Source organism: Rosa rugosa, chromosome 1 (genome assembly GCF_958449725.1).
Source record: "Rosa rugosa chromosome 1, drRosRugo1.1, whole genome shotgun sequence".
NCBI lineage: Eukaryota > Viridiplantae > Streptophyta > Magnoliopsida > Rosales > Rosaceae > Rosa > Rosa rugosa.
In genome coordinates this window covers 14,107,145-14,246,513 of record NC_084820.1, presented here as the reverse complement: position 1 = coordinate 14,246,513, position 139,369 = coordinate 14,107,145, and the positions used below count along the sequence as shown (strand labels likewise).

Sequence of the window (139,369 nt, the reverse complement as noted above, 5' to 3'; positions counted from 1 at the left end):
CTGGACAAGGACCTCCTAGAGGAAAAACGACACAAGGCCCATTTGCACAACCTGCAAAACAAGCAGCGGGTGTCACGTTTCTATAACGCCAGGGTCAAGGCCCGGAACCTCCAACTGGGGGACTGGGTAATGAAGGAAGTCATTCCACCGCCGACAAAACTCCGCCCAACTTGGGAAGGTCCGTACAAAATAGTAGAAGTCGTTAGCCCCGGCACCTTCTACTTAATGGACAAGGGTGGTGTCACAACTACCCACCCTTGGAATACCGAACACCTTCGGTATTACTATAAATAGTCATGTCACTACCCAGGAGCATCTTGACTTAGCTAAATTTTTGTTCAATATTTAGCTAAGGGAAGCTACCCAACGGGTACATCCCCGCTTTTGTAAACACTGATCGGTCAGTTATCAATGAAACGAGGAATTATTCAAACCATTGTTACCAAGTCTAGCACTGAGGGCAACTGGCAACGCCAGTAATCGTCAGCGGACTACGTCCGCTACGTTGTGCACTTGGACCAATCTTAATTCCTTTAATGTTTCATTGATTGCAAAAGAAAATTCTACGTCAAACCTCTAGCGGTACAAGCATCTCATCACTAGCCAAAATTCCAATTTCATTTCGTATATTGAGGGCTGGGACTCCCCACCCAAAAATATTCTTTACATTCCACGCAATATTCAGCCTCAGCGGCTACACAAAAAAAAAAAAAAAAAAAAAGAGAGGAGGAAAGTTCAGCGTCTTAAGGGTTGGCTTCCGCGTCCTCTTCGGCGGCATGCGGCGGCGACTGCGCCCGGCTTGTTTGTTCCGGCTCTCGCGCAGTGGGACTTGGAGTCTCTATAGTCCCATCCGCCCGGGTATGCGCTGCCATAAAACCGGCACGGGACACATCCGACTGGGTGGGAGGAGTCCGCTGAGCGCCATCCACCGGCTGAGCAGTATTTTCTCCGCTGCCTGAGCCAGCGTCAGGGACATTCGGCACTGGCGGGGCATTCTTCACCGGCGGAACAGTCTGCGCTGGCGCCACGGCGGGCTGGGACGCCTTTGCCCAGTCAATGGCACCCTTTTGGCGCAGCATCTCCACATTGGCCAGGGCGCCCGCCTTCGCCGCGTCATTCATCGCCTTTTTATATTCCGCCGACTATTTAAATTTCTCCACAGCGGCGGCCGTGGCATGGCTACCTTCGCCCCTCAGGCGGGCCACCTCACCCTCTAGTTTCTTCATCTCCCCTTGCCTGGCGGCAGACTCCCGCTGCAGGATATAAATCTTCTTCTCCTTAGCGGCTACCCGTTCCTGCAGCAGGGCCCTGTCTTGCTCCAGCTTGGAAACGCGATCATTTCGCTCCACATCCCGCTGGATGGCGACTTCCAGCTTGCCGCTAGCGTCCGCAACATCGCAGTCAGCCTTCATCAGACGCCGCTCCACATCCACCAGCCTGTCCTTGGCATCCGCAAGCTCCCCCTCGAGCCTCTTGACCTCCTCCCTGAGCTGCACCTCGATCCGGGGCTGCTTCGACGCCGCCACGAACATTTCGTTCAGCCCAACCGCCAGGTGACCAAAGGCCGAACTAAAGGGGGACTTGTCAATCGCCGTGGGGCGCGAAATCCCCGCTAGGCCGCCAAAGCCCAACCGCTCGCAGAGATGGAATAGAAACTCCCGCTCACTGTCGGTCATGAACTCGGCATAGGCGGCGAAGGAGTCCAGATCGCTCACAACCGCCTCTTTCTCAGAAACCGCCGGGGCCTTTGGTGGAGCTTGCCGAACCTTCTTTTGCTGGCGGCTCCGGATGACCTCACCTTCATCCTCATCCTCATCCTCCTCGGCGGAGTCGTTCTGCCGGCGCTTCCGCAGGGGCACCCGTGTGTTTCCAGCGGGCGCCGTGACAGTCCCCGCCGGCTGTCCCGCCCTCTGTGAGCCACGCCTGAGGACCACCACCCTATCTTTCTGCCGAGCGGGAGCAGCGGCCCCCTTCTTCCCGCCCCCCACAGTGGCACCAGCCTGAACAACTGGCAGGCCGTCGGCGCCAAGGTGGGAGTGGTGCGGCATGGGCAACACCACCGGTACCTCGGATGGGCTCAGCGCTAGTGTCTCCGGATTTACAACCGTCTCCTGGGCCGCTTGCCCTGAGGCGTACATGGCCTCCAAGAAATTGTTTATCTCAGCCCGGTCCATGGCCTTCTCGAAAGCGTCGCGGCTCGCTTTGTTCCCTGGCGGAGTCTCTACAACAAATAAAATGCGAACACATCAGCCTCGAACAACCTAGCAAAAGATACTGTCTGGCGGAGGTGTCTTACCAACGGCGCGAGTCAGTTGCAGATCGACCAACAACTCCCAACCGGTCAGCAGGCGGAAGTCAAGCAAATTTCGATTCCGCCAACAGCCTCTGATGCGCGCCACGCGGCACTCTTCCTCACGAGTCAGGGTATACCGCAAGCCCGCTACAAAACAAGAATAATGGTTAGCGTACGGTACAAAGGCTATACATAACGTAAAACCATACGTGTTCAGCAGAGACCGCCAGACAACCTCGGATAGGCTGAAACTCCGACTTAATCCTAAACGTCGGCTCCCCCTCGTTGGACTCCGCTTGGTACTCCCACCCCGCCGTGGCAACGCAGAAGGTCCCCCGCCAGTAGGACATCGAGTCCCTCAAGTTTTCAATCAGCTTGGGCGCTCCCTGGCGGCGACTCAAATTCACCTGCCCTCTACAACCTTGGCGCTTCACGTACACCAGTTCGTAGAAGTGCAGTACCTCCGCCACAGTTGGCCCCTCGCAGCCGGACAGCCGCCACAGTGAGGTCATCGCCAACATCAGCCGCCACATGTTGGGGCAGATCTGCCCAAAAGCAAGGCCGAACTCGCACACCAAAATCTGTAGATTGGGCACGAGCGGCAATGTCACCCCTTGACGAAATATGGCCTCATGCACAGCGGCAAACCCCGCTGGAAGAATGGACGCCTTCTCATCCACCGTCGGCGGATGCAGTTTTACCACGCCAGGCAACCGGTACGCCCGCTTCAACCGATTGACGGCGACGACATTCATCCTCCCTCCAGCCTCATCAACGGGGGTCCCATCCTGGAGAACCCATGCCGACTCGGTATCCTCACCCGTCACATCTACCCCTTCAGCGGAACCACTGGCCGCACTGTTACTCGCCAACCGCTCCTCACGTCTCTCCTGCGCAGCGGCAGCCTCCCCCGCCCTAGAACTCTCCGGACGCGACCCACGACCCATAACTACTTCCCAGGGAATGGTTTGCAGCGGCTCAACTTCTAGCGGTTCTGGCAGTGAGGTTCCTGCACGGGCAGAAGGACGCAACGAGTCAATAAAAATTCTATTCGCCGCGCTGAACGACACGTCAGACCCGGAGTCCTCACTGCTCGAAATCTCTACGACGTTAGCCATCCCAAACCCTAAAACCCAAATCAGTTAGCTCAAAAACGGATCTAACCCATCCCCACACCAGTTATAGCCAAGAACACCAAGAACAAACTACCCAGAAAAATACCAAAACACGAAAACACACTCAACCCAGATTCGACCATCTAGCAAAACCCTATATACCAACTCTCTGTCAAACACCTTAACCCACCCCCAAATCACACTTTATACCCTCCCACAACAGCAAAGAAGACGCCAATCCCAGAAATAGCAAATAACCCAGAAATCGACAAAGCAAAAGAAACCGGACAGAGAACCAGAATGCTAACCTCAGCGCTAAACTTTGTGAGGTTGTGGTGCGCGTTGGTCTCCGACGACAGAAGCTTTCGTCTTTCCGAGCACGACAACTCCACCAAAACACAGCAGCCTCTTTCTTGAATCTCAGACGCGAAGAGCTTGAAGACGAGTAGGGTTTGAAGTTTTGCCAAACTGACAAAGTTTCGATACGTTCCCCCCCTTTTATGTCCCCTTCAGGGGATTCTGGGCCGTCGAAGGAAAAAACGACATCACCTACCGACCGTCCACGTGTCCCATGCCTGCAGTAAATTCTCCGGATTAACCGAAGCGACGCCTCGGTTCCGCAATCCATCATTACTAGCATTAATGACGAGAAGACGGCCGGACTGACGAGACCCGGCCTCCGGACGCTAACCCTCTCGCAGTTTGCCACGTGTCAGCCACCATCAGACGAAGCATCTACTGGAAGCAACCACTTGCGCCAACTTAACAAGTAACGAAGTATCCGCTGGGCGAAACTCCGCCAGCGGAACTTCTCACTTCATCTCGTGACGAAGTCTCCGCTGCGCGACACTCCGCCAGCGGAACTTCTCACTTCATCTCGTGACGAAGTCTCCGCTGAGCGAAACTCCGCCAGCGGAACTTCTCACTTCATCTCGTGACGAAGTCTCCGCTGCGCGACACTCCGCCAGCGGAACTTCTCACTTCATCTCGTGACGAAGTCTCCGCTGAGCGAAACTCCGCCAGCGAAACTTCTCACTTCATCTCGTGACGAAGTCTCCGCTGCGCGACACTCCGCCAGCGGAACTTCTCACTTCATCTCGTGACGAAGTCTCCGCTGCGCGACACTCCGCCAGCGGAACTTCTCACTTCCTCTCGTGACGAAGTCTCCGCTGGGCAAGGCCCCGCCGGTCTCATCACCATCGGTCTCCGACAGTGGAGCGTCTCCCTTGTCAGCCTGCAAACTGGGCATCTTCCGCTACACCACACAACGCTACCGGCACCCTCTTTTATCTGACATGTCGCGTGCTTTATTCAGTGCTGTACCGCTCAATAGAATACCGCCAAACACGTCTACTGGACGCTGTTTTCCTGCTTCAACCAGCGGGGGGTTATCCGCCAGAGGCGGATCCCGAGGCCACGCCTCATTCTGCCAAAACGTCCGCCACGCGGCGTTACGGTCAGACTGTCCCTACGGGACACGGGGACTAGTCAACAGTCTACGACGGCCCTGATCAGGTACGTTGACCCCCGTCATTTGGGTACTAAGATTGGGCTCGCTACCCAACACCCTCTGCTCCGTGCATCTCCCCCTCAACAAACAATTTACCGACCTTCCGGAGGTCCATCTTAGCCGGGGAGTGGGGGACTCCCTGGGGGGCCTTGCAGGGGCCCACCCGAAAGGGTATAAAGCGTTTGCTCAATAAATCCATGGTTGACAACGCACTGACGCTAATTATGCTTTTGCAAAGTCTAGCGAAAGAAACGCTTCAAACCGCCAATCAACTCCCCAACCAAGATTGCCCTCCTTGACTGGGGACTTGGGGGACTTGTACCTACATGTACATTTGCAAGCATAATTAGCTATAATGAGCTACGCTGTGGTGACCCGAGAGGGGGGTCCCATAGCGCCACGACTCCGAGCCAATGAGGAATCGACATGTCACGAATGACATCTCGATAGCTCATCAACCCGAAACCGCAAGGCCTTTTGAGTTTGGGTTGTTGGTTTACAAAACACTTTCTTGGACAAATCACTCTAGCAACCTAACAATATATTTTCAAAAGCGGAATCCAAAGTGGGCTAAAGGATTTGGGCTTATAATAGGAGCCCAATTTGGAAAATAACAAATCACTAAGTAAATACAAGTATGAGAGACGCGCCCCAGGGTTACGAGTCTCCTAAAGTTTTGTAAATAAGTGAGTAGAAAACAAACAATTAAATAAGAAGTAAATAGGTAAGTTACTTCAAAATCCGATAAGGGACCAAAACCATCTCTTGATAAAGCTAAAGAGAAATGCGCCAAGCCGGGTCATGTGCCTCCCCTGTACGCTTCCCGACCACATGCTCGAAACCTGCACACTATAGTAGGGGTGAGCTTTCGTCCTCGCATGCCCAATAGGGGCCGACCCAACCATGCTAGGTTTGAAAAATAATATACTTGAAAATATTACTACATAATATTGTGCACGTTTATCGAAAAATGCTTTAAGAAAAGTGGCAACCACAAACATTTGTTTTCTTTCATAAAACATGCAGTATGCTTCACACACTTGGAGCTCCGATATACTTACCTGCCGGCTAAAGTAAAATAAATCAGTGACCGACCTGGTTCATCCTGAGTACGAGAACCGGCCAACTACTCTGTAGTACTTCCGACTACAAGTAGCGAAAGTGTCCATTTCCTGGCCCTGAGTCTCCTATGACTGGTTCACTGTCTATACTCACTTTTTCTCGACAAACATAGGAGCACGGCCCCCTCCGGAGGTTCACGGTTATCGACACCGTGGGATCCCTAGGAATCTACGCATCTAGGTCCCATTCACTTTCAGGTCACAAGTACACACATACAAGGGTACAGTATCTCAACATGCAAGTCTAGCCTCGGTTTTCACAATTTGCAATTATCAGTTCTGAAAACACATGTATCACGAGGCATCGACTAATGAACAACCAAAAACGTACTTGCAGGCAACATAATATTATACTAGAGCATTCCACATATAACGAAAAACCTCTAACAAGGAAGGGACAGCTCACCCTACCTGGAAATTGGAGTGCTCGTCCACATTCGGGTTCGTTCCCGACTTTCGATCATGTGTCCAAATCCAAGTGCACACACTCGAGTCCTTTAACAAAAACTGAATTCGATAAGTATTCAATTCATAACTCATTTGCTTAATTTCTTTATGAGTTATCAATTTAACTTGAATCGATATTCAATGGTAACAATTCCCGAACAATTCACTTAACGTAGTAAGCTCATTCGGGAGATGGTGATGACACTTTTTTTTTTTTTTTCCATGTTAAAGTTTCGGTCAACCGGTTTGACCTCATTTCATTTAGCTTTTAAACCTTAAGCAAATTAAATAGCAACAACCACCATTCCCAAATGATTTTATCCTTCGGTAATTTCGGGATATGGTAGGTTTAGAATACTTCAAGTGTTTTACGAACTTTAAATTGAATTCCCAACAAATTAATTCACTTGTCAAAACCGGTCCTTTCTTATTTACCACTTTTCTCATGCATTTGATCAACTCACCGCTTTCATTCTTATGTCATATTTCACAAACAGTACACCAAGTAAAGGCCACTAATAATTCTTATACATAAAGTTCCAAACCAATCATTTCGGTACACGAAATCTGAAACTCGACTCACTATCAGTACACGACGTCAATGACGCCGTTAATTTGACACAAAAATGTCTATTATGCCCTCAGTTTTTTTTTTTTAATAATTTTTTTTTCTGTTCTTTTTTTTTCCTTCGTTTTTATCTCTTTCTTCTTTCTTCTTCCGGATCCACAGCAAGAAAGAGAGAGAGAGAGGGATCTGAGGAAGGAGGAATCGAATAGATGAAGAAAAATCAGAAAGAAAGAAAGGAAAACTAAAGAACAGAGGTGGGTTTCGAAGTGGGTGAGCTCGGGCTTCTTCTCACATGAAGAACAGAGGTGGGTTTCGTGGAGCTGGAAGAAGGAAGAAGAAAGAGATAAAAATGAAGGAAAAAAAAAAGAAGAGAAAAAAAAAACTGAGGGCATAATAGACATTTTGGTGTTAAATTAACGGCGTCATTGACGTCGTGTACTGATAGTGGGTCGAGTTTCAGATTTCGTGTACCGAAATGATTGGTTTGGACCTTTATGTATAAGAATTATTAGTGGCCTTTACTTGATGTACTGTTTGCGAAATTTTCCCTTTCATTTAGCTTTTAAACCTTAAGCAAATTAAATAGCAACAACCACCATTCCCAAATGATTTTATCCTTCGGTAATTCCGGGATATGGTAGGTTTAGAATACTTCAAGTGTTTTACGAACTTTAAATTGAATTCCCAACAAATTAATTCACTTGTCAAAACCGGTCCTTTCTTATTTACCACTTTTCTCATGCATTTGATCAACTCACCGCTTTCATTCCTATGTCATATTTCAATATTGGAAACAAACTTATCAATAAAATTCACAAGACCAATTCTCCACACTTCTGACCAAACCAAACTTGTCTCAACAACACCACCTATAACTCGAGCAACAAATACCAAACTTCCCTTCAAGTAATTCCCACACGACCACACTTCAATCGGTACAAACAAACCACTGCAGTAGAGAATTAAAATACCCAGACCCTTACCGCTCTTCTTTTCCAGATTGGGAATCAAGTCGTCGCTGCTGCAATCCACCTTCGACAACAGTTTCAACACCTAACGAGCATAACAAAATTAACAACCCATCTCCTCACCAATACTTGTATTCAAAACAGAACCTATGAGTACTCCTTACCTTTTCTTTCAGTCTCAACAAAAACTGACGTAGTAGCTCCTTCCTTTCCAAAACTCCAAAATGCAGAAATCCGTTAACCTCAATTCCAAATCAAGGAGCAGTAGATCAGGGTTTTTGATTCTTAAAGACCCAAAGGCTTTAACCAAAGAGAGAGACGACGAAATTACCTATTTAAGAAAATCTGGGAGTCCGGCGGCGATGCACAGCGGCGGCGCGTACGGCGGCTCTCGCCGGAATGGGAGGTCGAAGTTAGAGGGTTATGCTCTTTGAGGTGCTGGGTTCATCCATGGTGGTCGTGTAACTCAGACATGACTAGGAATTGAAAAACGACGACATGCAGAGCTACGGTTTCCGGCGAGCTAGCACAGCGTTTCCTGGCTTCGGTGGGTGGCAGAACTTCTGGGTTTTGCTCCTCGTTGCTTGCTGAGTCAGGCGACGGCGTCGTTGTGGCGAGGTGATGACCGGAAATCAGAGAAGGCCAACGAGCAGTGGCGTCGCTGCTTCGAGGAACCCGTGCGGAGGCTGGAGACGATGCATGTCGACGGTGAGACTCGGGCTTGGGTCGGATTTGGGTGCGGCGTCGATTGGTTGTGGCGGTAACAAGAACTGGTGGCCGGAGATGGAGTTTCCGGCGCTGGCAGAGGGAGAAGGTGAGAATGAGAGAGATCGGGGAGAGAGAGTGATGCGGCTGCAAGGGAGAAATGAGAGTTTTGGTTTTTAGGGTTTCCAAGTTTTCTATTTATACTAGTGTCTGTGAAACGACGATTTTACCCCTGCGACGAATTACGAGATTCTCTTAGCTGATTGCTTTCGGTTTCGGGCTCGTAAATTTTCTTTTACTCGTTTTTCGTCGGAAACTTCCTAAGTTAGTTCTCGACCTCGTCCTAAACCTAAAACTCGATTTCGTTAGAACTAAAAATTAAAATCGTCACTACAAGTCTACAACTCAATTCGCCTTCTTTTCAAATTTGCTTCGACGATCTTTGCTTCAATGAACTTTAGTAACCTTCTAGGCCCAAATGAAAGAAATCTCGGCCCAAACCTAAATCATAAGGCCCAATAGGTGGTCTCGACACCAAAAACTATTTCCAAAGTCAATTCATTCACTTGTATCACCTTGCGAAAATCTTATTGGCGAAAATTTAGCTTTTAAAATTAAACAAAATTTTCGGGGGCTCACATACGCTCATTATACCGCCAGAAGTATCAAACTCCCACCAAAGTAATGTCCTACGGATAGACCGCTAGGCGGGCTACGGCCTGAGCGCAGGGTCGTCCCCATATCACCGCCGACGCGCCGCCACGCGCTGCTCCAAGACGGCGCCAGAAGCTACTGAAACTAAGAACTGAAGCACATCAGTCCCACATCGAAAACAGAGAGAAGATCAGACCTCTCCTCACCTATAAATAGGTCCTCTCTTCTCTCTTCATTAATTACGCATTCTACTACTCATTTATTGTTATGCTGCCTATATGCATGGACTGACTTAGGCATCGGAGAAGTGAAGACCGCCCAACGCGGTCTCCCTCTGACGCCCTGTCTCTCATTTGACAGCTAGCGAAGATCATCAAGTATACATAGTAGCGGTCCGCCCAACGGACCTGCGTTAAACGAAGGTCTGGCTACCGCCAGACTTTGAGCATTAACAAAAGAAAATGAAGAGGGAAGATGAGAGGATGAGAGAGAGAGCAGCCCAAAGGGCTGCCTCTGTTTTTTGTGTTTTCGGCTCTGCTCTCTAGGGTTCTCCCAAATGTGAGTGAGGGTTCCAATATATATAGCTGCTGGGAGACTGATTAATTGGAAACGTGGTCGTTTTGAAGGGATATGAGATAGGTGGATGGCTGTTGACGCGCGAGAGAAGGAGAGGATTTTGTCTTTGGCGTGTAGTGAAGCAAAAACACGCTGCAATGCTTCCTAAATTAAGCCACCATGCTTAATTGTACTGCTGCCATGTGTCAACAATGGTTTTAGACCCTTCCAATTAAGCTAACGTGCAGCACATGATTGGCCTTAATTAACCATTGGTTAATTAAAACTAATGGTTAATTAAGGTTGTAATTTTCCTTTTCTTCAATTTATTTCTCTTACCCAATTTTCTTCCGCATTTCTTAATAGTGCCGACTAGTGCTTGACCGTTGCTCTACTATTTTGTCCTTTTGTCGGAAACTCTAATTTGCTCCAATTTTGTCCAATTTTCTATCGGTTTCCGCAACTCCACTTATTTCCTACAAGATAAATATAAATAGATTAATTACATAATAATTTACTTGAGGATTAACTTATTTATAATGTTTTAGATACAATTACATGCATAAAAATGCGTGTAATCAGACACCAAAAATCAAAGACAAAATCAGAACGGTGGCCATTTGACTCCATCTCCTTCACAACAAAATAATAATAAACGGTGATAGAGGACCTTAGAATTAGGGCTGGGTTCGGTACGATACCGGGCCTTCAAGTCTAAAACCACCTACCGTACCAGAGCTTATTGGTACACAAAATGAAGTACCATTACCGGCCACAAAAGTCGGTATACCAACTTCTCGGTATCGGTTGGTTGGGCCTCCAACCGAGTTTAAGATTGGGCCACGATCTGGCCAGAGCCTAAGAATTGAGCCTGCTATGCAAGGCAAGCCAAGATCTTGCAGAGTCAACCCCAACCCGACACCACCACCACCACTGCCATCCCTCCACCACCGCCCAGATCGCGCCGACTCCTCTGCCGGCCCACCACTGTCGGACTAGCACAAGGAAACTATCCCTAGCCGCCGCAGACCCAATTCAACACCACCAAGTCCGCCGCTTCAGTCGCCAACCCCAAACCAACAGCAATGATCCAACCTCTGCTGCTCGTCGAGGCTTGGTCGTCACAACTCCCCCAAACTGAAGGTCGAGATCCGTTTCAATCTCCTCCGACCCCAAACCAGCAACCAAGTTCCAAATCCCAACCCTCTAGGTCTGCAAGATCCGAAACCCCACCCCTCAGCACCCCTGCAAGAATCAGAAGGGATGGGAAAGAAGAAGAAGAAGAAGAAGAGAGACAGAAGAGACGGGAAAAGAAAGAAAAAGAAGAAAGAAGAAAGAAGAAAGAGAAGAGAGAAGAGTCGTCCAAAAAGAAGAGAGAAGAATAAAAAACTAAAAAGAAGAAGATAAGAAGAGAGACAGAAGAGACGGGGAAAAGAAAGAAAAAGAAGAAAGAAGAAAGAGGAGAGAAGACTCAGAAGAGAGAAGAAGAGTCCAAAAGAAGAAGACCGAATAATAAAAAATTAAAAAAAATGAGTATGATACATGTCTTCGGTATGGTACGGTATACCATGTATATGTGAAAATTGAAACCATTACCGTACCGTGTATGTGGAGTCGGTACGTTTGTACCGTACCAAGACTTCGGTTACCAAGTTTTCGGCTACCAATTCACTTGGCTCGGCTCGGATGCAGTTGGTACGGTTTGGTTCGGGAGAATTTTCCAGCCCTACTTAGAATCCATCATTGGATTAAACTTTTCATAGCTATAGACATCAGAACCCCTCATTTCCAAAATACGTAATGCTCAATAATTCAAGATCATACAATGAGGTTGAGACTTGGACGTCATAGATCTCGATTCAATTCATTAAATCTAGATAAACTAACTAAACCAAATCCAATGACAATTACGAATGGAATTGAGAGGCTTATCACCTTTCTTGACCAGCAGTGTCCCAAATCTAGGCCTTGACGATCTTATCATCGACGTGGATGCTTCAAGTGGCGAACTCGACGCCGATGGTAGATATAGACTCGAGGTTGAACTCGTTGCGCATGAACCTGGACAAGAGGTTGATTTGCCAACGCCGGAATCACAGATGAAGACGACCTTGAAGAGGTAGTCATAGTCATCGTCTGATCTATAGGCCATCTCGAAGAGCCGGAGAGACTTTTCAGTTGGGATTTTCGATTGGGGATGAAGAAGCCGAGGGCCTTGTCGTTGTCACCGGAGAAGAAGTCCTCATTTAGGGTTCCGATGTAGGTGAGGTGGAGGAAGATGCGATAACGGTGGTGGAGGACCTCGTCGAAGAGCCGGAGACCATGACGACTTTGTCATGTAGATTGCGCCATGCCTTCAAGTCATCACCGGCGATTGTGAGGTATGCAACGGCATCGTTTCGGTTTGTGTCGCACTACTAGAATTTTGTTCATAGACATCGGTTCTGGACCGATGTTAAACTAATTTTCGACCGATGTCTTAGTGGGTGTAGAGAAAAGTATAGACATCAGTATAAGCGCGTTTTCAACCGATGTCCCAGACAACAACCAACATCGATTCTAAAACACAAATCGATGTATAATCGTTATAATCATCATAATCTTATATGTTAACTATATTTAATTCTTCATATTTTCACATTTTATGCTTAGTAAAATATATCTCGAACAATACCTAAGTGAACATTTAAATCGATTACAATTTCAGAAATGATGTCTAATACTGTCGTAGACATCAGTGTTCAAAAACTATTGTTTGTTCTTGGCCATTTTTACATGCATCTTGCCACCTTATTTTCCTAAGGACGATGTATGTGGCCTTAGGCAACATCGGTTACTTTATTAAGAATGATGTGTTGTTGTACAGGGGACATCGTTTTTGTTCATGTAAAACGATGTTTACTGGTTTTATGTACATCGCTTCTTTTGATATGAACTAATGTGTTATTTCGTCGTAGACATCACTTCAGGTTTTTAAAACTAATGTTCTGTGTTTCATGGTAAATTGGTTTACTTTATAATAAGTGATTTGTACGTCGACAATAGATTACGTTTTCGTGTTTATAAATCGATGTGCACTGGTTTTAGGTACATCGATTTTGTGGGCACATTTCGATATGTTGGTAATCATGAGACATCGATTTTTATTTTAGTACTGATTTCTAATCTCTAAATTGAGATTGCATGCAAAGTTTGCATCTAGCTACTACTTGGAAAAGAAATACATTTCTCAATATATTAACTCAAGCACATCATCTAAAAATTGAGGCATTCCATTAATTATGTCCAAATTCATGATCCAACATAATTCACAAAATAAAACTGCAAACCTAAAAATGCTAGCGTAGAAACATATGAACAAGTTAAAAGATTAGTCACATTTTCAGTCAAGATAAAGAGTTGCATGGGTACGCCAAACTCAAAGATTTCATACTAAGTGTGCCCCATCAGAACTGCAGTACATTTCTTTTCCTGAATATTCCATATCTTAACCTAGAACAAAACCAAAGAAACAGCAGAATCATTAGTAACTAAACCAACTTCTATACACGGCAGAATAACAGTTTGATCAACTACTATAGGTCTGGAAAATTGAAATGGTCCAAATAATATCAGAGTATTAGGAAATCAGAACAAGCAAAAACATGAACTGAACACAACAAAATGGGCAAACTCTGTGATTGAAATGCTTAAACCAGATAAAATTACTGGAAAAATTCACAGCACAATGCACACAGCCTATGAAAAACAAGAATTGAAGTAGCTCAAATAGCATAACAGAGAACCAAAACCAGAATACTGCGTCTGGAACATGACATGAAGCATATAAATATATTGCTGCAGCTCATTAATCATTAGCTCTGAGCTCAGTGCTCAGTGACAACATTTTTGAACAAGTAAAGCCTGAGCACACTCAACTTTGTATTTACAAGGTCTATTGTACTGCACAGACTCAAGACAGTATCACTTTGCATTTTGGGAATTCACACACATGTTAAGCCAAATTCAAAATATAGGACTAGAATACAACACTTAAAATTACCTATATGCTGGAGAAAACTAACAGCAAATTAAAGTGCGCATGACTGAATGGTCTCCATATGTAGCCAACGACTGATCCAAGGGATTTCTCGAAGTTCTTGCATGAGCTGGGTACTCCATCCATCTGTAATCCCAGTCACAATCTGTAATCCTTGTACTGTTCAAGAAATGCAATATTAGTGCGACAAAAATGTACATGTAGTACAAGGGAGACATAAACTAAAAAATAAAGATGCATGCACCCACATCCCCACACCACAGGAACACACAAGTAGGCACACAAATTAACTTGAGATATGTGAACTGCGTGCTTTCTTATGGCATAAACACTAGTAGACAAAAATTATAATAGAAATATAACATAAATATATATATATAGTGTGTGTGTGTGTATTTGTTACCGAGAAAAGAAAAAATAGTTTCCACCATGCTTATAATAACAACATGACAAGCTTAATCTTACAAATGATCCCCCTTCCCACTTCACCACATGTTTTTCCATCATAGAAAGACAAGCATGAAGCCTTCTTACTGACCTTGTTGTTCTTGGCCCAAATTTTAAAATTTGATTCCAAAATACAAAACAATGGGAGGGTAAACCGAAACAACGCCCTTATAGGCAAGGTTAGTTGTCTGATCCCGAAAAGAGCAAATTCTTTCAAAAATAAACAAAAAATTTGCTTTATTTTGGCTGCAGAAAACACTACAGGAAATAGAATGTTATTGAGTTATGAACTTTGCAAGTTGCATTTTTTCAGCTATAAAAAACTCAGCCCCACAAATCCAATTCATTAGTCCTTTTTGCGTTGGTGTGTGTTTTTGAGGTTTATACCATACCAAATTTCAAGACCAAAAACCCTGATCTCATTTGGGTTCCTAACCTTCTCATAAATCAAACACAAATTTCTACAAGAATCACAAGTATCACCATCATAAAGAGACTCCCTAATTTGGTAATTGTAAAAGTTTCAACACTAAAATCCCATCTTTCCCTGAAGTTTCTCACAAACAAAAACAGAAAGCCCAAAAAAAAAAAAATTTGAATCAAAAAGAAGAAGAAAGCATACCTCTAAGAACAGCACCACACTGATACATAGAGTAATCAGCTAGCTCAGGAAGAAGATTCTCACACTTTGGGCACTGAACCAACCTCACTTTTCCACCTGAGTCCCCCATTGCTCATAACAAAAGCAACCCAACAAAACCCATAAACCCAAAACAAACAAAATCCCACTGTTGACAGTCAAAGTTAGCAGAGAAAAAACCCAAAACAAAAACAAAAGCTGAAAAAATGATTCAAGGGGTTTGAAATTTGGAATTTGGCGTCAAACATTGATTTAAAATTGAAGCAACTCTTGCAACAAGCATTACATTCAATAAGCATGCAAGAGTATAACACTTCAGTGACTACAATGAGAAATGCAGTTCTAAAAAGATTCAAAAGAGTACCAACAGTTTAGAGATAGTAACAGTTCTGGCTTTCTGTATCTAATCTTTATAAGTAATGGGCATCACCCTTACCTTACAGAGTTTCATTGAGTGCGAGTGAGTGTATATAGCTAACTATACACAGATGCGTACACAAACATACAATCATCCACAACTCCGATGCAAAATAAACCAGTCGTAAAGGGAAATTGAAGAGCATATAGTGAATAAGGATAAAAAAGGGACCTGTTTGACGGACTCGGCAATCTCGGGGCCATACCGTCGCCGGGGAAGATTGAATTCAATAGTATACCTTCAAAAGGATGCTCAAATATTGAGTCCACAATCGGGCGTACAAGCTCCGGCTTTAAAAGGATATCTCTGAATCCTGAGATGTGAATTCCAACATATCCCCTGCAGAAAACCAATAATAAACAAATTAGACTCACAGATCACTCATACAATCAGATATTATGATCAAATTTCCAATTCAAAATCAACCAGCCAGAAATAGTTGAAGAATCTTGAGATCAGAAACTTACTTCTTGGCTGATTCGCCTTTGACTTTAGCAGCAGAGTCAGGGGCCTTCTTGTCATCCTGCTCCTAAACCCAAATCCAAGTAAAACTGAAACATAAATAGAGATGAATCTCACTTTATTTACTCTATAACACAGTGCCGGCAATTTCAATAGACAAGGAACAACAGAATCTGCATATTAATAAACAAAAAATTGCAAATAACATGTGTAAGCAAGATAACTAGCTTAACATGCACACAAGCGATAGAGACCACAGTTATGAACCTTATACAACACAAGGCTACGAATAAACTTTACTTCTTCTTCACTATAATGTCCCTCTTCTTATTTATCATCAGGGAACTCTTTCACAGAAATAGGAAGACATATTCGATCTTCTAAGTTCATCAAGTCTTTAGCCCCCACCTTCACGAAAATCGAAATCAGAAACAAAACTACCCCATATAATTGCAACAAAAGCTCTGAGCTCTACCCATTAGTCCATTACAAAACAAAACAAAAGTTAATACAAATTTCAGATACCCTTAACACATTGATCCATGTCAGATGCTTCTCTTCGAACCTGTGATAAATAATCAAAGCAAACCACTTTCCAATCACCATTCAAGAACCCATTTCCAAAATGTAATGAAACTTCAAAAGACTTTAACCTGTCTTAAGCGAAAGAGCTTCTGAACAAGGCTTCTGGGAATCTCGGGGCAGCACCTGGTGACCCATTTAAGCGCCGTCGTAGCTGAGGAGGTGGAGGGTTTAATATACACATCTCTGAGAGCTCTCGTCCCAAAGCGGCGCCGTTTACGGTGGCAGTGAACGGAGGTAGAATGAACCACTTTTTGCGGCCTTTTTTTTTGTCTTGGTGAAATGTTTGGGTGGTTGCGTAAGATCGGGAGTAGTGGAAAGGTGAGATGAAGAGCCTATCGCCGACGGATTCGGCCGAGGAGGAGAGTGGAGCAGAGGGCGGAGAAGACCAGAGCGAGCCTCTTCAATTTCTTCAACTCTGCCAATCTCAGATCGAGGCCGGCTCAGGATTCAAAGTTGTTACTTCAATTTCAGATCGAGGTCGGGCTTTCGGCTCTTCAGATTCCGGCGGAGAATGGAGGAGGAAGGTTCGTGAAGTTGATTAGGAGCTCGAGTTTGTGATGCTGGGGTTGAGAATGGATATTAGGGCTTGAGGCAAAGTGAGAAAGTTTTGGGGTCGGGCCGAGTGCTTTTTTTTTTTAAGTGTGAAAATTTTAAGTTTTCGTCCCCGCGTCCTTGAATTCATTAAAACACTTAGCGCGTCCACGAAAATGAGGTTCCCGCAAATTTTCAAATAAAACTTTTAACACCGGTCATTTTAAGAACTGATGTTAATGGTATACATTTAAATCGGTATTTTTCTAAAACGATGTTAACTTACTTTTTTACATCATGTGCAAGTCTAACCGATTTAAATGATGTGATGTAAATGAACAGATTTCTAGTAGTGTCGGTTGCACCTTGCCTTTAAGTCGTCGCCGGCGATCTCGTGAGGTCTGCAACGACATCGATTTGGTTTGTGAGGGATAGTCGCACCATGCCTCCAGGTCGTCGCCGAGGTCCTCTGAGGTCTGCAATAGCATCTTGATTAGAGAGAGAGAGAGAGAGGATTTTTGTTTTTAAACCAGAGAGAGATATTATAAATTGAGAGGTCAGAAATTGTGGAAGGGTACAATTGTCATAGACAAAATAATTTGAAGATAGAAGTGGCCTTATAGCTAATTAAAGTTTCAAAATGACATTTACATGTAATTTTCTAAAAAAGTAGTGTTAGTTACAAAATAGAGAACTTTATTACACAATTAATGACTCGCGCCTCATTTACTGTATATACATAAAATTTTACCACTATGACAGCAATTGGTTGTCACATTAGTAAAATGGTTATCAAACTTGTAATATAAAAAATTACCATAAATAAGAGCTTGATTACTACTTCTACAACAATTTATTGTCTCATTGGTAAAATGATTCTCAAACTTGTAATTTTGAAGAATTACCACAAATACAACCTTGATTACTACTTAATTTGTACCTTAATTGTCGTAAAATCAGGAAAAAACATCATCAAATAAGTAAATAACTCCTAAAAGACAGTAGTTACAAAATAGACAACCTCATTACAGGCTTACAGCATAAAGGACTCACCGCAAATTTACTTTAATATATGAAGTTTTACCAGTATAGCAACACGTGTACATTTGTTATTTTATTAATAAAGTGGTTCTGAAAACTTGTAATAGTGAAGTATTAACACTTATTACAACTAGATTACCACATGCTAGAATCATTAATTTACCACAATAATTATTTCTACCAAACGAAAAAAATTAACTTCTAACAAATATTTGAGAACAGAAAAAACTTGACTGCTAACCAAATCATTGATCTTACATGATAACTCTAAAGAAGGAAAAAGTATATATCCACATATATAACTTGAATTAGAAGGACTACACTAAACGGTTCATGCTAGTAAATAGAACTTTTGAAGAGGCTTCATTCCTAACATACTGATCAACAGATGAAAATTAGTAGTTGCTTCTCAATCTAGGCTTCTCAAAGTGTCAACACACTATTTGACTTTCGGAGGAAAGCTTGGTTGGATTCTTGAGCCTCCAACATATTCCACTTAAATGGTCTTCCAATATCTGGTTGACGTACTGCAACAAATAATAAAAGGCAAAGAGGGGAAAGAGATGAGTTAATTAATTTGAACTGGAACAAAGAAAAAAGAAAACATCTAGTCACTACAACAAATCTGGGCATTAGTGGCCATGACAGTGATCACTAAAACTAGGAAATTTGGTCACTAAACGTGGTTATTGACCAAATTCGGGTGGTCACTGTAAGTCCCTCACTGATTCTATTCAGTGACCAACTTACAATGTTGGTCACTAATTCAAAATGTCTTAGTGACCAAGATTTTATGGTCATTAAATCAAAATGTCTTTAGTGACCACGATTTTATGGTCACTAATTCAACATGTCTTTAGTGACCACGATGTTATGATCACAAATAATAATGGCTTTAGTGACCTACATATTCATCACTAAATTCTATTACCAATAGTCACTAAATAACAAAATCGGCTCATTTAAAGCCATGCCCTCGCATGGTTCTAGTGACCATATTTCTAGGTCACTAGTAATTTGGTAACATTATTCTTGGTTGTTCTATTGGCATTATTAACTATAACAAATCTGGTCATTCAATGTCACTACAAATCAAATATGTGAACAATGGTCAATTCTTTATGCAATAAACGACTCAATAGTAGCCTTCAATATCCCAAAACCACCATATGAAAATGTACTGTAAAACTGATGGTTAACAAGGGTTGATTTATCAATCCAATAATAAACATCAACCTCCATCTTGAAATACTAACTTTCTAAATCCAAAATATACAAATGTCAATATCCATCCTTGATAGCCATTTCAAAATAAAAGGAAGTACATACAAGTCTTCCTAGAAGTTCAAAAGCCTTCAATGATATGTATGTTGCTTGATGCCCTTTTCATCTGCCAATTTTTTCAATGCTGCACCTGTACATATTGTGTATATCTAGATTAATTAACAAGAGCACATGGGCAAAACACAATCTGAAGGTAGCAACGGCAAAATATCCATCAGTCATATCCAGAAACAAATCTTCTATGTAACAACTTCGCTAAAACCTATCAATCTTGATTTTGCAACAACATGTAGGCAATGGAACTGAGATATTGATGGAAGCTTAATAAACAAGATAATATCATAACCAAAGCTACCCAACAAAACCCAGAAACCCAAAACAAACAAAACCCCACTGTTCACAGTCAAAGTTCAACACCAGACAAAACCCAAAACAAAAACTCAGCCTTTGAAAAAATGAAACAAGGGGTTTGGTGCTTTTGGTCTAAGGACTCTAAGCTGAGCTGGGTCTGGGTTTTAAGGAGCTGTTATAGAATACTCAAAAGAGCTGGAATATTTTTGTGAGTGAGTGAAAGACACGAACTCTCTTTTTCTTTTTAACTGCCTTCTTTATCAGCTTTCTGTGGGAATCAAAATCAAGCTGCAGGTAAAGTGAGAGAAGGTTTTGTGGGGACAAATCAGTACTATTGCCCAGAAAACCATGAGAGCAGTTTGAATTGAACAAGCCCAGAATTTATGCTCAACTCACCACATTTTCTGTCTTCTGCAAAATCTGCATTAATTAACAAGAGCACATGGGCAAAACACAATCTGAAGGTAGCAATGGCAAAATATCCATCAGTCATATCCATAAACAAATCTTCTATGTAACAACTTCGCTAAAACCTATCAATCTTGATTTTGCAACAACATGTAGGCAATGGAACTGAGATATTGATGGAATCGAGCTTAAACAAGATAATATCATAACAGAGACAAATTAAAAGAAATGCCCAGTATTTAGTATATTACAGTAAAATTATGTTTCTATGATATTATGCAGTTGCAATAGCACAAGTGAATATGTATGCATACCTTCATTTTTGGGAGGACAACTGCGCCATCAATTTGAGTAAAAGTGTGTCAGTCTGATTTTGTCTTGCCTTTAATGCCTCCAACTCTTCATTTTGTTGAGCCGCACTAACCTTCACTGCCTCTAACTCTTCATTTTGTTGAGCTGCACCAGCTTTGACCATATCTAACTCCTCATTTTGCTGAGCTGCAGTAGACTTTACAGCCATCAATTCATCTGCAAGCTGAATTGCTCTTCTTTCCACTTCATCTGCCCTTTGATTCGCCTCCCTCACTTGAGCATCATTTGCAGAAAATTTAGACCTTTTAGGCTTTGGGCCTACTCCTAAGCCACGTATATAGCTTGATCGTGGTGGACCAACAATTTTGGAAAGCACTTCATCATAGATCTCATCTTCATACATTATTTCACTAGATTTTTCATTCATTTGTGGCTCGTTTTGTAGATTTTTCATCTCTTCCTATAAAAGAGTGGAAACATTAAGTCATTTAATGAATATTGTATGATGCAATAATTAAAATAAAAAGTATGACAACTCACAAAAGCATTCTTTGCTGTATCACCAACCCATGCAGATTTCTTTTCACTGTATCGTGTGAGCTTGAAAAGGTCAATACGACCAATTTCCTCTCCAGTTTCAGGATTTCGCTATTGCACAACCAAAAACATCTATGTCATATACAACTTCCATAATTAATTATGCTTTGACACAAAACAGAAACTGAAGCTTACATTTTCAGTTCTAAGACGACTAAATGCCTTTGTCCCTGCACAATGTGTTATCTCTAACTTGTCCATGTTTGTCTTGTTTTTTTCGCTTGTTTTCTGTGTAAAGATCAAATAAAAAATTCCAGAATTCATAGCAAGTACTGTAGATGAAAAAGAAATTTATTAATTCTCTTGAAAAATTAAAAATTGAAAGAATTCTAACCAGCCACTTTTGATCTTGCCACAGATTTGCAATTAAGTAGTTCCAATCATCCTCTTCAACATCTTCAGGTCGATTCTCCATTGCTTCCTCTACTGATTCATATTTCTGAAACTTCTTATGCAAATTATAGCGCCATGTGGTAAAATATCTGATCATGTGTTTCTCAATTGCCTCATCCACATGAGATTCATGGCTCAAATTGAATTTCTCCTAATATCACATATTACCAGATTATCAAAGACAAATTTTAAAGATATAATTACAAGAAATTTGTCAAACTCATGTTAACTTACACGGACATGGCGAATTAGCAAAGCAACATCATCTCTTGAGATGTCAGACCACTTCTTAATTTGTAATGGAACATTTTTTCGAACGAAGCATCCCATACCAGTAATGTAAAATTGGCAGTTTGCTCCTACAGCTCTCATGGTATGCTTTGGAATATCAATATTAAATTGGACACCATCGCGCTTCCTCTTGGATAGCTCAAGACATCGAGTCTCACCACGCACTTTCTTGCTAATTGCACCACCTACATGAGTTATCAAAATGATTATATGAAATGATAATAATTGTCATAGAAGGAAATAGTCAAAAATTTCATGAATCACAAGACTTGCAAATAATAAACATGAATCACATGGGGTGGTGAAAATACAACCAGAAAGTTGTGGTAAAAAGATACCATCCGGTAACAAATGAACTCTGCTATAGAGAAGTAATAACACATCACAATACCAACATCATAACAAATCAGCATGCAAAATAATGTGATATACACAATCAGCTTACCACTAGTGTTAGTGACCTCATCCACAGATGGTGAAGAACGAACTTGAGAAGGCTCTGTGACATTTATAGTTGAAGCAGATTCTTGTTGAATATATAGAAGTTGACCCTTCCTGAACAGAAGATGATCGTAGCATTCGCTTAAGTGGTGACGATTGAATTGGAGGTTGAGAGAGATGTTTTGGAGGTTGAGAGAGATGTTTTGCAGGTTGAGTACGATTGGAAGTGAGAATCTGCTCTACTGATGAGTGCAATGAGGATGTTGTTGCTTGTGCTGTTGTTGTAGGCTTGCTCGCTGACTTAGCAAGCTTTAAAAGCTCTTGAGTAGATGATCGCATTTGGTGCTGTGGCATTGCTTTTGTCCGTAATTGATGTAGAAACTTTGGACCTTGTCTACCATTAGCCATAACGATATAATCCAAGTATATATCTACAACCTGTAATAATAAAAAAATAAAAGAGCTATGAGCATGGTTGTATATGGAGATTCAAGTGAAAAAAATATATATATTTCGTACATTGAACAAGCTAATGATAAACTGAATATGGAAATTAGAAATGAAAACCCAAGCAATACTATGACAGTAAAATGCATATGACAGAATCATGACCAATCCAAAATAATGGGATAGAACATGCATGGATTCTACTATGTATAGTCGTCCTCGTTATCATCAGAATACATAAACTCATTATCTTCATCACCAAAGTCACCATCTTCTGCATCGCTAGCATTGATGAATGTAGAATCACTAATCCCTTGCTTGTCAGCATTCAAATCAACAATGATCATTTCACTGTCATCTCTACACAATGAAGTCTCCCCAATGTCAATTTCATCTAAATTGACATACTCATGTGACTCTTGTTGATATGGATCTTCAATCTCCTCTAATAAATCATCCACTTCAGCTTCTTTTTCAGTAAAATCATAAGTTCCTCGAGGTTGTGACCTTTCTACAACACGCCAATTACTACCAAGCTTTGTATCTTTCAAATAATATACTTGCTGTGTTTGACATGCCAATGCAAATGGATCATTCATATACCATTTTTTGGTAAAATTGACGCTTGTAAAATGGTTCTCGTCAACTTGAATTCCCTTTCTTGGATTGAGGTCCAGCCAATCACACTTGAAAACGACCACCTGATTATTTCCAAGATAGGATAACACAATTATATCTTTCAAAACACCATAAAAGTCAATACTTTTACCGCGATGCTCGCCTTTGACTACCACTCCACTATTTTGAGTTTTTTTTATTTCCATCGCGTTTCTGAGTATGAAACCTTATGCCATTGACAACACACCCACTATACCGTGTCACTTCACGCTGAGGTCCACTGGCCAAGTTCAGTAAGGATTCGATATGTTCTGTTGAACCCTCAACTTGCATCTGTTGAACCTATTTACATAACTGACCAATATTAGACTATGAAATGAAAATGAATTATACACACACATGTAAATTTGGAATTATATATGATAAAATATTGATCACTCACACGTCTCAAAAACCACTTATGAAATCTTTGTTGCTGTTCCTTTCCTATGTTTGTAATATTCTGCCTCTCAAGTTCTGCTTTATGCTCCCTACACGGAAAATGACAATATATTCAAAGTTCCTACTAGTAAATATTTAACCAAGTATACATAGAAACAATGCAATAGTTCATGTACCTTATATATGGGAGTACCTCATCACAATTGTTCAGCACATACCATCGAATCATTGCAAAATCAGTTAGGCTAAGAACATCATCAACTGCTCCTTTTAAAAACCTAACATTCTGGTTGAAAACAGATATTCCTGTCATTCTTCTCTCACTCACATCATGATTCCTGTCTCCTTGGTTAAATTTTGTCTCAATGTCGCGAAAGTACATAGAACAAAATGTGAGGCATTCACTGTCGCAATAACCTTCAGCAATTGATCCTTCGGGATGGGCTTTGTTTCTACAATAATCCTTTAAATTATGCATTTTTCTGCAAACAAATGTAAATAACAGTTGAAAGCCCAACATTAGTTAAAATTATAGAGGAATAGAGAACTTGCTTGATTCATTATCTTGCTCCTCTTTAGATTATTTACATCTGCCATTTATCCTTAACATCATCAAGAAAGGTCCTACATCTGGAACGACAAAAAGAAAAAGAACAAAGAATGCCCATCAAGTCATTAATGTATAATTTCCCAAAAATCTAAATGCAAAGATGAAAATGCAGCAATAATACGATGCATAAGGAGTTACTGACACATGCATAATTAATTGTGGAACACCAGATGACGTATGAGAAACACTTTAATGATCACAATAGATGAACAAATCATTAACGTCAATGAGGCCACATTGTGTGAACAAAGGCAAATAATAAAAAAGAAAAATTAAAAGCGTGTATGATATCGGTTTGTGTAGGAATAGTTAAACTTGATAAATTTGATGTATGACGTCCCAAATAAACTAAAACTCAAGGAAAAAAAATCAGTACTAAAGCACAAAAAATAAAGTCCTGCAAGTAACTCATAGAGTAAACTAAAGGTAGGAAAGTGTTTAAGAACATAACATATCACCTCCAACTTTTCATCACTTATAAACTCCAAATTATTTTCCAGAACTAAAAACAGAACTCCAAATTATCTGAGCCAAAATTCAGTACAGAACATAGTGAAAAGAGAAAGGGAAGCAATTTAATTTTATCACCATTCTTCTCTGGCCTTTTGTTTTCTTCCTTTCTGCGTTCCTTTATTCCCTGCAATTAATCCTCATAGGAATAAGCTCTTTGGATGTTAAAAAGGGAGAAAATTTCAACCAAACTAAAAATATGAATAGTTGAATACTAATAAGTTTCATCTGGGAATCAAATAACCATAGAAAAAAATTCATTTGCAACTCGCACGCTTAAAAGTTAAAACCTATAGTCGTTTTTCTATTGGACGTTTATATTACGTAATTTTCTTCACACTAAAATACGAAGAGCTAATTGTAACCAAAAAAAAAAAATACGAAGACCTAACTGATAGATTATTTTCGTTGCTTGAGCAGCAATTACACTTCAAGTGCATAAATATTCATGATCGATCTCCATCACGAGTGTCTAAGCTGTCTGTACTACTCGTAGTAGCAGTAGCGCACAAGGACTGGGGACCAACAGTCCAACACTTTCATAGCTTGACGTAACTCCACAACCATGGTGATGAGCTTGTTAGGCTTCTAGCTAGTAAATAATTATCAGGTACTCATGATCTTTTTATGAATATTTCTCAGCAATCTTGAGGAGGTTGGAGAACAGCTCCAGTGGTCTAGAGAACATCGCACACGATGAACACTCTTAGAACCAATCCGTATTTCTCGTCGGTGAGTTTTATATCTTCATTAAATGTTGGGGAAGGTCTCAGCAATGACAATGCTAGTGTTAGATCCTGTTCATTGATTCATCAACAACCAAAGAAGATCAAAATTAAACAGGAAATGTATTAGCTGACCAATTGAAAATTCCACCTGGATCATGGTGGATATATACTGGGTAGTAATTTCTTTTTCAGCCATGTTTTAAGAAAATGTGATGAAAAATTCTTGGTTACTTGCATGCAAGGAAGCATTCTTCCTTGTTATAAAATCCATAAATTACTTAGCATCCCATCTTTCCTTGAGCTGCATGTGTAGTTTACAAAGATATGGTTCACCCTTAATGTACGAAAAATAAAGTGTAGGGACTGTAGGCGTTTGTGGTTGTGGAAGTCATTACCTTATCATGTATAGTCAAGTAACTAAGAGAAGGACCTGGCATCACGTCTGTCCACTACTACAATAATGGGCAAATGGCACATACACCATTCGTGACATGCAAAATACCCTCAAAAGACAACATATAAACGTGTCCAGCTGTCATAGCTAGCAACGCTGCAGTCATTTTTATCAGAGTCAGTGCGCTGTAGGCCGATTGTTCGTGGCTTTTTTACAATTCTAATATTGTGGGGACCACCAATTCAATGGTGGCATGGGTTGAATTGGCATTGACTTCAGCTTTCAAACATAAAAAGAGAAGATGTTTAATATTCCTTTTATAATCCATTATATAAAATTCAGCTTCTGGAATTTATACTAATTTCTTCATACCTCATATTAAGGGAAAAATTACATTGTTCAATCCTTCCTATTATAAGTTGTCAACCCCAATGAGGTTTAATACCTTAAGAGTACATACAACAATCTAATGTCTATACAAAACACTGCACCTAATTCAAACTTCACAAAATCTTATCTGAAATTTTCAACTGTGAACTTGCATGATGATCGAGTAGCTATCACCAAATAAACACAAGAGATCAGGGGTTAAATACCAAAAACATAAACGCATTAAGCACAAGTGATAGTAACCGAGAGGCATGAATCCAAACAAATAGCTAAATTCGAAGCAACTGCTAGTATTAACATACCTTACTCGACCTTTTAAAAAATCTTTACGAACATTTAAAATTACCAACAACTACAAGAAAATTAAGTGGAGCATCTGTTCTGTCACAAAAAAAAAAAAAAACAAGTATTAAAAAGAGCATATGTATGTCTAAGTAAGACACACAAAATAGATTCAAGAGAAAATGAATGCCATAATATTACTGTAAGGCATATAAGATGAGTGGCAAATATCCACAACCAGTACGCTGAATTCCCTGTTCAAGCATCTTATATAGTCCATTGAAAAATCAACACTTGAATAGAAAATGGACTTAACAAGTGGGTGCACATTTTAGCGTAAAACAAAGAACAAAATAACAACTTTACCTTGTAATTGATTTTCCAGAGATTCATTATGCATCAGTTCACAAATGATGAATCTTTCCAAAGCCCAAATGCTAGTCATGAATCTTGACTAGAATGCCAAGAGCGTAGCCTATTAAATACTTGCAATGTGCAGAACAACACAACACAAGAAAATGAAAACTGTCAGTAATTTGTCACTACTCATTGATCCATCTATTTTGAAAAGGAACAGAACACAGGAGAATAATCAATTCATATAAAGGACTATCTGAGGATAACAAGAATAATCACTAACAAAAGCATTAGCATCAAATTGAAAAGTAACAGAAACTATCTTATTACTAAAAATTCAGGATGACTCATCATTCTAAAAGTAATAGCAGTAAACCATACTTTGATCCCCATTTTGGGAAGGATGGTCGCAATAAATATCGAGCCTTCCTATAGCAATCTGTTTTTGTCACAATATTTGCCCACCACCTGAAACCAATGCCATCAACAACAGACCGTCAAAAACAAAGCTCAGCCTCTGTAAACATTCAACATATAAGCATACCCGCAGACTTTGGAATACTAAAATGAATTGGATACTGAACCTGATCTTCTCCTCAAGAACCACAATTGTTGGGTTTTCATAGCGGCCATGTACAAAAATTGTTGCGCGTTTCTCCTTCAATGAAGTAAGGATAATGAGCCAAATGATCACTGTTAATGTTAGAAACCGAAGGCTCTAATTAACGTTAGAGAGAAGAGAGGGAGAGAGTGAGACACGAGAAGTATAGTGGTTCGTCTCCCGCCTTAGCAGGAGACTACGTCCACTTGAATATTGCACTATATGTGTTTGGGCCTTTCGGCCCAAGTTGATTACAAAGTCAAGTTGTAATGGGATGATGAGTACGTGGGAAGGAGTCCCCTTTTATAGGGAAGGGAGGCTCCTTCCTTCACTTGTTTTCCAATGTGTAATGCAAAAACAACTATTCTAGTCTAGAAAGCATGTTGTGAAGGCAACTTGGCAAGGTTGGGAATTTAGCTTCCTGGCAAGCTCTTGAGCACTTCCGACTATCACGGCGTAGCTTGGACATTGGGCTACGGAATGCATATCGCGGTTGGGTCCCACCATGGCTTGTGGGCCCCCCAAAGAGGGTGTTATATATGCTTGGTGACATAGTTATTTCTCCATACTAATGGAGGTATCTACAATCACTGACCATGAACATGTTAGCGTGAGTCATGGTACAATATTAGGAATGGAATATATTGTAATTTTATTGATTGTATTGTATTTAGTACTTACCTGTTCTGTGTGTGGTAGAGAATAAAGACGTAAGTCGATTGTATTCCTGTAATCCTCTTTATATACCTCCATTGTGAGATGAATCAAATATCAGAAAATTCATTCTCTACATCTCATCTTATCTGACTTGGTATCAGAGCAAAGATCTGAGAGGACTTTGTCTCTTATTTTCTACTTTTAATTTTCCTAGTTCGAGGAATTAATTCAAAAACCCCATTGTTAGGGTTATTGTTTCCTTAACGGCATTACCCTCCCGTGGTCATCCCTTCTTGCGTTGACATCCGTCCAAGAATGACTAAATCGTCTTCTTCTTGGACTTTGACGTCATCAGACCAGTCGCCTTCATGATACGCTAAAATTAAGCGCTCAACTTAACCCTGCAAAATGTAGTCGTTAGCAATATAGAGTAAGCAAGGATCGTTCAAGCCGGGGATTGAGGGTAACAAATTAATCACACAAAATAAAAACAAACTAACTAAAACACAAATCAAACAAACAAAGAGACTAACTAAAAGAAAAACGCAGAATAGGGGAAAGAAGAGAAGAAGCAATCGAAAATACAAGAAGAAAAGAAAAATAAATGTTTTGGGGATTTTTAGATTTTACGAAAATAAAAGGAAAACAAAACAAAGAAAGCAATTTCGATTTTTATGTTTGAGAAAAATAAGATGGAGAAAACGTTAGAGACTCGGAAATCCACCACCAATTATTTTCGAACAATGTTAAGTTAACCTAGTTTCAATTACTAAGGTGTGAACAGAAATCAACCAAGAAACAAGTCGGAGCAGATCATGTCCCTTATTAATGTTTCCCTAATTACTTAGTCTACGTGAACGCACAATAGCTAAGCCTATCAAACATGCAATCAAGGTATAGAACGCTATCCTATCAACAACACATATAGTGTCAACATATTTGAAGCATTAAGATCTCATGGAAACGATTGATTATAGAGTTGCAGTCTAGTGTGGAACGCCTACCTAGCATGCTCTTCTAGTTGTTTAAAACATCAACTTTTGTTCAAAGCCTTGCATACTTGTGGATTAGAAAACAAGACGATTAGGTGAATTATTTTCTAAATCCTAGCTCCAATTACATGCATAAATCCTATGTTGGCCACCATAAAACAAACACATGCAAAAGTTTTCAATCAATCAGAGATAAACAACCAATCCACACCAAAGATTCAGAAACTAAATTTAAACAAACATATGTTCTACATAATTGGGGCTTCAAACCTCGCCCCTAACAAAAGTAACTAGCCACACATCGTCTTAAATTCAACAATTAAAAGCATAAGTATTAGATTACAAGACAATAAAAACCAGAAAAGGGAGAATATGAGAGCCACGAATTCACTTTTAGGCAGCCTTAGATGCAAGCACTCCTTCAAGATGGGTCACGGCAGAAGCTTGATGGAGATGGATGATGGATTGCCCGGTTTTCCTTCTTGAAGACTTGGGAATTTTAGACTTTGTGTGCTAGGGTTTGGGAGCAGAATATGGCGCTGTAGGATGGTCCTTTGCAACGTGTTCTGCTTCTCTATATATATGTGGAGCACCCCCAAGTTTCCTTTTCCAATTCTGCTTTGAAAGCCTCCCCTAGTTGCTTGAGGATTACTCTACTTGGTGCATAATTAAATGATTTTCAAGCCTTAATAATCTTCCCAAAATCTTGAGGAATCATTCTAGGACTCTCCTTCATATTTGCAGCAGCAACAACCTTCCAAAAATGCCCTGGAAATCCGTCCAAAGAAGAATTCTGCTAAAATGCCCTGTTTTGACTAGGATTCTATTTCTGACTTTGAAGCTTCCTTCTTGGACAAGGAACGACTTCGTCTTGACAATTTTTTGGATGGTTCTTGACTCCCACGTGCTCTATGACATCATATAATCTAGAATGATCAATAAACTTCTGGAAAAACTCCAAGAAAATCGCCGGAAAAGATCTCCCAAAAAGCTTCGTGAAAAGCTGACAGTTTCTGCCTTATCGGGAAGCCTAGTTTGTGCTTGGTTTCCTACTGCCTCGTTGACGATTATGACCAGTTCTTTAGCTGTACTTAAAGTATAACATCATGCCTTAAAATATTGCTGGCCCTTTCTTCAAATTTGCAGCTGGAATGATGCAAGAATTGCTCCTCAAAACCGTTCCCAGAAAGCTGATTCTGAAACTGCAGTTTTCTGCTTTGCAGAAACTGTTTTGCACAATGATTTCCGTAGACTTCCCTTGTAGTTTCTGGCTAAAAGGTTGATCAAAATTAGTCCTCTGCATCAGTACTTCATGTTCCATGGCTTCGTTTCTCCCTTTAAGCTTCTATTTCTCTTGAATCACTACACAAACAACCTAAAAAGAAAACAAAGTTAAAACTGACTTTTTAAAGGAAATAACTAAGAAAAGTGTAAAGGATTGCACATCATATTTGTCGCATTTATGCTCCTATCAAATTCCCCCACACTTAGCTTTTGCTAGTCCCTTAGCAAAATCAAAACAAAGAAAATAAAACAAAGACTCAAAACAAACTATGCCTTCAACATTGTTGTCTCAGAAATCTCTTACTTTCATAGCATCAAGATTAGCACGCAACCAAGATTCAATCATGAGTAATTCGAGAGTTAATTAAAACGTATATTCCACATATAAGTATGTAAGACACGGATGTGACAATGGTGATGGGTGGAGCTCAGCATGTATCCAACAAGTATGATTCAAACCTCACAGGATTCACCACTCTTTCTTCTCTCCGATCAAGGCTAATGCTTAAAAGCTTTTTCACTGAAATATATGTGAGAGATGATAATATTTTCGACAAACAAAAAGCTCACATATATAAAGAAAGAAAAGGCTATGTCGAAATATATACATTATTTTTTTTTTACGATCTCATGAAGGATACCAACTACTTGCCGAACGGACCAACCATATGCTCAACTCTTGTAACCAATCTCCACAGATCAAAGGCTGCCCATCTTAAGGATCAAAGAGGTCTTACTTCAAGGTTGTAATGGGGCCAAGGTTTAGGGGTTTAAAGAAACGAAAGGGTAAGGAAAAATCACAAAGTGTTCTAAAAACCTAGTGGAGCTTTCATTGAAGCATTGAGACGTCATCTTTTAGTCACCAAGGCATCTTGCAACGTTGAACTTCATGTGTGTCTTTATTGAGGGCCGGATGTCATTGTATTGGGCCCTTTCTTCACTCTAACCTCTTCTTGTAGTCACAACTAGAGATCCAAGTACATACATCAATCCATCTCATGCCTTTGCCATATCTTCACTTTTTTTTTTTTTTTGCCGTCCATTCTCTTTTTTTTTCTTTCTGTTTTTTTTGTTTTTTTTTCGGCATATAACAGTATATATATATTTTTTTATTATGGCAAGGCTTTTACACTTTTTTCAACTCAAGATGTATGACTTGATTCCCCCACACTTGCTTCCTTCCATCATATCCTTTGTAGTGCCTTCAAAATCTTGTATGTCTCGTGAATTAGCTCCACTAAATCCTTAGAACAAGGGTAGGGATATAACTATACTAAGGTTTAAAGGTTAGGATTTTGATGGTGATGAAAGAAAAAGGTTTAAATGTAGGCTCAAAGGGGTTAAACTAGGGGGTTGTACATCTTGTGTACACAAATGGGGACACAGGCTATTTTTTGGCTTTGGTGGAAGTTCCTAGGTGCCTTTATCCTTTCCAGAATCAGGGACATGTATTGATAAAAGTCTCGACCAGCACAAGAGCAAGTTCTAGTAATCTCTAGAGTCCGTTAAACTTAATCTGTGGCAAACAGTCAATCAAAGAGAAAGATAATGAGATCACTAAGCATCGCCAAGAAAATAAGAATATATATTTTTTTTTCAATAAACACTCACAAAGAATGGCAAATAGGCTCAAATTCTCACAAGGGATATTATGAATCAAAACTCATCATCAGCATGCTCAATATTCTGTACCAAGGTCAACAAAAACCACATCTACTACACAATCATATGCTTTACATATATCGTAATTAACCAAAGAATTATTTTAACATCATCTCAATATTGTGATCCTCTTTTATCCATAATTTCAGAGATTAAGTTCATCCTAGACAGTTGAAAGCAACCTAAGACTCGAAAAACAAAACAAAAACTGAAAACAAGAACTAAAGACTCAAAAAGAAAGAAAAATAACTAACAAAATTTTTTTTTTTTTTTTTTTTTTTTTTTGGATTTGTGAAATTTTCAATTTTTTTGGTTTTTTTTTTTTTTTAATAAGACGCAAATTGGATTCCCTTCCCCCACACTTAAATCATACATTGCCCTCAATGTATGGCAACTTAAATCAAACAATGCACAATATAAGCGTAAAGAGAGGAAATCAAAAGAAGTAAAAGAAGAAAGGTGAGAAGGTTGATAGAAAAGCTCCCCCTCGTAGACCTCCCAATGCTCACGACCTTTGGAGATGACAACAAAAGACCCCAACCTCAAGACCATAAGGTCTTGACTTCCTAACATAAGCTCCATCCGAAGTCTTGTTGCATCTTTGGAAACCATAAGTTTGTGTCGGCAGCCCATGTTCCAGGTCCCATAACTTCTCTATGCAGCTTCAGATGACTATGATACCACTTGGAGGTGAAAGTGGACATTGCGAGCTCTCTGTGCATATGTGGAACACCTTCTAACTCCAAGCGGTTTGAAAGTTATAGCCCTGCAAAGTTAGAGAAAAAACAGAATTTTGAACAGAAAACCGGGCAAAGTGACCTTTACCCACCCAAACCGTTATTCCGGGAGCATCACTGGTCCAATGGATGAGATTTTTGGCCTGAAGGTAGTATACATATATAGCTTTGAGTCCATGTAAAGAACTCCTCAGTTTATCCACGGAAATATGCCCAGTTTTTCTTTTTCTGTGACACAACTGCACAGTTTTCTGTTTTCCTGAGCTGACCTTGCTGCATTCAAACTGGAACTGGGAACGCATATGAACTCCGAATCCAGTTCTGTAAAAGTCCACAGAAACTAGACTCAAAGATCTTTCCATTCATGTATGGTACATCTTCTGGTTCCATCTGAGCGAAAAACGGCAGCCGTCTAAAGTAGACTGACTGTATGGTCAGCACTCTGTTTTGACAGAAGTAACACGTTTCACACTTCTCTATAACCTTACGACCTGCACATGAACTAAACACATAAAAAAAAAAAGAACTAAATAGAAAACGAAGAAAGAAAGAAAGAAACATTTGGGTTGCCTCCCAAAAAGCGCTTGATTTAACGTCTTTCAGCCAGACGTAGTGAATGCTTTTAATCCGTGGGAGGTGGTGTGTCATGAAGGTCCTCTTCCTCCACGTTGCTCTCCTTAAAGGCTTCGTAATATGGCTTCAAGCAATGGCCATTCACCTTGAACTCATTGCCCGTTTGCTCACTTCGAATCTGCACAGCTCCGTGGGGAAAAACATAAGTAACAACAAAAGGACCAACCCAACGCGAGCGAAGCTTACCTGGAAAGAGTTTGAGACGAGAGTGAAACAATAAAACTTTTTGGCCTGCTATGAATGTTTTTCCACGAATCATCTTGTCATGAAAGGCCTTAGTTTTCTCTTTATAAATCCTTGAGCTCTCGTATGCATCATTACGTATTTCTTCCAACTCATTCACTTGAAGCTTTCTATGAATCCCAGCTTCGTCTAAGTCCATGTTGAAGCTCTTCACAGCCCACCAAGCTCGATGTTCCAATTCCACAGGTAGATGGCAGGCTTTCCCGTACACCAACCTAAAGGGACTCATCCCTATTGGCGTCTTATACGCTGTCCGATATGCCCACAAGGCGTCATCTAGCCTTTGACTCCAATCCTTGCGACTTGGGCTAACCGTTTTCTCCAAAATCTTCTTGATCTCACGATTGGACACCTCAGCTTGTCCACTAGTTTGTGGGTGATATGGCGTTGACACCTTGTGAGTCACATTGTACCTTCTAAGCAAGGCTTCAATCGATCTGTTGCAGAAGTGTGATCCTCCATCACTTATGATTGCTCGAGGCATGCCAAACCTAGAAAAAATATTAGATCGAAGAAAATCTGCAACCACTTTGGAATCATTAGTCCGGGTGGCTTTTGCTTCCACCCATTTTGAGACATAATCCACAGCAAGAAGAATATAAAGAAAACCTTGAGATGAAGGAAAAGGTCCCATAAAATCTATACCCCAAACATCAAAAATTTCAACAACCAAAACATTAGTTAAAGGCATTTGATTTTTAGGTCCTATGTTTCCGGTTCTTTGGCATCTATCACATGTCATACAAAAAGTATAAGCATCTTTAAATAAACTAGGCCAATAAAAACCCGATTCCAACACCTTAAGAGCAGTTTTCTTAGAACCAAAATGACCCCCACAATTTTCAGAATGGCAAAACGTCAAGATATGATTAAACTCACAGTCAGGCACACAACGTCGAATTATACCATCCGCACAAAATTTCCAAAGATAAGGATCATCCCAAACATATTGCCTAGCAGTCTTTTTAAGTTTTGCATGCATAGAACTTGACAATGTGTTTGGTATTTTTTTAGTTACTAAGAAATTTACTATGTCAGCATACCAAGGTTCACTTACCTCAATTCCGAAGAGTTGCTCATCCGGAAAAGTTTCCACAAGAGGTATGACGTCCTCACCATGTACAAGGCGGCTCAAATGGTCTGCAACAACATTTTCACTCCCCTTTTTGTCCTTAATTTCGACATCAAATTCTTGTAAAAGAAGAATCCATCGAATTAGCCTCGGTTTTGCTTCCTTCTTCGAGAGTAAATACTTCAAAGCTGCATGATCAGTATAAATAACAACTTTAGTTTGAAGTAAATAAGATCTAAATTTATCCAAAGCAAAAACAACAGCTAATAATTCTTTTTCTGTAGTCGAATAATTCAATTGAGCGTCATTCAAAGTTCGAGAGGCGTAGTAGATGGCATAAGGCTTATTCTCTTTTCTTTGGCCAAGCACTGCGCCTACTGCATAATCCGAAGCATCACACATGAGCTCAAAGGGTAAGGACCAATCCGGAGGAAGCATGATAGGAGCAGAGGTCAAAAGTTCCTTTAATTTCTCAAACGCAACTTGGCATTCATCATTCCATTCAAACGTCACCTCCTTTTGCAAAAGTTGACATAGGGGTCTTGCAATTTTAGAGAAGTCCTTGATAAAGCGTCTGTAAAATCCTGCATGTCCAAGAAACGAACGAACCTCTCTCACAGAAGTGGGAGAGGGTAAGTAGCGAACAAGATCAACTTTAGCTTTATCTACTTCTATTCCCCTAGAAGAAACAATATGCCCTAGAACAATACCTTGAGTAACCATGAAGTGGCATTTTTCCCAATTTAAAACAAGGTTAGTTTCAATGCAACGTTTCAAGATTAATTCTAGGTTTCCTAAGCAATTTTCGAAGCTATCACCAAAAACACTAAAATCATCCATGAAAACTTCAATTATTTTCTCAATATAATCAGAAAAAATACTGAGCATGCATCTTTGAAACGTACCTGGGGCATTGCAAAGTCCAAATGACATTCGACGGTAAGCAAAAGTGCCAAAAGGACAAGTGAAAGTTGTTTTCTCTTGATCCTCTTGAGCTATGCATATTTGATTATAACCAGAATAACCATCAAGGAAACAATAAAAAGAATGACCAGCTAACCTTTCAAGCATTTGATCGATGAAGGGTAGAGGAAAGTGGTCTTTCCTGGTGGTGGCGTTAAGCTTCCTATAATCGATGCAGACTCTATGGCCAGTCACGGTTCTTTGGGGCACAAGTTCATTCTCTTCATTCTTCACAACCGTTATTCCGGACTTCTTTGGCACAACTTGAACTGGTGAGACCCATTTACTGTCCGAAATAGGGTATATGACGCCACAGTCTAGCAATTTGATGACTTCCTTTTTCACAACTTCCATCATTGGAGGGTTTAGACGACGTTGAGCCTCTCTAGTTGGTTTTGCCCCCTCCTCAAGAAGAATTCGATGCACACAAGTAGTGGGGCTTATTCCCTTGATGTCAGCTAATGTCCATCCAATGGCAGTCTTGTGTTTCTGTAGCACTTTCACAAGTTCTTCTTCTTGAGATGGCGTCAACTTGGATGATACTATGACAGGCAAGGTTTTGTCATCTCCTAAATAAACATACTTCAAATGATCCGGTAATGGTTTGAGCTCAAGAGTAGAGGCCTGAATCACTGAAGGAAGAGGTTTATTAGTAGATAACTGAATTGACAAAGAAGGAGGATTTTTACCTTCATAACGCAGATGAGTTTCAATGGAGGAAACGTCCTCCAATGTTGGAGGGTCCAACGTTTTCTTAAGGGTCTTCATGGGAACCTTGACGCCATCATGAGTGTAGCCAACGCCTTGCTCAATGGTCGTGACCAACGTCTCCTCTCTTAATGCTTCCAAAACTTTCTGTGCAAGAGTATCAAGTATGTCAATAGAAAAGCATGAATCAAATTCAATTGGATACCTCATAGCCTCAAAGATGTTGAAGCCTATCACATCTCCATCAAATTCCATAGTTAGAGAGCCAGCATAGACGTCAATTTTTGTCCTGGCAGTCCGCATGAAAGGTCTACCCAACAAAAGTGGCGTTGGGTTTATGGTGGATTCCTCCATGTCCAAAACATAAAAATCCGCGGGAAAGATCAAGTGATTAACCTGCACAAGCACATCTTCCAACAATCCTTTCGGAAAGGCCTTAGATCTATCCGCCAATTGAATAATTACATTATCAGTTTTAAGTTCACCTAGACCTAAAGATGCATAAACAGAATAAGGCATGACATTTATAGATGCACCTAGATCTAACATGGCATTCTCAAATCTAGTGTTACCAATAACGCAAGGAATGGTGAAGCTTCCTGGATCTTTGCATTTTGGGGGAAGTTTCCTTTGAATAACAGCTGAGACATTCTCATTCACCTTCACAACTTCCTTTTCTCGAATTCTCCTTCTTGTTGTACAAAGCTCTTTCAAAAACTTTGCATATTTGGGCACTTGTTTTATAGCTTCAAGAAGGGGAATGTTGACCTGCACTTTTTTAAAAGTATCCAAAACAGCCATGTCGCTTTCTTCTTGTTTGGATTTAGCAAATCTGCGAGGAAAAGGCATAGGAGAAAGGAAAGCATTAGTAATAACCGGAACTGAAGAGTTAGACAATTTACCTTTGGTTTCTGGTTTCGTTGGGGATTGCAATGAGCTTTCAATCCTGGGCGTAGCAGATTCTGGGATTGCAAGGTCAGTTTCAATCCTGGACGTAGCAGATTCTGGGATTGCAAGGTTAGTTTCAATCCTGGACGTAGCAGACCCACTTTTATCCTTTCCTTTTGAAGTTGGCGTCATGCTCTCCTTTTTCTGCGTTGCAGGATCTTCTTCCTTGTCATTCTTCTGGACAATGACGTCCTCCTCATCCTCTTGGACAACCTGGTTCTTCTTTGACGCCATAGGGGGGTCTATGGTGGTCCTTCCACTCCTTGTTGTTATGGCTTTTGCTTGCTCAAAGTGAGGATTAGGAATGGTGCCACTTGGGAGCTTACCTTGCTCATGAAATTTTCCCATGAACTCCACTACTTGGCTCATTTGCTTCTTCATCTCTGCCATGTCAGTACTAATGGTGTTGATCTGTCTCTCATGAGTATTTTGACCTGCAAGTAAAGCTTGAGTAGACTTTGCTAATGCTTTAATCAATTCATCATTAGAAGAAGAGACATTTGAATTAGAATTTGAAGTATTGAAAGTAGTAGAGTTTAGAGGAGCCTGAGGCTTTGGGAAGAAGCCTGGAGGACGTTGATTGAAGCTTTGAGAAGCCTGTTGGGCGTTTTCATTGTCCCTCCAACGAAAATTGGGGTGATCCCTCCAGCCAGGGTTATAGGTGTTAGAATATGGGTCATTCCTTGGACGTTGGTACCCTTGTTGGAACCCTAGGGCGTTGACACCTTCAAAGTTTCCTCCTTCCATGAGTTGAGGGCATTGGTCAGACATATGCCCTTGCATTGAGCACACTCCACACACCATGACTTGTCCATGTGATCCCTGAGATACAATAGAAGTAAGTTTGTTAATTTTCTCTTCCAATTGAGCTAAAGTACTTACCTCATGGACTTTTTCACGAATGGTGGTGACTTTGGGCCTAGAGCTTCCATATTGTTGTTGATTCAAGGCCCTATTCTCTATAAGGATCATTCCAGCCGCAGGCTCCTTGTCAACAAATGATCCACCAGAAGCTGCATCTAGCATGTCCCTTTCCAAAGGTATGAGACCATCATAAAAACAAGTGAGCAAGGTCTCTTCCTTCATGCCATGTTGAGGGCATTGAGTGGTGAGAAACTTGAACCTCTCATAGTACTCTGCGTAGGACTCCTCTTGCCCTTGCTGGATTCCACTTATCTTCTTCCTCAACATGATGATGCGAGATGTAGGAAAGTACTTCTCCAGAAACGCCTTCATCATGTCTCCCCAAGATGTAATTCGTCCACTAGGCAACTCATAAAGCCATTGCTTTGCCTTGTCAGCTAACGAAAATGGGAAGGCTTTTAACTTTAGAATATGTTCATCAGCTCCTTGAGGCTTCATGCTAGTGCATATGAACTGAAATTCCTGCAAGTGGTTGTTGGGATCTTCCATAGGGAGTCCATGGAATGTAGGAAGACGATGAAGCAACCCAGACTTCAACTCAAAATCAGCTGTTAATCCCTCAGCTGCAGCAGGGTAGGTTATGCAGGTTGGCACTCCACCAGGTGGAATCACAGAGGTTGAAAGTTGCCTAATGGTGAGAGCCATTGGTTGAGGTGTTGGCGTTGAAGGTTGCTCTTGGAAGAGTGATGAGATGTCGTACACCTCTTCCTCTGCTTTTGGTGAAGACGAGCTTGCTTCCTTAAGCTTTTTGTTGATGCGAATTGTTTTCAGAAGTTCAGGATCGAAAGGAACAAGCTCGCCTTTTGGATTTTTCCTTGTATGCATAAACGATTTGAAGAACCTGAGGCGCAAACAAGAATGGCGTTAGAAACCTAAGAAGAAAAACGAAAAACAAAGGGAATTAAATATAGGGGACGAAATTATGAAAGACTAACACAAAACAAATTTTATTTCAACTAGAAATCGTAAATCAAGTTAGAAAAGAAATAGAATTCCAATCGTTAACAAAAACTTTCTCTCTACGTCGTTCGGTAACTCCTTTCCAACACGACCAGGTAGGTAAGGAACGATTTTGGTGGAGACAAAGCTCACTTGAGAACACTTCTCGTATCCAGACCAATCCTAGACATCGTGTTGTAATAAGATGCGCCTAGAGGAAGTAGAGATAGAGTCAACGTTAAAAACAAGAATTCCAAAACTATTCAAGTATGATTTACAACCTCTAACCGAAACTTAAATGAAACTAAAAATTAAAATTGTGAAAAATAGGTATTTTTCAATCCCCGGCAACGGCGCCAAAAATTGATACGCTAAAATTAAGCGCTCAACTTAACCCTGCAAAATGTAGTCGTTAGCAATATAGAGTAAGCAAGGATCGTTCAAGCCGGGGATTGAGGGTAACAAATTAATCACACAAAATAAAAACAAACTAACTAAAACACAAATCAAACAAACAAAGAGACTAACTAAAAGAAAAACGCAGAATAGGGGAAAGAAGAGAAGAAGCAATCGAAAATACAAGAAGAAAAGAAAAATAAATGTTTTGGGGATTTTTAGATTTTACGAAAATAAAAGGAAAACAAAACAAAGAAAGCAATTTCGATTTTTATGTTTGAGAAAAATAAGATGGAGAAAACGTTAGAGACTCGGAAATCCACCACCAATTATTTTCGAACAATGTTAAGTTAACCTAGTTTCAATTACTAAGGTGTGAACAGAAATCAACCAAGAAACAAGTCGGAGCAGATCATGTCCCTTATTAATGTTTCCCTAATTACTTAGTCTACGTGAACGCACAATAGCTAAGCCTATCAAACATGCAATCAAGGTATAGAACGCTATCCTATCAACAACACATATAGTGTCAACATATTTGAAGCATTAAGATCTCATGGAAACGATTGATTATAGAGTTGCAGTCTAGTGTGGAACGCCTACCTAGCATGCTCTTCTAGTTGTTTAAAACATCAACTTTTGTTCAAAGCCTTGCATACTTGTGGATTAGAAAACAAGACGATTAGGTGAATTATTTTCTAAATCCTAGCTCCAATTACATGCATAAATCCTATGTTGGCCACCATAAAACAAACACATGCAAAAGTTTTCAATCAATCAGAGATAAACAACCAATCCACACCAAAGATTCAGAAACTAAATTTAAACAAACATATGTTCTACATAATTGGGGCTTCAAACCTCGCCCCTAACAAAAGTAACTAGCCACACATCGTCTTAAATTCAACAATTAAAAGCATAAGTATTAGATTACAAGACAATAAAAACCAGAAAAGGGAGAATATGAGAGCCACGAATTCACTTTTAGGCAGCCTTAGATGCAAGCACTCCTTCAAGATGGGTCACGGCAGAAGCTTGATGGAGATGGATGATGGATTGCCCGGTTTTCCTTCTTGAAGACTTGGGAATTTTAGACTTTGTGTGCTAGGGTTTGGGAGCAGAATATGGCGCTGTAGGATGGTCCTTTGCAACGTGTTCTGCTTCTCTATATATATGTGGAGCACCCCCAAATTTCCTTTTCCAATTCTGCTTTGAAAGCCTCCCCTAGTTGCTTGAGGATTACTCTACTTGGTGCATAATTAAATGATTTTCAAGCCTTAATAATCTTCCCAAAATCTTGAGGAATCATTCTAGGACTCTCCTTCATATTTGCAGCAGCAACAACCTTCCAAAAATGCCCTGGAAATCCGTCCAAAGAAGAATTCTGCCAAAATGCCCTGTTTTGACTAGGATTCTATTTCTGACTCTGAAGCTTCCTTCTTGGACAAGGAACGACTTCGTCTTGACAATTTTTTGGATGGTTCTTGACTCCCACGTGCTCTATGACATCATATAATCTAGAATGATCAATAAACTTCTGGAAAAACTCCAAGAAAATCGCCGGAAAAGATCTCCCAAAAAGCTTCGTGAAAAGCTGACAGTTTCTGCCTTATCGGGAAGCCTAGTTTGTGCTTGGTTTCCTACTGCCTCGTTGACGATTATGACCAGTTCTTTAGCTGTACTTAAAGTATAACATTATGCCTTAAAATATTGCTGGCCCTTTCTTCAAATTTACAGCTGGAATGATGCAAGAATTGCTCCTCAAAACCGTTCCCAGAAAACTGATTCTGAAACTGCAGTTTTCTGCTTTGCAGAAACTGTTTTGCACAATGATTTCCGTAGACTTCCCTTGTAGTTTCTGGCTAAAAGGTTGATCAAAATTAGTCCTCTGCATCAGTACTTCATGTTCCATGGCTTCGTTTCTCCCTTTAAGCTTCTATTTCTCTTGAATCACTACACAAACAACCTAAAAAGAAAACAAAGTTAAAACTGACTTTTTAAAGGAAATAACTAAGAAAAGTGTAAAGGATTGCACATCATATTTGTCGCATTTATGCTCCTATCACTTCATCACATGTCCAGGTCGCCTTCATCACCTGTCCAGGTCGGCTTCGTCTTCCTCGTTCAGACCCAACGTTTTGCTTGGGCACCAGCACCAGAAGATCAACGCCTCCATCTTCTCTAGATCGGTTTCCTCCACCGTGCCGTCCAGCCATTTATTCCGTCCAGTGACATCGTCAGACCCGTCGGCTCAGACCCGACCACCTTCGTCGGACCCGCGTCGAGTTCCTCCATTTCCCGGTCGCGCGCATCTCTTCGTCAAGTTCCGTCATCCCGTCGACCTCAGCCCCATTCGGTCGTCTTTGCCCAGACCCGTCGACCTCAGCCCATTTGGTCCCTCTTCAGGCCATTAATTTCTCTCTATTAGGGAGAACCCAGATCAGCCCTTCAGTTCTCAGGTCACAATCTCAACCCGTGCCTCTTTAAAAAAAAAAAAAGGGAGTAAAAAAGAAAAAAATTTGCTGCACGATCTGTTTCGTTTTATTTGGTTATTTTTGGGAATCTCTTGTTTTCTTTTTCTGCTGCATACTTTGTGATTTTGCTACTATATTGTTACGATGGGTGGTGATGAAGGTGAAAATTCTAAGATCAATGAGGTCTAAAAAGTTGAGGTTTCTGTTCGAAACTCAGATGGTGGTTCTTTTGGAGGTATGAAACTCAATATTACCAATTTTCGAACATGGAAGAAGATTATGTCTGTCCATCTTCGTGGCATGCACAAGATGGGGCATGTGACTAGAACAACTAAAGCTCCTAGTGAGGAGGATGTGGATGCCTATACTAAGTGGGAAGATGATGATGGATCTGTGATGGCAATCTTATTCAAAGCCATGACTGAAGATGTGCTACAGTTGGTGGAAGAGTGTGAGACTACTGGAGCAATATGGAAGACATTGGGGGATCTATATACAAATGAGTCTGATTTTATACAGGTTCATGAATTGATGTGTAAAGCTGCCAGTATGCAACAGAATAGGCAACCAGTAGTTGTGTATTTCACCAAGCTGAAGAATGTATGGGCTGAAATTGATCAGAACCGTCCTTGCAAGATCAAGAATCAGGAAGATCTTGTGTGGTATCAGAAGGAGAAGGAACTTGAAAGGGTTCATGTATTCTTAAGAGGGCTTGATGAGAAGCATAGCAGTGCCAAAGGAGAATTGCTCAGAATGACATACCCTCCTAGTTTAAACACAGCTTTTACATACATTCGCAAGGATGAGGCTCAGCAGGAAAGTGTCAAACATGCACAGGTTGAGGTATCTAGCCTAGCCATTCAGGCCAACTGGCCAAGTCACCAGCACCTTTCCTTCAGCAGCAGAGTTCAGTCAGTCTTCATCAGCAAGGTTTCCCACCAGGCTTCACCAATCGTCCTCGTCCTCAATGCTCTTATTGCAACGACCTCGGACATGTTCGAGAGACTTGTTGGAAACTGAATGGGTACCCTAAAAAGAAGGGTTATCGTCCTAAGGTGAAGGCAGCTGCAGTTCAGTTGGTCCAAGAACCAGACTTCTATGGTGTGGCCGGACAAGATCATCGTACAGCAGGTGGGGCTACTCCTACAGCCTCTATAGCTGGTCGTGGTAAGATTGGTATGGCTTTAAAGGTTTCTAACTTTGTTGGTTCTGATACATGGATTATTGATTATGGTGCCTCCGATCATATGACTTATGATAAATCATATTTTACTGAATTGTCCTCCCCACTAGTGTCCTATGTCACCAATGCCAATGGTGAGGTCTTTCCTGTGTTAGGGTCAGGATCAGTTCGTATTACTCCTACCTTAGAACTTCATAATGTGTTATATGTGCCTGACTTATCTCATCACTTGATATCTGTTCCACAGTTGAATACTGAGTCTAAATGCTCCGTAACCTTTTATCCTATGTATGTGATTTTTCAGGATCTTCTCACCAGGGAGATAATCGGTCGGGGGTCTATGAGGGGCAGGTTGTTCCATCTGGATCAGACATACGCAAGGGAGAAACCAGGAGCACAGTCCTGCGTCGCTTTAACTTCGAGTTCTGATAAGTTAAGTGAAATTTGGTTGTGGCATCGCCGTTTAGGGCATCCATCTTTTAGTCTTATGAGAAAAACCATGCCTACTCTGTTTATTGGTGTGGATGAGTCTGTTTTACATTGTGAAACATGTGTTTTGGCCAAGAGTCATCGTGCTACTTATTCTCCTAGTGTTTCTAATAAAAGTGTTATTCCGTTTGAGTTAATTCATTCTAATGTTTGGGGACCTTCTAGAGAGCCCATAGTATTGGGTATGAGATACTTTGTGTTGTTTATTGATGATTGTACGAGATTGTCATGGGTTTCTCTTCTTAAAACCAAAGATGAAGTCTTTCCAGCTTTTCAAACTTTTCGTACTCTAGTTCAAACACAATATCATAGCACCATTAATTAAAGTCCTTAGAAGACAATGGGGGAGAATATGTTAACCATGTTTTCCAAGAGTTTTTCAAAACCCATGGGATTGTTCACCAAACTACGTGTCCGCAAACACCATAACAAAATGGAGTGTCCGAAAGGAAAAACCGTCATTTACTTGATATGGCTCGTGCTCTTCTCTTTAGTGCTCATATGCCTAAGTATCTTTGGGGCGATCCTATACACGCTTCCTCTCATCTTATCAATCGTCTTCCATCAAGTGTCCTTCAGGGAAAAATTCCATTTGAGGTTCTTGCATCCCATGTCTCCTTGCCCTCATTTCATAATCTTCCAGCCCGTGTTTTTGGTAGTGTTGCCTTTGTCCATGTTCCTAAAAACCAGAGATCTAAGTTGGATGCCCGGGTGCTTAAGTGTGTGTTTGTTGGCTATGGAGGCTATCAGAAAGGGTACAAGTGCTATCATCCACCTACCATAAAGTATTATGTCACTATGGATGTTACTTTCTTTGAGGACATGAGCTATTTTTCCTCTTCAGATACAGCTCTTCAGGGGGAGAATTCATATTTTGAAGAGCTGTATCATGGAGAGGGGGGGGAATCAGAAGAAGGAGAAGAAGTCATGCAGGCAGGAGGTATTTTGACGGAGCCAGTTGAGACCATCAACCCGTCACCTCCAAAAGCAGAAGCTCCGGACATCCAGGCACCAGTTTCAATCACTGAAAATGAAGTTGAAGACACAACTGCCCCTCCGGTTATGGCTCCTTGATTACACGCATTTCCATGCGCGTAATTACGTTCTAAACACTAGAATTAAGCTGATTTCCAAAGTAATTATTATGTAATTAATCCATTTTTATTTATTTTGTAGAAAATAAGTGGAGTTGCGGAAATCGAGTTAAAACAATGAAAAATTGGAGCAAAATTGAATTTCGATAAAGACTAGTCAATCGTAGTCAACAATTAATTAAATGGAAGAAAGAATTGGTAATTATGTTTAATTACCAAGAGGAGGGTCACGTGGGTTGTAAGGAAGCAGCCAAGAAGCATGATTAGAGGTGGCAAACGGGCCGGCCCGGCCCGACCCGACCCATTTTAAGCGGGCCTAGTCGTGCTTCGTGCCGTACTTGGGCCGGCCCATTTATTATCGTGTCTGTAATAACCCGAAACTTAGTATCACTGTAGAGCACTCTAAGATACCTTAAACTTAGAAATAATCCAAGTATCTTCTAAGCATTTATTTTCCCGTTTAGAAACCGATGATACCACATGCTATACTTACAAGTTATAATAGAGTTCTAGGAACTTACTAAAATACCTTAGTTCGTATTTCTTGTGTACACTCGATATTTGTTATTGAGCCCAATACTATTACCTATATTATTTTTGTGATGCATGTCATTTTAGTACTAGTTATTGCTGACACATATTTTGAATCTTACGAAATGGCATATCAATCTTCGTATTAGTTTGAGAAAATGTGTATCTATGTGTATATCTATGTGTATATATGTATACATGATTCAAATGCCAATACATCTAGAAGAACTAATCTGATTTTTTCTTTCTAACAACCATAACATTTCTTGGAAATTCCTTGGAAATTTCCTTGTAAATGCTTTGTAGACTTTCAACTCACTTTTGACTTACAAGTCAAGTAAAGATGCTAAAGATTAATTTTTAATGCATCTTTCTAGTCTTTATAAACATGAAGCTGAATCATTTTTCCTTCAAGCCTTAAGATCAAGTGCAAAACTGATTTGGAAGTCTTAGTTGTAGAGAAAACTCACCTCACAAATCCTTCATCCTTTTCTTTTAAGAAACTCCCTTTGTTTTTCTCAAAGAAGTCCAAGCTTGGATCCAAGACCAAAATCTTCACTTCACTTCTGAGTTTCTTAAGTAAGTACATGAATACATTCCTATATTCTTTTGCCTTTAAGATTTACCAAAGTGCATAACCGATGATAAAATGGAAAAGAATCTGTTTTGCTGCAGTCATATATTTTCGTGTTTGATAAAAGTTAATCTTGTCAAAAATAATTATATTTTCAGTTTCTTCATGAAAAATCCTTCAGTTTAGGCTTTTGAATCACTAAAAAAGGTTAAGAAATGAAGAAGTTATGGCTAATCAAAGCTTTCAACTTTTAAACTAGCTGGAAATCTCATACAGCCATCACAACTTCAAAAATTCATATCTCCCTCATTTCTTATCCATTTTCTACAAACTTTATATCAATTTGAAGCTTAGGACCTCTACTTTTATTCTGGAAAGTTTGAGAAGTAATGGTAAAATACACAGTACGTAAAGACTTAAACATCAAAGGTCAGTTTCAAAAATATCGGTTTCAGCACTGTTATGGTTCTTTTACCATTTATGGACTATATCACTCTGATCTGGACTACATGACTTATTCCATTGAATTCCTTATGAAAAATCCTATGACTTGGTGTCCTCACTTGACTATTTCGGACATGAATTGAACAAGTTATAAAAACAGAAAGTTGACAGTACTTGGTACTATTATTTTGATTGACGAATGGACACTTCGGACTAAGATTTCTAATACTATGAAAAGAGGACTACTAACTCTTTGACTACTAACTAATATTCTTTTACTACTTCTAATTTACAGTACCTTTATTTTATTGCACATTTACTTTCAAGTTTAATTTGCAGTACCTTTATTGCACAATTACTTTCAACAAGTTTTTCTAAACCCAACGCCGTCCCAGACAACGTCGTCCGCCTCCACTCCATGGCGGCCGGCAGCCCCAAAACCCCAAAACCCTCGTATGCAGCAACCCTAGCGGCTGACTCCCCTCTTCCTTTCGCCATTGCTGATCTGCCATCACCATTCACAGAAGATGGTATGGTTTCAATTCGCATATCAGAAGAACCCTTTCTTCGGGGACTTGATCGCTGCAAGACCAATTTAATTGGTCGTGTAACTGTGCCAACCAAGACTCCAGAACTTGTCCAACACTTACGGTCGCTCTGGTCTGGTCTTGATCCTTGGACCGTGGCGCCTCTTGGAAGAGGTTTTTTCATGCTTCAGTTTAATAGCCTGGTTGACATGCAACGCGTCTGGTCATTAGGTTCTGTACGACTCAACTCTGGGATGCTTCGTCTAATCAAGTGGTCACCTGAGTTCTCGCCATTACCCTACAAGAATACCTTTGCACAAGTCTGGGTGAGACTCTGGGATCTAGGGTTTGCTTACTGGGACCAACAAACCCTGTTTGAAATAGCCGCAGGTGTGGGAACGCCCCTCAAGCTTGATCCGAGGACAAAGAATCGCACAGTGGGCTTGTATGCCAGAGTTTTAATTGATGTCGACTTCTCACACCCTCTTCCAGATAAACTCAGGGTAACTAGGGCAAATGGAGAAGTGGTAGTGATCGGAGTGGAGTATGAAACAGAGCCAGAAATTTGCAGCAACTGTGGCATCATTGGTCATTTGGCTGCTTCATGCCGTTCTGCAGTGCTCCATAATGACGACACTGTGAGTCGAGGCAGGTCGTTGGAGCGATGAACCGTGAAGAAAGGAAAGTCGGCCAAGTCGCGTAGGAGAAGGAATCGTTCAAAGCAAGTGGCTTGTGCACCTGATAAGCCTCTGAACATAATTGAAGAGGTTAGACTCATTCCACCTTCTGACCAGATGGAGGCAGGTCCAATAACTGACATCCCATCGGAATCTAGTGACAGTGTACCGCCCGGTTTTCCTAGAGTCACCCCAGTAGTAGAAGTCCAAGCTTCTAGTTCTACGTCAACTCCAGTAGCCTCGCATATTGACCCTACTACTCTGGTCACGGATTGTAATCATGCACCGGCCATTGAACAGACTGATGAGATAGTTAGGGAAGAGGGTGAATTTACCCCGGTCCTCTCAAAAAAATCAAAGAAGGTCTTGAAGCAGGTTGAAAAGTCCAAGAAAAAAGTTTCCCGTAAACCCACTGGACGGGCTCTCATTAGCGTGGGAGCTGGTCTTAAGCATCTATGATGAAGTTCCTCTATTGGAATGCCCGCGGAATGGCAAATTCTGATACGCAGCGGGCATTAAGAAAAATGGTGCGTACTCACAAACCGGTTATTGTATGCTTGTCCGAACCTTTTGTTTTACTTGACTCAATTCCTGTTTCTTATTGGCGATTGATGGGACTGGTTCCCATTGCTACTAATAACAAGGGAATGCAAGACCCCAATATTTGGCTCTTTTGTCACAGGGATATCAATCCGGTGGTGGTTTCCACGACCGCTCAACATATCTCAATTTCGGTTTCACTCGATGGGATCCAATGCTTGATGACAGTAGTCTACGCCAAAACAACTATTTTGGGTAGGAGATTGCTTTGGCAAGAGCTTAATTATGTTCATACCACTTTGGTGTCTGGACCTTGGCTAGTATTTGGAGACTTTAATTGTGTTATGGGGGCTCATGAGAAGAAGGGTGGCAGGCCTCCTAATGTGGTCTCTTGTAATGAGTTCCAACAGATGTGTTCTAATTGCCAGCTCCTTGATGTGCATACACGAGGACTTGCTTACACTTGGACAAATAGAAGAATCTATGAGAGACTTGACAGGGCACTTTGCAATTTGACTTGGATGGAAACCTGGAGCTCTTTTGATTGTCGGACGTTAACCAAAGTTGCTTCTGATCATTGTCCATTGTTATTAAGTTGCAATAGGTTGCCAGTTATTTCTAAACCACAATTTAGGTTTCAGCGTATGTGGTTGCTTCACCATGACTTTCAAAGCCTGATCCAAGCCTTTTGGTCAGATTTTCATTATGTGGGAAACCCGATGTTTGTTTTACAATCCAAGCTTCGTTCTTTGAAGTCAAGATTAAAAGAATGGAATGCAAACACTTTTGGGAATGTCCATCAACTCGTAAATACTTCTGAAGCTGCTCTTGACTTGGTTCAATTGGAACTTTCAGATTATGGCCCTTCTGAGGATAGAATACGTCGAGAAGACTTGGCTCATGCCAATCTCCAACAAGCACTCACAATGCAAGACACTTTTCTCAGAGATAAAGCGAGAATAAGGTGGTTGAGTGAGGGGGACAGAAATACTTCATTCTTGCATAATATGGTGAAAGTCCGGCGCCTTCATCGATCTCTTCCATCCATGCGTACTGGAAATACTATCCTGCAGGATCATGATCAGATTGCTGATCATGTTGTACACTACTTTGAGGCAGCCTTTACTAAGGATAGTAATATTATTGACACTGGTCTGGTGAATAGAGTAATTCCTAATCTGGTTACAGCCTTAGAGAACGCAGCTTTATCCGCTATCCCTTCTTCAGATGAAATTCACATGACAGTTAACTCAATGGATGATTATAGTGCACCGGGTCCAGATGGGTACAGTGGTTGTTTTTTCAAGCAATGCTGGAGCGTAGTTGGTTCTGATGTAGTACAAGCAGTTCAAAGCTTTTTTATAAGCGGAACCATTCTTCCCCACTTTAATTCTACTGTGTTAATCTTAATTCCAAAGAAGCAAGAAGCTGACCGTATTGCGGATTTCAGGCCCATTGCATTGGCGAATTTTGTATTCAAAATTATCACAAAAATTATTGCTACTCGCCTCAGTCCTATTGCTGCTAGAATTGTTTCTCCGAATCAAAGTGCATTTATCCCAGGGAGGTCTGTGGCAGATCCAATTATATTGACATCAGAATGCATAAATCTCCTGGACATTAAGTGTAAGAGCGGTAACATTGCTTTAAAGCTGGATATCAGTAAAGCTTTCGACACTCTAGACTGGGATTTTTTGCTTAGAGTTCTCAAGGCTTTTGGTTTCTCGATCAGCTGTTTTCGTTAACTGGATTGAGTGCATTCTCAAATCAGCTTACCTGACAGTCTTGGTTAATGGGCAATCATGTGGCTTCTTCACTTGCTCTAGGGGCGTAAGACAAGGGGATCCCCTCTCCCCAATCTTATTTTGTCTCGCGGAGGAAGTGTTGAGCCGTGGTCTGAGTAATCTGGTTGACAGAGGGCGTTTGGACAGATTGGCCTGCCCAGGTAACGTTACCCCTCCTTCACATGTACTGTTTGCGGATGATGTAATGATATTTATGCAGGCTAGTTCAAGGGGTATTCGAAGGTTGATGCGTTTCTTGAATGAGTATGCCTGCAACTCTGGTCAGGCAGTTAATAAAGCAAAATCTTCGGTGTTTCTTGGTAAATATGCCCGCCCAAGAGAGGTTCTAATTAAGCGTCTACTTGGGTTTCGGGAAGGCTCTTTGCCTTTCACTTATCTGGGAGTACCAGTTTTTCAAGGTCGTCCAAAGGCAATATATTTTAGAGCTATAGCCGACAAAGTCAAATGCAAGCTTTCTTCTTGGAAAGGATTACAGCTCTCTCAAGCAGCCAGACTGCAACTTATATCTGCAACAATCCAAAGTTTATTAATTTACTGTTTTCAGGTGTATGAGTGGCCACAATCCCTGCTCCTTAAAGTCCAAAGCTGGACACGAAATTTCTTCTGGACTGGTGACCCGTTGAAAACAGGTTCAAATCTTATTGCTTGGTCGCTTTGCTGCACTCCTAAAGACCAGGGAGGCCTAGGGTTGAAAAATCTGTTCCACTTGAATAAATCTCTTTTATTAAAACGTGGTTGGGAGGTAGTGATGGGAGTCTCTCCTTCTGCTAGCTTTCTTCAAGCGAGGTTCTTGCGATCCGGCTTGCGTCCGTGCTCTTACTATAAAAAAACCTCTGTTTGGACCGGATTGAAGAAACTATGGCCATCTATTCTTTCCAATGTGCGCTGGATAATTGGTGATGGTGAAAGTATCTCCTTCTGGAAGGATAATTGGTTCGGCATTCCACTGAATACAATGTATGCTATTGAGCCGGAGTTGGCTCCATTTCTCCAGGATCAAGTAAGTAAATTTATCTTTGATAAGCAGTGGGTTTTACCACCTCTTTTTTCATCTACTTTCCCGGATGCGGCTGATCAAATTCTTGGTATTGAGTTTCCTATGGAGGCAATGTCAGACACGGCAATTTGGTCTAGTACTGCTTCAGGGTCATTGAATGCAAAAGAGGCTTATGCTTCTCTGGCTCCTCCTGGCGCGGTTGTAAACTGGGGTAAACTCATATGGCATAAAGCTATTCAACCCAGAAAGAGTCTAGTTGCATGGCAAGCTTTTCAAGGTAGATTTAAAACTGACCATTTTCTGCAAAAAATTGGTGTGCATCTCTGTTCTCAATGCTCTCTTTGCTTGAAAAGTTCTGAATCATCTGCTCACTTATTTATGGAATGTACTGTCATGCAAAAAGTTGGGGCTTGGCTTTTTGCTCTTTTCCGTTTTCCTCCCAGGCAAGTTATACACTTGGCAGATTTATTTGCCTCAGACCTACTAAATAGCTTATCTGCAGCGTCAAAGCTTTTGTGGAGGATGGCAGTTTGTAATTTGCTTTGGTTAACTTGGACTGAGCGCAACAGCCTTAGGAATAGTTGCAGATCCTTTTGCATCGAACGCTTCTCCCAACGCTTTCTTCTCTGTCTGAAGGACTCTGCGCAACTGGTTTTCAAAGCTTACCCACTTTCTGCTAGTACCATTCCAATCTTCAACCTACTAGGCCTTTCACCATTATTGTGTAGAGCCCCTAGCTTCAAGCCTGTAACTTGGCAGCCGCCGCCTGACCACTGGTTAAAAGTGAATACTGATGGATCCTTTAGAGGCTCTAATATGGCTGGGTTTGGAGGGATTTTTCGTGATGCAGAGGGAAATTTTGTTGGGGCCTTTGCAGCAAGGGCTGAGGTTCCTAGTGCCATTGATGCAGAGATTTTGGCTGTCATTGAGGCTATTCAGGTAGCTTGGGTTCGTCGATGGACCCATATCTGGTTGGAGACGGACTCCACCCTAGTAATTACTTATTTCAAAAACCCCAACCTTATTCCTTGGAGGCTCAGAACTCGTTGGTTTAATTGTGTACTCAAGTCTCGGCAAATGACTTTCCATGTATCACACATCTTTAGGGAAGGGAACAAAGTAGCAGACAAGCTGGCTAATTATGGTGCTTTGCATGATGGAGCGGTATGGTGGATTGCCCTCCCGTCCATTATTACTTCTGAGTTTGGTCATGATTACTCTTCGCGTACTAGTTATCGGTTTTCTTAGTTACTTTGTTTGGACTCTTGGTTTGAGTCCCAATTTGTATTGCCTGTTAATTTTTGTCTTATTTATTACTTTGTTTGTATCGGATGCGGTCTTGGCCTAGTCCCCCGCTTCCTTTTGCTTTTGTTCTCTTTCTCTTGAGCTTGGTTTGGTTTGGTCCGCCAGCTCATTTGTAACCTTATTATTTTTCTTAATAAAATTTCGGGGTAGGACGTGGAGTTAGTCCTATTTCCGCTTCCTTAAAAAAAAAAAAAAAAAAAAAAAAAAAAAAAAAAAAAAGTTTAATTATAGATATATATATATATATATATATAATTATGTATATATATTAATTTGTCCACACAATTTCAGTTATATTTACTTATGTAAGCTTGTTTATATGCTTGTACTTTATTATTACATATTTTACTTGATTTCAGTTATGTATAAGCTTATTTTTAATTAGCTTATTTTTAATTATGTTGTTTGCTAGTGAATTTACTTATTTGTGTTATATAATTATGCTACATATGTTTTCATATGAGGTTATTCCTAAATATATGTATGTCTCTATATGTGTGTGTACATATACATATATTATGATCTATAATTTATAAAGATTGTATTTTGTGAATTTGATTATGTCTGAGAAGTACAATTGTGAAGCCGGGTGTTATCTACAACCCCGTGCTTAAGTGAATTACTGGTAAATGTGTTTTGGTGTTATGAGACGTTAAGCCTGGGCCCTAGTCCCTTCAGATAGTGCACTATTATACTCTTAGGAAGGTTGCTTACTTTGAGTATACATACTTGGGTATAGTACGTTGGACCCTGGTATGCTGCGGCTTACCCATGCTTTGGTATTATGGACCCTAGCATGTGGTTTCCCGTGTTTTGGTATTATGGACCCTAACACGTGGATTTATGATTTGTTACCAGTTAATCCGAAAATTCACTAAAATGAAAAGTGTACTTATATTGTTTTGATCAAATATCTATCTGTGATATATTGTTAATATGTTATGGTGTTAAGTGAAAAGAGAATCGAGCATGCTTTGCTTTAATGTTATTTCACATATTAATGTTGCAATATTTGTTGGTTGTGATCAGTCAAATGTTGAGTTTTAAAAGAAAGCATCGAGAATATACTTATATGTTTCTGTGATTTTTGGAGTTACCTTGTGAGTGTGTTGATTGTTTACTTGAGTTATAATAAATATAATTGAATAAATCAACAGTTCTTTCTTGTTTACTCATACGGGCTGTCAAAAGCTCACCGGGTTTTGTGTTGTTGCAACTCCCGGTACACTATTCAAATTGTGTAGCAGGTAGTCTTACAGGTCAGGAGAATCAGGGCAGTGATCGTGCGGTTTAGAGTATTAGTATTAGATTTATAGCATTTGTTTTGTGAGGAGAATTGTGCTCTCTTGAGCTTTATAATTTGTTTTGGTGAGAGTAATTATCGAGAGGTGTAATGTACAGTTGATTTTGAGAGAAAAATTCTGAGATTATAAACAGGGTATTTGAGGTTCATGCTTCGAATATGAATTACTTAAATTCAGAATTCGGGGTGTGACAGTGTCGGGCTCGTGCCGGCCCATTTACTTAAACATTAAGCCCGGTCCGGCCCATGGCCCGAGCCCATATCGTGTCGGGCCGTGCTCGTGCCGGGCCAATAAACGGGCCGTGCTCGTGCCTAGCCACTATAAAGCATGATTTTAAAATTTTAATTTGAATAAATAAAAATTAATTTTGTTTAACTATTTAGAAAATTAAAATAAATTAAGTTCTACAATATTTTTCTTAATCTTAGCTTTTTAAGATTAGTTTTCTAATATTTTTTATATGGGTGGTTCTAGTTGGACCTCCAAATTTAATATTTGGACCTCTAATTTTTTTCAATTATTAATAGATTTTGTCAAGTCATATGAAAAGACAAATAAGGACAAAGTTAGAAAAATGAAAAAAAAAAAAAAAAAAAAAACTCATCTTACCTTCCCCAAATATAACATTCAATTAAATTGTTTTTTTTTTTCCGAAATTTCCTTATATTGTCATATAGTTTTATAATTTACCTAAAACAATTAAGTAAAAATTAATAATTTTTATACATGGCCTACAATTAATACAAAAGTAAATTCAAAACAATCTGATTTGAAATTTCCTTAAATTATATTAATTGAATATTATGATATAGTTATTACTCGATATTTCAACCCAAAACCCATGAAATTAATCCTTCTATGAAATCCTTCTTTTAGCAAATTCAAAGGAATTCTAGGAACATATCAAAATCGAGAACCAACCCTCTGATTAATTTTGGTGGAGGAGAGATCTACTCATAAGAGAACAATATCATGTGATTTTGATTCATTCTTTTTCTCATGGTTGAATATAGAGATAAAAAGTAGAGTAAGAGATTATTGTATCTCATGTTCAAGGGTGTTTTGGTAAAAATAAGGAGGTCCACTTAGCTTTTTAGGATACTAAAAAGTAAATTAGAGGTCTACTAAGTATAGGAGGTCCAAATAGCAAATTTGGAGGTCCAACTAGAACCACCCTTTTTATATTCCACTACAAGAAAGAAAGAAAAAAAAAAGTCAAAATATATTGCTTGTAGTATATTATTGTGAGATTAATCTTTATTAATATAATGAAGATATAGTATCATATTATTCTTTCCTTCATTCTATAGTTGTATTATTATGAGATTAGAAAAAATATTTTATGTCAAAACAAGGATATAATGTTTTATTTCACTATTTTGACAATATAAAGAAATAGCATTGGTGGAATTGTCATGAAATTTTAAATAAAGAGGTCTAATATTCAAATCTTATCGTTGTGGTTTTTAAATATTTTTAAAAACAAAATGAAATTTTGTGTTTGTAACGGGCTGGCCCACAATATGTCGTGCCCGGGCCGTGCCGGACCCATTACGGGCTCGGGCCGGGTCGGGCCAATGGGTCAATATTCCTAGGCCCAACCCGGCCCGTTATTCTAACGTGCTTGGGTCGTGCCGGGCCTCTTTTAAGCATGTCGGGCCCGTGCCGTGCTCGTGCTTAGCGGCCCGTTTGCCACCTCTAAGCATGATTAATTAAACAACATATTTAATTGTTTTGTTTAATTAACAAAAGGAGAGCACGTGGGCTTGACTTCTCTCCCACATTTGGTTACCACGTGTCCCTTACCCTCTTCTGAACCAACATCAACCACTCATCAACTCATTCTCTCCTCTCTCTTGATCTATATATATAGCAGCAACCCTATTCATTCCAGAGAAAGAGCTACAGCGCCGCACCAAAACAGAGGCAGCTTGGGGAGGGTTGCTGCCCTTCCTCCCCTCCTTCATTATTTTCCAGATTTTTGTTAGTTTTATTTTAGAGAATTGAAGAATTACTCACCCAAAGCTTCAAGGATTCATCAAAGGCCTCTACCTCTACAAGATTCAAGACTTGGGTAATTGTGGGAGTTGTAATTCAAGACTAGTCATGCTAGCTTTTTAGCTATTTGTGATTAATCTTGTTTTCTTCTACACTTCTATACTCTTTTCCCTTTGAATTTTGTATCTTTGATGTTCATAATTATGGGTTGTGAGTAATTTCCTTGTTGGGGTTTAGGGTTGTGTCTCTAACCCAAATTATGTGTAAAAGATGTTTAATTTAATGTAATGATGCAATTTTTATATGATGGATGCTTATATCTATTTTTGTTAGGTTGAAATGCATGTCTAGGAGCCTAGTCAACTCTAGGGTGTGTATTTTGAGCATGTCTAGGACGGAGTTAGAGGCTTGACCCCCTCTAATTCCTAAGCTAGAAACCTTCAATTTCGTATTCGAGGGGTTATAAGCATGGTGATTTACACCCGTTGCGTGATTGCGCGGGCGGGTCGCTTAGTAGTCTAATTCCTCGATCTCTACGCCTCTTGATGTGAATTAGGGACCCTTGAACTGGCTCTAATTTATGTCAAGTGAGTTCTTACGACCCCTGAACCGGAGTAGGAATACCATGAAAGGGAATTTCGGTCCTTGAGTCTTGAACCGCCTTGGATACGACTACCGCCAAAGTAGGGATTTGCATCTACATTATATTAGCTTCCGACACATAGAATTTGGGTGAAGGAACCTCCCTAACACTCGACATTCCCATTTATTTGGTTACACTTTTATTAATTTATTTTCATTTTTATTAATTGCTTTACATTTCATTACATTTTGTTAATCTAAAATCAACTCTCAAAATATTGAACTCCAACTCATTGTAAATATTCATCACTAGGCTCTTAGTTTTGATTAGGCTTTGGTGAAAATCAAAGCCGAGCATTGCTAATTAAGGCTTGGTGCCTTAGATTAACATTTTTATTTATTTTCTTTTTCTTTTCGTTGTTTGCTAAGTGTCTTTATTTCCGATTACCCAAGGATTGTGGGTTAGCCACTAATCCCCTTGGTACGATAAACTTTGGGCATAATACTTCCCTATCTTGACAATGATACGTACGTTTGCGTAAATGTGTATCCAAGTCACTCCTACCCTTGACCCACAACTTCCTGTTACTGAAGATCATTCATCCGAGGTATGTCCACCCACTGGTACTAGTAGTAGTGAATCTAATGTTGGGCAATATGTGTTACCAAATAGGGCTACTAGGGGTCAACTAGCCACAAGATTTGAACCTACTCTTACTGCCAAATCAAAATACCCAGTAGCTAATTATATGTCCACTAGGAGGTTGTCGAAGTCATATGAATCATTTGTGAATCAAATATTTGCTGTATCAGTACCTAACAAAGTGCAGGATGTGTTGGGGGATCCAAAGTGGAGGAAGGCAATTGAGGAAGAGATGGAGGGGTTGCAAAAGAACAATACTTGGCAACTTGTGCCTCCACCACAAGGCAAGAAGGCTGTAGGTTGTCGTTGGGTGTTTACCGTGAAGCATAATGCAGATGGATCAGTGAGTCGATACAAAGCACGCCTTGTAGCAAAGGGGTTTACTCAGACGTATGGTATAGACTACGATGAAACATTTTCTCCTGTTGCCAAGATGAACACTATTCGGGTTCGCTCTCGTTTGCTGCTAGTTTAAATTGGCCACTCCGACAATTTGATGTCAAGAATGCGTTCCTTCATGGAGAGTTAGCTGAGGAGGTGTACATAAGCCTTCCACCTGGGTGTAGTTGCTTCTCTTGGTGATTTTGTATGCAAATTGAGAAAGTCTCTGTATGGTCTCATACAGTCACCTCGTGCTTGGTTTGGAAGATTTTCACAGTTCATGCGGAAGGTTGATTACAAACAAAGTAACTCAGACCATATCTTGTTCCTCAAGCATCAACAAGGGAAGGTAACAGCTCTAATTATTTATGTGGATGACATGGTAATCACTGACAATGATACTGTTGAGATGGATAGACTGCAGAGTTAGCTAGCCTCTGAGTTTGAGATAAAGGACTTGGGTGAACTTAAGTACTTCTTAAGAATTGAGGTAGCCAGGGGGAAAGAAGGGATCTACCTATGCCAGAGGAAGTACATCCTTGACTTGCTAACAGAGACAGGTTTGTTGGATTGCAGACCTATTGATACTCCCATTGAGCAGAACCATTGTTTAGCTGAGTATCCAGATCAGGTACCTACTGATCGAGCTCGCTATCAGAGGTTGGTTGGGCGTTTGATTTATTTGGCTCATACTAGACCAGATGTTGCATATGCAGTGAGTGTGGTGAGTCAGTTCATGCATAACCTGAGTGAGAGTCACATGGATGCTGTTATGCGAATTTTGAAGTACTTGAAGTCAGCTCCAGGAAGGGGAGTGCTGTTTTCTAAACACAACAATATTCTTGAGGTTTGTGGCTTCACAGATTCATATTGGGCTGGAAATATTACAGACAGGAGGTCAACGTCGGGTTACTGTACATTTGTGGGAGGTAATTTGGTTACATAGAAGAGTAAGAAATAGAAAGTTGTGGCACGATCTAGTGCTGAGGCCGAGTATAGAGGTATGGCTCACGGAGTGTGTGAATTGCTGTGGCTGAGAAATCTGTTACGTGATCTGGGTTTCAAACTCAAAAGTACTATGCAGTTGTACTGTGACAATAAGGCAGCTATTGACATATCACAGAATCCAGTACAGCATGATCGTACTAAGCATGTAGAGGTTGATCGTCACTTTATAAAGGAGAAGCTAGATGCCAAAATTATTAGCTTTCCTTTCGTTTCAACTGAAGAGCAACTTGCAGATATACTTACCAAGGGAGTTTCTAGGAAGGTGTTTTATGACTCACTAAGCAAGTTTGGCATGGTTGATGTGTATGCGTCAACTTGAGGGGGGGGGGTGTTAGCGTGAGTCATGGTACAATATTAGGAATGGAATATATTGTAATTTTATTGATTGTATTGTAGTTAGTACTTACTTGTTCTATGTGTGGTAGAGAATAGAGATTGTATTCCTGTAATCCTCTTTATATACCTCCATTGTGAGATGAATCAAATATCAGAAAATTCATTCTCTATATCTCGTCTTATCTGACTGAACAATTAATCAAACAATATATTGGAGAAAAACCCAAATCCAATTCAATCTAAAGCATCAAAATTTGTTCATAAACCCACAAGTGTCTACCTCACAATGAAAAACTCAATTCATAATTGTGATGGTTTGACCACACCTTATATTGAGAGAGGAGGTGAGAGGCAATCAAAGTCTGATTTATATCCCCAACTGCACACTAATCTCGCAGTCATATCTCTGAAAATACGTCTCGATCTCCTTTTCTTCCTCTTTACCCAATGCTATTGCTCTCTCTCTCTCTCTCTCTCTCTCTCTCTCTCTCTCTCTCTCTCTCTCGATTATTCATACGGTGTTATTCAAATAATTCCAACCACAATGGTAGCCTGTCATAGTTAAATCAAATGAACTGTGTTACTTTCTGTAGCAGATTCTACAGTCTTGAAGTCTTGAACCTAAGTTGCACCAGTACAATTATTATGCTTAAGAAGCTCATACTTATGGGACACGGCAAGGGCACGTACAAAGCGGTTTAGAACCACGTATAAATCTGGGTGTTCTCACTCATCCTTTATCAATCCGCCTTGGTAATTATTGCAAACACTGTAAACACTAATAGGCGATTAAGTGACCAAAGGATTAGCTGATCTAGCCACAAAAGCCAAGAGTCGAAGACAGTTAAACATGCACCCGCGACGACTCTAAAGGCCAACACTCTTCTTATTTTCCACGCTTAACATCTATACATGTTGGTTTTGTCCTGCTAATAAGAAAAGTTCAGAGTTGGCAAAAAGAAAAACAGAGAGAGAATTACGACAGTCATATGAGACTTTTCTTTTCTTTTTCAAAATTGACTTTATTGGTAATTTTGTAAGAATAGTTTAGGGCAAAATACTGTTTAGTCCCTGAAGTATGACATCGTCCTCGTTTCAGTCCATGCCTTTCTAATTTAATCCCAAAAGTCCCTGAACTCAAAATTTTCAGTCCAACTGATCCATTCCCTCCATTTCATCTGGTTGCCTGCTGACATGTCAGTTTTCGACTTGCCAGCTTAGCGCCACGTAAGATGCCAATTTTGTAAAGTGACGAAAATGCCCCTGCTTCAGGTACTAAACAGTATTTTGCCCAATAGTTTACATCAAATATGTGATTTATTTTCTGAGAAGTTATTCGTACATACGTATATAGACAGTCACCAAAGAGGGTAGCTAATCTAGTTCAATTATTCATACAACGATGAATTTCTAAGGTAGCTAATCTAGTTCAATTATTCATACAACGATGAATTTCTAAGCTTCTAACTAGTAATTTATAACTAGTAGGTAATCAAGATCTTTAAGAATATTTCTCAGCAACGTTCAGGAGCTTGGAGAATAGCTCCAATGGTCTAGAGAACATGACCATGTGATCGGAACCATTTATCACCTTCACTTCATTTGGGGGATTTTTCCTGATCATCCACGTTTGCAGATCCTCCTCTATTGAAAGGTCTTGGTCACACACGATGAAAACTCTTGGAACCAATCCGTACTTCGCCTCAGTGAGTTTTATTTCTTCAAAAAATAGAGGGGAAAATCTCTCCAATGACAATGCTAGTTCTAGATCCTGTCCATTGATGCATCAATAACAAAGAAGAAAACAAGGACAGTATTAGCTCACCAACTGAAAATTGAACCTGGATCATGCTGTTAATTTGTTTTGAAAAATAGTTTGTTTCTTACATGCAAGATCATTACACATGTCATTTGTAAAGATGAATTAGTAGTGCTAAGCACAATGATGAATTCACTTTTCTAAGTTTACCTCTGGTGGCGATAGCTGGTACACTCTGGAAGACAATTGTTTTGGTCCAAAGAGTAGCGAGGTTGGAGGATTGTTGGCCCCCTGATCATATCTATACTGAGTGTCAGTCAACACCGATCTTTCCTGAATCTGTAGAGTTTACAACAACATTAATATCCTGTGAATACTCACCCTTAATATATCATATGAACAAAAGTATAGGTGTGGTGTGGAAGTCATTACCTTCTCAAAAATAGTCAAGTAACTCAGAGCAGGACCAGGCATAAAAGCAGTGGCATAAACAGCTGCAGCAATTTTCTCAGGGAACCTCTCCATGGCAATTGATATCACCGCCCCACCCATGCTGTGGCCAACCAGGATAACCCTCTCTTTTGGTAACAGAGACCCCAGAAATTTGATCAATGGCTCAACGTAGTCTGAGAACGAATGAACTTGCTGTACCTGGATCGGGTTGATACCGGATGCTGCAAGGTCTATAGTTGTAACATTGTGATCTGTAGAGTTCAATAGAGTTGCCAGCTTATACCAACACCAAGCTCCGCCACCAGCTCCATGAACCAGCACAAAATGCTTCATCCCAGATGAGATTTGGTCAGCTTCAACAATATTAGTACAGATTCTTGCCAAGCAAAGAAGCAAAAGAAAAGGCACAAAATGCTTCACTCTTATATTCTCCATTTTCACCAGTCTTTCCTAAGCCTGCATGTGCTCTGGTCTTTGCTTATATACTTGGAGCCTTGGAGGAACCCAAATCCTTCATTTATTCCTCACCGTTTTCCATTTATTAATACAAAGATAAGATGATTACGATTTGAAAAGTCAGTTGTAGTCTTTTTGAAAAGTCAGTTATAGTCAGTTGTAGTCTTTTTGAAAAGTCAGCTTTGGTGGGTAGACTAATCATTCCTAGGTATAAAAGTCACCTTCTCCTACCGTTTATAGTGAAAGTGATCCTAAGGCCTTCTCCAACCCAAAGGGCTAATAACAGCCCTGGAGCTAAATTTTAGCCATGATTTCTTTACTATTTATTGATGTGACATCAACCGTCTCTAACCCGTTAAGGCTAAATTATAGCCCCAAAATATATTTTAAAATTTTGAATATGTTATATATATATATAGAGTCCGGTTCTGAAGAGGACGTCCGCACTTCGCTAAAGTGCGGACGTCGACGCAGCTGAGGCGTTCCAGGCGGCGACGGCGGCGTGGGGCTTGCGGGAGAGAGGCTGGAGGCATCCCGGACGGTTCTGGGCAGCGTTCGAGGTCGGGTTTGCAAGTTTTGGGCAGCAACCCGACCTGCAACTGCAGGTTTTCTGCAGCGAGCTGCAACCCCGTCACCGGCGACTCCACCAACTGCAGACCCCTGCCGTCCGTCAGCCAAGCCCCGCCGCTCCGTCGAACCCCGAGCCGAGCTGCAGCGGCGACGTCCGCACTTTAGCAACAGTGCGGACGTCCTCTTCAGAACATTTTCGTGTATATATATATATATATATATATATATATATATATATATATGTTCTTATTTTTTATCAGATTCTTACTTATAGTAATTGAAATAATTTTTATGATAAAAAATATTTTTCCGGTTGTACTTTTCAAATTCCATGTGTTGCTTCACAAGGAATGTTGTAGATTTGTTATACGATTTTATATATGTGGCATAGGTTATCTTGATGGAATATTTTTAAATTCTCGGATATGACTTCGAGGCCACGTGTTTCGTCGTGATTCATTTGTGAAATTTCAAAATGGATATAAAGCAATTTTTGGCTTGATTGCATCTTATCAAACTTTCGGATATGATTTCGAGGTCACGTGTTTCGTCCTGATTTGTTTGTGAAATTTCGAAATGGATATAAAGCTGTTTTTGGCTTGATCAAATCTTATCAAAATTTTGAATAAGATTCTTGAATGACACATGTTCCGTCTTCATTGGATTATCAAATTTTGGAGTGGATATGATGTCTACATTGCACTTGTTATCTTCAGCAAAAAATATCTTTATAAACTAACAATTGTTTGCATTTTCTTACTTTCTTTTGTTCCTTTTTAAATGCTTTTGTCATGAATAAAACAAATATTGAAAATATGACACATAGTTTACTGCTTTTATCAAAAAAAAAAAAAAAAAACAGCTATATGTATAAAAAAATAATAATAATAAAATAAAAAAAACAATGGCTAGATGACTTCAGCAACTAATGCATGCAAATTAATCAGCTGACCCCAACGTGGGTCTCCTCACTTTCTGATTCATTTTTTTAAAGGGCTAAAGGGCTATTTTGGGTTGCACTTTAGCCCTCATATTTGGCCTTTTAACCCTTAATCTAATGGGTTGGACATGAATTGAGTTAAATTTTACCCCTTTAGCCCTTTAGATCATTGGGTTGGAGAAGGCCTAATGTCTCAGGTAGGATTTCTCTCGTTTACATAAAGCTTGCACTGATCAAGATCTACTGATCTAGAAGCATCACCCGTGCACAAATCTGTTATGTAATTCTAAGATTTCGTGAAACAGGGTAATGATCTGAACCCATGAACCTCTTTTCTTTCTCTAATATTATTTTCATGACAACAAGATCGCACTCCACTTGTCCTATCATAGATTTTACTTTCTCCTTCCTTTGAACATCTCCAATAATTTAAAGGCACAGAGGTCTTCATGGTTCAATCAAACGAACTGCATTATTCTCTCTCGCAGATTCTACAGTCTAGTACATGAATTGCTACCGTACAATGCTTAAGTCGTTTGGAACCAAGTATAAATCTACGAGTATTCTCACTCATCCACTTGTTAATTCCTCCTTTATCCAATAGCAGGCAATTAAATGAACAAAGGACTTGCTGATCTTGCTCGGAAAGATAGAGCCAAAGAAAGTTAAACATGCGAAGGTGATGAGTCTCGGGGCCGACACTCCTTTATTTACACACCAAATAGAATAGTTCATATCTATGTTGTTTATGCAAAAGTTTAGCAAAAAGAAAAACAGAGAATTTCATGAAAAAGGTTAATAAGCTAGATGGAAATCATAAAAAAACGCCAAATAATTATCAACATCACGCATCCCTGAAAATTATACCACTGATGCTTTTCTTCTTCTTCTTCACATTTAGGGGTTTTATGGGCTTAAATTGTAACTTGCTTTTTGAGATGCGTCATATTATGTCCAAAGATCAGGAGTTTAGGACCCAATGGATTGATAACCTTGTCCGTATCTAAACTTTAAGCAACTGAATGAAAAATAATTTGCTGACTTATACAATTTCAAGTATACCAAATAGGAACAGAAAATATTGGAATCTATAGAGAACATAGCATCATATAATAGACGGCTAAAAGGAACTTATATTGAGCATTGAGCATCTATGACCCAAATATCCTTGTTCAGAGTGTAAACTGCAACGCGGATCTCACTTAGGGAACTAACCTTTCTGTAGTCTGAGATGTAGCAGCCAAGCATGTCCAGAGCTGTAAAGTTTGACTTAATGATCTCAGTAGCATTGCCACCTTAATCTTCATACCAGCACCATGGCATCCAGTGATTTTTTCCTGGAAGATCAAAAGATCTAGGTGGCAACTTTACTGAAATCATTATGTCAGTAACTCATCTGTCTCTAAATCACCTCCTAATGCTTTCACCTATTCTTCCTACCTTACTATCCCTCTCTACCATATGAAAGTACCTATATATCTTCTTATCATCTTACTCTGTATCAGGTCCAGCCTTGATTTTATAGTCTGCAAATGATATAACATCCCTTTAGTAATCAATGGGAAAAATACTATTTCCTTTTTGCACACACTCACTAGCACCAAAGCATGACTTCACAAGACATGTGAATCACAAGCACATTATAGTCAAGGAGAAAGACAATAACCCAGATGGAGCAGATCTGCCATGGTCCCACTCAACATTATTTTCCTTAAACATAGCCACATATATCTGCTCTTACTGGAAAGCTGTCCCACTTCTCAAAATCATACTAGATATTTATCCTCATTCTACGGCCATAGCCATAGCTCAGCCACACACAGAGAAGCTTTTGGTATTTAACCTATATTTGAACTTTACCAGATATATACACTAACCTTCATTTTGCATCATTTCACCTTGAATTCCATATTATATGCTGTAAAAGTTTTGTTTCCTAGCTAAATTCTTTAAAAGCTATCTGTTCATGTCATGGCCTTCAATCTACATCTCATGGAGTGATGAAAGTTAGTAGAAAATACCTTTAACATTGGACATCTTGAGATTCTATTAGAAGGCAGGGTTTAACTATGCTACAAGTGAGATTTCTTCTCCTCTACTCTTGTCAGTGAAAATAAACTTGAAGTCTAAACTTGTATACATAGAATCTAAATTACCTCAGCACATGCTTGTTCTTTTTCCCATTCACTGCTCCAAATTTGTTAAAAAAATGCAATTACTATGGCCCCATAGAGTTGTGATGATACTGAGTTATCTTTCCAGCATTGTCCTTTTGATTCCCAGTTATGTGGTAACTCTTCACATAAAACCTTTAGACTAGGCCTCACTGGTTGGCAGCATCTCCTTTTATGACTTTAACTTCAAAGGAATAAATGAGCTCTGCAAAACTTTATGCTGGGAAGTAATCCAAAGTCCCCACAACCTTGTACAAGTTTATTTTTCCTCCTCGAAACAGAGTTCCTGAAACCTCATTAAGCTGCAAGCAAGAGCAAGAAGTTCAGTTTGGGTAGTTCACGTTCATTATTGTTTAAAATAACAATAAACTCCATAGCTCCGTAGATTAGATTATATCATAAATTAGATTGGCTAATTGTTGACTGAGAAGCAAAATGGAACTCATTCCAAAGACACGCACCGGTTCAAAAGAGCATTAGGATTGTAGGGAAATAGATTCTTTTGGTGGAGACTTTCAATCGAATTTCTCAACGAAATTAAGCACTCTTTGGCTTTTCGGAAATTCTCTCGAGTGTGCTTGAAATCATATTTGTTTTCATCGTCACATTCATCTTCAAGAAACAAACCTCCAGAGTCTTTCACTAGCGCAAACAAATCTGCTCCACAGAAACTCGACCCATTCAATGAAACTTTTCTTTTCTTGCAAGATGATCGATTTATAGCTTGTCCACTCGGTGGAAATTCCACAAATAAGCTCCATGAATCACACACTTTACGCAAGCACCTATAAAAGAATGCATTCAACACAAAGTCAGAGATACAATGACTGGCAATCAATTGCAATTCTCTAGAGTTAACTAAATTATTGTTCTAATACCAGCGAACTGCAGAATTGAAACAAACAAATAGTAGTGGAGTGCAAGAAGAGTTTTTGTAACTTCATAATGTACCTTAAAAGATATTCTGCACAACTGATTCCAGTATCTTTTGAAATAAGGTAATCAAGAAGCACCTGATGGTCATAGCTTAACTACAGAATAGAAGAAAAAAAAAAATCCATTTATCTTCCCTCCCCAAACGAAAAGTAAATACCAACAATTCAACAAAAAGATCATTGCACGGTGGAAATGGGGGTAATTAGATGTACAAAACTGGCAGCATTTTTACCTCTACAAGAAATAGATGGAATAAGAGTACAGGATTGAAAAGATCTGAGACAAAGAAAAGCACATTGCCCTTTGAATCCAGAAATGATCCCCTTTCCTCTTCAAACCTGTATCAAATCCAAAAATTTGTTAGAAGGAAACAGTTACCATATATTTTACAAGATGGAAAAACTAGGATATTAATTCCGTACTGTTTCTCTGCAAGACAAGGTACACAAAGCAGTTGCAAGAGCACTCTGAATAATACATCATCCTACAGTTGAAGATTAAACCAAGAAATAAGGACATATGAATAGGAAAAATTGCAAATAGTATAGCAAACTTGTTGAAAAGATGATGCACACAGACAAACAAACATGGAAAGTAACTGGCTAAAAAGTTGGATACAGACGATACAATTTCAAAAATATAGTGACTTCAGATGAGAATGGGGCACCTCCTTGATATATAGTTGGAGGAAGGATTTGGCAAAGTCTGCACATTTTTCAAAATACATTTCATGGTCCACTAACATATCAGTTGGAAGATGTCCTTGAAGCCAGTTATTAAGCTCCAACAGTCCTTCCTTTCTTCCACAACACTGCAACTCTGCATTTGAGTCATAGTCCAAGCATAAATTCCAACTTGCACAAGCACATTTTCTGTTAGTGCCTCCATTTGAGTTAATCAAACTAAAAGAACACCTCAGAAAAAGGAACACAGCCTGTCTTTGCAGATGGCGAGAAGACAGACTATTTACTTCTGAATCAGAAACACTGGATAGAAATGGAGAGCCTTCTAAACAATCTTCCTGATTACACTCCAGAGTAGAAATGGGTTGCCGCAAAAGCTCTTCAAAGTAATTATGGATAAGTTGCAGCCATGAAACAAGAATTGAGGATTCTGGACAAGTTTGGACAATGAGCCTGATCATTAGCACCTGCAGGATAGTTTTACAGTGTACTTGCAATCAATTCTATGGTAGTAATCACAAACACTCATAACACATAAGCAGGAGTCTAATATATTTGCACAAATAGCTCATACTCCCAGCTAATTGTGAACAAACATGTCTCCAGTAAAATCACGGTATAAAAAATCTCACATTTTCAAAAGATGTAGAGAACTATTTTTTTTGTGTCTAGGTATTTCTCAACAGTCTCAACCCAAATCAATATATTATTAGCAGTGAAGTCTGATACTTGGCCCTTTTGTAGCGGCAAATACTACTTTTGGAAAAACGACACTTTAAAAAGCTTCATGACATCAAACCATTTGTTCATTCTCAGAGTTTCTGCATAGCACCCAAACCAACGTACCTAAGATTCTATAACAATCAAAGAAAAGACTGAGGTTAACTCTTACCAATAACTTGTGTTTAAAGTATTGAGAGATGCAGTTGTTAGAGATAACACAATCCGCTTGCTCCCCAAGGCATAAACGTAAAAGCTTAGGTACAAGAATGATGATTCTAGAAAACACTGGATGATGCTTGTCTAGAGATCCACCCGGAGCATCGACAACACCGCCTTGCTCGACCAAGGAACAGAGAAACTGAATCAAGTTTCCTAGAAACAAGGTTCTTTGGAATGAAACATCTGCCCTGGAGCATTGCAGAGCATCAGCAGTTGGACCAACACGAATCTCATGCAATAAATCCCAAGGCACTGTTGAAAGAAAAGAATTAACAGCCTCAATGAACACTTCAACAAGTTCGTCATCATCCTCAGACTTCAAATACTTCAGCATATCACGTAGCACCCGAACAACACCAGCCGCTACAGACCAGTCACCATTTTTCACCTTAGGTTTCAGCACGAGAATTAAACTCAATGAACTAGAACAAAGATCACTAGCTCCAGTTGCCAAAGTCGATGTAGAACATGAAACTGCCGCAGTGATTGCCAAATCCATACAATCACACAACAAACGAATAAAGGCATCCCAGTGGCTTCCCTACAAAAACACATATAATCAACCATAAAACCTCACTAAAATGCCATACAAAACTACTTGAAAAATGCAATAGAAACTGTAACATACCGAAGCCGCCACGAATACAGAGACAGCAGCTAGAACGTTGCAGGCCAGATGCTTCACATAATGACTCTCCACTGTTAGCAAAACAATCTGTTGGAAAAGCAACAAACTTTGATTTTCTTAAACCATATGATTCATTTACTCAAAGTTAAAAAACAAACTTACCAAGTGAGTTAAGATTTTACTCAGACACATACACTCATTCTCAAAATCCAATCCAATCACCACTCCCTGATCACAAACATTAACTCAATAAACTTCAAAGTTTGAACCTTTACATGGTTTTACCGCCAAGAAATTTACTTTTTACAGTTTCCAGAGAGAAACAGACTCACATTATCAGAATCGGAATCAACTTCTCCAATCCAGAGCTTCACTTGCCGAAGAACCTGAGAGAGACTGACCAGAATTTCTCTCTCTTTCGTTACCGAAACGACATCTGGTTCCTGCAAAAGCCCGGGATTGAAAACCCTAAATTGAAAAGCCCCCAAATTGAAAACCCTAAATTGCGAAAACTCACTGTGTACGGACGGAGAGAATCGTCGATCAGACGGTGAAGCTTCGTCAGATTTGAATCGCTGCACATTTTGAATCGACGCTTCATCTTCGAAAATTGAGAGACAACGAAACGGTGCGTTTAGGCTCAAGGTCAGGGACGCTTTCTGATATATATATATATATATATTGCAATTTTCAACTTGGGAAAAACCAAAAGACTCATTTTTTTGGCGGGTAAAAGGGCGCCTAACGCCGCCGTTTTATATGCCCCCGTTGTGTGAACCCTCTCTAGTAGCGGCTTTAATACAAAAATGCACCGCCATAAACTCGCTCAGGGAAGCGCGTCGACTCCACTCGCTTCTCCTAACCACCACAACCGTCGCCTCGCGTTCTGTGTTCCTATACAACAATGTGCTATCTATGTATGCACGGTGCAGCTCGCTAGGAGATGCACGCAAGGTGTTCGACGAAATGCCTCAAAGAAGTCTTGTTTCGTTCAATGCGCTGGCTGCAGCCTATTCCCGGAGTTCAGACACTGCCGGTTTGGCATTGACATTGCTAAAGCAAATGGGAGTTGAATGTCTCAGGCCAAATGTTTCGACTTTCACGAGTGTGATACAAGCCTCATGTACTCTTGAGGATTGGTTGGTTGGCTCTTTGGTTCATGCACAAGTTGTGAAATGTGGGTTCTTGAATGATGTGTGTCTTCAGACAGCTCTGCTTGGGATGTATTCCAGCTGTGGGGATTTGGTATCTGCTAGCAGAGTTTTCGGAGGAATGGTTGATAGAGATGTTGTGGCTTGGAATTCAATGATTTTCGGGTATTTGAAGAATGGTAAGAACAAGGAAGGGCTTCATTTGTTTGATGGTATGTTGAGGACTGGAGTTATTCCTACTCAGTTCACATATTCAGTGGTTTTGAGTGTGTGTAGCAGATTGAGATATTTGAATCTGGGGAAAATCATCCATGCCCGAGTCATAGTTTCAAGCACACAAGCTGATTTGGCTTTGGAGAATTCACTGCTTGATATGTATTGTAACTCTGGTGACACCCAAGCAGCTTTTAGTGTGTTTAATAAAATGGACAGCCCGGATTTGGTTTCATGGAACACAATGATTGCTGGGTATTCAGAAAATGAGGATGGGGAGAAGGCGATGAATTTGTTTGCCCGGTTGAAAAGATTGTGTTATCTTAAACCAGATGAATATACTCATGCAGCTATCATATCTGCAGCAGGTACATACCTTGCTTCTGACTATGGTAAGCTTCTTCATGCTCAAGTCATAAAAGTAGGACTCGAGAAGAGTATCTTTGTAGGAACTGCACTACTGTCTATGTACTTCAAGAACAGCGAAACGGATAGTGCTCAAAAGGCATTTTATTCTATTTCTGAGAAGGATGTTGTTCTCTGGACTGAGGTGATCATGGGTTATTCGAGATTGGCTGATGGGGAGAGTGCAATTAAGTTCTTTAAAGAAATGTGCAAGGAAGGCCATAAGGTTGACAGCTTTGCTCTGAGTGGAGCTTTGAGTGCTTGTTCCGACCTGGCCATGTTAAAACAAGGTGAGATGATTCACTCGCAGGCCTTAAAAACAGGATTTGATGTTGAAATGTCTGTATGCGGGAGTCTGGTGGATATGTATGCAAAAAACGGTTGCCTTGAATCTGCTTATTGTATATTTTCCCAAGTTGTGGACCCTGATTTGAAATGTTGGAACTCGATGCTTGGGGGATATAGTCAACATGGCATGGCAGAAGAAGCATTGAAGCTCTTTTTTGAGATCCAAAAACATGGTCTCGTACCAGACCAAGTAACATTTCTGTCTCTACTCTCAGCTTGCAACCACAGTAGGTTGGTTGAAGTAGGAAAGTTCTTGTGGAATTGTATGAAGGAGAATGGTATCCCACGTGGGCCTAAGCACTACTCTTGCATGGTTAGTTTATTAAGTCGAGCTCAACTACTGAATGAGGCAGAGGAACTTATTATCAAGTCACCATTTAATGAAGATAATCTTGAACTGTGGAGAACTTTGCTTAGCTCGTGCGTCATCAATAAGAACTTGGAGATAGGAGTTCATGCAGCAGAGCAGGTTCTAAAGGTTAATGCAGAAGACAGTGCAACACATATCTTGCTTTCAAATCTCTATGCTGCTGCCGGAAAATGGGATAAGGTTGTAGAAATAAGGAGAAAGATTAAAGAACTGACGTTAGAGAAGGATCCTGGGCTGAGCTGGATTGAGGATAAGAAGAATATTCAGGTATTCAGTTCTGGTGTTCAATCCAAGGAAGAGGTTGGTGAAGCCGAAGCTGCACTGCATCGGCTACAAGGAAACATGGTAAGATCTCAAAGAGATGAACTTGATGAACCTATTTATACCACATAGGATGTAGAAAAAAATGTTCCTGAAAAATCTCTTTATGGAATCAACACCTTATTAATTTCTAACTGGATAGTACTTGGCTGACCAGGTGTGGTTAGCACCTCCTGACCAGGTTTTGGGTGCGCCTCTAAGTATCCTACACTTGTCCCTCTTTCTTTTCCAACCTTTTTCTACTTTTATCTGTTCACCTAATTAACAAGCCTTAATGTAAAATTCAAAAGCATAGATCTAGCCTTCAACATGCCATATTTCACCTAACGACATCCTGTCTAAACGGTTACTTTCAGGGCCGAATCACTGCTGTTCTAGGCTTCATGAATAGTCAATCTTAGCTTGAAACAAGTAAACAAAAAAAATTGCAGTATTCAGAGACTTAAACATATATTTTCAGACTGCATATTGGGCTTCATATAGAACTTATTTATTTAACATGAATACAGAAATTCAGAGCCTCATTCTCAGGTAAACAGCTAAGAAGCTGTTTAGCTATCCATAAGAATGATTACAGTTACTTACTTGTAATGAAAGCACACTTCAAACAATGAGAGGAAGGACGAGCAAACTGCTACTATGGCTTTCTTGTTTTGAGAGAATCTATTTCTGTCTCAAATTTCGAATGCCTTACAAATGAAACTCAAGCTCCTTATATAGAGAGCGGACTTCAAACTCTAATTCAAAAACATAAAATGTACAGAACAACTCCGTGATCTTCTGCTTTTCTGAGTGCTCCTGATGATGGAGGTCGGACAGGGAAAAGCAAAAGTATCTTGGTGAAATGTTTTTCACCTTCTTCTTTTCTGAAAAGCAAAGCATCTTTTTGAAAAGGGAACAGTTGCTTTTTTGTTTTTGATGCTTTTTTCTTTCACCAGCTGCTACATGTTGTCATCAGTCTCTGAGTGGTGGCCAAAGACAAACGAGTGATTGTCTGTTTGGGTCATTCTAACTGTTGTAGCATTGTCTTCTACGTCCGTGTCGACATACATCTTGTAGTGGTTGTCGTTTTCAAGTTTATCCATCCACTGCATGCATGCCATTGTTGAATCTATCTCTTTTCGGGTGAGAGATAGGAATAGGTCACTGCTGACGACGTCAGGATGATCGTAGGCAGTGATAATAATCTTCTCTCCTGCTGCCAGGAAGGTATTGCTGAGGTCTTCAGAGATGATCTTCTTTATGTATTCCAAGGTCATGGCCTTCATCCATGGGATGCTAGAGTTTGGTTGGCCATTATACCCAACACAGGCAGGTTGCAGATATTGTCTTGGAATAATTCTCACATAGTGATATGGAGCAATATATTCAACTTCGCCATTTGCTTGCCGGATCCATTCTGGAGGGGTGGATCTAAACTTCAGACGAAGCTCACAGTCTGTTTTTCTAACATTCTTGACTGTATTGACGATGATGGGTGGCAATCCTTTTAGATCATCATTAGTTTTGGTCCATAGATTATGGACAAAACCATTTTCAACAAGCCAAAGCTTGTGTTCTTGTGGATGTTCACTCTGAACATTTACCAGGTATCTTCCAACATATGGTCCCGCGATGATGAAGAGTGTTGGAGGAACTAGGTCTTCTGAATTGTGCCTTCCTATTAGATTGTGAAATTTATGCCAGTCTGCTTCAGTGAGTGCCATGATAGGGACCCTAGCACTTTCTGGACTTTCAAGGAAGTTAATTTTTTCTTTCTTGACAGCACTCTGCTGTAGCTCTTCGAATTGTGGTCTAGCATTTTCGTATAGTTCTTCAGCTAATGCAAACAGAGCTGGAAACATTAGACCACTGCTTCTTTCCTGAAAGGCAAATAAAAGATTATCCAGAATTGCCTTCTGGTGGTAAGCTAATCTCCTGCCAGTTCTGAACACAGGAGTATCGAAAGTTCGAAGTTCATAATTAAAAACATTAATTACTCCAGTTGGAGTAGGTTTGCTTTTTGGCAAAGCAACAGCCGTCAACGGTCTTGATGAGCCTTTACCGTCTGCCGTTTGAGACGGGCTAGCCAATCCTTTACCCTGGGATTGATCAGTTATGGCTGGTCTTTTTGGACCTAGCAGGAATTTTTTGAGGATTTCTTCTTTGGGATCCTCGATATCCTCATGTTCTTTCCCAAGTCTTCTGCTTCTGGGATTGCGACCTTCGTCATCATCTCTTCTATTGAACATGGCTAATTCTCTTGTCAAGGCGTCTGGAAGATAATTCTTGTTTCCTGCAATTAATTCAACAACATAATCGTATTGGTTAAGAAATAATTGCCAGTTAGCTAATCTTCCTCTATCAGCAGCTTTGTCAAGTTTGAAATTTTTGAAATTCTTTACTCTGGCACAATCGGTGCGAACAGTAAAGGGTTTTCCAAGAAAAGCTGGAGAATTTAAAATCGTTTTCTTTACAGCCAAAATTTCTTTTTCCCCTGTGGGATAATTCAGTTCTGCAGGGCTGAACTTGCCACTACAAAATTTACAGATTTTTTCAATATTAGTTCCAGGCGTTTTTGCCAGAACAACACCGGACCAGTAATTATCACTCGCATCTGTTTGGAGGATAATTTCATCATTCTCTTCAGGTTGTTGAAGATGAGGGAGGTTTTTGCAGAGATTTTTTATCTGCTTCACAGTTTTTTCATCATCTTCTGTGAAGTTCCATTTTCTTTTGGAACTCGTTTTAGGCAATAACATTGCTGTTAACCCTGAGATCTTGGGGATGAAATCTCTCCCATAATTTATGACACCAAGGAATCTCTCTAAACTCTTAGCATCAGGAATTCTATCTGGGAATTTCCAGATTTTCTCAAGGATATGAGGTTGGAGTTTTATCACTCCATTTTTGATATTTATACCTAGGAAATCAACTTCATCAAGGATAAAGAAGATTTTCTTTTCACCTAGGATAATTCCATGCTGAACTATCAGCTTTACAACCTCATGGAGGTGTTTCATGTGTTCTTCTCTGTTTTTGGAGAAGACCAGAATGTCATCTATGTAGACGACGCAAAACTCCGCAACGTGCTTGAAGATATTATCCATTTTTCTCTGGAATATTGAGGGAGCTTGCTTGAGACCAAAAGGCATTACTAACCATTCGTAATGTCCTTGTGGTGTTCCAAATGCAGTGAGAGGTACACTCTCAGGATGCATTTTGACTTGCCAAAATCCTGACTTTGCATCAAATTTTGAAAAGACTTTAGCTCCTCTGAGCTGGTTGATCAATACTCTTACTTGAGCAATTTGATAGCCGTCTTTGACAGTCTTCTTATTGACATCTCGATAGTCAATAACCATTCTAGCTTTTCCTCGAAGGGTTTCTGCATGATTTCTCACGTAGAATGCTGGAGCATGATGAAGGCTAGTGGAAGGTTGAATCAATCTCTTGTTCAGGAGATCTTCAATATCTTTTCTGAATTCTTTTTGGTCTTCCTCTTTGTATTGAGGAATGGTTTTGACATGACAGATAGCATTCATGTCATGCAATCTTAATTCACAGACCACTGGGTCTTTTTTCCAAAACTTCTGAGGATCTACATCGATGTTCTGCTCGAGTAGTTTCTTGATTTTCTCAAGAGTGGGAATTTTCTGAGACTCAAGCTTATTCTGAAAGTGCTTGAGGTTATGCTCATGGATGAAACTAGCTTCTTCTTCTTCACTAGTTTCTGCTTCTTCTTCGTCTTCAGAAGAGTCTTCAACAAGTAATTCTTCTTGTTGTTCGATTTGGAGTATGGGTTCAAATTTGGGTTTGTAGGGGGTAAGATCACCACTATTCTGTTGCGATCTCTGATATTGGGTAGTAAAGTGTGGACCTACAATACTTTTGGCCTGAGTAAGCCTGTCAGCCCAGAACACCCGTTCTCCTTTTCTGAAGCCGATTGCTTCTTCATCCTGAATAAATCTCTGTTGTAGAATGAAATCATTACCCAACAAGAAATCTGCGCATTGGCCTTCAGATTGCCAGACGTTATGGATGATAAATGTTCCTCCACCAATGGTGATATGAACATTTTTTGCTACTTTATTCATGGTGAGATGGCTTCCATCAAAAGTAACACCAGTAGCTGTTTTCTTTTCTTCTTTCCAGAGTTTTTCTGGAATTGCAAATCTCTTTGCAACTGTAAATCCTGATCCATTATCTACAAAGGCATGTAGATGATATTTTTTATGATCAGGGAATTTTAGTCCAATCTCTATGTAGTTGCTGTATCTACTCGTAGAGACGACTTTTGATTGTTGAAGCTCATTTTCTTGAGCTTGTCCCTTTGGAATGAACGGTTTACATTCTTCTGGAACAATTTCTGGTGGTTCAACCAGTTCATAATTTAAATTTTCATCGGTTTTTTCTTCTTCGATGATTTCTTCCTTTATTTTTGAGGAAGATGGTTTTATAATTTCTTGGAACAAAGTTTCTACTTCTTTCTCTTTTTTCTCAGAGAAATATTCTTCATATTCTTGATCAACCAATTGGCTGACAAGGCCATTCTTGGTTTTTCTTCTTGCTTCAGCTATGAAGCATTCTTTGTGATAAGTCTTTTTCAACTCTTCACAAAACATAGGGAGACCATTCTTTTCATGACATAAACAGTAGTCACAAACGAATGTACCAGGGTTCACCTGATAAGAAGACATTAAGGATTCTGTCTTGCTTTCTTCCCAGTTTTTGATTCTCAAAATATTCATTTGTCTGGATTCGAAGTACTCTACTTCAGAATCTGTTTCAGACTCAGATGAATCTTCTTCTTCAGACCAGGCAGAATAAACTGACCTGTCGTCTTCTTCATCATCAGAATAGGCTATTTCGTAGCCCTTCATGTTGGCAGTTTCTACAATATTCTCATATTCTTCAAAGAGAGCTTTAGTAGATCTTTTACCCTTTTCTGGGCATTCATTGGCATAGTGCCCTTCAGCTTTACATAACCAACATCTGCAAGCTTTCTTGCTTGGTTGTTTCTGTTGATGAGTATTCTTCTTTTTCTTGAAGAACTTCTTTTTTGGATCTTCATCCTGTTGTTTCTTGTAATTGGAACTTTTCTTGAATTTCCAATCTTTTCTTTGATTACTCTTTCTGAATTTTTTAGAGTAATATTTTCCTTTCTTCTTTCTGTAGAACTTGGATTCATGACATCCCCAGTTGGTTGGCATATCCAGTATTCCGTAACAGAAATTTTCAACTCCTTTGAGTTGTTTCTTGGCCATCTTAGCTCTAAGATTGGCTTTGCATTGTTCTTTCAGTAATTGCCGGATTCTGTCGGCAATTCCTCCAACTGAAAATCTTTCAATTGGTTTTTCTGCTATGCTTTCTCGCACAGCTGTTCTCCATGGTTCAGGGAGTTTCCTGTGCAACAGGTTGACTAGATCAGTGCTTTCTAGTTCACCAATTGTACAGTAATATTCTTGAAATTCATTCAAGTATTCTTCAAAATATCTCATGTCACAAATTTTGAGAGCATAGATATTTGATTTGGCCGTTTCTCTGGCCTTTTCACTCATATTTGCAGAATCTCCACAGAACTGATCGTACAGGGGTACTGCAAAATCATACGGAGATTTTGAAGCTTTGATATCTTCAAGCCATTCTTTTCCTCTGGCCGTTTCTTTGAAAGAGAAATAATATTTCTTGGCTACTCCTGTGAGAGTAGTTTCAAAGTACATCTGAAGATCAGGAGCTTCGAATTTTCCAAAGGTGAGAGCAGATGCCATCATCAGGCTGTCTACCCATTGGTCAAGAGTTTTTCTCTTGTCTAGAGTTTTATCCAGATCTAACCAGATACCAAAATTGGTAATTGGTACTCTGGGTATTTTGTCTTCTGGGACAAATCTTTGCGAATTTCTTTCTCCATCTCTGCCCGTAGGGGCCTTTTGTATAGGGAGTTTCACCTTTCCTTTTTCTCTGGTGATGGAAGTTTTGGAGCTTTCTCCTTCTTCCATTTCAACATCTTGGTAGGGAAGGAGTTTTCTTTCCTTTCCTGGATTGAAATTTTTCATTTCTTCGATTAGTTTTTCTAATCGTTCAGGATTTTCGCAATTCTCAGCTTCTTCATAAAGATCATAAAGCTTTTGTGCTCTAAGCATATTGACTGGTCTGTTTAGATCAGCTTCAAGGTCTTCTTCAGTAATTGGCTCTTCAATAGTGGATTTTGTGCCACTAGTACTAGCTTCTCTAGTGTTGTAGCTTCTTCTGAGAAGATTTTTGTTTATCCTGATATTCTCAGGACAGACATCACTTTTTCTGTGATTGTCAAAATTTAGACTGATTTCTCCAGTCTTTCTGCTTTCATAAATTTTAGCTTTTGCACTTTCTGCTGGTAGCTTCGGACCAGATAATTTCCATTCAATAGGAAACGTTACTTCATTCCAAGTAACCTTGTGGATCTGCTGTGAATGGTTCTTCTGGCTGGTGAGGAATCCAGTAGTAAGACCAGGGATGTTTGATATCCTTGTCTTTGGCTCTACTGTAGTACTCATTAGTTTATAGTATATCCTGTATACTATTGCCAATTCTTGCATATCATTTTTCATAGATATGCCATCTGTCTTGACTCTCAGTCGGAGACAGTGAGCTGCATCTTTCAAGCTGGTAGAGAAGTTGGGGAAGCAGTTGAAATATGCTACTTGGTTGCACAGAGATGCTTCAAGGGTTCCCAAAAGACTAGCTTGAAAATCTTCCAGTCTGTTGTCTTGTAAGACACATAGAACTGAACAGTTTATACCTTCTCGAGCTAAAAGTTTTATGCCTACTTGGACTGCTCCAATATGCATAAATTGATAATTTTTTGCTTTTGCTCGGGCAACTTCAGCAGGAGTGATCAGTAGTAGATCTGTTTCTCCTGTTGTAGAGGGGGTTGTAAATTCCAGCAATTTGAAATGATGGCTGTCCATCAGGTCAAATGTTCCCCTTTTGTATATTTGCTTGAAATCTAGCTTTGGAATTGAGGCGTTTTTTACCTCATGCTCGATTTCATTGTATTCAAATTCTTCAGAATTTAGGAGTTGTACTCCTTTCTTTTTCCCGAAAATACTCATCATATTGACATCTCGAGTTTCTTTCGGGTTTTCATACCGAATGCTAGTAGAACTAGTTGAGGGATCCAGAAAAATCAAGTTTGGAACAGGATTCTCTGGCCTTTCTAATGGTTTGAATCCATTAGCTTTCTTTTTTACTGTAGGCACTTTCTTGTCCTTCAGTATATTTTTCATAGAATCCAGCGTTTTTTGCTGTTCATTGATTTTTTTACTAACACTTGTTAGCTTTTCTTCTTCCGTTTTTGGAAGCCCTTTGATATAATCCAGTTTGTTTTCCAGTTTTTCTAACTGGTGGATTATAACAGGAATTTTCTCTAGATGTTCTTGATATCTAGATATTTCTTGCTGCAGGATCTGATATTTTTCATCAGAAGATTTTAATAGAGAATTCAGTCTCTCTATTATTAAATCAGACATTGTCCCCATCGGGGATTCCCCTGCTGAGCTATTTTACAAGCTCTGATACCAGTGATTTGCGGATCTAACCAATGCTCAGGTAGTCAAGAGGTCTTTGTTCCTCTTCAAGTACATATAAAAGATTATCAATATCTTCTTCTAATTTATAGATCCTGGTTTGGAGTCTATAAATAATATCCCAGTAGTTGGGAGTTTCTCTGTTAAGACTTTCTCTATAGTCTTTCAATTTTTTCAACTTTTCTCTTTCTGTTTTCAATTCTCTGCTAGTGCTTTTGCAAATAGCATTTAATTCAAGTCTGTCAACGATCGAAATTATGAATAGTAAAACTTAACTGCTTACCTTTGAGCATTGAGGATGAATAGACTGCAATCATATTATAACAAACAAATTCAAAATATGGGCCCACTATGTTTCCCTAGTAATAAGTGTAAAAGGAGTAAATCTGCGGTAGATTTGGGAGGTGAAGCAAAGGAAGAGATAAAGAGAGGCAAAAAGGTATCTTATGTGTAGGGTTTTAATTGGCTATGGGCAGCCCTTGCTGACCAGGGCTGGTTAGCGAAGTTTTTTCTTTTCTAATTTTAGAATTGAACTCTTACATGCTTCTGTGCCTAGAAACAAACAATTTTGATTGCAGCATTATTTTACCTAACAGACGAGGGCCTTCATCCTAAGACAATAATTGATATTTGTATGTTGCTCAAGGGGGTTCAACACAACTAGATGGAAAAGTGATTTTGACATAAATTGAAAACTTCGAAATTGAAATTAAATCGCAATAGATGTTTATACAAATACAAGCACTCACATTGTTCATATTAACAAAAGAAAGAGCAAACTAGAAGTTTCTAGGCTGCAATTTATTGTTACACCAGCAGTGAGCAATTTATTGCCCTAGCAATTAGCATAATTGTAGCTCACTGACATTTTAAGTGTACTTCTGTGCTATCTCTAGAAGAGAATTGGAGAGTTCTTGTGGCTTTGAAAACATTGGCATATGATCAGCTCCTTTGATCTCCACCACATCTTTAACCCCACTATTTTGAATCATCCAATGCTGAAATTCCTTGGTTATTACCATGTCCTTCTCACAAATTGCATAAACTCTTGTAACCGATCCATAACCCTCATTTGAGAAGTTCTTCATCTTACACACTTGTTCACGAAAGAAGGAACTCTTCCTTACTAGACTCTTGGCGAGTTCGATATCCTTTGAACATGCAAAATGTAATTGCATCAGTTCAGAAAACTTGAATAAGACATACCATAAGTAAGAACCAACCTATTCGATTATCAAGAATCGTAGTCTGAGAAGAAACTTATGCTATTAGTGTGTGTTTTAGAGAGAAATATACCTCAATGGGGCTGAGTTGATAGAGACTTGTTGCCAAGAACTTGGGACCAAAATGAAATGAAGCAAAGGGTTCTTCTCCAAACTGTCCAAACTGGGTGTCCAACCATCTGTCTAATGGTAATTTTTGCATGAACTGTCCACGGAATATAGAACAACCATATAGTTATCAAATTAAGAGCACTGTAATTTAGTAAAGTAAATAGCATCTAGATTCCACAATTATTATTTGCATTCAAATGATTTGACTCCCAAAAGCCAAAACCAAGTTGGTAACCTCCCAACTATTTAGCTATAGGACAAGAATTTGACTAGCAATGGGGACAAGAACTTGACTAGCAACAGGGACAAGTTCATACTAAACATTGGGGACAAAGTACTTGAATAACAACATGGACAATTCTAGACTAACCTGTCAACTACGTAGCTATACAGGAACTGGATGAGCAATAGGATAAGAGCTTGACTAGTACATCGCTAACAATATGGACTTGACTAACAATTGGACAAAGACAGCTAAGAAGCTGAAAATGGCATGATTTCTTCAAGGAATAATCTGAATTGAAATGCAGTTATAATCAAAGGCATGATGCCGGATTTCCTGTACAATATCCAGTCTCGTATATTTCTAACTATGCTTAATTGTATTAGCCGCAACATTGTGATGGACCGGATTATACTTCAGTATCGATCTGATGATTTCACATCATAATGAGATTATGAATGTTCAATCATCATTCATAACATGTCATATATCTGATATTCCGGAAATCTTGAATAAAGCCAAGTGATTCTTGAAAGAACAACATACCTGATCCACAACATACCCTGGGTGGTGTGTGGTATCTGGCAAAAAAGCAGCCAGGAAAACAGCAGCTGAAATTTTCTCAGGGAACTTCTCCATGGCAACAGACAAGTTCATGCCCCCAAGGCTGTGACCTACAAGGATAACCTTTTCTTGTGGACCAAGTGATCCGATAAACTGAAGCAAAGGCTCAGAGTACTCTCCCAGTGAATGAACATCTTCTAGGGACTTGGTGTCGATGCCTGAAGCGGCATTATTGAGGGCCGTGACCTTGTGACCGGCAGACTCCAGCCTTGGCTTGATTTTGTACCAACACCAAGCTCCATGGCCTGCACCATGGACTAGAACAAAGTGCTTCTGTGTGTTGGATGCTGACATTTTCTCTGTACTTGGTTGTAGAGCAGTTTCACTCCCTTGAACTAGAGCTTCAACATAGGGAGGCCTGAACTCGTCAAGATCTTTAGGAAGCTTCAATTGGCTCTTCCCACCCTTGTTTATCCTTGACTTTTAATTTCCGCCGTCGGTTCAAAATCTAACGGTCTGAAGTCTTACACTTTCACTTCAGCATCGGCCTATTAACTACTCTAACGTTGGGTAACGCCGTTAAATATATGAGAGTGAATAACGCACTTCTACTCCTCATATATTTAGTCTCTCCATTCTCTCTCTTATTCTTAGTTTATAACAAAAGCAATTTAATATTTTGTCATTTTAAAATATGGCAGAAGTGTGCAATTTCATCCTATACAAAATTTTCATTTTAGTCAGTTTACTGTCAATTTGTGCATATCAATCACTCTACTAGCAATAGTGGCTCATGAAGGTCATATCAGCTGAACATATATAACACATTTTTTATGAGTTCGATGTTACTTGTAAGTATCAGTACATGATTAGCAGTTTAGCACAACTGAACAATCAAGTTCTCGGACCAGCTATCAAAGCTAAACCTCCCATTGGAAAACTTTTGACATCTTTATTTGACGCTCCAGATGTTTCGACAAATGGACTACACTTTTTCTAGTGAACACATTCAAATAATCTGACCTAAATCCTATACTAATGTTACAGTGACATGGATGTTTCGACATCTCATCGCAACATTACAATACACTATGCGCTGAAGAGGCAGTACAAGATTCGGTGGAAAACTCTGAAGATCAATTCAGCAAAAGAAGCTAAAGAGCAAAGACAACGCTCCTCGACACTTGAAAACACAGATACTTTCTGAAAATGACAGCAGTCTTCCAGATTTAGTGGCCTGAAACAGTGAAACCCACTGCAACTAACGTCGGCCAGGCCGAGCTTTTGGCTTTGTTGATTTCTGCAATAGCATAAAGTGCATAGAGAAGATAATTCAGTACATGTACCGCACAGCATGTAAATTATAAAATTAGAGCCTTTAGAGCTGGTTAACAAATAGAAGCCCACATTTGTTTCTAAAGCAAATTTTAAGCCATTGGAAATAGCAATTAACTGAATTAAGTCACAGAGCTGAAAGAAAATTCACTCACCGTTGCAGCCCCAAAGCTAGACCCAAATGATGTTGCAGGACCTGGAAAATGTGGTGAAGAAGATAGTTAATAAGGCTATCTGAAAAGATTCAATATGCCAAAAGATATTACTAGCAGAATTAAGATCATCCTCTGGAAACTAGTTGCTAAACATAAAGATCTAAAATTTTAAATCTTATAACACTAAATATAACTGTGCTTCGTGAATTATATCAAAGTTGGTGTATGACTTTGTAAATGATTTTCAAAGATCACCCACTGTCTATGGCATGTTAACAGAAACAACTAGAAAAAACCAGCCATTATCTAGCATGAAATTAATGGTCATTAATGGTTCATTTAGTAAAGTAAGCCATATAAATTCTATCGGGGACACCACTACATATTGCCAGTGTAAATTGCTAAGAACCATATAATGGTCGGTAATAAATCAACAATAACAACAAAGGAAACTGCTTCAACTAAATGCCATTCTAAATCACTTATCCAAACCACTCTGTTTTGTAAGCTTTGACCTGCCCCAGTAATGTCCTAATACAGTAACATTACAATTTACAATCTTGGGGACAATGTAAATGGTAGATATTTATAGCAGAAGACTTTTGCATGACTTCTAGCATTCCCCATGTGACACATTCAGTACCCTTGAAGGCCTTAAACATACGTCCGGTCTCATATATGAAAAGCTATAAAGATAAAACTTTATTGATGTAACATTAACAAGAATGAGACCGTACCGGAAGCAAATGGAGTAGAAAATAATGAACCTCCCACAGGAGTAGTAGAACCCAAGGCCTGAGCAGTATTGCCTAGCTGAGAAGCAGTTGATGTCTGGGGCGTAGCAGATGATGGTCCAAAAAGAGAAGATACTGGAGCAGGAGTGGTTGGTGTTGCAAACAAAGATGAAGCCATGGAAGAAGAAGATGGAGCGGAAGGTGTACTGAAAAGTGAGAATGCACTCCCAGATGAAGCTGTTGTAGTAGCTGCAGATGTCTGTGGAGCTGTTGATGCTGTTGATGCCGCCTGACTTCCTGAGCTAGCCAACAATCCAGCCACTTGTGTTGATGGTTGTGAAATTGCAGGTAAATGCAAAGTTGGATGCACTCTCTTAGCAGCAGCTTCTTGCCTTGCTGTTTCCCGCCTATCAGCCTCAAGAAATGGGTCATTCCCATCCCCTAGGCGACGCTGGTTAGCAAGATAAGCGGCTTTCATGGATACAATGTACTGATGAATACTCTCCACCTAAGAAATGTATCATAACAAAGATTAGCTATCATGCAGGTCATAAAACAGCACACTGCTCCATTCGTCTTCAGATATGCATTTAGTTGAGGGGAGAGATGGGAGGGAAAATCATACACACATTAAAATAAAGCCACAAACATCATAGAAGCCATTAGCTTTTAGTTTATTTTATCATGAAATGACCAAATGATACTCATACAAGTCAAAATAACTCCACAAAATTAATATTGTTCCCAACTTTACACTGCATTATGAATAGGAAGAAAAACAGAAAAAAATAAAATCTATATAAAAATAAAATAAAATAAAAATTATTTTCATTTAGGTCATGCAAATCGGCTTTCTCTAAAGATAAGCAAGAGGTATGAAAACTAATTGTTTACAGCAAGTTAAAAACACTATGTAATTATAGCAGCATCTTTGTCACACATAGGGCAACAAAAATACACATTTTGGTTGATAAAAGCCAAGGAAATATAATCTACTGCATAGCTGTATGATGAGCGTTAACTAAACACAAAAGATTTTCTTTCATTTACCTTAGCAGCCACATGAACAAAAAAGTCATGCACATTTGACATGACTTTTGGGAGAGATTGCAACAATGAGGATCCATCATTGGAAGAGTTCCTCTCTGAATTTAAAAGGAGCTGCTCTATTTCTTCAATCCATTGGCGGCACTCACCAAGATACTTCTCAAATCTTGCAATTGTGTGCTGTAAGAAGGGGGATGGTTTCCTTGGAACTCCATTGTAGAAGTCAAAAACTGGAACTATAGAAGTAGTTGTTGGTTGACTAGTTGAGCCTGGTGTTACTGTTGCTCCAGGAGCCTGTGACGCTGCTGTGCCATTTGAAGTACCTCCTGCATTTGGACGAAGAAACCTTGGACGTAGCATCATGAAAGAACGAACAGCAACCTCGCTGTTCCGTAACATCTCTTTCACGGTAGCCATCAGCTCCTGCAGCAGAGCTTTCTGTCGGTCCATGTCAGTACCAATTCCCCCAAGCTCCTGCATGGATAACACAAAAAATTTGTAACTGAATTGTACATTCACAATTAGCAAAAACATGTAGCACAGACAAGCACCAGATATTTTTCTTTTATTCTCATGATCACATTGTTAAGTTTCCTCTCAATCTGATCAATTTAAAGACTGCATCAAATAAAAAAAAAAGGAGAAAATTTCAAGGCTACCGAATTGTCTAGTAACACAATTTTACAAAAGCCAAACTCCCGTACATAATATAGAGGAATAGAATCTACTTCTAAATAGGTCAGAGCCCAGAGGTATGAAGATTCAAGTCGAAGATTTCACTAGTTGAAACTTAAGTAAAGAGCTCTTTTCCCGCGTTCACGTGAAAACTAAGGATACAATGTGATACGTTATTCAACAACCAGTCGACCAATCAAGCACTAGGAAACTGACTCCATGAAGCATTTTTTACATTCTCGCTAACGATTTTAGTATATTTTATAACATGCTAAATTCAGAGGACGTGTAGCCATGCACTTGGCCAAGCCCCCAGACACAAGAGTCCAACACAGTGTATAGTATAAACACAGGTATGATAAAAGCAGTTTCTTACAAAAAGCAATATCATAATACCAAGATTACACACAGAAAAACATCAGTGACAATTATCCAGATGACCAATCCAAAAGCCAACCTGAATGATACGACTTGCATCCTGCTCGAACCCGTCATTGGAAACTGAAGAATCGTAGAGACGACTAGACTGATCCAGCCTTTGGCTCTCATCCCTGTACCCCAGTATGCGTTCCCTACATCCAAACAGCATTTAAGCAACTTAATACCCATAAACACAAAACTCAGCTCAGCTTGCAATCATAAGAGCCGAAGAGTAAACTCAGTACTGTAAACCAGTTATATCCAAGAATAAATCTATAACCTAAAGAAAACAGATTATACAACATCCTACAGAATTCAATATCAATTAGACGGAAGCCAGTTTTCAAACCCTAATTAACACCCAAAATGCAGCAATTAGTCAAAATCTTGATCTTGCCTACCTACATTTAGTCAAACAACCATGCCGAACACCCTAAAATTCACAATTGGCAAATCAAGAAAGTAAAATACTCGCAAATCTTGCTCTTCTCCACCTACATTCTACTCAACCAACCCTAATCAATACCCTAAACCCTAAATTCGAAAGCTACAAGAAACCATACTCAATCTGGAGCAGAATCTTCTGCGAATCGGGGTGTAAATCGGCCCACTTGGTGCCGTAACTCGCCGGAGTCTTGTCATTAGTAAACAAAAAAAACTGTTGCTTCTGCTGCTGCTGCTGCTGCGGCGGCGGCGGCTGAAATTGAAGCGGCGACTGAGACTGAAACTGCTGCGGCTGAAACGGCGACTGTTGCTGCTGCTGCTGCTGGGGTTGCGAGAACAAGGAAGTGCTTTGCTGAAAAGGACTCGGGGACTGCTGAGTTTGTTGAAAAAGGCTCGGGGATTGCTGGAAGGGGTTTGGGGATTGCTGGGTTTGCTGAAAGGGGTTTGGGGATTGTTGGGTTTGGAAGAGGCTTGGGGTTTGGAAGAGGGAGGATTGTGGCTGCGGCGTTTGCTGCGGTTGCGCCGATGAGAATAGGGAGAACGACATTGTGGATTTTGGGGGTCGGGAATTGAAAAACCCTCTGTTTAAAACCCTAGAGAGGGGGGAAGTGAAAGACCCGCCACTTTGTTCAGTCTGGGACTGAAAATTTTGGGTGGGGGTCTTATTTGCGTTGAAATGGAGCTGCGGAAACTACAGCGCGTTTTGAGAAAATTAAGCGACAGGTCGTTTTAATTATTGACGTAGAAATTAAAATTAATATTTTTTTTATTTAAAATTTTTTGTTCAAAGGGTCTCAAATGATCAATGCCTAGCAACAAACAAGAACAGAAGATTTGCCCATAGAGTTGGGGCAAACATATAGAAATATGTCAATACAAATCATCAAATTAGAAAGACAGGGGAGGAGTATCAAAGCAATTACGCTCATACTCAAGAGAATAATTGAACTTAATAAAGCTATCAACATCCATATTCTTATGTTATGCAACTATGTAACGGATGTCAAAATCTTTCAAAAATAGAAGAAGACTAATAACAGCACTGAGGTGATGGTTGAATGCCTATGTATTCTTCATCGAAGTAACAAGAACTACCGAATTCATTTTCAAAGTTAAGCAAATTACTAATTTTTTTCACAATTAAATAACAAAATTATATACGATTCAGTCTCGTTTTTGAAATAAAATAAATTCTTTAAACTTTTTAAATTTATTTTATGAACTTTTTTAACATGATTATTTTTTCATTTCTCGGTTGTTTAATTTCAGTTTAATATATTATCGGTTAAGAAACTCACATATCCAATCTCTCATACATCTGTGCGTCAATTTATCAAAAAAATTTCATTTTCACTAGTGAATACAAGCTAGAAAATGATTTGTGTATAACTAGTACAAGTGTAAAATAAATGACAAAGGAAATATGGGTCTAAAAAAGTAACAAAGTTAAAAAAAAAAAATTTAATCCTTCAGAATAAATTGAAAACCCCCCAAATTCCTGCAAAAATTGAATTCTCAGACAAAAAAAAAAAAAAAGGAAAAGGAAAAAGGAACTTCAAAATTGAATTACAGTTAAAATCGATCCCATGTCATAATGTTATTATCTGCTTCGGTACTTGGTAGTCTAATCGTCTCCTTTATGATAATCCCCAAATTCGAACCAGCAAAACCCTTTCCTCAATGGCCAAATCCTCCTACCAAACCTACCGGCGCCGAACTAGGAGCTACCGGAACTGGCTGGAGCTCCCGGACGACGTCACCGCTTCCATACTCTCCCGCCTCGGCGCCATAGAAATCCTGACGCGAGCTCAGAAGGTCTGCATGCCGTGGCGCAAAATCTGCAAGGACCGTTTGATGTGGCGCACCATCGACATGAGAAACGACGGTTTTCTCCGCGATTACGACTTCGACTTGGACAAGATGTGCCGCCACGGCGTTGATCGGAGCTCCGGCGGTCTCGTCGACATCAATGTCGAACACTTCGGCACCGATGAGCTCCTCAAGTATATCACTAATAGGTAACTTCATCTCTCTTCGATCTTCTCTTAATTTGTCTTATACATTTAGCAATGGCTTGATTTGCTTCTAGTTTATGTATCATTGTGTAAAAATTGGTCAATTTCAGTGTTTAGTTGGGGTATGTTTGGCTTTTTGGAATTGAAGGTTCAATTTGCAGTACTTATATACTAGTTTTCTGGTTTGCTTTTGGTTTTGGTTTATGGCTTTGTGGAGGTTTTACATGATCGAGCTCAAAGTCTAAACTTTTCATGTTTTGTTCGAATGCACAATACTCATCTCTATTGGGAATTACGGTAGGAAATGTACAATGTTCCATGACCTGAGAATTGAGTTACTTGATTGCAGTTGCGAATTCTTAGTCTATAAAGTATAGGCCTTAATAGAAGATTGAAATTGGATTGTTAATCTTTAGGGTACTTTTGGTTGAGCATTTGTTCACAAAACACATACACGCACAATCGAACTTTCTTACTTTCTTAATTGTGTTGGTTTCGGTGAATCATTACGTTGATGTACAATTTCATTCCGAGTGTTTTTCTGTCCTTTTGTGGCAGCTGACTTCTTCTTCTAAAACCTTTTGATAGTTCAACTGGAATTAGACGCCTCCGTTTAGTCTGTTGTTATGGCATAACCGATGAGGGGTTGATTGAAGTGGCTTCGAAACTTCCGCTGCTGGAGCACCTTGAAATTTCTTTCAGCTTTGCCTCTGCTCAATCTTTGGAAGTGATTGGGCGCTCTTGCCCTCTTTTGAAATCACTCAAACTGAACAAATATGGGTACAGATGCCCGTATCATGAGTGCGATGATGATGCACTTGCTATAGCGTCCACAATGCATGATCTACACCACCTGCAGCTTTGCGGTAATAAGCTGACCAAAGATGGCTTGCAGAAAATCCTTGATTGTTGTCCAAATCTTGAGTCACTTGATCTGCGCAAGTGTTTCAATATCAATTTCGGGGTAGTTTCGAAAAGAAGATGCAGTAAACGAATTAAAAGTTTACGGCTTCCTGATGATTCCACCGATGACTATGAGTTTGATCGTGCAAATCGTAGGGAGTTATATGCTCAAACCCATTGCGACCCAGATTATGGTGACTTCCTCCTATTCGGACGTTCTGTTTTTGGTCGAGATTGGTAAACAGCATCAGATGTACGGAGCATTGCCAGGGCAACTATTGTTCTAGTATACTAGTATGTAATAACTTATAGCTATATGCTTTACTCGAGCATATAGCTCTACTGGGTGTTGTTGTAGTACTTTGTAATTCCAGTTGAGATGGTTGAGTTGAGCTTCTGTAACAGGATTGTAATGAGCTAGTTATTACTTACCTAATTAAAGTCAGCTTGGTAAAACCTCAAATCCTATTAAGATTTGAGGTGAACCAAGATTTTATCTGAAGTGCAATGAGCAAATAGCAACACAAACATGAAAACATTAAGCTGCTACAACTACTAAAGTACTCGTGGATTAAAATTACACCGAGTAAAATTAGTCCCAAGACTCGACACTATTTTCTTTAAACCGTAGGAGCATTCAAGCACATAATTTCCATAAGAAACCCAAAAAGAGTAGCTAAATTTTACAAGGCAAAGCAAAGCTTCTTCACTTGAGACCATTACCAGGAGTAGAAATTGCCAGCTCTGGCCAAGAACAGAACTCTCCACCACCACCGAGACCAACGTTAACAAGCCCACCAGTCTCGCCATTCTCGAACTGCCACGCGTTCATCATCCCATGCGACACGCCGTTCGCCCCGATTCCAGCACCACCATCCGACCCCACGCCGGGAAAAGGCCACATCGCTCTCCCGAACCCAAAGCCCATCTCCTCAAACCCAGTCGCAAGCCCAAGCCCAAATCCTCCCAGCGCCAAAAACCCGGGCTGAGTGTTGAGCAGAGAAGTAAAGCTCCCTCCATTACTCACATTCCCCTTCACACCGCCACCGCAACCGCCGAACTGCCCGGCCCCGCCTTGTCCAGCCGATACCGGCACAAAAACCGGGGTGGCCGGCAAGGCGTGATCAGATGCAGAAGAGACCATGGAACCGGTGGAGGAGGTGCGGGAGCGCTTGGCGTTCTTGCGGCTGCCGCCGCCGACGGGGATGTCACGGAGTGTCCCACCGTGGGTCCAGTAGCGGCGGCAGGACTTGCAGAAGTGACGAGGCTGAGAGAAGTTGTAGTTGTTGTAGTAGCAGAACTTGGTGTTGGTGGACTCGCAGCGGGGACAAGGGAGGTGCTCCTGCTCCGGCGGCGGAGCTCCCAGACTCTGCGCCTTTGTGGGTCTCCGGTTGTTCGGGTCGCCCGAGTCTGACGGCATCTGGGTAAGTTAAGCTAAGCTAGGTCGGTTGAGTCTGATGAAATGACTGGAGAAGAAGATGATCAACAGAGAAATAAGAGAAAGGCTGAAGGGGTAGGGTTGGTGTTGTGGGACTGCGAGGGAGGGAGTGTGAGGGGCTTTTATGGTGTGGGAGAGAGAGAGAGAGGGGAAGAGACTAGAGAGAGAAAGTGTGGTGCTTGGAATAGTGGAACAGGGTTGGGTTTCTGAGGCATATATGAAGTGAAGCAGATTGAGGGGCAGCTTTTACAGTAGTGTTCTGTTAAGCACGACATTTTCAGTCGGCTCCAGAAGAGGCTCTCTTTTATTGTGCGGGTCGGCTACGACTACGGCTACGAAGCCCTTCTTTAATTTTCAGACACATGGATAATAGAATTTCCAAACCTCTGATTTTCCATTTTTCTCTTGGGAGACTACAAATTAAGCCAAGCAAATTTTCTATGGTATTATTTGTAGAGAGAGAAAAAGGCAGCGCCTGGTCTGATGATTCTCGGTCAGTTTTCACCTTTTGCATGCATGCCTAGCACTGTGCATGAGGTTTATTTTATTTATTTATATAAACAAGGTGGATATTATCATATATTCCAATGATAGATCCCCCAACATAAATATAATATCGTACGTAGTATAAGTAGCTCAGCTAGCTACTGGACACTAAGCTACAGTGTTCTGTACCCCAGCTACGTACTTGAAGATAGGTTAAAACTTAAAATCCAGAAACAGAAAGAAAAAGGAAAAAACAGCTTCATTAAATTTAATCGCCTTGAATGCTTCGTCCAAAAAAAAAAAATTCGCTTTGAATGCTCTTATAGTCTTATGTAATTGTACATGTGGCTTCAAATTAACTAGGTTCTTGTTTGTTGTTCGCAATTTTAATCGACCATTGTAGGCTACAGTAGAGTAAGAATAAAAATGTAGAGAAGAAGAAGAAGAAGATGGGGGCTACTTGTCTTTCCCGATATAGTTCATTCCAAACTTTTCTCTTTTGGTCAATGTTCAATTCAAACTTCACCACCTAGCTGAACCATCCATTAGCGCTAATGTTTTTCAAAAGAAAAAAGGTTTTTCTTTTCTTTTCTTTTTTTTGGACAAAAAAAGAAAGAAAAAAGAAATTTAATAGTACATTCTTCATAAAAACAAGAAATCTATTGGTATTTGAAAAGTGTTGCTGCCCTAAAATATTGTACTACTACCCTATGTTAGATTAATAATTAATTTATGGCATTTTGTTTTACTTCTCAACTAAATAATTTTATAAATTTGTACTTCTATCTTTTCGTTAAGTGACGGCAAGACAACAATGTCATTAGTAGACTGAATGTTACATCAATAAAACCTACTCACCGGCACAACATGCTCATTTGATTACAACAACAAACCATACAAATTCAATAATTTCGGTCACAATTTCGATTTCGCTATAATTGAGCTTAGACTAATATATTCTGATATATCAAACCACAGAATTTAGCAATGTGTTAATTTTAAAAACTAAGGGACCCAAGTAGTAAAATATACATAAACCCTCGGAACTCCAAAAACTCACTCCTCTTCACTCCCACAGAGTCACACACAAGACAAGCTAAAGAGGGGGGGGAGTGCATGAGGTTGTTTTTGGAGTGCCTAAAGGGAAAGCCATGTCCTCATTTCGAATAAGTTAAGCGGGTAATAGTAATAGATTGACATGTAATAGGGTAAAACTCGTGAAGGGGGACCGAGAGCGATTGATGGAGGTGGGTTCAGTCGGGTAGGTGGTGAGTTGGGTGGGTGGGTCTGGGTTTTGGGTCAAGACTGAACCGACAGAATCATCAATGTCGGGGCAGCGTGGGGAGCAATTATTGGGTTTCTCCTCTGATTTCGGACGCGTCAATGTCCGCATCAGATTCCCTCCTCTCCGTACTCCATTCTCTCACCGCATTTCCCGCTGCACTTTTTACATTTTTACATCCCAAAACAAAAACATACCAACAACAAATCTTCCTTCCTTCCTTCCATGATCCATCTAATCCCTCCCTTACCCTAGAGCTTAATTAGTAGCTTAGCTCACGTTAATAATGCATCTTCGTGGCATTCATGCACTTCGGTTAATCATCATTGAGCTTGATCACAAAGTCAAATTTTATGATGGTCCGGAAGACTATAGTGTTTTTTGTTAAAAAATAAAGTTGCGAAGGAATTTAAACTATTAAAAAGAAAGAAATTCATCATTGAATAGAATGTCTTTGTTAAAGAAAACGGAGAATAGAATGTCATGTTACTTAGTGAGACAAAATGACTGAGTGCATGCAAAAGTAGCAGTAGCACAATTGTTTTATACTAGAAAATTTATGTTTAGTAATACAAGCGAACGTCATTTGTTATGTTTGTCATTGATGTCAGACATAATTTACTACCATTTTAATGAACCTTGCTCATCTTTTTGAAAAATAAAGAGACAAATGAATCTGACGACTAAAATTGAACACACAGTTTTAAATTATTATTATTTTAATTTTTAAATTTAACACATGTGGAGGAGATTTATTTATCTATTACACTTTTTTTAAAACTATCCATTAAATGAGAAAGACTATTACTCTAATAAACTCAACGAAAAATGTAACATTCTCATGTAAATAAAGTTAGAAGCACTCGTTCAAATTGTATTAAGTTGGATATCTATATGAAGATAATGCGCGTAAAGTTTGATTGATTTCCATTATTCCATCCCGTTAAAACACGAGCTAAAGCAAGTCTTTAAGTTTCCATGGCAAAAGGACAGTGATGGATAAGAGAAAGACGAAATGGGATTCTATCCGTCTCTGAAGCCACCAGCTAATAGAGACCAGGTAGGGGTCCCTCCTCCGTGATACGTGCCGGCGAGATCGACAGGTGGATGTCGGCGAAGATCGACAGGCAAATGGCACGCGAGGGCTGAGAGTGTCTCCGGCAAAGTATCATAAGTCGCCATCAAAACTTGTCAGTCCTAAACAGTTGCCAGTGCCCTCCATCCTGTAGGACTTGCCCTACTCTCTTCACACTGTCCTCTCTCTCTCTACTGGTGCTACTGCTGGCTTATTCGGTCGCCCATAATCACTGGCTATAATGAGTTGCCTGCTCTCCTTCTTTTTCTTGGGTTCAGATTTTGCATTCCCTTCTCGTCTCTCGTCTCCTCCATCTTCTCTCTCTTTTGTTTGTCTCTTTTATTCTTGGCCTTTTCTCCGGTGGACATGATTCCCCTCACATGAAGAAATGATCTTATACTTGAAAACGTTTACATCGATCCCAACACCCCAAGCAGCCGAAATAATTGTTTTCAAATGAATCGGAAAAACATATGTTTCATCAATACTTTCCTCTCATCCAAAAGAAACCGTATGATTATTATCCAAAAAAAAAAACAGATTACTTTTAATAGAATAATGATCATTATTTCGTGGTTGTTTCGTAACATTTTGTAAGTCTACGGTGAATGAGTTTTGCGATTGTAAAACAATGGCACTCTCAAATTATATTTATGGACATCAGTTTCATTAAGACGTTATTTCTAACAATTTTTTTAAAATCTCAAGACTAATGTTCTTACCGAATTAAGATGTGAAGATAAAGGCGGATTTGGTTTACAAGCCAGTTATTAAGCAAATTAGAATATTAAATTTTTTTTCTGAAAAGATAAGAATATTAATTTTATATATGAAAATGTTGAAATTAATTTAGATAAGTTATAATTTTGGTGTCAGCTGACCTATTAGTATTAGAGATCTTTAGCAGACTCTCTATTCTGGCTCCTTAGCTATTTTAGAGAGCATGTTTAGCTTTTGATATATTTTAGCAACTGCACCAGACTCCTAAATGACTCTCTATTAATTAATTCTATAACTTTTAGCTATCTCGCTCCTAAATATAGAAAGCGAGCATATTTAATACATTCCTTTTAAGTAATTTTATATAATTTATAAATACATTTAAACTATTTAATTTTCACTTAAAAAATAATATAAATTCAAAACTAGCTAAAATAGATAGCATTGATACAGACATATTTCTAAAGTGACTAGCCAAAATAACTTTTTAGCTACTTTGGCTAAAATTTGACTCAAAAATGGCAATGCTCCTAGTAAGTTATAGTTCCAACATTGTAAAAGTCATGAGTTCGATTCTCACTGACCTATGTTAGGATAAGGTGGACTACGGATTTTTTTTTTTTAAATACTTGCAATAATGATTTGTGGCCTCAATGAGGTCTAAGATTTGTTACCTCAATCTTAGGTGTCATGCCATGTCATCCACACATATTACCTATCTGTCAAATCATGCTATGCAATTATTGAGAAAAACACCATCTTATCCTTCCAAAATCTAATGACTCTAAATTACTTTGGTTTTCTTCTAAAGAAAAAAAAAATTGGCTTTCTTTCATTTTTTTTTCTTTTCATTACACTCATGCTTAGATTTAAACAACAATTTTTTTTTTCAATCAAGAGTTCAAAAAATTTCATGTAATTCAGTCAATAGATTTGCACGTACGTTCGATTAATAGATTTGCTAACACATATATATGAATTCAACCTTTGCTGGGTTCCTGCAAATTTTGGAAATATAATGTGAAAAATACATATTCATATGATTGTATATATTCTTTTGTTCATTGTTTTCTCTTTATGTAGCTAGGGTTTAAACGTTAGATCTGAATTTATTATTTTTTGTTCATCTAGATTGTAGATGTTAATTAATGGCTGCTAACGTGGGAATTTTTTCTTACCTCTTAATTTAGACATAAGTATTTCCCAAATTCAATTTATTAATGCTATTTTTTTTTGGATGAAATTAATCAATATTTGGAAAGAAAAGTTAACATCTATTTCTTGGCACATAATTCAATATATTAATACCATTTGGAAAGAAAAATTAAAGGAAATAATTTAACTAAATGAAGAAAAATATTGGTCAAAGAATCTGTAGACATATCTCTTAAATTAATACATAATTAATAGTTGATATTTAAAAAGCTCTGAACCTAGGGTTTTTTTCTTGGGAATCGATTCTCGTCCGGCGGCTCACCACGCCGAGGCAGGCCTCTGGCCTTATCGGAGGGTGGTGAGTGCGGCCGGACGGGGAGGCTTGAGTTAAGGGGTCGGTGGCTCCGGTGAAGGGTTTTGGCTCGGATACAAGTGTGGTTCAGGTGAGGGTCCGACGCGGCTGGGGTCTTTTCATGGTGATCTTTGGAGGAGGTTGGGTTGCCCTGTCGGGTGATCTGACCTTCGCGGCTAGAGGCGCTGCGCTATCGGAGTGGAGGTGGCGACAACGGCATCCATGCTTTCTCAGGCTCCAAGACGGTGCGCGCGGGCGGATGGTAGCTATTTTGCGGCGGCGTGGATCGGTGGACAAGATGCTCTTCCAATTCTTTGTAAATGGTGGGCTTCTCTGTTGGAGGAGTTGTGCCGGCAGAATGGTGGCCAGGCTAGCTCACGGGTTTTGGTGCTTCGTCGGCAGCGGCGGCTGGTGGTTCTTCTCCTTGGTGGCTGGGCTTTGCAGCGGGGAGCTTTGTCAGGGAGCTGTGATTGGGCTCTGGGGCTGGGCCTTTCTGGGCCAAACTTAGTTGGTCTGGGGCTCTGTTTTTTATTTGCAGTTTTTTTTTTTCTTCAATAATTCCCTCTATGGGAGATTGTGGGCTTCGGCCCGGTCTAGGCATTTGTTTGTGTTTGTTTTTTTGTTCTAGTTGTTAGTTAGGTGACAAACCTCGATCACTTTTAACTCGATCGGGTTTGGCTTGTCTATGCTAGTGGGAGCTCCTCTATGAGCCTTTGTAGAAGTATTTGGTTTCAACGTACCACAATGGCGTGCTCGGCGTTTGGAGTCAGGTAGAATAGATTGCCTACGGGGCGAGGTGTTTTTGTTAGCATAGACTACTCTGAGCTTTCAGTTGTCAAAATAAAGTAGTATTCTGTACTATTCTTTGCCCATGAACTAGGGCCATATTAATGTATGAGCTCTTTATCTCAACAAAAAAACTTAATAGTTGATATTTTTTTTCGTCACCTAATTAAATTTATTAATGTAATTGATTCATCCCCTAACATCTAAAAGGAAATGTAAAATGGTAAAGTTGGTGTTGTAAGAGCATCTCCAACAATAAAGTTATTTTGTTAGCTATATTTGGCTAAAAGAGATATATAGGTAGTTTAGTTTTTGAAATCTGCTCCAGCAAGATAAGTTAAATCATTAGCTAAATTAAATTGAACGTTGGAAAATATAACTTTTAGCCAAATTCTCTCTCCTCTCTAGCTAAATATAGCTAGAGAATTTAGCAAAAGCTATATTTAACTTTTGTTTAGCTATTCTGCTGGAGGGAAATATTATCCTAAAATTAGCTAAAATTTTAAATTATTTTGAAATAAGGAGTCTGTTAGAGATGCCCTAATAGTATGATGTGGCAAGATATATTATGTGTAATTGAAAATAAAATTTGTATTTACTTACATGGCAGATTTGAGGCCACAAGAGGCCTCATTGAGGCCCCATATCATTGCCCATTTATTATTCAGTGATTTGAAGTTTTGTACCGATGAACAATCAGACATTTTTTCAAGCTCTACGTCAGCAACAATAAAAGTCTAACTAGAATGTCTTGTTTTCAAATTTCAATAAACAATTACACCGCACAATGAGTTTTAAGCAAGAAACTATGCAAGAAATACAGAGTATATAGACAAGAATTCTCAAATCCATATTGATGTAGACACTGATTGCCGCTAGACATTTCAAATGTAATGTATGCAGTCATGTCAAATGCAAAGTATTCAACAATTTGTAGTGTATGTTTTCTTATAACACAGATCTATATTGTCAAATTTTGGCCCCCGAAATCCATGGGATCCGAATCTGAAAATAGAAATACGTATATAACATTATAGAACAAGAAAATCAAAGCTTGTACTTGTGTTCACAAAGAAAGCAAGAGAAATGAGTTGCTAGTGTACAACTAAATGTACACACAGTGCATATACAGGTTACAGTTAATGGTCTCGAAGTTGCCTGAGATTCATTGGAGAAATAACTCTTGTGTCTCCATCAAGCAATTTTTTGGCGAGTATAATGTTGGCAGCTTCACTTGGATGGTAGGGATCCCAGAATACATGCTTGGACCGATCGGTACACAGACTTGATGTTGGACCACATGGAACTATTCCTGCATATTGGCCACCATTTCCACAACAAGCTCTACTTGCTGTTGAAAATCCTGCGTTTAAGAAAATCATATGTTAAGTTTCATCATCTGTTCATTACCGGATTAGCAATTCAAATCAAGAGCGGATATAGCTGAGGTGTTATCTTATCAGACTACGAGTTACGATGCATTGAGATAGAATTTTATCTAATCAATGGTGTCGAGGTCGATCATAAATAAAGAACTCAAATGTCAAACTATGAAATTTGTATTGGTAATGGCCAATGATGTTACTCTTAAACATTGACTAACGAGCAATTTAATGTGGTTTCGTTTTTTTCTTGAATGATATGCGTAAAATATTTGATGAAATGCTTCAAAAAAATGCACAAAAGGCTTAACTAGGCAAGACATATCATTATATTGATCCCTTTTAGGCCTCACTTGTGAACTTCTTTGAAAATTTAATAGAGGAGGTTATGGAAAGCTTCATTCGGTTATTTACCTCGTGAAAAACACTTATGTTTGGCTCTACTTCATTACATACAATATTTGTGTAACTTACCATATTTTTCGTAGTTGGTAATGAGGTCCGACACTAGATCATACACATTTGCATAAACAAATGTTGATCCAGGGAGGTTATCATTCAGCTCAGCAACCAAGTCCTTCAATCTGCCATTGTACTGCAGCGCAAGCTTATTAGGCAACTCCACACATTGGTCTTCGTCGAGCTGATTGATAGTCTTCTGGTAAGGTATGCAACCTATTGGTCCAACATTTCCTATCACAAATTTCTGAGCACCCAATTGATAAAGTCTCTGCACCAGTTTATCATCAATTAGTGAACATTCATCCAAGGTTAAGGTCAGAAATTAATAGTGTACTAGTTTGACTTTAAATGTATGCATACAGTAAGTTGAGCCCTGAAGTGAGTGATCAAATCATCAATGAATGCATCGGGGGTCTCAGAAATTCTTGCTCCAATGGATAGGACTGGTAGTAGGTAATTGTTCAGAAAGTCATTTGCTCCAACTGTGATCGAGAAAATAGACCTTTTCGAAATGTACTCTTTTGCCTTTGATGGACCCAATAGCTTATCAATCTGCTTCCTTGTCTCGTTGAAATAATCGATTTGGATATCCATCCCCACCCTATTTACCTGTAAGATTCATATATTCTCTCAGATAAAAGACTCAGAGATCCTAGAATATCCCCTAACGTGAAAAACAATCTGTACCATCTTGATGGAATAGTATCGTAGAATTGTCGTAAAAAGAAGCTAGTTTATGTTAGAAAACTAGCATAGAGATGTATAAGGTCAATGGTGAATTTATTAAGTGGGGTTCTTCCATGGAAAAAACCTCCTAAATAAAACAAACAATGAAGTACTGCACAAATGAATGATCCATGCATAGAGGGTTTGAACTAACAAATATTCTTCCAGTTGCATTCATGATCCCTGCTCCTCCTGAAGCATAATTCACCCCATACAATATTGCTTTCCCTGTAGCGTTAGGAGCTAAAAATGGAACTGCATAGTTTGGTTGTCCCAATTCTTCACCTGCACAAACAGAACAACAAATACAAGGTAAATCATATCCCATCCCCTTCCGGGGTTATATACATACATGAACAGTTATCAAATTTGTTCATGAAATGATGTGACGGAGGCTAGCTTACCAATTATATCACCAATGGTTCTACCATTGGTGTACCGCCCTGTGGGATTTCCTCCAGATGGCTGGAAATCCATCCCATTAGGACGAATATTTGCCTTGGACAATGTCGACAAGTAGTTATTGTTTCCGCAATCAACCAGGGAATCACCAAAGATAAAAGAAGCTCCCAGCCCTTCACTATCAGCAGCATATGCCAAAAAGCTCAGGTTGTTGATGAGCAAAAGAACCAAGCCTACAAAGGCCAGAGTGATATAAGATCTTATTATGGCCATGGTTAAGATCATGATTGCTTAAAACTCAGCTTAGTGAGAAGTATATAAGCACCTTGTTGTTCACAGAAGAACCCATTGGGGAAACTTGTAAGATTATGTTAACCAAGTCTCATAATATTGGGTTTGACTGCCTTTTTGTATGGTTGTAAAGGCGTGTGTTGATCAGTTGGGAATTTTGATGAGGTAGTTCATCAACATTGGTGCAATTTTCTCGAAATGATAAGAACTTTTAGGTCGCTTGTGCAAATAAACAGAATAGAAAGAAGTCCTCAGAAAAGAATAAATAATCATAAGGGGAAATTGTGGTGGATTTCTGCCTCCCAACTTAATTAGGTAGTTTGGTATAGAATAATAACCCCCAACCTGATAAAAATTTTGGGTTAATTTTTGAAAAAAAAAAAAATAGATTCCGTTGCCGGGACTTGAACCCGGGTCTTTCGGGTGAGAGCCGAATATCCTGACCAACTAGACTACAACGGATTTGGTTAAAGTTACAAGAATTTTCATTAAAACTTATGGGGCCGTAGCTGCCTCGGACTTCTTCCAGTACGTTGCAGGGTTCAGTGGACTAGAGAATTAATTGCACGAGCCAACTGCAACCTCCAACTCTTATTCCTAATACTTGGGATAGGTCAAATTGGACAGAAAACACTTACTATGTCAAATCTTACAGCACTTAGCAATAGATATATTGGATGGAGAAAATAAGTATTGTGCCAGTTACCACATATGTTATCATTTGATATATTGAGCATTTTGCATAGACTGAGTGAGTGAGTGATTTGTTTATCGTAGTCCAACAGGATAACATATCTATTCTTTGATGGTTATGACATCATTATTGTTATGTTTTTTGATATAAATCATAAAACCAAGGAGAAGTAAAATTGCTTCTAGCAACACTCACTCCGGCCTAAAGTTCATAAAGGCGACCAACTCCAAAGTCCAATACCATAAGACATGAGGCAAATATCGTTAGCTTTGCAAGTAGCAACATAAATAAATAATAACAGCAATCAGCTTCCTCAGAAAAGTTGGATCATTATAAGGCACTTTGTATGTATAAAAGCTCATCTGTGAAGCATCAGAAGGACAAGGAGAATCTGGACCAACAAATTCTCCACTTTGCTGCCTATCTGCCAAATGATCGGGGATCCCTTGAATCTGCACTGATTCACTGAACAGCAACATATATAACGTTTCATAAAATAAGAGTGTCCAATAATTAACATATCCCAGTGTGATATGTAAAGGCAGGAAAATTAGGCTAACATGTATGGCACTTTGAACCTTTATCATTCCAAAACAATATTACAGGTGTAAAAGAAAGTTTCAGTTTCAATGAGCATATCATCATGTTCCTCAAAACACTTCATAATACCATCATTTACAACTGGTACTGTTTTGTATTGAGGAAATTAATCTACTGAGCAACGATCTCAGCAAACCCCCAATTGTATGTCTGGGACATCATGATCTTCCGGATTTCTCTTGAAGAGTGCATACTGATAACTACAAAATCTAAATTCAAGAGAGTTCTCGTTCTGTGAATCTTTTCGTTCTTAAATTCAAGTGACGTGAACCAATAAGGAATGCCCGTCACATATGCCAGGTGGTGTGACGGGAGCATAGAAAAATTTCTCCAGTGAACTGTAGTAACTTCCGCATGTTGAATTAGTACACGATTTCTTTTGTTTATATGAATAAAATCGTCTTAGCCGTCCTTAAACAGAGTTTTACCTTTTAGAGACTCTTCTTCTTGTCGCGTCATTTCTCTCGGTTGATCGACGTTGACCGTTCACCACGGGAATGGTTTTCAGACTTTCAAAAAGTCAAAAAAATGGAGAGATCGACGACCTGCTTTATCTGGACCTTGCATTTACGTAATTGCGGACGTCTGCTGTAAATGACGTCAGCTCATATATTTCCATCAATTTCTTGCATGTTACTCAAAACCATATGCTATATATAGATACAGTCTTACCAATCCATACATATCTCTCTCATTTACAAACTGTTTTCACTTGATCTCGAGCTATATATCTCAAGTACTGATTGTCTAGATACCCCCATTTAGAAAGAAAATGTCTGAAGCAATTATATCATCTGCAGAAGAACCGCAGGCAGTGAATGCCTACGGATGGGCTGCTAGAGATTCCTCTGGAATTCTCTCTCCCTTCCACTTCACCAGGAGGTACGTACCTAAGCATTTACAAATGCTCTAGATCTTGTCCTTCTTCTTCTATCTAGGCTTCTTCAATTCTGGCGTTGTTGTGAATTGGTTTTAAATTTTACGTGATTAATATGCATGCAGGACTACTGGTAGGAATGATATCAGCATGAAGATACTTTACTGTGGCATTTGCCACTCAGACCTTCACTTTGCTAAGGACGAAGTTGCAATGACCATCTATCCCCTTGTCCCAGGGTAGGTACTCTAGCTAGCAGTAATATTTTAGTTATTCAAACATGACCACAAATGCAAGTGTAATATATATTTCCCCATCATTTTGTAGACATGAGATTGTCGGGGAAGTGACCGAAGTCGGGAGCAACGTCACGAAATTTAAAGTTGGAGACATAGCCGGAGTGGGGTGCATGGTGGGTTCATGTGGTTCGTGCGGTAACTGCACACGAGACTTGGAAAATTACTGTCCCAAAATGGTATGGACCTACAACAAACACTACCATGACGGATCGATAACTTTCGGTGGATACTCCGACAAATTTGTAGTCGAGGAGCATTTCGCAGTACGAATCCCAGATAACTTGCCATTGGAGGGTGTTGCACCTATGCTTTGTGCTGGCATTACGGTGTACAGCCCTATGAGACACTTTGGACTACTTGAGCATGGTAAGCACTTGGGTGTGGTAGGGCTTGGGGGCCTCGGTCATATGGCAGTGAAGTTTGCCAAGGCTATCGGAGCAAAAGTGACTGTGATCAGTACATCTCCAAACAAGAAGAAGGAAGCAATGGAACAACTTGGTGTTGACCATTTTCTGATCAGTCGCAACCAAGAGGAAATGCAGGTAAATAATTATTAAAGCACTGCAATGCACTATGGAAATATGGTTAATTTACCTTTTCTTACCTTAAATATCGATAGATCTATCATAATATGTTGTCGGATTGATTCTTTGTAAAGAAAATTTTCTTCATATACGTAGTTAAATATATAATTAAACATCCATGTATATAGGCTGCCATGGGTACATTGGACGGTATCATCGATACGGTTTCAGCTCCTCATTCTCTCACGCCATTGGTTGACTTATTAATGACGGATGGAAAGCTAATCTTGGTGGGTGCTCCGCTCCAACCACCTGAGCTACCGGTGTTTCCTTTGATACTTGGTAAGTTAATTTAATTTTCTTTTGTTTGGATGAAGTTAATTATTAAATCAAACAACAAAAGCTCAATTCGATTTAACTCTCAATATTGAATAGGGAGAAAGTCTATTGCCGGGAGTGCAACTGGGGGAATGAAAGAGACTCAAGAGATGATAGATTTTGCAGCAAAGCATAATATCACAGCTGATGTTGAAGTCATTCCTATGGATTATGTGAACACTGCTTTTGAACGAGTTGCCAAGGTAGATGTTAAGTACCGATTTGTCATTGACGTCGCAAACACCATGAATTCTCCATATTGAGTTCTGATCTTCCAGCTTATTCACTTGTAGGTCTTATTTGGTAATAAGTTAAGTGATGTAAAATCTGAAATAAGGACTTTGGAGAGCATATCTGCTGACAATGTCTATGTTCACGACTTCACATGAGTTACGTGACGTGTGAGTACGTGTCCATGTATGATGTACGAATTATTGAGTGTTTGTTAAATAACATAGAATTTTCTTAAGATGCTTAAATTAATGAAATGTAGTTTGTTATCATGTTTACTCTTGATTACGAGGATGAAAATTTTCCTAAGTAAATATACATTTCTAAATATGAATCCTTGAATATGCCCTTAACATTCTATTAATGCTCGTCTTTAACTGAGTAACAACGTAGATAAAAAAAAAAAAAATATTGTAGATGTGTTTGTAAAGAATAATACATATACTCGTACTTATAATAAGAGACTTGTTATTCAAATTTACAACGCGAATTATAAAATTTCAGTTTATAATAGAAAATTGTTTCTTGTTTAGGTAACATAAAAAAATTAGGATCTTCAAAAACTATAAAAGGAAAAAATTCAAATAATGTAAATATGAAATTTTTTTGAAAATGATCCCAAATATAGAAACACTAAAAAGAAAGTGGCAAGAGTGGCGCATACCACTAACCCTCCTCTCCCTCTTTTATTACCAACTCCATTTTGGGCTCCAAAAATGACCGTTGGGGTTTTGGGAATACACAAAGACCCAGAGAGAGTCAGAGAGAACAAGACACAAAGTGAGTGAGAGAGTTCACAGTTCATCACAATCCCAAATATGATGATGAACAAGACTCAGACCCAGAACAAGTCTCAGTATGAGCTTTCCAGAGATGAAAGAATCAAAGCAAACCTTGAACGAATGCAGAAGCTCGGCCTTGCTGACATCTCGCTTGAGCTCAAGTCTCAGTTTCAGGCCAAGCGCGCCACAAAGAGCTTCTCAAACCGTACGACGCCGTCTTCTGTAGCCTCTCCTATTCGGAGTCCCGGACCCATTCGCCGATCTTCTAGGTAATTGGATCATACCCTTTATGAATCTGTCTGTTAATGTTGACAAAGATGCAATCTTTATTTCAATTAGCATTGAGTTCTGTGAAAAGTTGAAATCTTTAAGCTACTGGGTGTGTGTGATTCTTGTGGTTTTGGACTGTTTCTGAGTCTGAAATGCTTCGTGGGTTCTCAAAAGTGTGGTGGGTTTAGGGTCTCTATATGAATGTGTTTGTTATTTGTGGAGAAAAATGCAGTCTTTTTAAATTGAAACAGTAACTTTTTTGAAAAATTGTAATCTTTAAGGTACTGGGTGTCTGATTCTGGTGGATTTAGTCTGTTTTTGACTCTGAATGCTTTATGGGTTTTCAAAAGAAGCTTTAATCTACTGGGTCTATGTTAGTCTGGTGGGTTTAAACCTTTTTATGAATCTCTGTGTGATTCTTGAGAAAAATGCAATTTCAAAGCTAACTGTTGTATGAGGTTGATATCTGTAAGCAATTGGGTGTTTGAATCTGGTGGTTTTAGACTGTTTGTGACTCTGAACTGGCTGGGCCTGTGTAAGTCTAGTGGGTTTGAAACTGTTTCTGATTGTGCCTATAGTGACCAAGAATATACCAGTTTAGTATTTGGACAATGAGGACTGGGTTCTCAAATACTTTCATGTTCTTAATCATCATTTGACTGACTTTATTTTTTTTTCTTTTCTTAAATGTGGTTTCTGGGTTCAGATTGCAGAATTCAACTCCAGTAAGCTACACGGAGGCGCCTCTGGGGAAGAAGGATGAGGGTAAGGAAATGGGTAGTATTATGCTGGAGGAGGGTGCAAGACCGGAGATTTACACAGAAGAGCATGAAAAGCTGTTGGGTCACACTGAAAAGAGCTGGACTCTTTTTGGGGATGGTTATGGGAAAGATGGAAAGCGACTTTATGACCCAGTTAGAGGAAAGACTTGTCATCAGTGCAGGTTGGTAACACTTTAGAGAATGTTAAGCTTACAATTATTGAATAGAAGGAGAAAAATTGAGGAATCTAACTTTTGAGTGTTAGGGGGTGAACAAGTTGGATGTAGTTAAATGAGATTAGTTAAGTCGAGCAGGTTAATGAACACGGTCTTGTCGAGTCTCATAGAGTCGTACTGAATACCCAGCTATTAGTTGCTCTTAATATGGTGATAGTACTAATGAAACCCATGCAACCATGGAAAGTTTGAAGTTCCCCTTCTTGCTATGGATTGTGTCTCAGCAGCGACATTTTCTCATACAACTAGTGTTCTTGTTTTTGTTTTTCTTGGTCTATATTCATATCAAGGATTGAAATGCTGTTTTAAAGACAGAGAACTCTGGGAACTAGTGTTCTTGTTCTTGTTTTTCTTGGTCTATTTTCATATATTTACAAGGATTGAAATGCTGTTTTACAGACAGAAAACTCTGGGATATCGTACTCAATGCAGCCAATGCAACAGGCTCCATGGACAGTTCTGTGGAGACTGTTTGTACATGAGGTAAATTCTACTCTTCAAACTTTGTTCCTGCTCTTACATTTGTCAAATTCTTTATGATGTCGTTACTGCTTTGATTTGTAAACAAAAAGAAAGATACTGAAAACTATAGATTCCCAGCCTCCCCCTCTTAGGCACATGCTTTGATTGTCAAAACTTTGTAAGGTACCTATTTTATGACTATGGCGTTCCCCCCTCATGTGCATCTCACCAATCTAGGTTGGTGTAGACATAGATAGTCTCCATTTTTATTTCTTCTATATGCATGATGACATTTGGCCATCTCAGCCATATTTGTTATACAAACCTCATATGCCTTCTCTTAAATTTATGAATCAAGCAAACTGTATGAAGCTTATGCTTCAGTTTGCAAGATTGACTTCAGTTTAACAAACTCATCATAACATATGGTTAAGCAATTTTTCTAGTAAAGAAGCCAAATTGAGGACTGGTGAACAGAATCATATGTTACTAGTTATTGTCCCATCCTTGTGCAACTTCTTATGTATTTCATATGTGCATTTACAATTCCTTTGAAGCTTGCTAGAAGCTATGATTCCTGAACCATCAAACTCCAGAGACAGTCAACTTTTGCTTTTGAATCCCTGATAGTCATGACCTTAAATGGCACTATAAAAACCAATGATAACATATTGGATGGCCATTTACCACAAAAAAATCAAAAGTGGATGGTTAACAGAATTTATTGATCTAAGTTTCACACATCCGATAGTTATGATACCACTAATGTTCTACTATCTACACATTTGGCTTGTAGAGAAATAGAGAATCATAGCTTTATGCTTCACGCTGCATTCTAAAAGTTGTTAACCCAATGCTTACACTATTTAACTGTATCTTGTTGGAGCAGATATGGGGAGCATGTACTTGAAGCTGTTGAGAATCCAAAGTGGATTTGCCCCGTCTGTCGTGGAATTTGCAACTGTAGTTTTTGTCGGACAGCAAAAGGATGGCCTCCAACTGGCCTTCTCTACAGGAAGGTAGGTTTGCTTTCAAAATCATGCCTCAATTTTTTTATTTTGCTCTTTTTTCCTTTTGCATTTGGAGCTAAGATTAATCTATCTACTTTCCCAGATAGTACAACTAGGATTCAAATCAGTTGCACACTATCTCATTCAAACCCGACGTGCAGAGACAAGTTTAGTGCAAAATCCAGAAACTCCCGAGCAAGTTTCTGGGAGAAGGTTACTGCCCTTCCCAGATACGGATGAAGAAAATCTCAAGGCTGATCATAATGACCTTGGACCGTTAACACCTCTAGGTGAAGAGAAAGGAGACAATGAGTTTAAGAGTGAAAAAGAGGATGAAAAGCAGAATAATGCAGATCTAGACATCAATAACCAAGCTTCTGCAAAGAGGACATTGTCCTTTCCAGATATTGACCACATGGTTGGTGACCACCTTGGATTGCCAAAGCTTCAATCTGAGAGCAGCACTGGTGATCATAAAGAAGAGAGTAAAGTGGATTGTGTGGATTTGAAACTTGGTGATAGTACTAATGGATTAGAAACTGCCTCAAAGCCCAAAAAGAAGCGGGCTCGGGATAATGAACCAAGTGCTGATAGTATTGGTGGAAGATTAAGGCGGAGACGTGATGATTCTTCAGATGCAAAAGACAAAATCCCAGATGGTAAGCAGGATGCTAACAAAATCTTGTCGGAGACGGAAGTCAAAAAAGAAATCTGTGTGCTGTTTACTGATAATAAAGATGGTGGCGATAGCTGTACCGTATTGAGAGGAAGTTCAAAGCTCAAGAAGAAGCACATTCGTGTGGCTGAACCAAGTGCAGACAGTGTTGCCGGAAGACTGAGGCAGAGGCGTAAGGGCAATTAGCATGCTCCAAACACCTTAGCACTGAGAGGTGCTCTGACTGTTTTGAAAAGCACCATGAAGATTAGGTGTTACCTGTTTTCAGCAAAGGATGGAGTTCACAGTAGTTTTAGCTGACCATGTTTTTGTGCATGTTAATGGTTTCCAAACATTCTGAATTCTGTGATTTCTGTCCTAGTCCTATGATGACCCAGAAAAATTGTAGGACATGACATTTGATATTAGTGGTAATGTAATGAGCATTTACCATATGGTGGTATATTTTCACTCCTTGTTGAATTGCATGTTCGGATGCATCAAATGAGATCTATTATATCAAACCACAGTATATCCTTCCACAACACGTTTTGCTTTCATCTCAGGTGACCCATGTGACTGATAGTCCAGATTATAGAATTGACCTGTCATTGACATCCCAAGTAAGAAGATCCATTCTGTTTGGCCCAACTGCTTCAAACTGATGATCGAGTTTGTGCTTGGTGCTAAAACACACTGCCATATATATGCTGTTAGCTTTATAAGAATCTTGCTGACCATCTTAACCGTAGTATAGCAATACTATTTCATTAAATGATTAGTGCTACGTACAATATTAGCCATACTTTTTGAAATTATCATAACCACAGATGTTATATCGAGCTACAATATTAGCTCGTGACACGCATTAGCCAGATTCATGATACTTGCGGTTAGCGAAATTTGCTTTCGCAAGAAAAAATGATAGATGTGAACTTAAATCAATACTAAACCAAATATAGCTAGGCAAAAACTCTCTTAGTTACCATCATGTGGATAATCGACTCCTTGATCATGATATATACTTAACAAATATGATTATCAATTTCCTAATTAATGTTAGTGCACGTTTTCCTCATCCACACAAACCCAAAATAAATTCCCAGAATTTGAAACTAGCTAGTGAAATGACTGAAGTCCTTTCCATGATTCCATGAACGATGATAATTGTTTATAAAAAGACTAACAAAGCCAAACCTTTCTAGGCCATTAAGTACAAAACCATTCAAGTAAAACCTGAAGAGAATCCAATATCTGAGAAAAGCCAGAAAACCTCCCACGTAAAAAGGAAAAGGCATTGACAACAGAAAAGAGATCATACTTTACTCTCATTGCTACTAAGTACTAACTAAAGGATCCTGCCATCAGCTAGCTTATACCCACTTTTTAGCAAAGTTGGTGCATGTTCTTGTGCTTCGAGACACATCATTCTACATTTACCTAGTAGTTGGACATGGATTGGATACCATTACAATCCTAAACCACTTTTCTGCTTTTCGATCGTAGCAAGGCAAAGCCAAGCATGCACAAACAAAAGCCTAGCCTCGATGCTTAGTGATTCCTTCTAGGGTTTAATGGGTCATTTTTTCTAATCTGTCGTTTGTTGATGAATATCTTGGTCTTAATTAAAGCTAGGGTTCTTTTCATGCAGTCCACCCTCGTGATTTGACAACAGGTTCTTTTGGTCATTTTCAAAACCTTGTTGGTCAACCCATGCAATGCATTATCAAGTTTTATTCTTATGCTGGCTTCGATGTGATTATTGATTAAAAACATTCCATTCCAACCATGAATGTCCAAGAATTTGCCTTCAATTGAAAGATAATCGAGCCACGTCTCATTTTAATAGTTAGAATAGACTTTCGATTTGTATCAATTTGGGGGGAGTTGCTTGTCACAAACGTAGAAAAGAATACTTCAATTCAGGGTTAATTTGATAATTCTATTCATCTCACAATGAGGGTATATATACAAGTACAAATGAGTAGTCTAACTCTAATAGGAAACAATCTTTCCATAATTACATGATATCCTAATTAAATAAAATCCTAATTACATACAGATTTACAGCGATTCTACACTCCCCCTCAAGTTGGTGCATAGATATCTATCATGCCCAACTTGTCAACTGAGCTGTCAAATACCTTCCTGAACACTCCTTTAGTAAGAACATCAGCTAATTGCTCCTCTGAGTTTACAAATGGAAAGCGAATAACCTTTCTGTCAAGATTTTCTTTAATAAAATGACGGTCAACCTCCACATGCTTTGTTCTATCATGCTGAACTGGATTATGTGCAATCTCAATGGCAGCTGTATTATCACAATGCAAATCCATAGGCTTTTTAAGCTTGTAACCCAAGTCTTTCAAGACATTACGAATCCACAACATTTCACAGACTCCGTGTGCCATACCTCGGAACTCAGCTTCTGCACTTGATCTGGCAACAACTTTCTGCTTTTTGCTACGCCAAGTGACAAGGTTCCCTCCAACAAAAGTGAAGTACCCAGATGTAGAACGTCTGTCAGTTTTATCACCAGCCCAATCTGCATCTGTGTACCCAACAACTTCCAATTCATCTTTTTTTTTGAAACAGTAACCCTTTACCTGGCGCCATCTTCAAGTACTTCAAAATACGAAAGACTGCATCCATATGCTCTTCACTAGGACAATGCATAAATTGACTAACAACACTCACAGCATAAGCAATATCAGGTCTAGTATGTGAAAGATAAATCAACCTTCCTACAAGACGTTGATACCTCCCTTTGTCAGTTGGAACTTGATCAGGATAAATAGCAAGTCTGTGATTCATCTCAATGGGTGTCTCCATTGGTCTGCAGTCCAGCATCCCTGTTTCAGCAAGTAAATCAAGGACATACTTCCTTTGTGAAAGCAAAATCCCATTCTTAGACCTTGCAACTTCAATACCCAGAAAATACTTCAGTTGTCCCAGATCCTTCATTTCAAACTCCTTTGACAGATACTTTTGCAATTCATTCCTCTCTTTCGGATCATCCCCTGTAACAATCATGTCATCAACATACACAATAAGAGCTGTAATCTTACCATTCTTGCGTTTGATAAACAAGGTATGGTCAGAATTGCTCTGTCTGTACCCAAAGGCTTTCATGGATTTTGAAAATCTTCCAAACCAAGCTCTTGGAGACTGCTTTAGGCCATACAAAGACTTCTTCAATTTACACACCTTGCCAACGTCACTTGGGTAATTCTTAACACCTGGGGGCACATCCACGTACACTTCTTCCTCCAAATTCCCATTAAGAAACGCATTCTTCACATCAAACTGGTGCAAGGGCCAATCTTTGTTTGCTGCAAGTGAGATTAGAATCCGGACAGTATTAATCTTTGCCACAGGTGCAAAAGTCTCCTCATAATCAATCCCATAGCGTTGTGTATATCCTTTGGCAACCAACCTCGCCTTGTATCTATTAATAGTTCCATCTGCATTAAGCTTCACAGTAAATACCCAACGACACCTACAGTCTTCTTTCCAACCGGCATAGGTACTAGTTCCCATGTTGCATTCTTTTGAAGAGCTTCCAATTCTTCATTCATCGCCTTTGTCCATTTTGGATCAGTCAATGCATCCTGCACGTTACTAGGAATAGATACAGTAGATAATTGATCAACAACAAGTGCATGTGACCCAGAAATCCTATGGTTAGACATAAAATTAGCTATAGGGTTTTTAGCTTTGGCTTTGATATCTGGTTCATATTGTTTCTTAGGAATTCCCTTGGTAACCCTTTGTGATTTCCTAGGTTCGACACTTTCTAACCCAGAAGATTCATTAAAGTTTAGGGGTACCTGAGGAGGATCATTCTGACCGGGATCTTCAGTTGGTGATGCAGAAGGGGGAATATCTTGTGTGCGAGCTTCAGATACGTCTTGATTTTGATTCAAACTATCCAGAAAAGTCGTCTCTTCTGTCTCGGAATTCACAACACTCTGTTCGGCAGTTACATTTTCTGTTTCGGAATTCACAACACTCTGTTTGGCAGTCGCATTTTCTGTTTCGGAATTCGCAACACTTCGTTCGGCAGTCGCATTGTCTATTTCGGAATTCATAATGCTCTGTTCGGCAACTACATTTTCTGTTTCCAAATTTCTACCCTCAAATGTATCCTCCAAATTTTCCAAGTCTTCAAAGACATCAAAATCAATAATAGAACGAGGATTCCCTTCACAACCTCTCTCCCCCTGAAGGGAAGACTGAGAAGCTCCCCCTGAGTAATAAGGCTCGGATTCACGAAAAGCAACATCAAGAGAGACATGTAAAGTGCCAGTAAGAGGATCATAACATCGATAACCCTTCTGGAAGTCAGCATAACCAACAAATATACACTTACGGGCACGGGGATCAAGCTTGCTGCGTTGAGGCTTGGGAATATGAACGTAAGCTGTGCACCCAAACACCCGGGGCTCCAAATTAGGCATAGAAGGGATGGTCAAAAGTGTATGAAGCTTCTGATGAGGATTTTGAAACTCAATCACCCGTGAAGGAGTACGGTTGATAAGATATGCTGCTGATTTCACTGCTTCTCCCCAATAGGACCGAGGTACATTCATTCCAAACAAGGAAGCACGAACAACTTCCATCAACTGCCTGTTCTTCCGTTCTGCTAAACCATTCTGTTGAGGAGTATAAGAATTGGAGGTTTGATGACGAATTCCATGTGACCGGCAAAACTCAATCATAGGGCCATTCACAAACTCTCCACCATTGTCAGACTGAAACACTCTGATGGATTGTTGATACTGAGTTGCCACCATTTTGTGAAATTCAGTAAACATTCCAAATACATCACTCTTATTCTTCAGTAATGACACCCATGTCATGCGAGTGCAATCATCAATAAACGTTACAAAATACCGAGCTCCAGAAAGAGAAGGAATTTTCGCAGGACCCCAGACATCGGAGTGAATCTTCATAAAAGAAACAGGACTTTTATTAAGACTTGGTGAATATGAAATACGGTGACTCTTGGCCAGTTCACAGATGTCACAGTGGAAATCCAAATCACTAACAACTGAAAACAATTGAGGTTGCAGCTTCTTAAGATAACGAAAGGATAGATGACCTAAACGGCGATGCCATAACCATACAGCTTCCTTCACATTCTCTACCCCGTTGATCTGATTAGCTTGTCCCAAAAGATGCTTCTGTTTCTTTCCAGTCTCTGTCAGATCCAGATAGTATAATTTCCCCCTTCTAACACCATAACCAAGAATCCGTCGAGTCAGAATGTCCTGAAACACACAGAAAGACGGATAGAAGGTCACAATACATGCAAGAGCTAAAATAATTTGACCAACAGACAGGAGATTATAGGCTAGTGATGGAACAACTAGGACAGATTCAAGGGTTAAGGTATCAGATAAAGCAATAGAACCTTCTCCGGTGACCGGAGTTGGAGTACCATCAGCAGTAGAGACAACGTCTTGAGGGGAACGTCTAAGGTTTTTCACAAGACTTGGGTCATTGGTCATATGGTCAGATGCACCTGTATCAATTATCCATGTACTATTAAAAGTAACCTTACCCTTCATACCTGACTGCGCTACATTAGCGGAGGCATTGTCTAGGTAAACTTCCTCTGTAGTAGCAACAGCGGCCTTGCCCAGATTCTTTCGCGGTTTCTTGGTGAAGTCCCACCAATCAGGGTAACCAATCACTTCATAGCACCGCTCCTTGCTATGACCTAATTCCCCACAGATAATGCACCTTTTGTTTGCATATGGATTTGGTTTACCCAGAAGACGGCGTGGAGAAGGTCCTGAGAAGCCTGGAGGAGGACCCTGTTTGCGTTGAGCCATAACAGAAAATTCGGTAGTCACCGAATGCCCAATAACCTGTTTCTCTGATTGCATCATTGAGGAATTCATGATTTTCGCAGGTTTGGATTTTCAAGGGTTTCAAGATGGATATGAATGTTTTGGAAAAGAAATTTTTTTTTTTCTTTTCTTTTTTTCGAAAAAGGTAGGGTGATGGTGGTTTGAAATTCAGGATGGTTTGATTTCAATGGTGGTGGTACGCAGCGGTTTGTGGTGTTCTTCAGAATTCAGGATTCAAAGGATGCAGCGCAAGTTCAAAGGATTGAACCTGCTTTGATACCAAGTAGAAAAGAATACTTCAATTCAGGGTTAATTTGATAATTCTATTCATCCCACAATGAGGGTATATATACAAGTACAAAGGAGTAGTCTAACTCTAATAGGAAACAATCTTTCCATAATTACAGGATATCCTAATTAAATAAAATCCTAATTACATACAGATTTACAGCGATTCTACAACAAATGTTTTGCTTTGGCAAAGCCGAATATTATTCAACAAATAATTCGAGTGTACGTATATGACAATAAGATTATGAATATAATTTCCCTGAATTATAAACCAGAATGGCTTTGACTTTGTAGGATAATAGAAGCATGATATTTCATGCATGTATCTAGAATACTTCTATGCGACTTTTCAAAAATCGATCCCGGCCCGTTAATAATAAGGGGAGGCTATAGATTAGTATAGGATCGATGGGGACGAGGATGATTAATAACCAAGAATGCCAGATAATTATATAATTATAAACAGCAAGATTGACCCTGCACTATCATTCTCTTGATTAGTAAACAAGCAACACGTACGAGTAATAAGAAGAGTTTGTTTTTGACTTTTGTTGGTTCTTTAACTTTAGGTAATAGTCAATATATGTATGATATATTAGTCCAAATTCGAGGAAGAAAAACAAAATGATGAGTTTTGTACAAAGCAAAACCTTTGTGACTTCACCATTTCATACGTTTTCGGTTTAAGTTAATTCGCGAAGAGTTTTAAAACTCGCTATGATCGACAGATAATCATTCTTACATATCTTTAATAAATTAACGTAGCTGGGACAATTGATGATCTTTGCATGAAAGCTTAAACGAACAAACAGTAATATAACGATTTACACAAACCACTGCATGATCAAACGGAACAAGAGAAAAGGGGGAAACAATTAATGATAATATATAGAACTTTGTGAAAAGTGGAAACCTATAATTCTGACAAGGATCGCCATTAATCCCGATAACTGACCAACATGCTATCAATCACTGATACTCGTGTGAACACTTAATGTCTTAATCATCAAAATCAATAAATTTTTCGTTTGTAATAAATTGTAATCCTAATATTAATGCTCTTTAGTTTCCTGCGGTTCATATCAAGCTGTTTCCTGCGTCATCTTTAAGGTCAAACCTCACCATCATAAACCCAGACCTTAACAACCACATTCCAAAAGCATCAATGGCATCATCTTTAACAAACATTCTCAATTTAAACTATTTATTCAACATTCATCGAGAAACGGTGGACCACCGACCTAGTTAATAATTTTGAGGAATTGTGAATGTTATAATTAAGATTGGGATGCCATATATAACTTCACTAATTAAAAACATTAACAAAGATCTGATAAGATTTACACCAATACTTCCTAACGATATATATATAAGAGAAAATTTCAGCTATCGTTCTCAAACTATGGTGTCAAGACCAATTTGATACCCGAACTCTCAAAAGTATCAATGTGATACCCAAAGACGTATTTTGACATCAACGTGATACTTCCGTAAAAAATCTCTAACGGCGCTATCTGTTTACTGACGTGGCAAGCACGTGGGCCCTTAAAAAAAGTGAAATGACCAATTTACCCTTTTTTTTTGTTAATTCTTTTTTTTTTCTTTTCATTTATTTTTCTTGTTCTTGTTCTTGTTCTTTTGGGATATTGTTCTAGCCAAACCGCCGCAAGCTCCGCTCCTTCTCCTCCACCCAAGAATCAAAGAAAAATGGCTTATGCTTCTTCTTCAACCTCAGTCCTCTTCTTCTTCTCTCGCCTCCTCCTCTCTCTCATCTACTTCCCCTCCGCCCAAACCATCACCAACACTGCCATCATCCTCTCCAATTCCTGCTACAAATTCATGTTCTTCGCACTCAACTCCCAGCGGACGGACCCAAAACCAAAGTTGGGTGACACGATTAACAAAAAAAAAAAAAAAATCAAATCTTTCTGCACCCAGAAAACTGCTCTGGGCACCCAGAGACGCCCATGTCTTCTTCTCCGCCAAAACCGATTTCCTTCTTCTCCGCCCAACAACTTTCCTCTTTCGGGACAACCAACTGGGAAACTGGTTCGCTGCACACCAAATTCTGGTGAACCTTAGCTCCACCAACCATCTTCTTTCTTCGCAAAGACCGTCACCCATTCGCTAATAGAACCTCCGTTCATCAAACGCCCTCCTCCACCGCCACAACCTCAGCGTCATCTTCCTCCACCGCCACCGTCATGTCAGTAACAACAGATATCAGATACTCCGATCAAAATCACAATCACAAGGTCAAAGCAACATATAACTATGAATTCATGTATACAAGAACTAAAAACAAACCCAGCATAAACCAAAAAAGCAAAACCAACCCATATAGCATTTGAGCACAATTAGATCAAGAAAAAGACTTGGCAGCTGGTACTTGGTACCTTTGGCTTCTCCCACACACTGTCAATTGCTCGATTTGGGTAAATGGTTCATTTCACCTTTTTTTTTGGACCCAGGTGCTTGCCACGTCAACAACACAAACGGCGCCGTCAGAAATTTTAGACGGAAGTATCACGTTGATGCCAATTTAGGTCTTTGGGTATCATATTGATGATACTTTTGAGAGTTCGGATATCAAATTGGCCTTGACAGAATAGTTTGGGGACGGTAGCTGAATTTTTCTCTATATATAACTCATTTCTTCAATTAATTAGGGCAAAGGAAGTCTTTTATGTATTAGTAATCTATGCAAGGATAAGTTAGATAATGAAGTTACAAAACAACAAATTAAGGGTTTACTAATGAGTTTGTGTTTTTAATTGAAAACAATGTGTTGAACCACGTACTGGACATCAATAGAGATTATATTTGTATAATCGAGAGTTGTGTTAACATCCATTTAACATTAAACAATGGAACCAAAGGCAGCTTAGAACTCTTGCTAATTTTTTTATGAAACAAATGAAATCTTTTTTTAATTTGTTTGATTGATATGAGAGTTGACTAAGATGTCATCTTATGGTAGTGGACATAGATATATGCTTATTTAACTTGTATTTCGATTAGAGAATATGCTAGTTATCTTGCTTAAAACTTAAAAGGATACAATTTGCAAACAACTTGATCTCATCTATATTCCAAGATTTTCTTTGCATGCAAGATGGACTCGCATCTCAAACAACCAAACAAAGACGGACATATACCCTATTCTTTCCAAAGTGGAAGACACGCCTTTTTAAGTGTTTGGAGACTACCTAAAGTAGTGAAAGCTTAAAATCTCTTTAAAAATTTAAGACTAAAAAGTAACCTAGAAATCAATCATCTCAAGAGGAGCAATATCCTTTTTTATGTTACAGCTAAAAAAAAAAAATCTCCTTTTTTATTTTCTTTGTTTTTGGGAAAAAAAACTGCAATCATTTCAATTCAACCACAGTTATAATGTATTACGATATAAACATTGAACTATAACATATTAGTCACTAAAAATGTAACACGTTCGTATTGAAATGAATATAAACTCAGTTGAAGAAACAAAATACACGAAACATAGGTCATAGATATATCAAGTTTTAATGATCTTGTAGAATAAATTACTAAAACACTAGTTACGATACATTAATGTCATAGACCGAAGATCACAAACAATGGGATGACTCGTTGCTTGGTTCATTGGGGACTTGATGATCTCCTGCAAAATGTACTCTTTAAGCTTGCGTGAAATGCACCCTATAGTGGTTTCAATTGCTTTTCATTCAAGATAAAGCTGGTTACATCTACTAAACAAGCTCCAAAATTCCAATTACCTCCACAAAGAACAAAAAAAAACTTGACAAGTAATTGTCTTCTTGTTTCAAACCCAACATTGAGAGTTCAATTTGAGATAAAAAAAAAAATAAAAAATTAGAGAATGAAACAAGTAGTAGCTGCCTAGTTGGACAGAAATCAGCTTTTATGCAAAGCCAGCTGATAATTTGACTTTGAAGCCGTGACCAATGGAGGAAAGTGGCCTCTGCGGATCCCACCACCTATACAGCAAAATCTGATTGATTAGCAATTTGGGAAGCTAAAAAAAAAGAAAAAAAAAAAAAAAGAAACATAAATAAAAAATAAACATCATTTTTACGTTTGGTTTTGCGAAAGTCAATGTTCTTTCTCTCTGTAGAGACTAGAGAGAGAAGAAATATAGATAGAGTCAAAGGCCAAAACCAGCTATAGCTGCTGCTGTGGAATCACTAAGATTCAGAAGAGAGAGAGAGAGAGAATGAATGAGCTTTTTCATTGAGCTCTAAATTGTGTGTGTACAGTATTGATTCTTCATTTATTGAAAATTCTACATTGATTGATTGGATTTTCAATACTTTTCCTTTTCTGAAGTGGGATCTGGGTTCCTAGGGTTTGACCCTTTCTTTCTTTCTCTATCTTTTTTTTGCTGGAATTTTTTTCCCAGAATAATTCCCTTTGTTGACGTTTTGTGCAAATTGGGTTTCTTTTTCTGAGTGAAATTCTGGGTGGGTTTTGACCTGTAAATTGTTCCAATGCTTCACTGAGATTAGGGGTTTTTGATTTTTTTTTGGGGATAAAGCTGCTTCCTTTGTGGCCCAATTTGACCATTGAAACTTAAAGTTTGTTCCTTTCTGACTTTGAATTGGAATTCAGAGTTGGGTTTCTTTGATCTTAGGGTTTGAAGCTGAATTTGGGTTTCTACATGTTTGATGGTATAAAACCCCAAACCAGTTTTGCTGCTTTTCTGTGAGCCAATTCATCCCTTTGTGGGTTTTCGACTAGATTGAGTTCTAGTTCACAGGGTTTCATGCATTTTTCAATATGGAAGCCCCTATATCAGTGTGCTGCTCTGCTTATGGACAAGAAGAGCAGCAGCAGCAAGAAGAAAGATGGCTCGGATTCGACCCTTGACATCAGGAAATCGACATCAATTCTCCGAAAGCTTCAGGAGAACAAGCTCAGGGAAGCTCTGGAGGAAGCATCAGAAGATGGATCACTATTTAAGTCCCAGGATATTGAAGCTGAGACAAACCAGGATGAAGGTCTTGGACGGTCCAGATCGCTTGCTAGGCTCCATGCCCAGAGAGAGTTCCTCAGAGCCACTGCTCTTGCAGCTGAGCGCTATTTCGAGTCTGAGGATGACATCCCTGAGTTCAATGAAGCGCTCTCTAAGTTCCTCACTATGTACCCAAAGTACAAGTCTTCGGAGAAGATTGATCAGCTGAGGAAGGATGAGTACGCACATTTAACCCCAAAGGTATGCCTAGACTACTGTGGATTTGGTCTTTTTTCGTACCTTCAGACATTGCATTATTGGGAATCTTCTACATTTAGCTTGTCTGAGATTACTGCAAATTTGAATAATCATGCTCTTTATGGTGGTGCTGAGAAAGGAACTGTGGAACATGATATAAAGACTAGGATTATGGATTATTTGAACATTCCTGAGAACGAGTATGGTCTCGTGTTTACTGTGAGTAGAGGGTCTGCTTTTAGATTGTTGGCTGAATCATACCCTTTTCATACAAACAAAAGGTTGTTAACCATGTTTGATTACGAAAGTCAATCTGTGAATTGGATGGCTCAGAGTGCCAGAGAGAAAGGTGCAAAGGTGTACAGTGCCTGGTTTAAGTGGCCAACCTTGAAACTCTGCTCCACTGATTTGAGAAAGCAGATTTCGAGCAAGAAGAAGAGGAAGAAGGATTCCGCAACTGGTCTTTTTGTGTTTCCGGTTCAGTCCAGAGTTACCGGGGCCAAGTATTCTTACCAGTGGATGGCACTGGCGCAGCAGAACAATTGGCATGTCATGCTTGATGCTGGGTCATTGGGTCCCAAGGACATGGATTCACTTGGGTTGTCCTTATTCAGGCCTGATTTTATTGTCACATCATTTTACAGGGTTTTTGGGTTTGATCCCACTGGATTTGGGTGCCTTTTGATTAAGAAATCTGTAATAGGATGCCTTCAAAGTCACTCAGGGTCTACTGGTTCTGGTATGGTGAAAATTACCCCTGAATACCCAATGTATTTGAGTGATTCTGTAGATGGTCTGGATAAGTTGACTGGAACTGAAGATGATGAAGTAGCTGGGGATGGTGAAAAAAGTTCTGATGCTCGCCAGGGATCACAGATGCCTGCCTTCTCTGGAGCATACACATCTGCTCAGGTGAGGGATGTTTTTGAGACTGAGATGGATCATGATAACAGCTCTGTCATAGATGTAACAAGTACCACCATATTTGAAGAAGCAGAGAGTATGTCAGTAGGGGAGATGATGAAGAGCCCTGTTTTCAGTGAAGATGAGTCATCGGATAATTCCATTTGGATTGATTTGGGTCAGAGCCCAATGGGTTCCGAAAATGGAAGCCAGATTTACAAACAGAAGATTTCCTCTCCTTTGCCTCCTTTTTGGTTTCTTGGCCGGAAGAATCATAAGCAACAATCCCCAAAACCTTCTTCTAAGATATATGGCAGCCCCATCTATGATGACAAAGAGATAAACTCGGGGACACATGATGACTCCCATGTGCTGTCATTTGACGCTGCTATCTTATCAGTTTCTATGGAATTGGACTCTGTCAAGGAGGTTCCTGAAGAAGAACAATTTGCACAGACAGGCTCCATCTCACAAAATGGCAAAAGTGGTTCTGATCATAATAGAGAGATCCAGGAAGAATGCGGCAGCAGCAATTCATTGCCTAATGGGACGGTGTTGAACTCTACAATGAATGGTTTTTGTCACAATGATTCAACTCCTACTTCTCGGCATCATAGACTAGAGAATGGGTCAACCGCTGCAAGTTGTGCAGAGATAAGAGAGAGCGCCATAAGAAGAGAAACTGAAGGTGAGTTTAGGTTGTTAGGGAGAAGAGAGGGGAGTAGATTCACTAATGGTAGACTTTTTGGTGTGGAAGAGAATGAGTCATCAAACAGGGGGAGAAGGGTATCCTTTAGCATAGAAGATAACCATAAAGATCATGCAAGCCAAAATTTTGAGACCGGAGAAATATCTGCAGCTAGTCTGGAAGATGAAGACTACACCAGTGATGGGGAATATGCTGATGGACAAGACTGGGACAGGAGGGAAGCTGAGATAACATGCCGGCATATTGATCATGTTAATATGTTGGGACTCAACAAGACCACCTCTCGACTACGATTTTTGATTAATTGGCTTGTGACCTCGTTGCTGCAATTAAGGTTGCCTGGTTCTGATGGAGACAACAGAAGGACTCTGGTACACATATATGGCCCAAAAATAAAATACGAGAGGGGTGCAGCTGTTGCTTTCAATTTGAGAGACCGAAATAGAGGGCTAATCAACCCAGAAGTTGTTCAGAAGCTGGCTGAAAAAGAAGGCATCTCTCTTGGCATTGGTTTTCTCAATCACATAAGAATTCTAGATGGCCCAAGACAGCAACATGGGGCTGTGCAACTTCAAGATACAACGCTGTGCAGGCCAATGGAAAATGGCAGAAAGGATAAAAAAGGTGGGTTCGTGCGGGTTGAGGTTGTAACAGCTTCTCTGGGTTTTCTCACCAACTTTGAGGATGTTTACAAGTTATGGGCTTTTGTGGCGAAGTTTCTAAATCCAGCCTTTATCAGAGAGGGTGGGCTGTCTACTGTTGAAGAGGAATCTGAGATAAAATCTGAAACATCTGTCACTGATTCTGTTCCGATCTGAGAATTCTTTTTATTTTAATTCGAAGTGGAAAATTATTTGGAGGTCTTGCCGGGATGTATGTGCAGATGATTTCAGAGCCAAAAGGACAGAAAGCTTTTGATGTTTGGATTCTTTTGTTCTTGTTCAAAAGACTCAGGTGGATGAATTTGTTGATTCATGTTTATTATAGCTCTGTATTTTCCTTTTTCACCTTTTGGGTTCTTGTAGAGTTTGTTTAGAAATTTGTATCATCTTGACAAATGGTAGAGCAAAAGCAGAATTACCTTGGAATGACTCCTGTTACTCGCATTCTGCTCTTGCAAAATACATGTTGTAGTTCATTTCTTGTAATTAAAATTCAGAAGTTTCCCACTTTTGGTTTTTCACTGTCTCAAGATGCATGATGAATTTGCCATAGGTTAACCAATGAGATCCCCTGAGAATAAGTATATCCCGGTAATAACAAGAGTCTGATATAAACAGAATAATATGCTTGTCATCAAACTACAAAAAGGAGAAGCAATTAAAGTTGGTATGATTTGAATGCATGAGGATACTTTTTCTTGTTATGAGAATCATTAATGGGCCATTCTCATTAGCATTTGAACTTTTCATGCATCAATGTGCTTTTCTTTTGGCTTGTGTATATTTTCTGCTTTAAAAAAGCTTGAGCTTCTCTTTTCTTGAAGTCTGCAGGGGATATATATCTACTCACTGCATTGCATCCCTCTTGTTTAAACTTGATATTTGTTTAAAAGACACCTAATCTGCAACTAAAATATTACACAGAAGGGTTGTTACTGGCTTGACTTCAAATTATGTATTGAAAAGAACTCAATTTGGGGAGCTAACTTCTATTGATCAAGACTTGTACTTGGTGGTTGGTGACAGTGGTTTCCTGGACTATGTCTGTTGTTAAATCAACCTAACCCTTATCACATCCATGAATTTAGTGAAAAACTAACAATTTTAAGAACAATGAAAAACATGGTCCTGTAATATCTCCACATACCAATTTCCAATGTATCAGTTCCCGTTATTTACCAATGCTGCTTCTTTTACCCTAACAAGTAGACTTTGAGAAACCAAAAAGACTTGAGTACACCCCAAATTGGAAGGAGGAAACTCCATTTAAGCAAAGCAAGTAGAAACCTTTGCAAAAAGAACAGATGCTGAGAAACCAAAATGACACAAAAACTTTAGAAAATGAGGAGGCAAAGACCATCCCCAAATTGGAAGGAGAAAACTCCGTTTAAGCAAAGCAAGCAGCAAATTTTGCAAAAAGAACAGATGCTGAGTAACCAAAAATTTAGAAAAATGTGGAGGCAAAAACCAAAGCTTTTATTTTTTATGGACAAAAGTAAATGGTTAGATAAGGAATTTGGCAGGGAATATATTACCTTTAGTGAAGCTACTCTTAATAGTTAGTACTAAGAAGCAGTTAATAGCAAAAGTTAATCTGAGACTGGAATAAAGGAAAAAATTGGAGGGGGGGGTTTCAATTTTGAACTATGTTATAGCTGCCATGGACAAAGCCAACTGATTCTTTGACTTTCCAGTGGAAAGTGGCTTCCAAGGTCCCACTCCAAATAGGCCACCTGATTACCATGGATTTATTAAGACTTGGAAAGAAAAAAAATAAAATAACTTATATTTTGGTCTGATAAACCTAAAATAATTTTATGGTAAAGACAAAAACCTAACCCAGCATTGGGTTTCTGAAAGTCAATGTCCTTTCTCTGTGTTTGTTAAGAAGGGATTGGTGTGCAAGATTGTAGTGTGATAGAATTTTTATCATTGGTCAAAAACAGAGAGAGGCAGAGATAAATATTGGATTGCTAAAATCAACATCAGTATGTTTTGGATTTTACTTGAGGCACAGTAAATGCTTTTTTGGTGGGTTTGCTTTTTCTTTTCTATCTATTGTGCTTCAGTCACAGAGTTGACGCTTGGTGTGGAATAGGGGGTTTCTTTTTGGTGAAAGTGAAATTCTTGGGTGGGGTTTTGACCTGGAAATTGATAGAGCCATCTGTTTCTTTTGATGGGGGTTTTGGTTTTTGGGTAAAGTTGCTTTCTTTAATGAAATCCAGAATTGGCCAATTGGGTTTCTTTGATTTTGGGGAAAGATCAAATTAGGGTTTTGTAGTTGATGGGATAAAGGTGAAGCCTTTGGGTTGTTCTTGTGCTCTGAGCCAGTTTTCTCTTCTGGGTTTTCTCCAAGATTGAATTTTTCATAAGCTTTCATGCATTTTTCACTATGGAAGCCCCTATCTCACTGTGCTGCTCTGCTCATGGAGAAGAAGAGCAGCAAAAGAAGAAATGGGTCGGATTCAAACCCTTCAATTCTTCGAAAGCTTCATGAAAACAAGCTCAGGGAAGCTCTTGAGGAAGCTTCAGAAGATGGGTCTCTGTCCAAATCCCAGGACATGGAGTCTGAGACCCTTGATCAAGACCAGGGTCTTGGTCTTGGACGGTCCAGATCGCTTGCCAGGCTCAATGCCCAGAGAGAGTTCCTGAGAGCCACTGCTCTTGCAGCTGAGCGTGTTTTCGAGTCTGAGGAGGACATCCCTGACCTCTATGAAGCCTTTGCTAAGTTCTGCACCATGTACCCGAAATTCATGTCGTCGGAGCAGATTGATCGGCTGAGGTTTGATGAGTACTCACATTTGGGAACCAAGGTATGCCTGGACTACTGTGGATTTGGCCTTTTTTCGTATATGCAGACATTGCATTATTGGGAGTCTTCTACTTTTAGCTTGTCTGAGATTACTGCAAATTTGAATAACTATGCTCTTTATGGTGGTGCTGAGAAATGTACTATTGAACATGATATAAAGACTAGGATTATGGATTATTTGAACATTCCTGAGAATGAGTATGGTCTTGTGTTTACTGTGAGTAGGGGGTCTGCTTTTAGATTGTTGGCTGAGTCGTACCCTTTTCATACAAACAAGAAGTTGTTGACCATGTTTGATTACGAGAGCCAATCTGTGAATTGGATGGCTCAGAGTGCTAGAGAGCAAGGTGCAAAGGTGCAGAGTGCCTGGTTTAAGTGGCCCAACTTGAAACTCTGCTCAACTGATTTGAGGAAGCAGATTTCAAACAAGAAAAGGAGGAAGAAGGATTCTGCGACGGGTCTTTTTGTGTTTCCTGTTCAGTCTAGAGTTACGGGGGCCAAGTATTCTTACCAGTGGATGGCACTGGCACAGCAGAATAATTGGCATGTGTTGCTTGATGCTGGGTCATTGGGTCCCAAGGACATGGATTCACTTGGGTTGTCCTTGTTCAGGCCTGATTTTATCATCACCTCGTTTTACAAGGTTTTCGGGTATGATCCTACTGGATTTGGATGCCTACTGATTAAGAAATCAGTTATTAGTTGCCTTCAAAGTCGGTCAGGGTCTACTGGGTCAGGAATGGTGAAGATTACCCCTGAATACCCGTTGTATTTGAGTGATTCTGGAGAAATTCTGGACAAGTTGGCTGGAAGTGAAGATGATGAAGTAGCTGGAAATAGTGAGAAAACCCCGGAAACTCGCCAGAGTTCGAAATTGCCTGCCTTCTCTGGAGTATACACGTCTGATCAGGTGAGGGATGTATTTGAAACTGAGATGGATCAGGATAACAGCTCTGACAGAGATGCAACTAGCACCATATTTGAAGAAGCTGAGAGTATTTCAGTAGGGGAGGTGATGAGGAGTCCAGTTTTCAGTGAAGACGAGTCATCAGACAATTCATTTTGGATTGATTTGGGTCAGAGCCCAATGGGATCTGACCATTCAGGCCAGATCAACAAACAGAAAGTTGCATCTCCTTCGCCGCCATTTTGGTTGTCCGTCAGGACGAATCATAAGAAACTTCCTCCGAAACCTACCTCTAAGATGTGCGGCAGCCCCGTATATGATGACAAAGAGGTTAACTCAGGGCCACACAATGACAATAATGGGCTATCATTTGATGCTGCTGTCCAATCAATTTCTCAGGAACTGGACTGTGTGAAGGAGGTCACTGAAGAGAAATGCTTTGCAGAAACAAGTCCAGCTTCACAAAATTGTAGAAAGGGTTCCAATCTGCATGATAGGGAGATCGAGGAAGAATGTGAAAAGTCAACTTCCACTTCTCAGCATCATAGACTAGCGAATGGTTCGCCATCAACTGTGGAAAGCTGCACAGAGAAAAGAGGTTGCGCCATAACAAGAGAAACTGAAGGTGAAAGTAGGTTGTTGGGCAGAAGGGAGGGGAGTAAATATGCTAATGGTAGATTTTTTGGTTTGGAAGAGAGTGAACCACCTAACAGGGGGAGAGGGGTGTCCTTTAGCATGGAAGATAACAGTAAAGATACCGTCAGTCATACTCTTGAGACGGGAGAAATATCCGTGACTAGTCTGGAGGATGAAGATTACAGCAGTGATGGGGAATATGTTGATGGGCAAGATGGAGACAGGACAGAACCTGAGATAATATGCCGGCATCTTGATCAGATTAACACATTGGGCCTCAATAAAACCACCTCCCGTCTGCGCTTTTTGATTAATTGGCTTGTAACCTCATTGCTGCAATTACGGTTGCCTGGTTCAGACGGAGACAATGGAACTACACTGGTTCACATCTATGGCCCAAAAATAAAATATGAAAGGGGTGCAGCAGTGGCTTTCAATGTGAAAGACCAAAATGGAGGCCTTATAAATCCTGAAGTAGTTCAGAAGCTGGCTGAAAGAGATGGCATCTGTCTTGGCATTGGTTTCCTCAGTCACATACGAATCATGGATAGTTCGAGACATCAACAAGGGGCTCTGAATCTTCAAGATACTACCCTGTGCAGACCAATGGAAAATGCCAAGAATGATAAAAAGGGAAGGTTTGTAAGGGTTGAGGTAGTGACAGCTTCTCTGAGTTTCCTCACAAACTTTGATGATGTTTACAAGTTATGGGCTTTCGTAGCAAATTTTCTGAATCCATCCTTTATCAGAGATGGCGGGCTGTCTACTGTTGATGAAGAATCTGAGACGAAATCTGAAATCAATGACATTGTCCCAAATTGAGAAAGAGATTTCCCATTTTATGTGGAAATTATTCTGAGGTCTCTCCCAGCATCTAGTTCTCTTGCTGGTTTGATTCTATTGTTCTTGCTGGAAAAGCTCATCAGTGGAGGCTGCAGACAAATTTGTTGGTTCGTGTTGTCTTACCTCTGTGATTTTGTTTTCACGTTTTGGGTCCTTGTAGAGTTCATTTTTTTTTTTTGCTAGATAAGGGTTCTTGTAGAGTTGGTTTAGATATATGTATCATCCTGCCAATTGGTAAACAGAGCAGAAATATATTGGAACAATTTGCCACTACTCAAACACGATTCTTGTACAATACATGGTTGAATTTGTTTTATCTTTTGTAGAAGAATCACTGGAAAATGTAGAAGGACTTGAAGAGATGCTCGTGGTAAATATTCTGAGGGCCCCTTTTCTTGAGGTTTGGTAAGGGACCCAATGTATCCTGGTATAGTCACATTTCATGGTTTCTTGTAATTTGGTACTGATGACTTTTGTCCTTGCAAAGAAACAAAATTTAACATCTACCTAGCAAATAACAAATCCAGAATTATAGGCATCTTCTAAATCATTTATAATATCTGACTAAAAGAACAGATACAGAATAGTCAATGGTGGTTTACCATTTGACAAGAACAGTTTTTTATAGTAACTATTCTGGGGAGGTAGGTTATTGGGGATGCAACTTCTAATAGAAACTTTTTAACTAGGTTGGTGGTGACTTGTGACAGTGATGATTAGTTAATAAATTAGAGCTGGTTGAGGAGTAGATGGTAGATGGTAGATGGTAACCCAAAATATTAAATAGTGCCATTTATAATAAATAATACATGCAAGATATTAAAATCATAAAGCTTCTCCAAATCAATAATTAATGTTGTGACATAGGAAGACAAAGATATCATCCATACCAACATTTCCCCCTTTTATTAATCAACCAACAAACCAATCAATTACAAATATTCAAAAATAGTTGAAAGCAACATCCAACTACAATTTCCCTATCCAAAAAAAAAAAAAATCCAACCATAATAATAACTAATGAGGCGCAGTTAGAAATACAAGAGGATGGAGGTTATGTTTAACATTTTGGCGGTTGAAATCAATCAACAAATAGTAAATTTTTAAATTTGAGAAAATATATAATTAGTTTGGAGATTAGGACTCCCAAATATTGGGATATGATATTAGGAGCCACATTTGAAATGAAAATCCGTTTTTTTTTTTTTTTTTTTGGCAAAGGAAATGAAGATCCGTTTGAGGTTCAAGTTTTAGTTCGGCACGTGTGAAGCATGCAAAACTAAACGAGGACAAACTAAACAACCCTACATAATTTGAGGGTCTAAATTCATGGACCAAAAAAATGCTCCTGCCAACAGCTAGCTTCTGTGTTGCTGACCAACAGATTCAGTAGTGAGTAAAAACTGCAGTCTCTACGATTCCATTGCCTTTATAAGAAATGTAGTCTCTAGTGCCGATTCCTTGCACTGGAGGTACCTGTTTTCCTCTACTATGTCTGTTGTCAAATTAAGCAGTATTGGACGCTTTGGGTCGTAAACTGTAAGTTCACGAACTCGTGCAACCCATTTTGCAGCTTCCCACACTCCAAAACTGAAGCATGTCAAACATAAAGATCATAAACACCCAGCCAACTCTTTTCATTTGCTGGCTGGAAGTAGCAGTTGAAAGACTAACATAAAGGGAAGCAAAAATTACCGTGTATTGAAAGATGAGGATATCAATACAGCTGGATAGAGAACATCCTTCTGAATATTGTCATATGGAGAATAGTCACGTATAGCATGAAAATCATTAATGTCCCCAGGGTATCCAAACTCTTCATAGTCAACAGCTGTGAGCGGTATAATGGGATAGAGAAGAGTGCTCGTTGCATCTAAAAATGGAACCTAACACATGCGAAAATAGCAACTTAAGATATGTAAGATTCAGCATGAGTACTCATTTACTTAAGATTGTACTGCCTCCTTACAGACAGACAGACATATTTGCAAATGGCAACTTTCAATGTTTCCCTTTTATGGTGCTGTTTCTCTTTTTTCAAAATATAAGTAGTTTCCCATTAAAATTGTCAAAGAATATGATGCGGTTCTCTTCAAGCTGAGATACCAAAAAAAAAAAAAAAAAAACTGTATAGAGCAAAAATCCATTTAACCAAAGCAAGCATATCAACAACGGACATGAAGATCCATATTTACCTTCAAAACTGCAGCAGTAAACAAATGTGGGCATTGATTGATGGCTGAAGCAACTACAAGTCCTCCAGCACTATAACCTGAAGCAGCAAGCTTTTTTTCATGGACAATTTCTTTGTCAACAAGGAAATTGGCACAGGCTATAAAATCCTTGATGGAATTAATCTTCTTTGTACATCTTCCATCATGATGCCACTTCTTACCTCCACCGCCTCCACCTCTAGAAATACAGTTTACAAAAGAATCCCCGTTAAGTGGCAGCATCAAATTTATTAAGTAAATTGCAACTAAGCTAAACGTAACTTGGTAGTATTTAACACAAATCAGACCTAACATCAGCATAGGCAACCATCCAACCACGATCAAGAAGGCTTTTCAACTCACTGCGCCACCTTTTATCGAGTAGCTCACCATAAGCTCCATGCACATGAAGCAATCCAGGGTTCTGATCCTCTTTCTTGTTTTTGCGAGAGTATACAACAGTCAATGGAACCAAGACTCCATCATAAGAAGAGACATTATGCTGTTCACAAGTATAAAACTCAGAAAGATCATTCCACAACTGCTGATCATCAGGGCTGACTTCATTTGCAGAATTCAAATTATCTGTATTTAAGGTTTTCTCGCTGATGCTTGCTGAAGAAGCTGTTCCATACAAAACCTTTGTTCTTTCATGAAGAATATTCTGCTGTTGAATGATCTTCCAGTTTCCATTTGACAGGTCATAATCAACAACAGCATCTGGCATCTGCAAGAGAACTCAGAAATGGGTATATATATAATCCACTGTTTCAAGAAACAGAATAAACATGCAGACGATGCAAAACAAATGTGTAGAAAAATTATGAAGCCTCATACTTTCTTTCAAATTTTGGATGATAGAAGTTCAGGAGTCATGACACTGAATGAAGCACGTTAATGGACTTAAGTTGAAAATCTTCTGCTTCTACTAAATAATGAATCAAAATCAAGCTGGGCAGACATTCAAAAATTCAAGATCAGTTGTTCGGCAAAGACCGCAAGAACCAACTTAGGGGCACAAAGTACAGTATGAAAAGTATATCCACAGTTTTTTTGCTATAACCCATTATCAAGGCATCTGGCTAAAGAACAATGCCGCACAATCTTTGGAAGAAGAGAGTAACTCACATACCACAGGTGACGATATTGTAAAGCGCATCTTTGATGAATGGTAGTCATAATTTGGTCCAGGTGAAATTTGAGAAACATATTTTGGAAGAGGCAAGAATTGTGGGTGAAGCTCTTTTAGATGAACTGGTCCCTGTTACAACATAAAGTAAGAAAAGGGATGTGAATTATAAGTCAAGGCCCATATGTCAAACACTTTCATAATGAAATTGTTGTCGTCAATTCATGATGGCATGATGAACACATACCCTAAAGAAGTTGGTATTGTTAACCTACCTTCCCAGCAGGCAAAGGTAAAGCAACAGAACAAAGTCTAAAGTTTCGCCCTTCCCTTATATTAAGTAGCAAGTGTGTATGACTGAAATCCACATCCTCAACAACCCAGTCTGGGTCACTGACGAATACATCCTGCAGTATACATGACAACAACATTATGTGAGAATAATCATCAATTTGAGATTGAACACAGAAAGTCATGCAGATAAAAGCAGAAAAGGTCAAACTTGATATGAAATCTAATAAACACAGTATCAATTTCAGAGCCATATACTGATTTAGGAACAGAAAAGACAAATGAGCTATAGAGCACATCTAAAGCACGGAATGACAAACTAAATAGAAAAACAAGAAATTAAAGTTCGAAATGCAAACAGGAAAGATTAATCGAAAAAGAAAACACACATGGTTAAGCCACAGACCTCCCATATTCTTGGACTGCTCGAAGAATCCACAGGACTACGGAGGAGATAATGGTTATCAACTGACTGCCCTCCTTTGGCAGCATCTGTAAACAGAAAAAGATATCCTTGGTGATGCTCAAGTACGCAATGCGCTATACCTTCACACTGCCAAACTAAGTTCAGCCCCGACAATGGATCAGCTGCATTTATCAAAAAGACCTAAAAAGATGTCACAACTACTACATCCCTTCAACCAAAATTCACATTTTAGCAGACCACAAAAGTCATCTTCAAAGCAATACCTTGGAAGACGCGGTAGAGAAGGTATTTACAGTCACAAACCAGAAATCCTTCGTGTGTCTAATGTGGACAAACACATTATTATCCGATTCTTCAAAAACCAAAACGTCCTCATCAGTCGATCCAATCATGCTACAATATATCCTGCTTGAGAAAACACCAAAGTTACCACAATTGCATCATCATAAACCAAAAAAACCAAACATGCATTGTAAACTTCACACATTACCAACCTATACGGCCGCTTGTTCTGATCAGTAACAACATAAAGCAACGCCTGCCCGTCTTTGGCCCAAGCCAAATTCGAAACACGCTCCGCTTGAGGCTTACTACACAATGCACCAGAATTCAAGTTCCTAACAGACAACCTAAACAAGTCCTTGTCTTTATCATACATTGTATAAGCAATAAACCGATGATCCGGCGAAACTTCCGATAATTCCTCATATGCATAACCTACACAGAATCAAACCAAACTAGAACCCAAAAAACACTAAAAGAAAGTAACTTTTTTTTTTTGGTTAAAACAGTAAAAAAGAAGCAAAATTTACCTCCAAATCTCTGAGCTTCTTGATTGTAATCAATCAGCTTCTGCTCAATTCTCTTCCCGGAAGTAAAATCAAACCCAGCAGAAGGCGACTTAAGAGAAATGAACTCGTCGTGTAAACTCGCGAGTCGACGACACAGCACCGGAAACTGCTTACCATCCTCCACGCGCCGGTAGTACAACCTTAGCAAAAGCACCAAACTTTGTCAACAACGTTAAAAAAAGGACGAAATTGAGACCATTATTACGGTTCCGTACCATGGTCCGAATTTGAGGGGAGGAGTGGAGAGGTCGAAGGATAAGCGGGAGGCCATCTCGGACTGGAGCTTGCTCTGGAGGCGGTCGGTGCCGTACATGACAGCTTCGGTGTACTTGTCTTCCTGTTCCATGTACATGTCCATGTGTCGCATGGCGACCTTGTCGTTGAGCTTGGACATCCAGCTGTAGGGGTCCTGCCACGTGTGGTCGTGGAGGGTGAAGGTTTCGGGCTTCTGGGGAGGGTTTGGCGGCTTCGGAGGGGATTCCGGCGGCTTTGGGGCCTTGAAGTGGGCCAACCGTAGATGGCGGAGATGGGGGCGGAGGGGTTTTACGAGGTGCATCATTTTGGGGTTTAACTTCTTTTTCTTGGTCTGGGGGTTTAAGTAAAAAGTTGAAGATAAATAAAAGCTATTCATACATCCAAAATTAATATATAGATCTTTCTCAATTTTTAAATATTTTTAATTCCTATTTTATTCTCTATATGTTTTTTTTTTTGTTACAGTAAATCTGATCTATCCCACAATGGTTAATGAACATATATCATTGTTATTAGTATTTTGCTCTACTGGATGGTGATAACATTTACTATATACTAATTCTCAGTTAACTGTTCATCGGCTTAGTAACAGTGCTGGCTCAAGCCGAGCCGGTACTGGAAATGACGATTTTACCCTTCCTTTGTTGGCCTAATTACGGTGTTCTGTTTGACTTGGGTATAAAAGGTGTTGAACTGGTTGAGGTCTGCGCATCTGTTCTCGACATGCGATGGGTTCTGCATGTCGTCATTCTGTTCGATTTAGCACTTATTTGTTGGGTTTCTGTGAAGGATTGTTGGGTATGTGTCTGATTTGTGACAGATTTCTGGGTGTGTGACTGATTTGGGGGAGAAGGAAGGCGATTCTGGAGGAAATGGGAGAGGAATTGAATGATTGTATTAAGCCATTAGATTTGATTCTGCATGAAGGAATCCAAAACAAACTAGACCAATGCGCGCGTAATCGAGCTCATTTGTTTTTTTCTCCGTCAACATCGCTACAATGAAGCTTCTGTTTCGACGAGCTTCTGAATTTTGAAATTTTCAGCTGTTCAAAAGGTATATTCACTCTACCTGGCCTATATTTTTATTCGACTATATCAGATTGGGTACTTGATGAATCTGCATGTTGATCTTTGCTAGCGATCACAGTGCCCATGATTGTTTTCCACCTCTATAACTATGTCTGTTACATTTTCAGTTTAGAAAAAAATTGAAAAAGGTATATTCACTCTACTCCAATCATATTTTAACTGGACTGTATAAAATTGGCCGCTTGATGAGTCTGCATGTTGGTCTTTGCTAGAAATCACACTACCCACAATTGTTTTCTATCTCTATAACCAGCTCTGGTTGATTTTAATTTGAAAAGAATAAGGAACCCGGGCAAATAGCGATTCAATAGTGTCTGATTATGTTTTGGGATTGGGTCGGTACATTTTGAAATGCATAGGGTGCCTTGGAGGTGAATTGTGTTCTGCATGTCAAGTGTGATTGTATGTTGGATTTTATGTTGAGATTCAACTAACATTGTCAGTATTGTCCTCCTAGGGAGTTAAAGTTGAGGGTGGTCTACGATTTCATCTTGAAGGGTTTTTGCTTATTATATTTAAATTTTTCTTTCTGGGATTCAACCCTTGATAAGCATTGAGAATTTTAGCTACTGGGTTCTTCTCTGTTTTTGTGTTCCTGGTTGGATATTGTTATTAAAAGAGTGTAGGAGGATATGGAGCGGTTTGAGAGTGGGAATATTATCCAGGAGGCTCCCTGTTATGTTACTCAGGATCTCTACCAATTTGGAGTTAATTCTTCAGGTTCAATTCTTTTAGCTTTTTGGGTGTTCTTATTTTTTGTTTTCACGATTTGATGTGATGTGTTTTGCTGTTGTTGTGTGTTATTTGGATATTGGGTGTGTTTTGTTGCTGATAGAACAGAGTAGTATGAAATTTTGAAGCTTGAATTGGGTATTGAAGAATTTAATGCTTTATTGCTTGGAACTAAATGGAACAGTGTGGAGAGTTGGATGTCTAGAGTGAAGGTTTTTAATTTTCCTGGGTGTTGGGATCATTTTTGATGGTGCTGTTTACGTATATATGTTAACTGTTTGTTGCTTCAGTATAAATACATGTAAATACATTAGTCTTTATTGAGAACAGCATAATGCACATGATGACGTCGTCCTCATGGTATTTTCTGCATATGTATACTTGAGTAGAAATGGGCAGGTTGCAAGCACTTGAAGGATAGACCAGGTCGAGAACATAAGGAACCCAACAGTGAGTAATAGGCCACCTTTTACCCAATTTTTTCCTGCTGTAGTGGATGGAATAATTGGACCCATAAAGAGAACTACTACCAATGCACCTGATATTGATACTAAAGTGCCCATGACTTTGGCTTGAGTGCTGCTGCTTTTGAAACTTAGCCTTTCCATCCTATTGAATTGTAGGCAGCCAAATGAAAAAAAAAAAACTCATATGTACTAATTAGTCAGAGATGAGACATGAAGAAAATAAGTGAAAACCTTTAACTGTTAGTTATTTTTTACAGTGAGTTTTAAAGTTTAAAGTTTCTTTTCGGATTTTGTTGTTCGCCCAGTGCAGAGAAAGAGAAGAGACGAAATAAGTACGAGAGAGAGAGAGAGAGCTCTTACTCAAAACAAAACAATTGTGTTGGTTTGTAAGTGAAACTATAGTACTCTGCGTGAAATTGTGTATATGTGTGTGACTTGATCAATTTGAGATTCTTAATAGCAGGTCCCTGTATGTATTTTGGTTAGAAATAACATAACTATTCACTTCTGCTTCCTTCTAATTGGTTTGAGATAACATGTCTAATCACTTCTGCTTCCTTTAAATTGGTTTGAGATAATGCAGTCAGTGATTTAGCTGGTATTCCTTGAGCTGCAACTTTTGAATTGCCATAAACATTTATTGGAGGAATTGGTTTGGGTTTATTTTGGGGTGTTGTTTAATGAAAGCCAATTAAGAACCCAGCCTTATGACAGATTTAGATTGACTATTTTTGTAGCTTGCATTATTTACTATACAACTAAGTTTAGACAATTAAGTGTTCTGGATTTTGATCAAATACGACTAAATGGATCAAATATAATTAAATTTTGATATATTTAAAATTTGCTATATCAAATATATTTTGATATATTTAAATGGATCAAATACGACAATTAAGTATCTTGCAGAACCCCCAACAATTTGTTTTCTTTGTCTTTTCAATATAACAGTATGTGCTCTTTAACGGAAAGTACATATAACTTTTAGTTACTAATATTCAGAACTGAGAAACTTTGTCTTTTAGTACTGCCAATTCAAAACTGAATGTTGTAACAGCAATATGCAGACTATTTAAAACTATTGACTATGAGCATATTTATAAACTTGCCAGATGTTTATGATAAAATTCTTTTCTTTGATGAATTTAGTACATAATGTGGACAATCATTTACTTTTCTAAGGTGTTAGCCTATTTTGAAACTACATTATAATGCATATACACTTATTATATGTCTTAAAGTGTTCCCTATCAGGTTATCACTATTATATACCAAATGAGTTCATTGCTGTTTTCTTTTTTGTATTTACTTTATACATAACTAACTGATAAATTTACTGTTTGTATTATCAGCTATACTTGAACCATTGAATCAACTTTTGTCACCAGAGGTGATCAACTTGGTAATTCTCTTGCTTCTTTAATTCATATGTGAACTGTTTAGTAATACGTTTTATCAAAAAGTAAAACGGAAGTAAGAAACTGGCTACAGAAATGTAACAGTAAAGAGTTATATGATTAATTTGATAATTTTGTTGCAGTTTTGTTCGCTTTTTACAGATTTTATGCAAAAAAGTGTACGTATCATTGCAGTGCCACTGTTCCTTGGTCTGCTGTTTATCGTTGTCTCCATCTTTTATTCTTATTCAGGTATGAACCTTGAATTTTTGTTAGGTCAGCCAATGGTTTCATTTGCTTTCATTGTATTGTGTTGTTTTTCTACATTGAGTTTATGGTATCTGCAACTATGGTAACTGTAGTTATAAAGTTTCAATTGTTCCTGTTTTATTTTACAGATTTTGGGAACAGTGTGCTGTCGGATAGTTTAATTTTCTGCAATTCAGGTATATATTTGACTTAATGTGTTTCATGTACACAAAAGACATTAAGTATTGATCCTAATATTTGAACAGTTAATTACCTTAGTTTTAGTTTTCCACGCATTGATGTTTCAATAGCCTTGGTAAAAGAATTGATATGAACTGCAATATTGGTTTGTCGGTTTCTTTAGATGAGTAAAAGTATTGTGTAGTTTTTTTTTTTTCCATAATCTAAAATGTATGGTGTGACTTTTTGTGTAAATACAAATGGAGGAAGCAGCTTTTTGGACAACCTCCACAGCTAATCATCACTAGGCTAACAACTTCTCAGCAACTAATGTCACTTTTGGTAGACATCGACATCTCTTTTTGGTACCCAAATGAAGCAACGATTGTAACTAGGTTAGCCTAGGACAATATATTTTTGATAAGCTGTTTTAACAGCAGTTGTAATATATATTTGAACATTACGCGAACATCTATATTAATGGTAATGTTAGTCAAGCAAGATCTATGTTAGTTTCGAACTAAATTCTCTGTCCTTTAAGACTTGCACATTTTCTTCCAAAATAAATTCTCTATCCTTCAAGACTTGCACATTTTCTTCCAAAACCCGCAGCAACGCGCGGGCACGAATGCTAGTTATATACCAAAGCTCAGAATCTATATTCTGGATGATTGAAACCCAATAACTCTCTCTGTCATTCATCTCTATATTCCGAATCTAGATGGTTATTTGGTTGTAGTGTGCTAGCTATACATAATGCAATTTCGGATCTGGTCATCTTCCTACATGCATCGAACAATAATTATGCATACATCTATTCTGGATTATAAGAAGGGGCTTTAGTATTTCAAGGTTTAATTCATGTGATCCAATGTTACTATAGTTAGGCCAATTAAGTAATGCGTACTGAGATGAAAGAAGTGGATAGAAAGAAGGAAAGAGAGAATGAATCGATGAAAGAAAAAAACAAGGGTAAAATTAGAATTTTATTGTCAAAATTTAGAAGAGGAGGTTCAAATACAAAACTTGGAGGTATGAATAGAAGCACTCATAAAAGAAATGGGTCAGATTAAAAAAAAAAAACCCGGACCTTTGAAGCGTGGTGCGATCGGGAGGGTTGGACTTTGGAGTCAATCCGATATTTTTTTTTTTTTTGAGATGAAAGTGAAAGTTTTATTCAAATGAGAATATGAGCTACAATTACATGGGATATAAGTACAGGTGACTCAATAATGACAATGCAAAGCTTAATATGAAAGTGAGGAAATAAAAGTACACTCACTACTAACTAGCTGTATTGTCTGTAATCTTCACGAAAATACATACTTATAACAAAAAATCGTAAGAAGTGGAAAAATATCTTCACTTCTTCTCAAACCTAATCCAAAGGTGGTCTCATTAAAACATTGCTCGGATAAAATCCAGTGGGGCAAAACTCCGAACCTAGAAAAGATTACCACCAACAAACAACCACTACTAGAATTATGCTCATAGACATCATGACAATTACATCGGTGAGAAATACACGCGATGTAAAACAATGTCATTAACATCGATTCCTCAAAAACCGATTTGTATGCATATAACTGACATCGGTTTTGAAATTAGCCGGTGACAAAACTTTTGTTTGAATTTTCAAAAAAACGCGGAGCGGCTAAGTTAAAATTTTTTAAAGAAGCGCGGGGGAGGAAAAACTCATTCCCACACTTAGACATATTTGGACTAACATTGACTTCAGCTTGCCCTAACACTATTCGACCAAACCTCCCTTTTCTCCTTCATTCTCCGCCTCCTACAAAAACCATCCTCTTCGCTCCCCGCCTCCGCCTCCGACCACAACCCTCCTCCTCGTCTCCGTTCTCTGGCTACAATCATAATCCGACCCTCCTCGTCCTCCTCCTTTTCCTCCTCGGACCAGCTCCTCTGCTCAAAGACGGTGAAGAGAATCAACCTCTTCGTTCTCCCCCTCCGACAAAAACCATCGTCCTCTTCGTTCTCCTCCTCCTACCACAACCCTCCTCCTCGTCTTCATTCTCCGGCTACGTACAATCACAACCCGACCCGCCTCGTCCTCCCCCTTTTCTGCCTCGGATCAGCTCCTCTGCTCGAAGACGGTGAAGGGAATCAGAGATGGAGGTCGGGGTTTTGGAGTAAATTTGAGCTTTTTGTCATAGGTAATTGACGAATTTGTTCAATGCATGTCTTCGAAGGATTTGTGAGTCCTTAATTCACTGATCTGATTTTGTTTCTTATTTTGCCTCCAAGCATTTGTGTTTCATCTACCGAAGCTTTGTGGGCTACATTCGAGCTTTCTGGGCATTCATGTTCTAAGCTTTCTGGGCATTCTGCATATCTGGTTTGCTCTCTCTCGATTCTTCTCATTGTTTGTGATTGATTTTGGGAAATTTTTGCGCTTTTGTTGAGGGAACTTCGAACTGTGTTATCTATGGTATCGTATTTTGAGGGGTTTACGCTTGTAAAAGTGCATGGGTCCAGAAAGATTTCATGATGAAAGCATAGCTGAGCTCATTTTGCTATACATTTTTTTTTTTACTCTTTATTTCCTGAAAAATCTTGTCTTTTTCTGTGGATAATTTAAATGGGTGATGACTTAAATGCACTGAATGCTTTGAAAGTTACAAACTCATTGAAAAGGTTTGGCTTTTAACTTGGATTCTGAATCGGTGTGTTTTTGCTGCTACTTGTGAGTGCCTTTTTTTTTCCCCTCTCAGTGTGGAATTGCTTTTGGGTTTTTTTGTAGTTAATGAATCGAGCGTCGGGCAATCCAAGGCGAAATGTGTGTGTCAATTTCTTCAGGAGCTCAATGATGCTGTTAAGGCTAAGTTTATAGAGGAATATCCAGAGACTTTGATTCAGACCAACCCTCCTTCTTTTCTCAGTTTACCTTGGTTGTGGCCACTCAGGTATGGAGTAGTGTTGCTGCAATTGAGTTTTCGTTGCGAAAGTAGATTGTGGATGCATTGTCTTCTATTGTTTGTCCTCTTTTTGTTTAATTTAGTGTTTCATTCCTGGTTTGAATTGGTTTTGATTGTTAGCATCTGCCTTATTGTATGTGTATGGATCAGTTTGGTTACTCATATGCTTTGCACGCTATTCTTTATTGTAAAACCTGCATAGTTTTACTCTATACTTATCTCTTACTGTTTTTGGATAGAGGTTTGCTTTAGTTTTATTTGTTCACTTCCAATGGTTTTATTTCTTATCATGCACTAGATAGAGTATGTATTGAAATATCGGTTTTTAATTCCTCTTGTTGTTTAATCATATTTCTTAATTTCTATTACCGCACTTGTTAAAGCAATATCTTTGACTGCCTTTTGTTAATTGCATGATCAACTGATGGAAGATTCAATGGTGAAGCTCGACAGAATATGTAGGGATGTAAATGTGCTATTGATCTTTGCTCGCTCTTATGGCCTTACTAGGCTTGTCCGTATCAGTTTGAAGGTAACATGTTGAAGTTTGTTGTTGAAATTTTTTTCCCTATCTTGTTATTCTGGAAATTGAGGATAAAATTGCTATATTATATTAAAGAGATAATGGACACTATGAGGGATGACAAAATAAACAGTTCAATGATAATAGACAGGTTCCTGATTGATTACTTCACAGCTTATGGTTGGTTAGCTAAATAACAAAGTACTTATATTAATGCAGTATTGATTTTATAAAGTTATAGGTATAAGTCCTTTTCTTTGAATCTAAACAGTGATATGTTCTCCATTTTCTCTATGGCTTTCTGGGGGCAGGAACATACTGTGATTGAGTCCAAGCCTGAACCTTAATTTCTTGGATGACCTTCGTAAGCTATGTAGAAGTTTGTTTATTATAATATATTGGGCTTGAGTTAAGATGAAGATCAGTGTTTGAAATCACCTGAACTTATGTTCTGTGTGTAACTGCTGAGTTCATGTTATGGGGAAGTAGTTTCTTGAATCTAAGCTAAATGATTATTTTTACAACAACTGGTCGATGCATAATACTTGGGTCCTATATGTTTTGGATTTCCTCCTTGCAAAATTCCAACTTATGCAGAAACTTATCCCTCAGGTGATTTGTTTATTTTCTTTTCGTTTGATTTGCTTATTTCTTCTCAACTCCAAATGTCATATTATAAACTTGATGAGACATTCTTTTTTATTCAATGCCCATTCCCCCTGGTGTAAATAACCAATCTAATGGGTGGAGATGGGTGGAGATTTGGGGATATATGCGTTCCCTGAAGAAGACAATTATTCTGAAGCTTTGAGAATTCTAAAGGTGAGTGAATTGTGTGGGGTTTTCTGGTTCGTGATTTCATTTTAGATCTTTGAAATGCTGGCTTGGTTTCTGGAATCTAGGTCTTACTGTGTGTGTGATTTGGCTTTGAATTGGTGGAGTTTGAATGAATTGAGTGCGCAGGGAGCTTTGTTTCAGATTTGAACTTTGTTTGTTTTCTTAGAAAAACAATATCAAAGATTAAACAAAAAGGAGATGGTTATTTTTTTCTTTTCTTTTTTCAAGTAGGAAGTAATTATTACGTTTCTCTAGCTTTATAACATAGACAAT

General features: G+C 39.3%; 15 protein-coding genes, 3 long non-coding RNA genes and 1 other non-coding gene across 30 annotated transcripts; 8 read left to right on the top strand and 11 right to left on the bottom strand.

Annotated features, from left to right (window-relative positions):
• Window positions 1-5,615: 5,615 nt before the first annotated feature.
• Window positions 5,616-8,091, bottom strand: LOC133742941 (uncharacterized). Its single transcript, XR_009862982.1, has 3 exons — window positions 8,038-8,091; window positions 6,451-6,534; window positions 5,616-5,767 (listed from the first exon to the last, which is right to left on the bottom strand). It is a non-coding gene; the product is annotated as an uncharacterized LOC133742941 (long non-coding RNA).
• Window positions 8,092-13,187: 5,096 nt separating this feature from the next.
• Window positions 13,188-17,200, bottom strand: LOC133727328 (uncharacterized). 4 transcript variants are annotated; one of them, XR_009855117.1, is made up of 5 exons: window positions 16,596-17,200; window positions 15,948-16,507; window positions 15,045-15,819; window positions 13,979-14,134; window positions 13,188-13,428 (listed from the first exon to the last, which is right to left on the bottom strand). It is a non-coding gene; the product is annotated as an uncharacterized LOC133727328 (long non-coding RNA). The 4 variants fall into 4 exon arrangements; XR_009855119.1 differs by having other exon boundaries at window positions 15,045-15,210; window positions 15,652-15,819; window positions 15,948-17,180; XR_009855118.1 differs by having other exon boundaries at window positions 15,948-16,031; window positions 16,596-17,169.
• A 1,969-nt stretch (window positions 17,201-19,169) lies between these two features.
• LOC133735288 (uncharacterized) lies at window positions 19,170-21,955 on the bottom strand. The gene is made up of 6 exons (XM_062162702.1): window positions 21,679-21,955; window positions 21,386-21,595; window positions 21,187-21,279; window positions 20,995-21,102; window positions 20,457-20,914; window positions 19,170-19,513 (listed from the first exon to the last, which is right to left on the bottom strand). Exons 1-5 carry the CDS (start codon window positions 21,814-21,816, stop codon window positions 20,459-20,461), a joined length of 1,005 nt encoding a protein of 334 aa, XP_062018686.1. The 5' UTR covers window positions 21,817-21,955; the 3' UTR covers window positions 19,170-19,513; window positions 20,457-20,458.
• Window positions 21,956-59,902: 37,947 nt separating this feature from the next.
• On the bottom strand, window positions 59,903-64,781 carry LOC133719888 (methyl jasmonate esterase 1-like). 2 transcript variants are annotated; one of them, XM_062146089.1, is made up of 4 exons: window positions 63,998-64,781; window positions 60,796-61,143; window positions 60,574-60,702; window positions 59,903-60,375 (listed from the first exon to the last, which is right to left on the bottom strand). In XM_062146089.1, the coding sequence occupies exons 1-4, from the start codon at window positions 64,028-64,030 to the stop codon at window positions 60,106-60,108; spliced, it is 780 nt and encodes a 259-aa protein (XP_062002073.1). In that variant the 5' UTR covers window positions 64,031-64,781; the 3' UTR covers window positions 59,903-60,105. The 2 variants fall into 2 exon arrangements, with proteins under 2 accessions (XP_062002073.1, XP_062002067.1); XM_062146083.1 differs by lacking the exon at window positions 63,998-64,781 and having other exon boundaries at window positions 60,796-61,957.
• Window positions 64,169-68,856, bottom strand: LOC133719869 (uncharacterized). Of its 4 annotated transcripts, none has more exons than XR_009851510.1 (12): window positions 68,663-68,855; window positions 68,478-68,588; window positions 68,308-68,373; window positions 68,146-68,232; window positions 67,468-68,058; window positions 66,560-67,042; window positions 66,315-66,376; window positions 66,125-66,230; window positions 65,908-65,987; window positions 65,418-65,741; window positions 64,939-65,258; window positions 64,169-64,308 (listed from the first exon to the last, which is right to left on the bottom strand). XR_009851510.1 is itself a non-coding variant. In XM_062146076.1 (11 exons), the coding sequence occupies exons 1-11, from the start codon at window positions 68,744-68,746 to the stop codon at window positions 65,216-65,218; spliced, it is 2,001 nt and encodes a 666-aa protein (XP_062002060.1). In that variant the 5' UTR covers window positions 68,747-68,856; the 3' UTR covers window positions 64,755-65,215. The 4 variants fall into 4 exon arrangements, 2 of the variants coding, with proteins under 2 accessions (XP_062002060.1, XP_062002052.1); XR_009851514.1 differs by lacking the exon at window positions 64,169-64,308 and adding an exon at window positions 64,755-64,877; XM_062146076.1 differs by lacking the exon at window positions 64,169-64,308 and having other exon boundaries at window positions 64,755-65,258; window positions 68,146-68,196; window positions 68,663-68,856.
• On the top strand, window positions 68,817-71,025 carry LOC133708806 (pentatricopeptide repeat-containing protein At3g50420-like). Its single transcript, XM_062134371.1, has one exon. It carries the CDS (start codon window positions 68,905-68,907, stop codon window positions 71,023-71,025), a length of 2,121 nt encoding a protein of 706 aa, XP_061990355.1. The 5' UTR covers window positions 68,817-68,904.
• Window positions 71,026-79,184: 8,159 nt separating this feature from the next.
• Window positions 79,185-81,078, bottom strand: LOC133719852 (salicylic acid-binding protein 2-like). Its single transcript, XM_062146043.1, has 3 exons — window positions 80,604-81,078; window positions 79,797-79,928; window positions 79,185-79,651 (listed from the first exon to the last, which is right to left on the bottom strand). Exons 1-3 carry the CDS (start codon window positions 80,973-80,975, stop codon window positions 79,370-79,372), a joined length of 786 nt encoding a protein of 261 aa, XP_062002027.1. The 5' UTR covers window positions 80,976-81,078; the 3' UTR covers window positions 79,185-79,369.
• Window positions 81,079-81,426: 348 nt separating this feature from the next.
• LOC133719835 (nuclear pore complex protein NUP58) lies at window positions 81,427-86,073 on the bottom strand. The gene is made up of 6 exons (XM_062146023.1): window positions 85,551-86,073; window positions 85,025-85,139; window positions 83,896-84,366; window positions 82,849-83,353; window positions 82,112-82,152; window positions 81,427-81,921 (listed from the first exon to the last, which is right to left on the bottom strand). Exons 1-6 carry the CDS (start codon window positions 85,976-85,978, stop codon window positions 81,883-81,885), a joined length of 1,599 nt encoding a protein of 532 aa, XP_062002007.1. The 5' UTR covers window positions 85,979-86,073; the 3' UTR covers window positions 81,427-81,882.
• Window positions 86,074-87,025: 952 nt separating this feature from the next.
• On the top strand, window positions 87,026-88,746 carry LOC133719845 (F-box protein SKIP19-like). The gene is made up of 2 exons (XM_062146035.1): window positions 87,026-87,449; window positions 88,035-88,746. The coding sequence occupies exons 1-2, from the start codon at window positions 87,112-87,114 to the stop codon at window positions 88,588-88,590; spliced, it is 894 nt and encodes a 297-aa protein (XP_062002019.1). The 5' UTR covers window positions 87,026-87,111; the 3' UTR covers window positions 88,591-88,746.
• Window positions 88,747-88,879: 133 nt separating this feature from the next.
• Window positions 88,880-90,179, bottom strand: LOC133719861 (dof zinc finger protein DOF3.4). Its single transcript, XM_062146054.1, has one exon. It carries the CDS (start codon window positions 89,767-89,769, stop codon window positions 89,056-89,058), a length of 714 nt encoding a protein of 237 aa, XP_062002038.1. The 5' UTR covers window positions 89,770-90,179; the 3' UTR covers window positions 88,880-89,055.
• A 6,468-nt stretch (window positions 90,180-96,647) lies between these two features.
• LOC133727326 (GDSL esterase/lipase At2g23540-like) lies at window positions 96,648-98,960 on the bottom strand. Its single transcript, XM_062154920.1, has 5 exons — window positions 98,618-98,960; window positions 98,368-98,498; window positions 97,848-98,096; window positions 97,500-97,755; window positions 96,648-97,006 (listed from the first exon to the last, which is right to left on the bottom strand). The coding sequence occupies exons 1-5, from the start codon at window positions 98,898-98,900 to the stop codon at window positions 96,783-96,785; spliced, it is 1,143 nt and encodes a 380-aa protein (XP_062010904.1). The 5' UTR covers window positions 98,901-98,960; the 3' UTR covers window positions 96,648-96,782.
• A 335-nt stretch (window positions 98,961-99,295) lies between these two features.
• TRNAE-CUC (transfer RNA glutamic acid (anticodon CUC)) lies at window positions 99,296-99,368 on the bottom strand. Its single transcript has one exon. It is a non-coding gene; the product is annotated as a tRNA-Glu (tRNA).
• Window positions 99,369-100,910: 1,542 nt separating this feature from the next.
• Window positions 100,911-102,721, top strand: LOC133727325 (probable mannitol dehydrogenase). The gene is made up of 5 exons (XM_062154919.1): window positions 100,911-101,082; window positions 101,203-101,316; window positions 101,405-101,918; window positions 102,089-102,242; window positions 102,336-102,721. Exons 1-5 carry the CDS (start codon window positions 100,973-100,975, stop codon window positions 102,539-102,541), a joined length of 1,098 nt encoding a protein of 365 aa, XP_062010903.1. The 5' UTR covers window positions 100,911-100,972; the 3' UTR covers window positions 102,542-102,721.
• Window positions 102,722-103,198: 477 nt separating this feature from the next.
• Window positions 103,199-107,201, top strand: LOC133727324 (uncharacterized). The gene is made up of 5 exons (XM_062154918.1): window positions 103,199-103,560; window positions 104,268-104,504; window positions 104,958-105,041; window positions 105,910-106,039; window positions 106,134-107,201. The coding sequence occupies exons 1-5, from the start codon at window positions 103,328-103,330 to the stop codon at window positions 106,890-106,892; spliced, it is 1,443 nt and encodes a 480-aa protein (XP_062010902.1). The 5' UTR covers window positions 103,199-103,327; the 3' UTR covers window positions 106,893-107,201.
• A 9,732-nt stretch (window positions 107,202-116,933) lies between these two features.
• On the top strand, window positions 116,934-120,841 carry LOC133719827 (uncharacterized). Its single transcript, XM_062146011.1, has one exon. It carries the CDS (start codon window positions 117,600-117,602, stop codon window positions 120,474-120,476), a length of 2,877 nt encoding a protein of 958 aa, XP_062001995.1. The 5' UTR covers window positions 116,934-117,599; the 3' UTR covers window positions 120,477-120,841.
• Window positions 120,842-122,242: 1,401 nt separating this feature from the next.
• On the top strand, window positions 122,243-125,815 carry LOC133719823 (uncharacterized). Its single transcript, XM_062146008.1, has one exon. The coding sequence runs from the start codon at window positions 122,699-122,701 to the stop codon at window positions 125,495-125,497; it is 2,799 nt and encodes a 932-aa protein (XP_062001992.1). The 5' UTR covers window positions 122,243-122,698; the 3' UTR covers window positions 125,498-125,815.
• A 924-nt stretch (window positions 125,816-126,739) lies between these two features.
• On the bottom strand, window positions 126,740-131,021 carry LOC133719816 (uncharacterized). Its single transcript, XM_062145994.1, has 11 exons — window positions 130,645-131,021; window positions 130,391-130,569; window positions 130,073-130,295; window positions 129,842-129,983; window positions 129,558-129,758; window positions 129,136-129,267; window positions 128,864-128,992; window positions 128,040-128,458; window positions 127,714-127,930; window positions 127,214-127,404; window positions 126,740-127,108 (listed from the first exon to the last, which is right to left on the bottom strand). The coding sequence occupies exons 1-11, from the start codon at window positions 130,986-130,988 to the stop codon at window positions 126,931-126,933; spliced, it is 2,355 nt and encodes a 784-aa protein (XP_062001978.1). The 5' UTR covers window positions 130,989-131,021; the 3' UTR covers window positions 126,740-126,930.
• A 353-nt stretch (window positions 131,022-131,374) lies between these two features.
• On the top strand, window positions 131,375-135,361 carry LOC133719795 (uncharacterized). 5 transcript variants are annotated; one of them, XR_009851478.1, is made up of 5 exons: window positions 131,375-131,740; window positions 134,327-134,376; window positions 134,534-134,623; window positions 134,770-134,817; window positions 135,067-135,361. XR_009851478.1 is itself a non-coding variant. In XM_062145969.1 (5 exons), the coding sequence occupies exons 1-5, from the start codon at window positions 132,408-132,410 to the stop codon at window positions 135,106-135,108; spliced, it is 330 nt and encodes a 109-aa protein (XP_062001953.1). In that variant the 5' UTR covers window positions 131,748-132,407; the 3' UTR covers window positions 135,109-135,361. The 5 variants fall into 5 exon arrangements, 3 of the variants coding, with proteins under 3 accessions (XP_062001953.1, XP_062001973.1, XP_062001961.1); XM_062145969.1 differs by lacking the exon at window positions 131,375-131,740 and adding an exon at window positions 131,748-132,495 and having other exon boundaries at window positions 134,515-134,623; window positions 135,074-135,361; XM_062145989.1 differs by lacking the exon at window positions 131,375-131,740 and adding an exon at window positions 131,748-132,495 and having other exon boundaries at window positions 134,515-134,623; window positions 135,071-135,361.
• A 1,702-nt stretch (window positions 135,362-137,063) lies between these two features.
• Window positions 137,064-138,321, top strand: LOC133741065 (uncharacterized). The gene is made up of 3 exons (XR_009861596.1): window positions 137,064-137,156; window positions 137,562-137,724; window positions 138,168-138,321. It is a non-coding gene; the product is annotated as an uncharacterized LOC133741065 (long non-coding RNA).
• Window positions 138,322-139,369: the final 1,048 nt, after the last annotated feature.

Excerpts from the sequence above, each read along its gene's own strand:
- LOC133719845 (XM_062146035.1), top strand. The coding sequence starts at position 87,112 with ATGGCCAAATCCTCCTACCAAACCTACCGGCGCCGAACTAGGAGCTAC. Across the intron at positions 87,450-88,034 it reads CTCAAGTATATCACTAATAG|TTCAACTGGAATTAGACGCC; the intron begins GTAACTTCATCT and ends ACCTTTTGATAG.
- LOC133719861 (XM_062146054.1), bottom strand. The coding sequence starts at position 89,769 with ATGCCGTCAGACTCGGGCGACCCGAACAACCGGAGACCCACAAAGGCG.
- LOC133727325 (XM_062154919.1), top strand. The coding sequence starts at position 100,973 with ATGTCTGAAGCAATTATATCATCTGCAGAAGAACCGCAGGCAGTGAAT. Across the intron at positions 101,919-102,088 it reads GCAACCAAGAGGAAATGCAG|GCTGCCATGGGTACATTGGA; the intron begins GTAAATAATTAT and ends CCATGTATATAG. Across the intron at positions 102,243-102,335 it reads GGTGTTTCCTTTGATACTTG|GGAGAAAGTCTATTGCCGGG; the intron begins GTAAGTTAATTT and ends AATATTGAATAG.
- LOC133719816 (XM_062145994.1), bottom strand. The coding sequence starts at position 130,988 with ATGATGCACCTCGTAAAACCCCTCCGCCCCCATCTCCGCCATCTACGG. Across the intron at positions 130,296-130,390 it reads AGAAGCTCAGAGATTTGGAG|GTTATGCATATGAGGAATTA; the intron begins GTAAATTTTGCT and ends GATTCTGTGTAG. Across the intron at positions 127,931-128,039 it reads GTTGCCTATGCTGATGTTAG|AGGTGGAGGCGGTGGAGGTA; the intron begins GTCTGATTTGTG and ends CTGTATTTCTAG.
- LOC133719827 (XM_062146011.1), top strand. The coding sequence starts at position 117,600 with ATGCATTTTTCAATATGGAAGCCCCTATATCAGTGTGCTGCTCTGCTT.
- LOC133727324 (XM_062154918.1), top strand. The coding sequence starts at position 103,328 with ATGATGATGAACAAGACTCAGACCCAGAACAAGTCTCAGTATGAGCTT. Across the intron at positions 105,042-105,909 it reads GGAGACTGTTTGTACATGAG|ATATGGGGAGCATGTACTTG; the intron begins GTAAATTCTACT and ends TTGTTGGAGCAG. Across the intron at positions 106,040-106,133 it reads CTGGCCTTCTCTACAGGAAG|ATAGTACAACTAGGATTCAA; the intron begins GTAGGTTTGCTT and ends CTACTTTCCCAG.
- LOC133719795 (XM_062145989.1), top strand. The coding sequence starts at position 132,408 with ATGGAGCGGTTTGAGAGTGGGAATATTATCCAGGAGGCTCCCTGTTAT. Across the intron at positions 132,496-134,326 it reads ATTTGGAGTTAATTCTTCAG|CTATACTTGAACCATTGAAT; the intron begins GTTCAATTCTTT and ends TTGTATTATCAG. Across the intron at positions 134,377-134,514 it reads CACCAGAGGTGATCAACTTG|TTTTGTTCGCTTTTTACAGA; the intron begins GTAATTCTCTTG and ends ATTTTGTTGCAG.
- LOC133719852 (XM_062146043.1), bottom strand. The coding sequence starts at position 80,975 with ATGTCAGCATCCAACACACAGAAGCACTTTGTTCTAGTCCATGGTGCA. Across the intron at positions 79,929-80,603 it reads CAGGGTATGTTGTGGATCAG|TTCATGCAAAAATTACCATT; the intron begins GTATGTTGTTCT and ends TTCCGTGGACAG. Across the intron at positions 79,652-79,796 it reads ATCAACTCAGCCCCATTGAG|GATATCGAACTCGCCAAGAG; the intron begins GTATATTTCTCT and ends GCATGTTCAAAG.
- LOC133727326 (XM_062154920.1), bottom strand. The coding sequence starts at position 98,900 with ATGATCTTAACCATGGCCATAATAAGATCTTATATCACTCTGGCCTTT. Across the intron at positions 98,097-98,367 it reads ATGCAACTGGAAGAATATTT|GTAAATAGGGTGGGGATGGA; the intron begins GTTAGTTCAAAC and ends TGAATCTTACAG. Across the intron at positions 97,756-97,847 it reads ACTTCAGGGCTCAACTTACT|AGACTTTATCAATTGGGTGC; the intron begins GTATGCATACAT and ends AAACTGGTGCAG.
- LOC133719823 (XM_062146008.1), top strand. The coding sequence starts at position 122,699 with ATGCATTTTTCACTATGGAAGCCCCTATCTCACTGTGCTGCTCTGCTC.
- LOC133708806 (XM_062134371.1), top strand. The coding sequence starts at position 68,905 with ATGCCCCCGTTGTGTGAACCCTCTCTAGTAGCGGCTTTAATACAAAAA.
- LOC133719835 (XM_062146023.1), bottom strand. The coding sequence starts at position 85,978 with ATGTCGTTCTCCCTATTCTCATCGGCGCAACCGCAGCAAACGCCGCAG. Across the intron at positions 85,140-85,550 it reads AAGATTCTGCTCCAGATTGA|GGAACGCATACTGGGGTACA; the intron begins GTATGGTTTCTT and ends GTTTGGATGTAG. Across the intron at positions 82,153-82,848 it reads TTCTACTCCATTTGCTTCCG|GTCCTGCAACATCATTTGGG; the intron begins GTACGGTCTCAT and ends CACATTTTCCAG.
- LOC133719869 (XM_062146068.1), bottom strand. The coding sequence starts at position 68,746 with ATGAAGCGTCGATTCAAAATGTGCAGCGATTCAAATCTGACGAAGCTT. Across the intron at positions 68,233-68,307 it reads GTAAAATCTTAACTCACTTG|ATTGTTTTGCTAACAGTGGA; the intron begins GTAAGTTTGTTT and ends CTTTTCCAACAG. Across the intron at positions 65,742-65,907 it reads TGTGCAGAATATCTTTTAAG|GTGCTTGCGTAAAGTGTGTG; the intron begins GTACATTATGAA and ends ATTCTTTTATAG.
- LOC133735288 (XM_062162702.1), bottom strand. The coding sequence starts at position 21,816 with ATGAGAGCTGTAGGAGCAAACTGCCAATTTTACATTACTGGTATGGGA. Across the intron at positions 21,280-21,385 it reads GGCAAGATCAAAAGTGGCTG|AAAACAAGCGAAAAAAACAA; the intron begins GTTAGAATTCTT and ends ATCTTTACACAG. Across the intron at positions 20,915-20,994 it reads ATACAGCAAAGAATGCTTTT|GAAGAGATGAAAAATCTACA; the intron begins GTGAGTTGTCAT and ends ACTCTTTTATAG.
- LOC133719888 (XM_062146083.1), bottom strand. The coding sequence starts at position 61,251 with ATGGAGAATATAAGAGTGAAGCATTTTGTGCCTTTTCTTTTGCTTCTT. Across the intron at positions 60,703-60,795 it reads ACTTGACTATTTTTGAGAAG|ATTCAGGAAAGATCGGTGTT; the intron begins GTAATGACTTCC and ends TAAACTCTACAG. Across the intron at positions 60,376-60,573 it reads ACCAGCTATCGCCACCAGAG|GATCTAGAACTAGCATTGTC; the intron begins GTAAACTTAGAA and ends ATCAATGGACAG.